This window comes from Bos indicus x Bos taurus, chromosome 8 (genome assembly GCF_003369695.1).
Source record: "Bos indicus x Bos taurus breed Angus x Brahman F1 hybrid chromosome 8, Bos_hybrid_MaternalHap_v2.0, whole genome shotgun sequence".
Lineage (NCBI taxonomy): Eukaryota > Metazoa > Chordata > Mammalia > Artiodactyla > Bovidae > Bos > Bos indicus x Bos taurus.
The window spans coordinates 56,449,519-56,593,697 of NC_040083.1; the positions used below are offsets into that span (position 1 = coordinate 56,449,519).

At 37.9% G+C, this 144,179-nt stretch overlaps 1 long non-coding RNA gene across 2 annotated transcripts; it reads right to left on the reverse strand.

Annotated features, from left to right (window-relative positions):
• Nucleotides 1-14,179: 14,179 nt before the first annotated feature.
• LOC113897145 lies at nt 14,180-73,711 on the reverse strand. Of its 2 annotated transcripts, XR_003512275.1 has the most exons (8): nt 73,605-73,711; nt 53,659-53,726; nt 52,189-52,388; nt 50,992-51,080; nt 50,577-50,679; nt 43,989-44,099; nt 16,645-16,722; nt 14,180-14,334 (listed from the first exon to the last, which is right to left on the reverse strand). It is a non-coding gene; the product is annotated as an uncharacterized LOC113897145 (long non-coding RNA). The 2 variants fall into 2 exon arrangements; XR_003512274.1 differs by lacking the exon at nt 52,189-52,388.
• Nucleotides 73,712-144,179: the final 70,468 nt, after the last annotated feature.

Sequence of the window (144,179 nt, forward strand, 5' to 3'; positions counted from 1 at the left end):
TTCCAAGGAGTAAGCGTCTTTTAATTTCATGGCTGCAGTCACCATCTGTAGTAATTTTGGAGCCCCCAAAAATAAAGTCTGACACTGTTTCCACTGTTTCCCCATCTATTTCCCATGAAGTGGTGGGACTGGATGCTATGATCTTCGTTTTCTGAATGTTGAGCTTTAAGCCAACTTTTTCACTCTCCACTTTCACCTTCATCAAGAGGCTTTTGAGTTCCTCTTCACTTTCTGCCATAAGGGTGGTGTCATATGCATATCTGAGGTTACTGATATTTCTCCCCGCAATCTTGATTCCAGCTTGTGTTTCTTCCAGTCCAGTGTTTCTCATGATGTACTCTGCATATAAGTTAAATAAACAGGGTGACAATATACAGCCTTGACGAACTCCTTTTCCTATTTGGAACCAGTCTGTTGTTCCATGTCCAGTTCTAACTGTTGCTTCCTGACCTGCATACAAATTTTTCAAGAGGCAGATCAAGTGGTCTGGTATTCCCATCTCTTTCAGAATTTTCCACAGTTTCTTGTGATCCACACAGTCAAAGGCTTTGGCATAGTGAATAAAGCAGAAATAGATGTTTTTCTGGAACTCTCTTGCTTTTTCTATGATCCAGCAGATGTTGGCAATTTGATCTCTACCAAAGGAACATTTCATGCAAAGATGAGCTCGATAAAGGACAGAAATGGTGTGACATATAATATACTGATTCACAATTTTGAAAGGTCATACTCCATTTATAATTATTACAAATATTGGCTATATTTTTATGTTATATAATGTATTCCTATAGCTTATTTTATATACAATAGTTTGTGCTTCTTAATCCATTCCTATGTTATCCCTCCTATCAGTGCTCCTGCACTGGTAACCACTGGTTTGATCTCTAGCTCTATTAGTTGGCATCTGATTTGTTATATTCACTATTTTATTGTACTTTGTGATTCCACATGTAAGTGATACCATGTAGTATTTGTTTTTCTGTGTCTGACTTCACTCACCATAATGCCTCCAAGTCCATCCATGTTGCTTCAAATGTTAAAATTTCATTCTTTTTTATGGCTTAGGAGTGTTCCCTTGTATAAAAATACCCAGTGTCTTTATCCATTCATCTGTTGATGGACAATTTGCTTTCATATCTTGGAAATTGTAAATAATGCCACCACTTCATGGGAAATAGATGGGGAAACAGTGGAAACAGTGTCAGACTTTATTTTTCTGGGCTCCAAAATCACTACAGATGGTGACTGCAGCCATGAAATTAAAAGACACTTACTCCTTGGAAGGGAAGTTATGACCAACCTAGATAGCATATTCAAAAGCAGAGACATTACTTTGCCAACAAAGGTTCGTCTAGTCAAGGCTATGGTTTTTCCTGTGGTCATGTATGGATGTGAGAGTTGGACTGTGAAGAAGGCTGAGCGCCAAAGAATTGATGCTTTGAACTGTGGTGTTGGAGAAGACTCTTGAGAGTCCCTTGGACTGCAAGGAGATCCAACCAGTCCATTCTGAAGGAGATCAGCCCTGGGATTTCTTTGGAAGGAATGATGCTAAAGCTGAAACTCCAGTACTTTGGCCACCTCATGCGAAGAGTTGACTCATTGGAAAAGACTCTGATGCTGGGAGGGATTGGGGGCAGGAGGAGAAGGGGACGACAGAGGATGAGATGGCTGGAAGGCATCACTGACTCGATGGACGTGAGTCTGAGTGAACTCTGGGAGTTGGTGATGGACAGGGAGGCCTGGCGTGCTGCGATTCATGGGGTCGCAAAGAGTCGGACACAACTGAGTGACTGATCTGATCTGATCTGATCTGATGAACATTACAGTACATGTATCTTTTCAAATTTCATGTTTGTGTGTGTAGTGTTGTTGTCTTGTTGTTTTAACATGTATATACACCCAGGAGTAGAATTCCTAGCTCATATGGTAGTTCTATTTTAGCTTTTTTGAGAAACCTCCATTCTCTTTTCTGCACTGGCTGTATCAATTTATATTCCCAGCAGCAGGGTACAGAGGCTCCGCTTTCTCTCCATCCTTGCCAACATTTGTTATTCGTGGTCTTTTTGATGATAGACATTCTGACAGATTTGAGGTGATCTCACTGTGGTTTTGATTTGCATTTCTGTGATGATTAGCAGTGTTGAACATCTTTCCAGGTGCCTATTGGCCATCTGTATTTCCTCTTTGGAGAAATGTCTGTTCAGTTCTTCTGCCCATTTTTTTATTGTTATTTTTTTTGATGATGATGCTGAGTTGTATGGGCTGTTTATATATATTTTATATTAACCACTTACAGTTAAATAGTTTGCAAGTTTTTTTTCTCCCATTTAGTAGGTTTAATTTTCATTTTGTCAGTCGTTTGCTTTGCTGTGCAAAACTTTTAAGTTTGATTAGATCCCATATGTTACTTTGTTTTTATTTCCTTTGCTTTAGCAGAGAGATCCAAAAAATACTGTTCTAATTTATGTCAGAGTATACTGCCTGTTTTCCTGTAAGAGTTTTAAAGTATCTGATCTTAAATTTAGGTCTTTAATCCATTTTGACTTTCTTTTTTTATATGATATTAGATAATGAGGAGACTATTCTCCATTGTATATTCTTGCCTCCTTTGTTGTGAGTTTATTTCTGGGCTCTCTATTCCATTTTGTTGATGTATGTGCCTGTTTTTGTGCCAGTACAATACTGTTTTGATTACTATAATTTTGGAGTATAGTCTGAAGTCAAGGTGCACCATTTCTCCAGTTTATGATTCATTCTCAAAATTGTTTTGGCTATTTGGAGTCTTTTGCATTTTGATACCAAGTTTAAAATTATTAGTTGAAGAATAAAAACCATATTATCATCTCAATAAACGGAGGATAAGCTTTCAACAAAACTGAACAACCATTTTTGATAAAAAACACTCCAGAAATTGGTCATAGAGGGAACACATCTTAACATAATAAAGGCCGTAGATGACAAACCCACAGCTAAACTCATGATGAAATAGCTGAAAGCATTTCCTTTAAGATCAGAACAAGACAAGCATGCCCATTGTTGCCACTTTTCTTCGACATACTATTGGAAGTCCTAGTCACAACAGTCAGAAAAAGTAATAAAAGGAATCCAAATTGGAAAAGTATAACTGTGACTGTGTGCAGATGACATGATACTACACATAGAAAATCCTAAAGATAACAGCAGGAAACTACTAGAGCTCATCAATGAATTTGGTAAATTTGCAGGATACAAAATTAATATACAGAAATCTGTTATATTTCTCTACACTAATAACAAACTAAACCTGCATCAAAAAAGAATAAAATAACTAGCAATAAGCATGCCTGAGGAGACAAAAACCTCTATTCAGAAAACTATAAGATACTGATGAAAGAAACGGAAGAAGACATAAATGGATGGAAAGATATACCATGTTCTTAGATTGGAAGGTGTAATATTGTTAAAATGACCATGCTACTCAAACAAGTATTTTGCCAACTTTGTTAACAAAGTTCTGCCTAGTCAAGGCTATGGTTTTCCCAGTAGTCATGTATGGATGTGAGGGTTGGAATATAAAGAAAGCTGAGCACCAAAGAATTGATGCTTTTGAACTGTGGTGTTGGAGAAGACTCTTGAGAGTCCCTTGGACTGCAAGAAGATCCAGCCAGTCCATCCTAAAGGAGATCAGTCCTGAGTGTTCATTGGAAGGACTGATGTTGAAGCTGAAACTCCAATACTTTGGCCACCTGATGCGAAGAGCTGACTCATTTGAAAAGACCCTGATTCTGGGAAAGATCGAGGGCAGGAGGAGAAGGGGACGACAGAGGATGAGATAATTGGATAACATCACCAACTCTATGGACATGAGTTTGAGTAGACTCCGGGAGCTGGTGACGGACAGGGAGGCCTGGCGTGCTGCAGGCCATGGGGTCACAAAGAGTCGGACACAACTGAGTGACTGAACTGAACTGAACTGAGCTACTCAAAGTAATCTACAGATTCAGTGCAACCCATATCAAAAATACCAGTGGCATTTTTCACAGAACTAGAATGGTTTGTTTTTATGGAGCATTCTTTCTACCTGAATTTCATGATTTTTTTTAGAAATATTTGTTTATTAATTTTTGGCTGTGCTGAGTCTTTGTTGCTGCACGTGGGCTTTCTCTAGTTGCAGTGAGTGGGGCTACTCTCTAGTTGTGGTGTGCGGACTTCTCACTGCAGTGGCTCCTCTCATTGTGGAACATGGGCTCTAGGAATGACAGACTTCAGTAGTTGTAGCATACAGGCTCAGTAGTTGTGGCTTGCAGGTTTAATTGCCCCGAGGCATGTGGGATCTTCCCAGAAGAGAGATGGAACTGGTGTCCCCATATTGCAAGGTGAATTTTTAATCACTGGACCACCAGAAAAGCCCTGATAATGGTTTTATCATTATTAGTTAGTCTAAACGTAAACAATAACTCTAGAATTAAGAATTATGTAACACAGGAACCATAGAGTTGAATAAAGCTAAACATAGGTGGTTAAACTGTCATTCATAAATTATATATAAATATCATATTCTGAAAGTTATAATTTTCAACTCTATCTGATTCTAAAAGTTACACTCGCCATTTTAACAGAACTAGTTCAGTTTATTTTTGTGCAGATATATTTTAAGGTGAATTGATTAAAAGTTAATTGTTTGTCTAATTTGACACTTGTCTACCACATGGTTTCATGGATACGTGACCTGAGCTATCCAGGGCTTCCCAGATGGCCCACTGGTAAAGAATCCACTTGCCAATGCAGGAGACACAAGAGACACAGATTTGATCCCTGGATAGGAAAAATCCCCAGAGTAGGAAATGGCAATCTGCTCCAGTATTCTTGACTGGAGAATCCCATAGACAGAGGAGTCTGGTGGGCCACAGTCCAAGGGGTTGCAAAGAATTAGACATGACTGAGCACACACACAATAAGGGTGTACAAGACCTGGGCTATCTCACAGAATCCGCATGTGGAGGGGCCCAGGGCTTGGTTTAATGTTCCACTGTCACCATCTTCGAATTCTTAATAATTTCGGAGCAAAAGGTCCTGCATTTTCATTTTTATGAAAGGTGGTCATAACTTTGGGGGGTTTTGTTAATGTCATGCAAAGGCAGTCAGAGTCCTTTTCACAAAAGTATGCAGTTAAGTTTTTAAAAATATAAGTAATTCATAACTCTCTGGGAAATACACTTATGGTGAAACAAAACCTCATATGAGAGTGAGAGAGAGAGGGAGGGAGGGATATGTTTTTGAAGAAGAAATACTTAAACTATTAAATAACACTTAGAAGGTAGTCTTATGGAGATTTTTGGCCAATGGATTCTCTGGTGGCTCAGATGGTAAAGCATCTGCCTGCAGTGAGGGAGACCCAGATTTGATCCCTGGGTCAGAAAGATCCCCTGGAGAAGGAAATGGCAACCCACTCCAGTACTCTTGCCTGGAAAATTCCATGGATGGAGGAGCCCAGTGGGCTACAGTCCATGGGGTCACAAAGAGTCGGACACTACTGAGCAACTTCACTTCCCTAACAAAAGGACCCCTGGAGTATATTGCTTGATTCCTTCTTTAACTCTGAAACCAACAGATTCTTCCCTTTGCAGGATGGAGAGGCAGAGTCAGGTTGAGGCTAAGCTTAGCACCATAGCTACTATGGAGATTCTATTTAGAGAGATTCAAGTGTGATCGGGCTGTTATTTGTTGTTGCTTTTTTAGCTATCAATAGCTCCATATAGGAGAAGGCAATGGCACCCGCTCCAGTACTCTTGCCTGGCAAATCCCACGGACGGAGGAACCTGGTAGGCTGCAGTCCATGAGGTTGCTAAGAGTCGGGCAGGACTGAGCAACTGCACTTTCACTTTTCACTTTCATGCATTGGAGAAGGAAATGGCAACCCACTCCAGTGTTCTTGCCTGAAGAATCCCAGGGACAGAGGAGCCTAGTAGGCTGCCATCTATGGGGGTCGCACAGAGTCAGACACGACTGAAGCGACTTAGCAGCAGCAGCAGCAGCTTCATATATGCATATATGGTCAGCTGCTCAGTCATGTGACCCCATATATTCTTCTTTATCTGTCTTCTATCATTCCGATATGAGTATGATATCTGTAATAGAAGCAGAGTGAACTGATTAAGACTATAAATTTTCAGTCAGCTTCTGGCCTGTAATGAGACCCTGAGCACTTATTTAATTTCCCTGTGCCCAAGTTTCCTCATTTGTTAAATAAGGATAGTGGTACCTAATTGACAGAATTTATAGAAACATGTTATTAATTTTCAAATTTCTTAAAAAATATCTTAGCACATAGTAATCTGTTTGCTGAATAAATTAATATAAAATTTTAAAATCCAATAATTTAAAAATATACTTTGAGAGCAGACCTGAATATCCATGCATAATAAAGATTATAGAATATATAAAAAATTCATATGATAAAAAAGCATTACAGCTTAATAGGGAAGAAATGAATTATAAGAAAGTCTATACATTTTATAGATAAATAGGTTTTCTATGGAGAAAATATGATGGTAAAGCCTCAGTTTATAACACACACTAAAATAAATTACAGTAAAGGGCTAAATGCAAATTAAGACATCTAGAAGAAGACATATGCAATATTTAATCAATTTATGGAGAGAAAAGAACTGCTTATGGGAAAAACAGAGGAAGTAAAAATTCAGTTCAGTTCAGTTCACTTCAGTCGCTCAGTTATGTCCGACTCTTTGCAAACCCGTGAATCGCAGCACGCCAGGCCTCCCTGTCCATCACTAACTCCCAGAGTTCACTCAGATTCACGTCCATTGAGTCAATGATGCCATCCAGCCATCTCATCCTCTGGCGTCCCCTTCATCCTCCTGCCCCCAATCCCTCCCAGCATCAGAGTCTTTTCCAAGAGTCAACTCTTCGCATGAGGTGGCCAAAGTACTGGAGTTTCAGCTTTAGCATCATTCCTTCCAAAGAAATACCAGGGCTGATCTCCTTCAGAATGGACTGGTTGGATCTCATTGCAGTCCAAGGGACTCTCAAGAGTCTTCTCCAACACCACGGTTCAAAAGCATCAGTTCTTCAGCACTCAGCTTTCTTCACAGTCCAACTCTACATCCATACATGACCACTTGAAAAACCATAGCCTTGACTAGATGGACCTTTATTGGCAAAGTAATGTGTCTGCTATGGAATATGCTGTCTAGGTTGGTCATAACTTCCCTTCCAAGGAGTAAGCGTCTTTTAATTTCATGGCTGCAGTCACCATCTGTAGTGATTTTGGAGCCTAGAAAAATAAAATCTGACACTGTTTCCACTGTTTCCCCATCTATTTCCCATGAAGTGATGGGACCAGATACCATGATCTTCGTTTTCTGAATGTTGAGGTTTAAGCCAACTTTTTCACTCTCCTCTTTCACTTTCATCAAGAGGGTTTTGAGTTCCTCTTCACTTTCTGCCATAAGGGTGGTGTCATCTGCATATCTGAGGTTATTGATATTTCTCCCGGCAATCTTGATTCCAGCTTGTGTTTCTTCTATTCCAGCATTTCTCATAATGTACTCTGCATATAAGTTAAATAAACAGGGTGACAATATACAGCCTTGACGAACTCCTTTTCCTATTTGGAACCAGTCTGTTGTTCCATGTCCAGTTCTAACTGTTGCTTCCTGACCTGCATATAGATTTCTTAAAAGGCAGATCAGGTGGTCTGGTATTCCCATCTCTTTCAGAATTTTCCACAGTTTAGTGAAAAGGAAATCTTTTTTGGGTGTTAGTTCTAAAAGGTCTTGTAGGTTCATAGAACCATTCAATTCAGCTTCTTCAGCATTACTGGTTGGGGCATAAACTTGGATTACTGTGATATTGAATGGTTTCCCTTGGAAACGAACAGAAATCATTCTGTCATTTTTGAGATTGCATCCAAGTATTGCATTTCACACTCTGTTGTTGACCATGATGGCTACTCCATTTCTTTGCAGGGATTCCTGCCTGCTGTGGTAGATATAATGGTCATCTGAGTTAAATTCTCCCATTCCTGTCCATTTTAGTTTGCTGATTCCTAGAATGTAGATGTTCACTCTTGTCATCTCCTGTTTGACCACTTCCAATTTGCCTTGATTCATGGACCTAACATTCCAGGTTCCTATGCAATATTGCTCTTTACAGCCTCGGACGTTGCTTCTATTACCAGTCATATCCACAACTGGGTATTGTTTTTGCTTTGGCTCCATCCCTTCATTCTTTCTGGAGTTATTTCTCCACTGATCTCCAGTAGCATATTGGGCACATATTGACCTTGGGGAGTTCCTCTTTCAGTATCCTATCATTTTTCCTTTGCATATTGTTCATGGGGTTCTCAAGGCAATAATACTGAAGTTATTTGCCATTCCCTTCTCCAGTGGACCACATTCTGTCAGCCCTCTCCACCATGATCCCCCTGTCTTGGGTGGCTCCATGGGCATGGCTTAGTTTTTAAGCCATGACTAAGTAAAAATTAGAGAAAAGAAACTGTATCATTGTATTATAGTAAGAAAAGAATTGTTACAATTAGCAGCAGAGTTAATAAATTAATATTTAAAAATTCTTACAAGCCAAGGTAAGAAGCCACATGTTATAAAAATATGAAATGCATTTATCAGGAATTTTTGGCTGCATATTATTAGAAATAAGAGCAAAACTAAAAAACAAAATGTTGACTCTTATTATTGTAAGAATGTTATTCTGATAGTAGGTTTTACCAGATTGCAATATTTTTCCAATGCTGGCCATGTGAATGTTTCTCCAAGTGTAGACAGGAAATATAAATTAATAAAAATAACAGTCTTGGACCCATGAGGCCCCTGATCATAGAGAGGCCAATGTTTTCAAATAGTCATGAAAAACATAACAAGTTTTACCTGAGAATATTTACATACTCGGTATAGGTCAGTTCGCATAACTGTGCTTTAAAGAGTTGCAGGCATTTTTATGCTAATGTTAGATCATCCCCCTTCAAAAATAAAAATCATAAGCAGCAACAAAAAAAGCATAAATGAGTAAGTAAAGAAAGTGCAGTATGTTTGTTATATTAGTAAGGGAACAGTTAGAGCATTTCCAGATCACTCATCAGGCATTGAACTACTTATTAAGGACTGAAAAAACTGCTCTGATAACAGGCTTGTTCACCTGTATGGGTGCACATTTCCTATATCAGTGCAGAACCAACATTTTCTAGCCAAATTATTTCATTTACAGAAAGAAGTACTGTAAAACAACACACCATTCTAGAACACCGAGTCGAAGTGTCCCCTAATCAATCATTTTGTCCACAGAACAATTACTTCAGGTTTTGAGGTGTAGAATTTTAGCATGGTTAACATATTGTTGACCTTGGCCTCAGCCTCACAGGATAACCTGCAGGTACATCCCAGGAGGCTTTTTGTATAGTCTCTTGTTTCTTTTTAGGAAGAAAATGTCCTCTTGGTGTTATTAGACTATTCCTTTTGCCTGTCGAAAGATGTCATGTGGAATAATCGCCTATGCAGCTGTTCAAATAATAAATAAGCTATAGATGCATAAGGGACTTCCCCATAGGACCCTAGAGGCAGGGCAATCACTCATCCAGATCTTTTTGCTTTACTTTAGTGAATTTCCTCAGTATCTGTTTTAAAGGCTGATTACATCGCTCTATGAGGCTATCTGTCTCTGACTGATAAAGGAGTGGTTAGCAAAGAGGAAATCCTCAATCGGTATGTTTCTTCATTAAAAACATCCTCTTTTCTTCTATAGTTAGTTGCAGGATAAAAGTTAGAAAATTTCATATGATCAAAAAGCAAAATGATTCATCTCTCAGTAGAGAATGCCCCTTCCCACCAAGATGCGACTGTTAATTCAGCAAGGAACACTGACCTGGGTCTCTGCCAAATTACTACATTTTATGCTTTCAAAAAATATCAGATCAGATCAGATCAGTTGCTCAGTCGTGTCCAACTCTTTGCGACCCCATGAATCGCAGCACGCCAGGCCTCCCTGTCCATCACCAACTCCCGGAGTTCACTCAGACTCATGTCCATCGAGTCAGTGATGCCATCCAGCCATCTCATCCTCTGTCGTCCCCTTCTCCTCTTGCCCCCAATCCCTCCCAGCATCAGAGTCTTTTTCCAGTTAGTCAACTCTTCACATGAGGTGGCCAAAGTACTGGAGTTTCAGCTTTAGCATCATTCCTTCCAAAGAAAGCCCAGGGCTGATCTTTAGAATGGACTGGTTGGATCTCCTTGCAGTCCAAGGGACTCTCAAGAGTCTTCTCCAACACCACGGTTCAAAAGCATCAATTCTTCAGCACTCAGCCTTCTTCACAGTCCAACTCTCACATCCATACATGACCACAGGAAAAACCATAGCCTTGACTAGACGAACCTTTGTTGGCAAAGTAATGTCTCTGCTTTTGAATATGCTATCTAGGTTGGTTATAACTTTCCTTATATATATACAAATATTTGTAAATGATAGCATTAAGGATTTTAACAAAAGATATGAGGCAGTTTGATGCAGGAGGAGTTAGGGGTTGTTGCCTCACTAAACTTTGAAGAGTGCCCTACCATGGAGACAACACAGTCCTTCTGGGTACTCTTCTGAATACCATAATAACATCACAGGTGGCATTCCCATGCTCTTGTTTCTTAGAAAGAATCTAGACTGTGGCAACCTACCAAATTTTCTGTACTCCGTCTTGATAGTGCCTACAAATCAAAAATAAGAAGCTTTTTTTTTCTTTTTTTGGTAGTCTTCCAAGATACTTAGAATCCTAGCAATGGCATTTTGCCCGACTGGTTTCCCGAAGGTGTGCTGTCAGCCAGGAACATTTATTGTTCCCAGTGTTGCTCAGTCTGGATGGCCTGGCTTTGCAGCACTTCATCCTCTGGAACTCTTCATGGCCAGAAGAGTTTTTCCTGCCAGATTATAAATGAAGCTGTATCTTCTCTCCCTGGACTCCTGGCCATTTCTCATCAGTTATGGTCTCCTGACCTCACGGCTTATGTCTTGAAGTTTAAATCTTGATTTAAAAAGCTAATTAGGTTTTCCATATCTCACCATGTTTGTTTGGGTCTCCTCTACCAGACAGAGTGTAGTCTCCAAGTTCTAATTCCTATGTATTCTGTGTGCCAATGATTGTGAATGAAAAGGACATATTAAACATGCTATAATACTTGAAAAGTACAAAAATGAATACTAGTTATCTACCCTTCTGAGGAATACGATCAGTTGAGAAAGGTGATTTTCTTATAATTTTGTTTATTTTTGACTGCACTGGGTCTTCATTGCTGTGCACTGGTTTTCTCTAGTTGCAGCAAGTGGGGGCCACTCTAGTTGCAGCGCACAGTCAAAGTATTGCAGTGGCTTCTCTGTTGCAGAGCAGGGATCTTGTCACTCCTTTTTTCAAACTTTCCAAATCTCATCACAACTAGACTAAAATCCATATACCTAATGCAGCAAACATCATTCCATGAACCAGCCAGAGTCACCTTTTAGAATTCCTACCACTTTCCCTTTTCTCTCTTGGGACATTTTGGTCTTCCTGCTGGTCCTTCAAAATGTCTTACTCATTCCTCTTTTTTTTTTGGCCACACCACCCAGCATGTGGGATCTCTTAGCTCACTGACCAGGGATCAACCCCCCACCGCCCGCATTGGAAGCACAGAGTCTTAACCACTGGACTGCCAGGGAAGTCCCTCATTCTGTTTTTGGACTTTTGTTTCACCTGTTCCCTGTCGGTGAATTGCACATCCTCCAGTGTAGCTTACTTCCATATTTCATTCCTTACTACCTTAGTGAAATCTTCCCTGGTCTTATAGAAAATAAGTGATTCTCCTACTTTCTATCTGCTTACTAGTTTTTTCCTCTTGCTTTTACTCATCACTACTTATATTGTTTCATATGCATCTCTTTGTTTTCTGTCTCTCAAGCAGGTTATGAGCAATAAGTGGACAATTATTTATTGCTTTATCTACCTATTTTTTTTATTATTTATTGCTTTATCTACCTACCTACTACATAGCTACCTGTCTATCTGTAATATTTAAAAGACTGCTTGTCACATAGCAAGTGCTTAATTGCTATTTGCAGCAAAAAGTAAATCAATGAATTAGTATATAACCACAATTACCATAATCTAGTGACACTACCTTAAATCTTCCGTATTTGTGGTCTGAATTTCTTACCGGTCTTCCACTATAGTCACCCTTCACATGCTCCTTGACCACACTTCCTAAAACACCAGCCAATCATGCCAGTTCCATATTTGAAATAGTCTTTACTAATTTTTCCTGACTCTTTTAGGAGTTCCTCCTCTGTATATCTCAGTAAAACTTGGGTGAACATCTGTTGTAGAAAGTGTCACATTGTTCTAAATGACACAATTCTTGGTGTCCTTACTAGACAGTAAACCTTTAAAGGCCTGAACTAAGGAATGTGATGGTTTACATCCCTGCAGCCCTTCAACATTTACAGACATGCTCCATGTGCATTTTCTAATTTTATGCAGATTATTAGAGTGCCTTTTTATAAGAGAAAATTGAGATTTTTGAGAAACTAAGTGACTTCTACAAAATTACACATGTTGAATGAAGTACATTTTAAATTAATTCTTCAAATTTCAGGATTGTTTTGCCCTTCTCAGTACAACTAAAATGCATCCTAAACAAGGAAGAGTTCTTAGGTTTGGCATTCAGGGACCTCAACAATTTGAATTTAAGCCTCTTTACCAAACCTACAAGTGTCATCTCCTCTAAATACTCCAAAATGTAATCATTAAAATTTGAAAAAATATTACTGATACGTCACTTTCTCCTTCTCAGATTTTTTTTCCTCCCATATATAATAGTCCCAGTAAATCTATAACACTTCTCACTTTTTCCTTGTCTTGATGCTACCTTTTGTTCAAAGTTCAGCTAAAAAGCCATCACCATTAAGACGAATTTTCTGATTTAGTAACTGGCTACCTACTTTGAGCTAACATAATATTTTAGCTATCTAGCTATCTATCTGTCTATATCTTTTGGAAATATTAAATTTCAAGACTCTATATATTTATTAGAAAAAGCAAAAGTTTAAAACCTATATATATAAAAGATAAAGTGCTTGTAACTGGAGCTTTAATATATTTAGGCAGTATTGAGTTAGATTTGTCTTTAGTTTCTCAACAGGCCATATGTTTGAATATTGATTAAGATTAAACTGAGCTGTACATGGGGGAAAACCAAAATAGATGCCGCTACTGCTGCTGCTAAGTTGCTTCAGTCGTGTCCGACTCTGTGCGACCCCATAGACGGCAGCCCACCAGGCTCCCCCGTCCCTGGGATTCTCCAGGCAAGAACACTGGAGTGGGTTGCCATTTCCTTCTCCAGTGCATAAAAGTGAAAAGTAAAAGTGAAGTCGCTCAGTCGTGTCCAACTCTTAGCGATCAGGCAAGAGTACTGGAGTGGGGTGCCATTGCCTTCTCCACAAAATAGATGACTTACATACAAAGGTACATTTTTAAAGGGTAGAAAGGTGACTACACAGTGGTCAGGAATCTGGAATCCTGCTGCTGCTGCACAGTCCGTGCCACAAGACTCCCATTCTCAAGATGCTTCCGAGTGGCATTAGTGTTCTAGAAATAAAGAGGACGGACAGGAGAAGTGCCGCAGCATCCATGGCAAGATGGACATACTTGACATAAAAGAACGTGATAAGATTGAAACTCAGTGTATGGAAAGCAGTATATCAGAAAATTCTATTGTAGTTATGTTTACATCAGACAAAACAGACCTAAGAGAAAAAAACTGCTGGAAATAAAGAGGGTTACCACATAAAAATATAATTTTAATTTTATATCCTTCAGGAATATATGACAATTTAAAATTGTTATGCCCCTAGCAATGTAGCTACTTAAATATATATGTGTGTGTATATATATATATATATATATATATATATATATATTTTAGTTAAAAAGTATCAGAATTAAATGAAAAATATATGAATTTATACAATCCACAATCATAATGGAAGATTTTATTATAACTTTTTTAGTAACTGATAGACAAAAGACAAATTATTTTCTGACTGTGTGGGTCTTTGATGCAGTACATGGGCTTGTCATTGCTGTGCATGGGGTTTCTCCAGTTTTAGCAAGCAGAGGCTACTCTCTAGCTGCAGTGTGTGGGCTTGTTGTGGTGGCTTCTTTTGTTGTGGAGCACAGGCGCTAGCCTACGTGAGCTTCAATAGTTGTGGCGCACAGGCTCAGTTGCCTGGAAGCATGTTCTGGACCAGTTCCTGGACAAGGGCTTGAACCTGTGTCCTCTGCATTGGAAGGCAGATTCTCAACCACTGGACAAGGGAAGTCCCAAAAGAGAAATTATTAATAAAATGACTGAACATATGAACATAAAGATCTATAAGCTTGAGCTAAAGGATATATGTATACAACATCTGCAGAGTGCATAGCCCTTATAAACACATACCCAAGAGACCTAAAAAAAATTAAATCCATATTGGACCAATATAGAAAAATCTCAAGAAATTTAAGAGATTATGTTCTGGGACCACAGTATAATTACATTAGAAAGCAACACAGGAGACAAGTTACCAAAACTTCACCTGTTTGGAAATTGCCAGAATACAGCTAAATAATACTTGGATCAAAGAAGAAATTATAACCTCAATGATAGAATATTTAGAACTGAATGAGAATGAAAAACCACATGTTTATAAGTGAGTTGATGTGAGTTGAACTTTATTTATAGGCAAATGCATAGCCTTACATGATTTTATGAGAAAGAAAGAAAGCCTAAAAAATTAGGTGGCAAATCTTTCATTTTAAAAGTTAGAATAACAAACAATAATTTCAAAGAAATCAAATGGATGGAGAGAACAAAAAATAAGAGCAAAAATGAGTGAACAGAAAATAAGATATAATAGGAACAACAAAGCCAAACCTTGGTTGTCCTAAAGCCTAATAAAATAGACAAACCCATGATGAGATTCATCAAGAGAAAGAGAAGAAAAAAGTGACAGAACTATAAATATAGAAAAGATTAAAAATAACAAGAATATTAATTATTATTAATAATATCAATAAGAATATTAATAATATATAAGAACATTAATATTGTTAATAAGAATAATAGGAGAATATTATAAATATACTGTAAACTTGAAAACATCAATGAAATGGATACGTTCTTATAAAAACATAACTTATCAAAACTGAATCAAGAAGGAGTAACTGTAGTACTCTGATATCTATTAAAAAATTCAGTGTTGTTAACCTTCTTACTAAAAACTTCAGGTCTAAGAGTTTTACTAGCAGGTTCAACTCAATGTGTAAAGAGTTGAATAATTCTATTCTTAAATAATCTCTTTCAGAGAATAAAAAGGGAAATGGAACAATCCATAATTTCATTTTAGGAGGCTAGCATAGCATAATATCGATACCATAACCTGACAATGAAGGTGTTATAAAGGAAAACTATTACTTTGGAATTTAGTTTCATAGATTATCTAAATCCTAAATGTAGGATTAGGACACTGAATTCAGTCGTATACAAATACATTAATCCATCATAACCAACTTGGATTTATCCCAGCCTTGAGTGGTTTGTTTAACATTAGCAAATCAATTAATGCAAATTATCATGTTAATGAGTTAAAAAGTTGTGGAGAAAATGTGATAAAATTTGGCATCCCTTCTTCCTAAAACCTCAAACAACCTAGAAATAGAAGCCATAGGAGATGTGTGTCACTCTGCTGCACGTAGTTTCTGATTGTATGATTTTGATGCTGCATGTGCTTCTTACCCCACCTCAAGCTTTTGGCTTAAGAGCTTTTTCTAGAAGGCATAAGGGCCCTCAGTCTTTGCATTGACAGCTGAGAAAAGCTAAGCAGTTGATGCACAAGGCAACATTCAGTCATTCAGTCAATGGGTTTAAGAAGTCTTAAAAAAAAAAAATGTAAGTGGTGCAAATCACTAAAGAATATGAAATTAATAGAATGACCATGAAGTAACTTTTTCAGAAGAAGGCTTAATTTTGGAAGAACATAATAGATTTCAAACATACTCTCTTTTTGGTCAATAGGCATCCATTAAGAATCACCTTTGTGAAGCACTGAGCTTAAAACTGGATAATAAGTTGAACAAGACACAGTGTGTACCCTCGATGAGGTCAAAGTAATAGAAAGAAGCATCACGGATAAACAAGTTAAAACATATTGTATGAAATACTAAAATAGTGTTGAGGTAAGGTCTATGGAAACAGAGACAAGAATGTCTAATGTTGCCAAAGGAGTCAAGGACTCTATTAATGGAGAATATTGAGTGGTGATTTAAAGGCTAAGTAGAATCTAAAGGAAACAGAAGGGTTGGAATGAGTGTTCTAGGAAGAGGAAACAAATATCCAGAAGTTAAAAGAGCATGCTTGAGGGAGAGGTGAGTCCATAGTCTGTAGTGGAGGGAATATAATGGGAGACCACAAAGACAGAAAAACTCCTGTCTTTGAGAGACCGTCAAGAACTTATATCCTACAGGCCTTGAGAGCTTTTGATATGTTTAAAATATTCCAGTGACATAATCAGCTGGGTATCAAAAATGTGGAAAAATCAGCTCTGAATCAGCAAAGAAAAATCTAGTACCATACTTACACCAATAGATTTGAGTCTGATGTTTTGAAGAGAGAATATTCTTGGAGAGAACATGAATCTGATGTTTGTTCTTGAACCCTGAGTGATTATAGCAGAAGGAGGAATTGTCAAACAGGATTAACCAGAGTTTTCTCCTCTTAATATCTAAGAAAAGGAAAATAATAATATAACACAGACTTGTTTGTGTGTTTAGCATTAGGTATCTTAAGTCAGTGCTGCTCAGTAGACCTGACTTTAGTCACACATTAAGATTCTGAATTCCTTATTATTTAATGCATAGCTTTTCAATGACTTAATTACTTAAAAAAAAAAAGATATTAGACAATGAAAACAAAGCAAGAGCAAAGAAAATCTTCTGAAAACATTAAAGAACTCATGAGTAATACAGGCCATTTTCCTTCCCTAGGACATGAAAGTATATTTGTATTTTCTCTAATGCCATGGCACTGAAAATGATTTTTTATAGTGACAAATCTCATCAGGCCATCAATAATGAGGTTACCTACCTCAAAGCACATTGTCCTTTCCTATTGCTAGGATGTAAAGGTCAGGGTGAACTAATGATGTTAGATATAGATTATTTTTCAAGCAGAAATGGGCATTTTAAGAGCACCAAACAAGCTATGAAAGCCAACTCAGTATGGGTTACATGATCATTTTACTGGTTTTTGAAATATGAGATGAACTATAACCTTTAGAGTCTACATTTTGATAGTGATGAATTGATTAATCTTACCACTTATTGCATCCTTTACCCAGTCACCTGATGGCATTTTGAGTCACTAGTTTCTACGAAAGATTAAAGCCCAAGGAAATTATTCCTCTTCGTTCAGTACTACCTTTACTATCAGAATGAAATTTTGAATGAAAGATTCAGAAGTGTTTTCTCCCAGCCAAGAATATTTTCAAATGTTAAACATAATTTTTTAAATATATTTTTAAATTATAAAATACTCCTAATTTTCTGTCTTCTCTCTTTTTCACATTTGGCTCTGCTAGGGCAGAGCAACAGGTGTTGTCAAGGAAAGAAAGAAATAAAAGGTTTACAGATTTTCAAGTTTTCTTATGTTAGATCAAAAGCTGGCAAACTTCTCCTGTAAATGGCCAGAGAGTAAAAATTTAGACTATGTGGAACAGTTATACAGTCTTCATCTCAACTACTCAACTTTGATATTGAAGCACAAAAGAAGCCATAAACCTAGGTAAACAAATGAGTATAGTTGTGGTCCCATGAAACTTTAGTTATGGGAGCTAAAATTTGAATTTCATATAATTTTCATGTGTTACAAAATACTGTTTAAAAAAAAAAACAACACTTTTTTTTCCAACAATTAAAAAATACTAAAATCAATCCTAGTTTATGAGCTAAAACGAAGGCAGGCAGCAGGCCAGAACTGGCTTGGGGGAAGCAATTTGTCAGCTCATGGACTGGACACTTTTTGTGGGTAGGAATCTTAGTACACAAAGTAAAGTGTGCAAAAACCCTAACATTTTCAATTTCCTCCATAATACAACTTATTTCATATTACAAGCTTCCCTGGGGTAGGTTTTGTCTTGTCATTTATTACTTGTCTTTGTCTTATCATTTGTCTTGGCACTGGGGTTAACATTTTAGGAAGTCGATATGTGGATAAGGCATCTTGATTTGGATATGGGTTAAGGGATACCTTTTCCATGGGGATGGTCTTGATCCCTGTCTCCTGTACAATGTCATGAATCTCATTCCATAGTTCATTAGGCAATCTATCTATCAGATCTAGGCCTTTAAATCTATTTCTCCCTTCTACTGTATAATCATAAGGGATTTGATTTAGATCATACCTGAATGGTCTAGTGGTTTTCCCTCACTTTCTTCAATTTAAGTCTGAATTTGGCAATAAGGAGTTCATGATATGAGCCACAGTCAGCTCCCAGTCTTGTTTTTGCTGACTGTATAGAGCTTCTTCATCTTTGGCTGCAAAGAATATAATCGATTTGATTTTGGTGTTAACCATCTGGAGATGTCCATGTGTAGACTCTTCTCTTGTGTTGTTGGAAGAGGGTGTTTGCTATGACCAGTGCATTTTCTTGGCAAAACTCTATTAGTTTTTGCCCTGCTTCATTCCGTATTCCAAGGCCAAATTTGCCTGTTACTCCAGGTGTTTCTTGACTTCCTACTTTTGCATTCCAGTCCCCTATAATGAAAACGACATCTTTTATGGGTGTTAGTTCTAAAAGGTCTTGTAGGTCTTCACAGAACTGTTTAACTTCAGCTTCTTCAGAGTTACTAGTTGGGGCATAGACTTGGATTACTGTGATATTGAATGGTTTGCCTTGGAAATGAACAGAGATCATTCTGTCATTTTTGAGATTGCATCCAAGTGCTGCATTTCGGGCTCTTTTGTTGACCAGGATGGCTACTCCATTTCTTCTGAGGGATTCCTGCCCACAGTAGTAGATATAATGGTCATCTGAGTTAAATTCACCCATTCCAGTCCATTTTAGTTTTCCGATTCCTAGAATATCGATGTTCGCTTTTGCCATCTCCTGTTTGACCACTTCCAATTTGCCTTGATTCATGGACCTAACATTCCAGGTTCCTATGCAGTATTGCTCTTTACAGCATCGGACATTGCATCTATCACCAGTCACATCCACAACTGGGTATTGTTTTTGCTTTGGCTCCATGTCTTCATTCTTTCTGGAATTATTTATACACTGATCTCCTGTAGCATATTGGGCACCTACTGACCTGGGGAGTTCCTCTTTCACTATCCTATTATTTTGCCTTTTCATACTGTTCATGGGGTTCTCAAGGAAAGAATACTGAAGTGGTTTGCCATTTGTCTGAGGAGGCCTTACAAATAGCTGTGAAAAGAAAGAAAGTGAAACACAAAGGAGAAAAGAAAGATATACCCATTTGAATGCAGTGTTCCAAAGAATAGCAAGGAGAGATAAGAAAGCCTTCCTTAGCGATCAACACAAAAAAATAGAGGAAAACAACACAATGGGAAAGACTAGAGATCACTTCAAGAAAATTAGAGATACCAAGGGAAATTTCATGCAAAGATGGGCTTGATAAAGGACAGAAATGGTATGGACCTAACAGAAGCAGAAATATTAAGAGGTCACAAGAATACACAGAAGAACTATACAAAAAAGATCTTCATGACCTAGATAATCACGATGATGTGATCACTCACCTAGAGCCAGACATCCTGGAATGTGAAGTCAAGTGGGCCTTAGAAAGCATTGCTATGAACAAAGCTAGTGGAGGTGATGGAATTCCAGTGGAGCTATTTCAAATCCTGAAAGATGATGCTGTGAAAGTGCTGCACTCAATATGCCAGCAATTTGGAAAACTCAGCAGTGGCCACAGGACTGGAAAAGGTCAGTTTTCATTCTAATCCCAAAGAAAGGCAATGCCAAAGAATGCTCAACCTACCTCACAATTGCACTCATCTCACACGCTAGTAAAGTAATGCTCAAAATTCTCCAAGCCAGGCTTCAGCAATATGTGACTGTGAACTTCCAGATGTTCAAGCTGGTTTTAGAGAAGGCAGAGGAACCAGAGATCAAATTGCCAACATCCGCTGGATCATGGAAAAAGCAAGAGAGTTCCAGGAAAGCATCTATTTCTGCTTTATTGACTATGCCAAAGCCTTTGACTGTGTGGATCACAATAAACTGTGGAAAATTCTGAAAGAGATGGGAATACTAGACCACCTGACCTGCCTCTTGAGAAATTTGTATGCAGGTCAGGAAGCAACAGTTAGAACTGGACATGGAACAACAGACTCGTTCCAAATAGGAAAAAGAGTCCGTCAAAGCTGTATATTGTCACCCTGCTTATTTAACTTATATGCAGAGTGCATCATGAGAAACACTGGGCTGGAAGAAGCATAAGTAGGAATCAAGATTGCTGGGAGAAATATCAATAACCTCAGATATGCAGATGATACCACCCTTATGGCAGAAAGTGAAGAGGAACTAAAAAGCCTCTTGATTAAAGTGAAAGAGGATCGTGAAAAGTTGGCTTAACTCAACATTCAGAAAATAAGATCATGGCATCTGGTCCCATCACTTCATGGGAAATAGATGGGGAAATAATGGAAACAGTGTCGGACATTATTTTTCTGGGCTCCAAAATCATTGCAGATAGTGACTGCAGCCATGAAATTAAAAGACACTTACTCCTTGGAAGGAAAGTTATAACCAACCTAGATAACATATTAAAAAGCAGAGATATTACTTTGCCAACAAAGGTCCGTCTAGTCAAGGCTATGGTTTTTCCAGTAGTCATGTATGGATGTGAGATTTGGACTGAAGAAAGCTGAGTGCCAAAGAATTGATGCTTTTGAACTGTGGTGTTGGAGAATAGTCTTGAGAGTCCCTTGGACTGCAAGGAGATCGAACCAGTCCATCCTAAAGACCAGTGCCAGGTGTTCATTGGAAGGAAGATGCTAAAGCTGAAACTCCAATACTTTGGCCACCTCATGTGAAGAGTTGACTCTTTGGAAAGACTCTGATGCTGGGAGGGATTGGGGGCAGGAGGAGAAGGGGACGACAGAGGATGAGATGTCTGGATGGCATCACTGACTCAATGCACATGAGTTTAGGTGAACTCCAGGAGTTGGTGATGGACAGGGAGGCCTGGCGTGCTGTGAATCATGGGGTTGCAAAGAGTAGGACACGACTGAGCAACTGAACTGAACTGAACTAATGCATACCTGTCTACATTGATTCCCTTTGGTCCATGGTTATTGATCAAAATGGGAAACTGCCGAGTTATTCTGTGTTTTCCATAAAGCTTCTTCCTATTTCCCTGTCTTAGACTTTTATCATTCTTGCTCCTTTGTCTCACTTCAGCATGGGAGAGTCTTGAGCTACAAAGCTTTCTACTTAGATGTTCCGTGTAACCATACTGTTCTGGGGGCTTCCTGGGGCTCCTACTCAGAAATAGTGTATGCATTTGCTCTTCTCGGGTTTTCATTAACCAGTCCCCCCTCACAGGAGCTTGGGAGGCAGAACACAGGACCATCCATCCCAAAGGCTCACCTAAATCTGCACATTCATTGCTGTGAGTGGAGAGCAGGGTGACTGTGGCTTGAATGGGGTTAGGTTAGGGGAAATGTTGGGCCAAAGTGAAAAAGAAACACTAAGAACATTGTGGTGAATAATTAAATAATGAAACAATGTCTATCTTTCTTTGAACACAATTTTATACACTGCATTCTTTATTACAAAACATGACTAAAATCCTCCTTGGTGCCAAAATTATTGGGAGTATTAGGTGAGCATAATGGAATTGGTTCCTTCCTTCATGAAGTTTATAGTGCAATGGAAGACAGGTAGCAATCATGCAACCTCAAAATTAATCATCACAAATAGTGACTCAGCAACAGGGGCCAGGTTGCACTTTGACTGTTGTTCACATTAATGCTGAATGAATCAGACAAAATGGCAGTAATGAATTTGAGCAGGTATGTTAATTTGGAGGGTAAACTGCTGGAAAACTCTCTCTCTCTTTCTGTTTCTCTCTCCCTATCCTGTTCCCTCTTCTACCCACACAGGTACAAAAACATTTGTTTGTGGACTCAGAGAAACAAAGAGAAGATAAGCTAGTTGTAAATAGATGTGAAATATCTTCAACCTTGGATTCTGAAAATTAGCACTTAGATATTAAAAACTGAAGGGAGAAACACAAGTTTTCTTAGAATATTGAAGTTTTCCTATGCAGGCATAATTATAATTTTATTTTCTTTTAGGTGCAAGTGTAGATATAAAACTCCTAGAAACTTTCCAAACAACTAGAGTGGAGGGTACTGCAGATTTTATGTATAAGGATTATTTGGTTTAGAATGCAGTGACAGTTTAGAGCTTTCAGAATCTATATGAAGTACTGAATTAAATCAGAAATTTTATAAATCAATTACCTTATCAAGACTGTTTTGAAGTCTCCCTGGTCTCCTGCTAGGTCAGGATTACTTTTCAGCACAGAAAAAATATTAATTATATTGGATTTATTTCTAGCAAGAAATAGAACTCAACTCACAATTTCAAAGTATAGGACAAAATATTAGCTAAGTTTAAATATTTGAGGATAGAATAGTGATGTTGAGACCTTCTGATAATAGAATAAGTTAGACAGTATGCAGTTTGCATTCAATCACTTCTAGAAATATCTCCAGTTTCTCTGAAACCATATTTTCTTCTGTTATTCTATATGTGCATTTTAATGGCAGTTATTGATTTACTGGCTAAATAGGCAGATTAAATAGTAAATGGAAAATAATGGAGGAAGTTTCTCTGAAAATATTCTAAGAAATGCATAGGATATCTGTGTCTGTGGTATTAGTATTCATAGTTATTCAGTAGAAAGAGTAAAATTGATTTGATCTCCTTCCTGAAATCCCATTATAATTATTTTACCCTATGCAGAACATGCATTTTTAATTGAACAGCATCAGATTTCACTTGAAACTTAAAATTTCTATCCTCTTTCTAAACAATAAATTTTCATTTAATCCCACATCTGGTAACTTCTTCCTGAGACTCCCTTCACTGTTCTCACATTTCACCAGCACCAGATTTTAGCTCAGTGCTAGAACCCCAGGCCATACCTCTGTCATTACTCTGAGAAGAATGGAGGGTCCCAGCCGTACTTTTTATTTCAGGTCAGCCATGAAATAAAAAGTATGGCTGGGAGGAAAGTTACGAATTCACTTTGGGGCTAATCATTCATTGTCAAGAAAACCTTTTCTCTCATACACCTAGTCAGCAATCATAGCACCTCACGTTCATTTCAATGTCTTCATTTAACAGTCTAGTTGATGATCCTAATCACTCAGTTCAGTTCAGTCACTCAGTCATGTCCGACTCTTTGCGACACCGTGCACCAGAGCATGCCAGGGCTCTCTGTCCATCACCAACTCCCAGGTCTATTCAAACTCATCTCCATTGAGTCAGTGATGTCATCCAACCATCTCATCCTCTGTCATCCCCTTCTCCTCCTGCCTTCAATCTTTCCCAGAAACAGGGTCTTTTCAAATGAGTCAGATCTTTGCATCAGGTGGCCAAAGTATTGGAGTTTCAACTTCACCATCAGTCCTACCAATGAACATTCAGGACTGATATCCTTTAGAATGCATTGGTTGAATCTCCTTGCAGTCCAAGGAACTCTCAAGAGCCTTCTCCAACACTACAGTTCAAAAGCATGAATTCTTCAGTGCTCAGCTGTCTTTATAGTACAACTCTCACATATGGTTTTTACCATAACCTTGACAAGACAGACCTTTGTTGCTAAAGTAATGTCTCTGCTTTTTAATATGCTGTCTAGGTTGGTCATACCTTTCCTTCCAAGGAGTAAGCATCTTTTAATTTCATGGCTGCAGTCACCATCTGCAGTGATTTTGGAGCCCCCCCAAAATAAAGTATCTCACTGTTTCCTCATCTATTTGCCATAAGGTGATGGGACCAGATGCCATGATCTTGGTTTTTTGAATGTTGAGCTTTAAGCCATCTTTTTCACTCTCCTCTTTCACTTTCATCAAGAGGCTCTTTAGTTCTTCTTCACTTTCTGCCATACAGTTGGTGTTATCTGCATATCTGAAGTTATTGATATTTCTCCTGGCAATCTGATTCCAGCTTGTGCTTCATCCAGCCCAGCGTTTCTCATGATGTACTCTGCATAGAAGTTAAGTAAGCAGGGTGATAATATACAGCCTTTTCCTATTTGGAACCAGTCTATTGTTCCATGTCCACTTCTAGCTGTTGATTCCTGTCCTGCATGCAGATTTCTCAAGAGGCAGGTCAGGTGGTCTAGTATTCCCATCTCTTTCAGAATTTTCCACAGTTTATTGTGATCCACACAGTCAAAGGTTTTGGCATAGTCAATAAAGCAGAAACAGATGTTTTTCTGGAATTCTCTTGCTTTTTCCATGATCCAGCGGATGTTGGCAATTTGGTCTCTGGTTCCTCTGCCTTTTCTAAAACCAGCTTGGATATCTGGAAGTTCACAGTTCACATATTGTTGAAGCCTGGCTTGGAGAATTTTGAGCATTACTTTACTAGCGTGTGAGATGAGTGCGATTGTGCGGTAGTTTGAGCACTCTTTGGCATTGCCTCTGTTTGGGATTGGAATGAAAACTGACGTTTTCCAGTCCTGTGACCACTGCTGAGTTTTCCTAATTTGCTGGTGTATTGAGTGCAGCACTTTCACAGCATCATATTTTGGATTTGAAATAGCTCAACTGGAATTCCATCACCTCTACTAGCTTTGTTCATAGTGATGCTTCCTAAGGCACACTTGACTTCACATTCCAGGATGTCTGGCTCCAGGTGAATGATCACACCATCGTGATTATCTGGGTCATGAAGATCTTTTTTGTACAGTTCTTCTGTGTATTCTTGCCACCTCTTCTTAATATCTTCTGCTTCTGTTAGGTCCATACCATTTCTGTCCTTTACCGAGCCCATCTTTGCATGATATATTCCCTCAGTATCTCTAATTTTCTTGAAGAAATCTCTAGTTTTTCCAAGTCTTTTGTTTTCCCCTATTTCTTTGCACTGATCACTGAGGAAGGCTTTCTTATCTCTCCTTGCTATTCTTTGGAACTCTGCATTCAAATGGGTATATCTTTCCTTTTCTCCTTTGCTTTTCACTTCTCTTCTTTTCACTGCTATTTGTAATAAACTACACTTTAGCCATGTCATTCCTTGTTACTGCGAGGTCTTGCCATGGGTTAATGAAGAGGGAGAAGTAGCAGTTTCTATGACAGTGAAAAGTGAAAGTGGCTCAATTGCAATCCCATGGACTATACAGTCTATGGAATTCTCTAGGCCAGAATACTGTAGTGGTAGCCTTTCCTTTCTCCAGGGGATCTGCCCAACCCAGTGATCGAACCCTGATCACCTGCATTCCAGGCAGATTCTTTACCAGCTGCGCCACAAAGGAAGCTCCAGTTTCTATGATGGGATATTTAAATATATATGTAATTGTGTTACACATATAATTAACTCTTTAGAGTAGTCTTACAGTTTTTTTTTCTTGTAGTTGATTTATAGTCTAATATTTAAAAATTAGTTTCCACAATAGCAAAGCTAGCCAAATGACCACGTACACAATCTCTCCTTCCTTGACTTACATTCTTGAGATTTCCCTTTGTGTTTCTTTTTCACTTAAAAATATGATACTGGACTTCTGGTCCAGTAGTTAAGACTCCACCCTTCCAATACAGAGGACATGGGTTTGATTCTTGGTCAGGGAAGTTCTGCACTAGGGTTGTGGCCAAAAATTAATTAACCTTTAAAAAGAGATTTAAAAAAATTTTAATGCAATATTATACTCTTGATATTTTAGGCCATGAGTGTCTGTTATCAGAGGAAGGGCAAAATAAAAACAAAAAGAACTGATTGTAGAGACTACTTATCCATAAAACTGCATGGTAAAAGTCTTTTGTCATTCAAGTTTTATTTTTAGAAAAGAAAAATAAGTATTATACCTTGTGAAAGTCTTTGTTTTTGATAGGAAAATCTAGAAAGAATTGCAAAAAAATAACATAAATTTCAACTTTGGTAGAGGAAGTATGATTCTATTCAGCTCTTTAAAGCAGTCTCCCTGTTACCAACCTGGGTTCCTGGACTGTCTTTAAGGCATGGCTTTACTGGTGCTCCTGCTGGAACCCAGGGAGTGAAACCAAGTAACAGATGCCCTTGCTCACTCACTCCCTTAAGGGGAGCAAGCTGGTTCCTTCTATAAGGTAAGGATAGGGCCAGGAATCTGGCCAGAGTGGTGGCCTGGGTGGTTTGCCCACCCCCTAGGTGGTGGTTTGTGCACCCTGCTTTTGCTCCTTACTCAGAAGTGGCAGGAGGTTTTGGTCTTTGTATATCTTGTTCATCATTGCCCCAACTGTGCATGCACATGGTTATTTTTAGTCCCTTGTAGCTTATGTTTTGTTGCTCGAGGAAAAGTTTGTCTGGGTACAAGCAGTAGAGCATTGGTCCTGGGTTTAGGCCCCAGCCTGTCACATCCCCACTCTGGCTAATTTTCCCCACCATGCTCCTACAAATACAAAACAGAAATCTGCATTTCAAGAAGATAAGCAAAGACAAATAAATTGGGTTAAGTTTAATTAGTGTTTATTAGTGTTGATTTTAAATAATCACAGTTTTGATAAAATATATTTGTATCTTCTATGTACCTTACTGAAGGCAAGAGGCTGTTGCAATCTCAGCCCAGAGACAGCATCTTCCACCATACTGTGAGGAGGCTCCCAACTGCTAACCAAGTCTTCCTGAGATCCTGGATGGTTGAAATCCACCAGGAGGGTCACAGCCTGAGATCAGCTATCCAGAGGACACATACAGCAAGCCTGAGATGGTGTTCATGCATCACCCCCAGGAAACCGAGCGGCTGGGACTGGGGAGGTGATTAAGATGCATGGCCCACCCGGGACAGTGCACTGGCTAAGCACCTGGTTGCCTGAGCTGCTCAGACCTAGGAAGGGCACAAAATGCATGCCCAACCCACAGAGACTGAGCCAGAACTGTGTCTGAGTATCTCCTGTGGAGGTCCAGGTCAGCAGTGGCCTGCCACAGGGGCAGGGGCTCTGGGTGCTGTAGACCTGGGTATGGCATAAGCCCTCTTGGAAGAGGTTGCCATTAACCCCACCAAGAAACCACCAGAACTTACACAAGACTGGGGAAACAAACACTTGGAGGGCACCAACAAAACCTTGTGTGCACCAGGACCAAGGAGAAAGGAGCAGTGTTCACACAAGAAACTGACCCAGACATGCCCATGAGTGTCCAGGAGACTCCAGCAGAGGTGTGGGTTGGTGGTGGCCTGCTGCAGGGCTGGGGGCACTGAGTGCAGCAGTGTGTGCATGGGACCTTTTGAAGGAGGTCAGAATTATCTTCATTACCTCCACCATAATTTGACCTCAGGTCAAGCAGGAGGGAAGGAACACAGCCCCGCCCGTCAATAGAAAATTGGATTAAACATTTACTGAACATGACCCCGCCCATCAGAACAAGACCCAGTTTCCCCCTCAGTCAGTCTCTCCCATCAGGAAGCTTCCATAAGCCTCTTATCCTTCTCCATCAGAGGGCAGACAGACTGAAAACCACAATCACAGAAAACTAACCAAACTGATCACATGGATCACAGCCTTGTCTAGCTCAATGAAACTATGAGGCATACCCTATAGGGCCACCCAAGACAGACAGGTTATAGCAGAGAGTTCTGACAAAACGTGGTCCACTGGAGAAGGGAATGGCAAACCACTTCAGTATTCTTGCCTTGAGAACCCATGAACAGTATGAAAAGGCAAAACGGTATGATACTGAAAGATGAACTCCCCAGGTTGGTAGGTGCCCGATATGCTACTGGAGATCAATGGAGAAATAACTCCAGAAAGAATGAAGAGATGGAGCCAAAGCAAAAACAACACCCAGTTGTGGATGTGACAGGTGATGGAGGTAAAGTCTGATGCTTTAAAGAGCAATATTGCATAGGAATCTGGAATGTTAGGTCCATGAGTTAAGGCAAATTGGAAGTGGTCAAACAGGAGATGGCAAGAGTGAACATCGACATTCTAGGAATCAGCGAACTAAAATGGACTGGAATGGGTGAATTTAACTCAGATGACCATTATATCTACTACTGTGGGCCAGAATCCCTTAGAAGAAATGGAGTAGCCATCATAGTCAACTAAAGAGTCTGAAATGCAGTACTTCAAAGCAATCTCAAAAACAACAGAATGATCTCTATTCGTTTCCAAGGCAAACCATTTAATATCACAGTAATCGAAATCTATGTCCCAACCAGTAATGCTGAAGAAGCTGAAGTTGAAAGGTTCTATGAAGACCAAAAAGACTTTCTAGAACTAACACCCAAAAAGAAATGTCCTCTTCATTATTGGGGACTAGAGTTCAAAAGTAGGCTGTCAAGAGCTACCTGGAGTAAAAGGCAGATTTGGCCTTAGAGTACAAAATGAAGTGGGTCAAAGGAAAATAAGAGTTTTACCAAGACAACGCACAGATCATAGCAAACACCATTTTCCAACAACACAAGAGAAGACTCTACACATGGACATCACCAGATGTCAATACTGAAATCAGATTGATTATATTCTTCACAGCCAAAAATGGAGAAGCTCTAAACAATCAGACTTGGAACTGATTGTGGCTCAGATCATGAACTCCTTATTGCCAAATTCAGACTTAAATTGAAGAAAGGGAAAACCATTATACCATTCAGGTATGACCTAAGTCAAATATCATATGATTATACAGTGGAAGTGACAAATAGATTTAAGGTATTAGATCTGATAGAGTGCCTGAAGAAATATGGACGAAGGCTCATGACATTGTACAGGAAGCAGTGATCAAGATCATCCCCAAGTAAAATAAATGCAAAAAAGCAAAATGGTTTTCTGAAAAGGCCTTACAAATAGCTGAGAAAAGAAGAGAAGTGAAAGGCAAAGGAGAAAAGGAAAGATAAACCCATTTGAATACAGAGTTCCAAAGAATAACAAGGAGTGATAAGAAAGTCTTCCTCAGTGATCAATGCAAAAGAAATAGAGGAAAACAACAGTGGGAAAGACTAGAGATCGCTTCAAGAAAATTAGAGATACCAAGGGAGTATTTCATGCAAAGTTGAGCACAATAAAGGACATAAATGGTATGGACCTAACAGAAGCACAAGATATTAAGAAGAGGTGTTAAGAATAAACAAAAGAACTATATGAAAAGATCTTCATTACCCAGATAACCACAATGGTGTGATCACTCACTTAGAGCCAGACATCCTGGAATGTGAAGTCAAGTGGGCCTTAGGAAGCATCACTATGAAGCTAGTGTAGGTGATGGAATTCTAGTTGAGCTATTTCAAACCCAAAATATGATGCTATGAAAATGCTGCACTCAATATGCCAGCAAATTTGGAAAACTCAGCATTGGCCACAAGATTACAAAAGGTCAATTTTCATCCAATCCCAAACAGAGGCAATGCCAAAGAATGTTCAAACTACTGTACAATTGCACTCGCCTTACACACTAGCAAAGAAATGCTCAAAATTCTCCAAGCCAGGCTTCAAGAGAACGTGATCCATGAGATTCCAGATGTTCAAGCTAGATATAGAAAAGGCAGCAGAATCAGAGATCAAATTGCCAACATCTGCTGGATCATCAAAAAAGCAAGAGAGTTCCAGAAAATCATCTACTTTTGCTTTAATGACTACACCATAGCCTTTGACTGTGTGGATCACGAGAAACTGTGGAAAATTCTTAAAGAGATGAGAATAGCAGACCACCTGACCTGTCCCCTGAGAAATCTATATGAAGGTCAAGAAACAACAGTTAGAACTGGATATGGAACAACAGACTGGTTCCAAATAGGGAAAGGAGTACATCAAGGCTGTATATTGTCACCCTGATTATTTAACTTATATGCAGAGTACATCATGTGAAATGTCAGGCTGGGTGAAGCATATGCTGGAATCAAGATTGCTGGGAGAAACACCAATAACCTCAGGTACGCAGATGACACCAACCTTATGGCAGAAAGCAAAGAAGAAGTAAAGAGCCTCTTGATGAAAATGAAAGAGGAGAGTGAAAAACCTGGCTTAAAATTCAACATTCAGAAAACTAACATTATGGCATCCGGTCCCATCACTTCATGGTAAATAGATGGGGCAACAATGGAAACAGTGACAGACTTTATTTTTGGGGCTCCGAAATCACTGCAGATGGTGACCACAGCCTGAAATTAAAAGACGACTGCTCCTTGGAAGAAAAGCTACGACCAACCTAGCCAGCATATTGAAAAGCAGAGACATTACTTTACCAACAAAGGTCCATCTAGTCAAAGCTATGGTTTTTCCAGTAGTCATGTATGGATGTGAGAGTTCGATTATAATGAAAGCTGAGCCGAAGAATCGATGCTTTTGAACTGTGGTGTTGGAAAAGACTCTTGATAGTCCCTTGGACTACAAGGAGATCCAGTCAGTCCTGAAGGAAATCAGTCCTGAATGTTCATTGGAAGGACTGTTGCTGAAGCCGAAACTCCAATACTTTGGCCACCTGATGCGAAGTACTGACTCACTGGAAAAGACCCTGATATGGGGAAAGATTGAGGGTGGGAGGAGAAGGGGATGACAGATTGAGATGGTTGGATGGCATCACCAATGCAATGGACATGAGTTTGAGTAGGCTCTGGGAGTTGGTGATGGACAGCGGAGCTTGTTGTACTGCAGTCCATGGGGTCGCAAAGAGTCAGACATGACTGAGAGACTGAAGTGAACTGAGTGATGTACCTTACGCAATACATTTTGCATACTAAGTGATGCCACATTGTTAAAGAAGTTAGCAGTATGGTCTGCAACCAGGAGATATGAGTTTTGGTGCAGTCTGTGATACCCACTAGCTGTGGGATCTTGGAAAAGAATGCATGGGCCTCAATTTCGTTATCTGAAAATAAGAAAATTTAAATGGATTATTTCCAACCATCCTGCCAGTTCTAAAAGTCTGTAATTTGAAATACATGTTTGATCATTTTTAACTGTTCATAAAAATTTACATATGTCTTTACTTTGGATCATGACTTCATTTGATGCTGGATTTCTATTCAGAAAAACAAATCTCATTTATAACAGTTTTCTCAGGGAGCCTCTGAGGTTATATACTTTACAATATAATTTTCTCTTGGGCTTTTGGGTGAAGTGGTTGGACAATCCATGAGAATAGTTTCTAAGGTTATTTCATGTAAGACTTAAGACCTGAGCAGACAAGCAGGTTAGGATTTGGTAGGAAGTAGGGGAGGCCAGAAACCAGGAGACTTAAGTGATTGATGAAGAACAGTAAACATTCAGGCAAGTTTATTTGTCTTGAATCAGTAGAGCAAGGATATGTTCTAATGCCAGAACCAGTCACCACATGTACTGTTAAGTGTTAGTCACTCAGTTGTATGAACCACTCAGCACACAAAGTGTTATGTGTTTGTTGCTCACTTGTATTTGACTCTTTGCAACCCCACGGACTGCAGCCCACCAGGCTCCTCTGTCCATGTAATTCTCCAGGCCAGAATACTGGAGTAGTTAGCCGTTCCCTTCTCCAGGGGATCTTCCCAACCCGGGGATTGAACCTGGGTCTCCTGCATTGCAGGCAGACACTTTACCATCTGAGCCACCATGGACGTCCTCGGCACACAAAAGTGCAGGATTGAACACATAGATCCCAAAAGGACCAAAATACATCACAGGCTAGATATGATACCATGGTACAAACAGGAGTTGGCAAACTTTTTCTGTTTAGAGCCAGATACTAAATATTTTAGGACATACAGTCTTTGTCCCAACTGTTCAACTCTGCAGTTGTAGCACAAAAGCTACCATAGACTATATGTAAATGAATAAGCATGGCTATGTTCAAGTAAACCTAATTTACGGACATTGAATTTTTAATTTCATATAACACTTACATGTTATAAAATATACTTCTTTTGATCTTTTCAACCACTTAAAAAGGTAAAAGTCTATTCTTAGCTAGTGGGCCATACAAAAGCAGATGGCCAGCCAGATTTGGCCTGCAGGCTGTTGTTTGCCAACCTCTGATAATAACATAACAGCCAAATTGGGAGCTTTTGAAATATGAATGAGTCTTTAATATGTTAATTTTTGTACATTACTATCAGCTAAAATTTTTGTATTTTAAATGTTGTTTTATTGCTTTCAGTCATAGGCTGTAATTCGAACTAGCTCAGCAAAATTTTACTGAACCTTAATTTAAGAAATAGGGAGGGCAAGCTTTAATAACCACATGTATAATTTGTGAGATTTATTTTATCCTTATTATTTGAACACATTCCTTTTTTTAGGTTGAAATGTTCCCTTGCAATGGTATTTGCATTCTTCATTAATCTGATAATCATATATAGTACTTGCAGTTTCCTATCAATGTTTCAGTAATAATTACCATTTTATAGATTTTGCAATTATTCTCTAAAAGAATACTTGCATTTTATATACAAATGAAGTGATCAATAATTTATTCAAGATTTCATAGCTAGACAATCAAATTGAAAGCATGTTTTTTAAAAATACTCTATTTCATTGATTCAGATATGTTTTCCTTTAGTAAAACACAGGAAAACTTGGTTCATGTTCATATGGGGTCAAATTCTGAATTGATTGTTGTTGCTGTTCAGTCTCTAAGTCATGTCCAACTCTTTGCAACCCCATGGACTGCAGCACGCCAGGCTTCTCTGTCCTTCACTATCTCCCTGAGTTTGCTCAAACTCATGTCCATTGAGTTAGTGATGCCATCCAACCATCTCATCCTGTGTCGCCCCCTTCTCCTTTTGTCCTTAGCATCAGGGTCTTTTCCAATGAGTCAGCTCTTCACATCAGGTGGCCAAAGTATTGATAGTGAATTGAGAGTGAGGGCTAATCTTGTATTCTTTCATCAACCTTTTTATTTTGAGGAAATGTTTTTGTAGAATTTATATGAAAATTTTAAAATAGTGAAAAACAGAGAACTAAACATTCAAAAAAGAGATAAATACAGAGTTATTTTAAGGCCATAATGAAGTACATAAATCACTGTATGACTATTTCCAAGGTCAACAGTTTTTAACAATCACATCCCTATTTAATTCAATCACAATATTTTGAAGAATCTTAGTACATTTAATAAAAACTGGAAGTGCATTCATTTATTCAATCAATCATTAAATATTTATTAAGCATCTGCATATGCCAAACAATATGTTCTGCTTAGAAATGCAGAGAAAGTGTTGGAGAAAGACAGATCCTCCTTTCTGTCCTCAGTCTCATCAAAGACAAAAATTTATTAAACAAGGAAACACGTATCTTTCTCTTTTTTTTTGGCTGTGAGGGTCTTAGTTGCAGTATGAGGGATCTTTGATCATTTTTATAGCATGTGGTATTTTTAGTTGCAGCATGCAAACTCTTAGTTGTGTTAAAAATGCATGCTGTGAAAAAAAGATAAAGGATTCCACAGATTTGTAAAATAGTGTCCATTTTAGGATGGAAAGTCAGGGAAGACTTTTGAAATGAAACAGAATCCCATGGACAGAGGAGCCTGGCAAGCTACAGTCCATAGGGTCGCACAGAGTCAGACATGATGGAAGCGATTTAGCATGCACACGCATAGCATGGCAAAGCTAGTGACATGAAGAGCAGGGGCCAGAACTCTCATAGCCCTGAGACTGGAGAGCATGTGGCACTGTCTCATGCCTGCATGCAGCAGATGGGTAGTAGCCCAAACTCACACTGTGGTGACAGGCAGGGGGAAGACCATGTAGATGGAGACAGCAAGCAGAGAGTTTTGGCCTTTATTCTAGGAGTCATGAAAGTTTTAAGCAATGGAATGAAATGATCTGATCTTATCATGTGGAGACTAGAATGCAATGGGAACAGAAGTGACCTGGGGAGTCCAGTAAAAAGGGCAGTGAATGCTGATAACATTTTAAACTAAGATGGTTGCTGAAGAGAGAAAGAGAAGTAGACAGACATTAATAATACCATGGATGGCCCTTCAAGGGATATACTAAGTGAATTAAGATGGAGTGGTGTCATCTGCGTATCTGAGGTTATTGATATTTCTCCTAGCAATCTTGATTCCAGCTTGTGCTTCTTCTAGCCCAGTGTTTCTCATGATGTACTCTGCATATAAGTTAAATAAACAGGGTGACAATATACAGCCTTGATGTACTCCTTTTCCTATTTGGAACCAGTCTGTTGTTCCCTGTCCAGTTTTAACTGTTGCTTTTTGACCTGCATACAGATTTCTCAGGAGGCAGGTCAGGTGGTCTGGTATTCCCATCTCTTTAAGAATTTTCCACAGTTTGTTGTGATCCACACAGTCAGAGGCTTTGGTGCAGTCAATAAAGCAGAAGTAGATACTTTTTTTGAACTTTCTTGCTTTTCCGATGATCCAACAGATGTTGGCAATTGGTCTCTGGTTCCTCTGCCTTTTCCAAATCCAGCTTGAACATCTGGAAGTTGACAGTTCATGTACTATTGAAGCCTGGCTTGGAGAATTTTAACCATTACTTTAATAGCATGTGAGATGAGTGCAATTATGCAATAGTTTAACATTCTTTGGCATTGCCTTTCTTCGGGACTTCCCTGGTGGCTCAGATGGTAGTGTCTGTCTACAATGCGGGAGACCCGGGTTCAATCCCTGGTTTGGAAAGATCTCCTGGAGAAGGAAATGGCAATCCACTGCAGTACTATTGCCTGGAAAATCCCATGAACAGAGGGGACTGATAGGCTACAGTCCATGGGGTCACAAAGAGTTGGACACTACTGAGCCACTTCACTTTTCTTTGAGACTGGAATGAAAACTGACTTTTTCCAGTCCTGTGCCCACTGCTGAGTTTTCCAAATTTGCTGACATATTGAGTGCAGCACTTTCACAGCATCATCTTTTAGGATTTGAAATAGCTCAACTGGAATTCCATCACCTCCACTAGCTTTGTTCATAGTGATCCTTTCTAAGGCCCATTTGACTTCACATTCCAGGATGTCTGGCTCTAGGTGAGTGATCACACCATTGTGGTTATCTGGATCATGAAGATCTTTTCTGTATAGTTCTCCTGTGTATTCTTGCCACCACTCTTAGTATCTTCTGTTTCTGTTAGGTCCCTACCATTTCTGTCCTTTATTGTGCCCATCTTTGCATGAAAAGTTCCATTGGTATCTCTAATTTTCTTGAAGAGATCTCTAGTCTTTCCATTCTGTTGTTTTCCTCTATTTCTTTGCATTGATCGCTGAGGAAGGCTTTCTTATCTCTCCTTGCTGTTCTTCAGAACTTCGCATTCAAATGGATATATCTTTCCTTTTCTCCTTTGCCTTTAACTTCTCTTCTTTGCTCAGCTGTTTGTTGTACACATACATGTATATATTGTCTTTTGAAGTTCTCTTCCCATTTACAGGTTATCACAGGATACAGAGCAGAGTTCCCTCTGCTACACAGTCTTTGGCGCTTACCTGTTCTAAACACAGTAGTGTGTACATCAACCAACCCTCCCCCATCGTAACCATAAATTTGTTCTCTACATCTGTGAATCTGTTTTGTGAGTTCACTTCTATCATCTTTCTAGATTCCCATATAAGTTACATGATAATTGGTTTTCTCTGTCTCACTTCACTTAGTGGTAATCTTCAGATCTATCCATGTTGCTGCAAATGGCATTATTTTTGGTTTTTTATTCCTGAGTAATATTTCACTGTAGATATGTTCCATATCTTCTTCATCCATTCCTCTGATGATGGATGGTTAGGTTTCTTCCATGTCTTGGCTCCTGTAATTAGGGCTACAGTGAACACTGGGGTGCATGTGTCTTTTCAAACTATGGTTTTCTCCAGTTACTGCCCAGGATTGGTATTGCTGAACCATATGGTAGTTCTTGTGTTTTTAAACAACCTCCATACTGTTCTTCATAGTTGGCATATCAATTTACATTCCCACCAACAGTGTAGGAGGATTCTCTTTTCTCCACACCCTCTCCAGCATTTATTATTTGTAGCCTTTTTTCTAATTAATTTTTATTGGAGTACAGTTACTTTACAATGTTAGTGTATGCTGCTGCTGCTGCTGCTAAGTCGCTTCAGTTGTGTCCGACTCTGTGTGACCCCATAGACGGTGGCCCACCAGGCTCCCCCGTCCCTGGGATTCTCCAGGCAAGAACACTGGAGTGGGTTGCCATTTCCTTCTCCAATGCATGAAAGAGAAAAGTGAAAGTGAAGTCGCTCAGTCATGTCCGACTCTTAGTGACCCCATGGACTGCAGCCTACCAGGCTCCTCTGTCCATGGGATTTTCCAGGCAAGAGTACTGGAGTGGGGTGCCATTGCCTTCTCCAATGTTAGTGTATACTATATAACAAAATGAATCAGCCATTCATATACAATATACGCCCTCTCTTTTGGACTTCCTTCCCATTTAGGTCACCATGGTGCTTTAAGTAGAGTTCCCTATGCTATACAGTAGGTTCTCATTAGTTATCTATTTTATACACAGTATCAATAGTGTTGGGCACTTTGGACAGAGGAGCCTGGCAGGCTATAGTTCATGGGGTTGCAAAGAGTCAGACATGACTGAGCGGTTAACACTTTCTTTCACTTTCATCTATAGTGTATATGTTTCAATCCCAATGTCCCAATTCCTCCCACTCCCTGCTTACCCCTTGGTATCCATATATTTGTTTTCTGTATCTGTGTCTCTATTTCTGCTTTACAAATAAGATCATCTATACCATTTTTTTCTAGATTCCACATATAAGCATTAATCTATGATGTTTTTCTCTTTCCGACTTACTTCACTCTGTTTGACAGTCTCTAGGTCCATGACCTGATTTTAACCTCTATAAATGACCTGATTTTATTCCTTTTTATGGTTAATATTCCATTGTATATATGTGCTACATCTTTATCCTCTGTTGATGGACATTTAGGTTGCTTCCCTGTCCTGGTGATTGTAAACAGTGCTGAAGTGAACACTGGGGTGCTTGTAAGCTTTTTGAATTATGGTTTCTCTGGGAAAAAGATTACAAGCACTCCAGTGTTCACTTCAGCACTGTTTACAATAGCCATATACCACACAATCCCACTCCTGGGAACCTCCATACTGTTTTCCATAGTGGCTGCACCAGCTTACATGGCTACCAGTAGTGCATGAGGGTTCCCCTTTCTCCACATCCTCTCCAGCATTTATTGTCTGTAGATGTTTTTGATGATGTCCATTCTGACTGGTGTGAGGTGATACTTCATTATAGTTTTGATTTGCATTTCTCTAATACACAGCAGTGTTGAATACCGTTCCATGTGCTTTGTGGCCACCTGTATGTCTTCTTTGGAGAAATGTCTGTTTAGGTCTTCTGCCCATTTTTTGATAGGGTGGTTTGTGTTTTTTGCCTAGAACTGCATGAGCTGTTTGTATATTTTGAAGTCTCTGCTTTTCCCCCTGGAGAAGGCCTTGTGTATGCCGAAGAGTAGAATCTCTGTTTCCCCCAGTTCTGTGGAGTTCTGCACTAAAGCCCAACTGCTCTGAGGGACTCCTCCTCTTAATACCAGGCTGCCAGGCTGGGCAGCCTGACCTGGGGCTCAGAGCTTTCATGCTCGTGTGAGAATCTCTGCACCATAATTATTTTCCAGTTTGTGGGTCACCCACCTGGTGGGTATGAGATTTGATTATATCGCATATAATCCCCTCTTACCATTTCCTTGTGACATTTTCTTTGTCTTTGGATGTAGAATATCTGTTTTGGTAGCTTCCAATCTTCTCTATCAGTGGTTGCTCAGCAATTACTTGTGATCTTGGTGTTTTTGTAAGAGGAAGTAAGCTTGTCTTACTCTGCGATCTTGTCCAGAATCAAGGGGCTGATTGGAGTTTGGGTGCTTACTGCCTCTTTCCTCAGTGTGTCATGCAGGTGCAGAGACCCTTGTGTGCTCCTGGGATGGCAGGGGCAGCATTTGGCGCTTGGATTTTTTAGTGGCACAGACTCGTTCCCTGCCACCCCCAGAGCTCCTGTTGTTTAGTCACTCAGTAGGTCCCACTGTTTTGTGACCCCATTGTAGCCTGTCATGCTCTTCTGTCCATGGGATTTCCTTGGCAAGAATCCTGGAGTGGGTTGCTATATCCTTCTCCAGGGGATCTTCCCAACCCAGGGATAGAACCCACATCTCCTGAATTGGTAGGCAGATTCCTTATTGCGGAGCCACCAGGGAAGCCCTGTAAATGGTATTGTTTTTACCCAAAAGTGCTCACAGGGAGAGAAGCTTTTATGGTGGTGCTGCCCCTCTCCTTGTGCAGCCCCCCAGTAATGGCACCCTGCGTTTCTTGTGGGCCCAGGATTTTTCTGAGTACATCCTCTGTTACCACAGTCCAACTTCTTCACCCTGGGGAGGGAAGGGCAACAGTGCTGACTTACCCTGTTTTAACTCCTGCAAACCCACTGCCATACTTCCTTCCTAGACGCTGAAGCCCCGCTCACTCCTCCACCCAGGTCAATCTCCCTGCCCGTGAAGGGGCTTCTCAGGGTGTGGAAAGCCCACACAGTTTCCTCCTCCACAGTTTCCTCTCTGGGGCACAAATCCTGTCCCAGTTCCTGTTTTCTTTTTGTCCTACCTGATTTTTTGGAGGTTTTCTTGCCCTTTTGGAAGTCTGAGGTCTTCTTCTAGCATTCAGTGGATGTTCTGCGTGAACAGTTCCACTTGTAGATGTATTATAATGATTTTGTAGGAGATGTGAGGTCCACATGCTATTCCTTTACCATCTTGATCTCATCCCCATGAATTCATTATTTAAAAAAATTCAAAATCTAAAGATTACATAAACTCAAATGAATGAGTGAATGGAAATCACATTTAATAACTGAGAAAAATATAGACATAGTTTGGGCAAACAAGACTATTTGGTGAGGATTTGAGCTTGGTATTAGAAGGGCTTGAGAGTGAAAGAAGTGAAGATTAAGAATTGTACCCATAATGAAACCATCTGATTTACAAAATTATTTACTTATCATCACTGGAAGTGTTTTTGCAGAAACTGGTGATTTTCAGAAACCTGTTTACAAAGTGTTCCTAAACTGGTTGGAGACTGAGACAACCTAAACAGCATCTAAGGATTTTCCCAGCTGAAGGCTCTGTGATTTATTTCCTAGGACTGAATCATTCCCATTACTACTACTACTAAGTCACTTCAGTCGTGTCCGACTCTGTGCGATCCCATAGACGGCAGCCCACCAGGCTCCCCCGTCCCTGCGATTCTCCAGGCAAGAACACTGGAGTGGGTTGCCATTTCCTTCTCCAATGCATGAAAGTAAAAAGTGAAAGTGAAGTTGCTCAGTCGTGCCTGACCCTCAGCCACCCCATGGACTGCAGCCTTCCAGGCTCTTCCATCCATGGGATTTTCCAGGCCAGAGTACTGGAGTGGGGTGCCATTGCCATCATTACCATTAGACATAAGTAAAAAATAAATATTATTTTTCAAATTTCATAGTCTTTTTATTAATTTTATTTTTTAAATTTTATGTTATTATTTTTATATAGCAATGATTTTATTTATTTATTTTTTTACTTTACAATATTGTATTGGTTTTTCCATACATCTTTGAAAGCAGGTAATGTGGGTAATCTATAATCTACTTGCCTTCATGGCAACATTTCTTAAAACCATTTCCAAATATCCCAATAGATGTGGGTAATATCTTTAAGTTCTAGAGGTTCTCAGGCTCCAAACCACCATGGGAACACATTGGTAAAAGCAAAATCAGATACAAAACAAAACGTTCAGATACTGGGCTATTTAGTTTGATATGCAATACATGTTGACCCGACTACGACTCTGAAGTTATCACAAACTTATAATCAAAGATGTATATCTATATTAGACAGTTTACCATGAAAACCACTTCTTCTCCATTCCAGTTCCCTGAAAACACTTTGCTCCGAGGCTCAGGTACAGGTGAATGCTGCTATTTGTCACTGATGGCCCCTGTCTGCAGTGGGTGACTGATCCCTTCACATTTTCCAGTGAGTGGTTAGGAAAAGATTTTCAAAATGCTCTTTGCTTTACCACCATTTTACAAACAATTACAGTGGAAGCATATGGGACAGAGTTTCCAGGACACCATTTCACAGATACCTCCAGTTGCTGGTACAAGAGGTACTGTTTTCTGTCTCCCCTCACTGTGGGACTCCAGCTTTTGTGCCCGTATGGATGGCTCTTGCTCTGAGAATCAGGATACCCAGAATGCTCCCACTTACTCTGGTTGCTGGCCTCCACCGGGTGGTAAACCACCTAAACTGTTAAGCACATTATGCTGAACATCTTCCTATTTCAACCTTTTTTGTTTGTTTTGTTTTTGTGTTTTATTCTAATATAAACTAGAGGGAAAGAAGTGTAGAAGGCAAAGAATTGTAGTATGTGTTTCAAAGCCCTTAGCTCTTCACTTAAGCATTTCTTAGCACTTAGCATGGAACAAAGTTACTTTCACAAGTCCTAGTCATGGCAGTCAGAGAAAAAAAAAATCAAAGGAATCCATATTGGGAAAAAAGTAAAAGTGTCACTCTGCATATGACATGATATTATACATAGAAAATCCTAAATATGCTACCAGAAACCTATTGAGCTCATCAAGGAATTTGGTAATGTTGCAGGATACAAAATTAATATACAGAAATCTCTTGCATTCCTATATACTAACAATGAAAAATCAGAAAGAGATGTTAAGGAAGCAATTCCATTCACCATTTCAACAAAATAATAAAATAGGAATAAACCTACTTGCTGGAGAAGGCAATGGCACCCCACTCCAGTACTCTTGCCTGGAAAATCCCATGGACAGAGGAGCCTGGTGGGCTGCAGTCCATGGGGTCACTAAGAGTTGGACACGACGGAGCGACTTCACTTTCACTTCTCACTTTCATGCATTGGAGAAGGAAATGGCAACCCACTCCAGTGTTCTTGCCTGGAGAATCCCAGGGACAGGGGAGCCTGGTGGGCTGCCATCTATGAGGTCACACAGAGTCGGACATGACTGAAGCGACTTAGCAGCAAACCTACCTGCAAGGAGATCAAACCAGTCAATTCTAAAGGAAATCAGTCCTGAATATTCATTGGAAGGACTGAGGCTGAAGCTGAAGCTCCAATACCTTGGCTACCCTGATGCAAAGAACGTAACTCCTTGGAAAAGACCCTGATGCTGGGAAAGATTGAAGGCAGGAGAAGGGGACAACAGAAAATAAGATGGTTGAATGGCATCACCAATTCAATGGACAGGCATTTGAGCAAGTTCTGGGAATTGATGATGGACAGGGAAGCCTGGTGTGCATGGGGTCACAAAGAGTTGAACATGACTGAGTGGCTGAACTGAAACCTACCTATGGAGGAAATGATGTATACTATGAAAATTATGTGATGCTGGGATGAAAAAAATTGCAGATGACACAAATCAATGGAAAGATACACTATATTCTTGGATTGGAAGAGTCAATTTGGCAAAACAAGTATACTACCCACGGCAATCTACAAACTGAATGCAATTCCTGTCAAATTACCAATGGCAAGTTTTTGCAGATCTAGAGCAATTAAATCTTGAATGTTTTATGGAGACACTAAAGATTCCAGATAGCTAACGCAGTCTCAAAAAAGGAAAAATAAATAACTGGAGGAATGAGGCTTTCTGGCTTTGTCATCAAAACCAGTATGGTACTAGCATAGAGACAGACTTATAGATCAATGGAACAGGACAGAAAGCCCAGAAATAAATCTGTGCACCTATGGTCAGTTAATCTATGCCAAAGGAGACACAGCTATACAATGGAGAAAAGACAGTCTCTTCAATAAGTGGTGCTGGGAAAACTGGTCAGCTACATGTAAAAGAATGAAATTAGAACATTCTCTAAACACTATATGCAAAAATAAACTTAAATGGATTAAAGATCTAAATATAAGACTGATACTGTAAACTCTTAGAGGAAAACATAAACAGGACATTCCTTGACCTAAATCTCAATAATTGACTTTTTGGATCCATCTCCCAATAATAGAAATAAAAATAATAAACAAATGGGACCTAATTAAACTCAAAAGCTTTCTGCACAACAAAGGAAACCATAAACAACATGAAAAGATAACATACAGAATGAGGGAAAACATTTGCAAATGATACAACCACACAGCATTAATCTCGAAAATATATAAACAGCTCTTGCAGCTCAATATAAAAAAACCAAGCCAATTGAAAAATGGGCAGAAGCTCTAATAGACATTTCTCCAAAGAAGACATATAGATGTCCACAAAGCACATGGAAAGATGCTCAACATAGCTATGTATTAGAGAAATGCAAATCAAAACTACAGTGAGGTATCACTTCCTACCAGTCAGAAAGGCCAACACAAAAATCTAAAAATAATAAAAGCATGGGAGGGTGAGGAGAAAAGGGAATCCACCTACACTGTTAGTGGGAATGTAAATTAGTGTAGACATCATGGGGTTTCCTTTAAAACTAAAAACATGGTACCATATGACCTCGCTGTCCCACTCCTGGGCATATATTCAGAGAAAATCATAACTTAAAAGATACATACACCCTAGTGCTCACTGCAGCACTGTTTAGAATAGCCAAGACATGGAAGCCAAAGAAGGCAATGGCACCCCACTCCAGTACTCTTGCCTGGAAAATCCCATGGATGGAGAAGCCTGGTAGGCTGCAGTCCCTGGGGTCGCAAAGAGTCGGACACGACTGAGTGACTTCACTTTCTCTTTTCTCTTTCATCCATTGGAGAAGGAAATGGCAACCCACTCCAGTATTCTTGCCTGGAGAATCCCAGGGACGGGGGAGCCTGGTGGGCTGCCATCTATGGGATCGCACAGAGTCGGACACGACTGAAGCGACTTAGCAGTAGGAGAAGCAGACATGGAAACAACCTAGTTGTCCATCGACAGCTGAATGGATAAAGAAAATGTGGTGTGCATATACACACACACACACACAAAATGTAGTATTACTCAGCCATTATTAAAAAATGAAATAATGCCATTTGCAGCAACATGGATGGACATAGAGATTATCTTACTAGGTGAAGTAAGACAGAGAAAGACAAATATCATATGATATCACTTATATGTGGAGTCAAAACAAATGATACAAATGAACTTATTTACAAAACAGAAGCATAACAGACACAGAAGACAAACTTATGTTTACAAAAGGGAAAACGTGGGAGGAAGTGATAAATTAGGAGATTGGGGTTAACATACACACACTACTATATATAAAATAACCAACAAGGACCTACTGTATAGCACAGGAAACACTACTCAACATTCTGTAATAACCTATGTTGGAAAAGAATCTGAAAAAGAATGAATGTATATATATATATATATATATATTTTGCTTTATACCTGGTACTAATACAACATTTGAAATCAACTATATTCCAGTATAAAATAAAAACCTTTAAAAACTGTGGGGAAAAATAGGTATATATGTGACTTATATGTCTGTTGAATAGTGGTCTATAATATTAACTGACTGACTCACTCTCCATCTCTCATTCTACCCCCTCTTCCCCTTATACCCCTGATGAAACATTTTAAGAGTTAATTATCCTAAATATATTACTACTATAATGATAGTAAAAATAAAAGTAGAAAAATCAAAAGCCAAAAGGGATATAAAAAATATCTAACAACTAAGATAATTTAATTATTGTGATGATACATTAAGTTTAAGAATTGAAGTTCTTTGGAGCCTTGGCATAGAAGTAGGATGAATTATAAAATCCATCGATTGATTTACTCATTCAGTATTATTTATTGTATCATTACCATGCATTAGGCTGAGCGGATTTCTGAATATATTCCAGTTGACAGTTTGCTTTCACCATTTATAGATTCTGCTTATGGTCCTTTTCTTCTTCAGCTGAGGCCTCAAGCTGCCTGTGGAAAGGTGAGGAAATAAAAGAGACACTTTCTCACACTAATTCATCAATTTGGTAATAATGTCCAGATGGTGAAGCTCTGGCCAAGGAATAGTTTGAGAAATATGGTTGGAAGCTTATTCAATACTAGGAAGTACCTTGCAGAAGCACTGATACTTTAAAACCTGTAATTTATGACTTGGGCCCCAAATCAGTAATCCCTGAGTATGACCCTGATATGGTCCCACCTGTAGCAATCACTGGAACATATTTTCAATATATTGAGCATTTGACTCACCCAAAGACAGCTGAAACACCTTGTCTTGGAATGATAGGCAATTCACTTAGCTCCAAGCCCCAGTCTTTCCATTCTTAAAATGGTAATAACAATATTAACCTTTCCAGGAAGTTGACAAATTTGAGATAATATAGATAAATGCATTCATACAGAGTGGCTGATACATAGCTAGTTTATAATAATAATTATCCCCATTTTAAAGGCAGGAAAAAAAAAAGTTATTTGCCTGAGAGAACATTCCTAAAAAGTGGCAGAGACAGAACTTTAGGTGCGTTGTCTGGCCCCAAACTGGTGCCATGTTGTCCCCAAGGGAAATCATTAAGTTTTTTGAATGAGGGAATGATAAATCAGTCTGACAGTGACACATAGAGTAGATTATAGTAGGGGAAAATGTGGTGATAGGAAAATCTGTTATTAGACTATTTCAATAGAACAGATTAGCATTCCTCTGACTCTGACCTAAGAGTCTGGAGTAAACACAGACAGAAGGGGAAGAAAGCTAAAGGTTACAAATGTGAAGTTTCAAAGATTTGGCAATGACATGTGTTATGGGAAGAGAAAAGTCAAAGAGAAAAGGAAATAGATGCCCTGGGTAATCAGGAGCATGAACAAGCCAAATACAACAAGAACAAAGTCAAGAAGAGAAGTTTATTTGAGACCCTGGAGAAAGGTGATGAACATTATTTGAGGATATGTTGTGTGGAGTGTCAGAGGGACAATTTGATGGGAATATAAAACTTGGGGTTTCCGTGGTGGCTCAGAGGTTAAAGCGTCTGCCTGCAATGTGGGAAACTTGGGTTCGATCCCTGGGTCAGGAAGATCCCCTGGAGAAGGAAATGGCAACCCACTCCAGTATTCTTGCCTGGAGAATCCCATGGATGGAGAAACCTGGTGGGCTACAGTCCATGGGGTCGCAAAGAGTCCGACACAACTGAGTGACTTGACTTCACTTCACATAAAACTTGGAGTTAGTGAGGTCTCTGAACTTAGGCACATTGTTGTTATTTGGCAGGTAGGGAGGTAAGTAGCTGGGTGTTTACATGGCAAACAAGCTTTTTATTTGAATTTGGTTATGGGGCATTATGTGGCTTTGGAAGGAATGATGCTAAAGCTGAAACTCCAATACTTTGGCCACCTCATGCAAAGAGTTGACTCATTGGAAAAGACTCTGATGCTGGGAGGGATTAGGGGCAGGAGGAGAAGGGGACGACAGAGGACGGGATGGCTGGATGGCATCACTGACTCAATGGACGTGAGTTTAAGTGAACTCCGGTAGTTGGTGTTGGTGATGGACAGGGAGGCCTGGCGTGCTGCGATTCATGGGGTCACAAAGAGTCAGACACTACTGAGCAACTGAACTGAACTAAACTGATGTGGCTGATAGAGATTATGGTACACTGTTCCACTCAATCAACCCTTTAATGCTATTAATCCCTATAAGTCACAAGCAAGGTGTGCAGTCATCTATAAACCGTAATAATTGAAAGGTGATAATCATCATTTATAAAGTGTAATAATCATGAAAATACTTTAGATTATAAAAGAAAAGTACCAAGATACAAGTTGTCTTAAATAAAACTTTGGGAAACTCAAAACTTCCACCTATGAATATTTCTTCCATAATTTTTTTTTTTCCTTTGCCTACCTGGTTGCCAATCAAAACATCTGTCTTTAGAATTCAGTTTAGCCACATTTCTTTCTTTTTTTCTTTATAAGTCTTAAAAGTTTTGGCCCTCTTTCCCCTGATTAGTTTCCAAAATAACAGTGAGAAATGAAATTATAGTGTACTTCTTTCTAGTCCCTGCTAAATCCATTAAGGAAAGATAGTGTAGAATAGGAATCTGGTACAACTGTTGAATTTCCTTGAACCTCATCAGCTGTTCATTGTTAAAGGACAAGAAAAGCTCATCTCTCCGCCACATGGGTGTGTTGCATTTATTTCTATTTTGTGTCCACAACACCTTTTCCTTTGTTCAACCTCCCCTGTCTACACTGCATACAACTCAGTAAGACGATCAGTTGTGGATGCCAAATTCTATAATGTGGTTTACAAAGAATGTCTTTTTCTCCTCCTCCTCTATACTGTCTCTTCACTAAACCTAACTTTGAGGTGTTTTTGCTGACTCTGAAGTGTCCAGATCACTATATCTGTATATGGTTAGCTAACTTTGGGAATGAACCTCTTTCTTCCAACTTTTGTATGACAATAAGGCATCTGAAAAATAGGGAAGGAAAGCAGACATATGGTATTCTTCTTACTGCTGACAGTTTTTAACAGGCCACCATCCTATATTGGTAGCCTCAAATCGTCAAATGTTTTTGTCTTTTGCCCCCTGTTTTCTTACAGTGAATAATTTTTAAACCTTCATACAATGTCAGGTACTATTCTAAGCATCTAAAAATTTTGAATGCATCTTCTAAAATTTTTACTCTATAAGCTGGTTTTGTGTATTATTTATACCTTTTAAAATTAATGTTCTGATGATAGAAAATAAGGACTCTTAATAGCTTAGGAGCCCTCATTCTTGTTTAGGCTATAACTTTAATCCTATCTCAGTGGGCACTCCTAAATATGACAGAATGCCATATAATTGTTATAAGTTTTCCTTATCGCTCACTTATTGTTGTTTATGGGCTTCTCTCATAGCTCAGTTGGTTAAGAATCCGCTTGCAATGCCGGAGACCCTGGTTAGATTCCTGCATTGGGAAGATCCACTGGAGAAGGGATAGGCTACCCACTCCAGTATTCTTGCACTTTCTTTGTGGCTCAGCTAGTAAAGAATTTGCCTGCAATGTGTGAGACCTGGGTTTAATCCCTGGGTTGGGGAGATCCCTGGAGAAGGGAAAGGCCACCCTCTCCAATATTCTGGCCTGGAGAATTCCATGGACTGTATAAGTCCATGGGGTTGCAAAGAGTTGAACACAATATTCCTCATGTTGTGGTAGCTCAGCTTGAGTTCCTGATTTTTAGAAGTAAGATCAACCAGTCACCATCCTTTACTGGTAGCCGCAATCTTAAATGTTTGTCTTTTTTTTTTTTTTTCTTCTGTTTCTCTACAAGGAATAAAAATCACAAATGAAAGTAACTTGAGAAATGACTCATCTAGTAATTACAAGAGATCCATGTTATCTTTATTATGAAACTATTGATGCTGGAATTGATAGAGTTTTGCCTATTCTCACTTCCCAAGCCACATCACTGAGATATCAGAGGATGCCTCTGTAATGCCACCTGTCAGTCCTTGGAGACATCACCAAATAGGGTTGATGCAGGCCTAAGAGTTTTGGGCTAGAATGAGGGAAAATTCATGGAAACCTATTTTTCTTCATTTTAGCTCCCATATTTTTAAGCTCAGGAAGCTTTAAAAGACATTTAAGAAAAAATGACACCATGCAAAATGAAATGAGAAATTCTGGCCAAAGTTGCTCACACTGAAATGGGTAAGTTGTCACACAGATGGGAACATTTTCTCATTGGACACTGTCTTCCATTTTGTTTCTCTCTTAACCATTTCTGGCTACTTTCAGTTGACAATCTTATTTACACCACTTCTGATAAGCTTAAAGGCCTGAAGACTGTATCAGGGAGACTGTTAGGAATTATGATGAGATTCTGGTGGCTTTGCTATACTCCTGAGAGAGTTACACACACAGACATCACTTGAAGGAGAATTAAGGCATCACCTGGGCAAGGAAAATGATTATTGTGTTGGGCTATTTGGTAAAAGTTGGTTTATAGCAGAGACTACTGGGGGGCTTTGTTTTTATCCTTATAGACCACATACTTTCCACTTCTAGAATCTTAATCATGAGAGAAGAGTCAGGTTTCAGAGCAAGGCCTGGTATAAACTATGACTCAATTATAGTAGAACTAAAATGAGACCTATAGTAGAACTAAAATGAGGCCTTGATGGCCCTTGATGACGTTGGCCCATGGGATCTATTTATCCAGGATGTGGGGAACAGAAGGAAAAGAGAATGGGACCTACACTCAGGGTCTCTGAGACACTTCCTTATGACCACCAGATAGATTTGCAGCCCACACACTATCTGACAGCTTCTCCTTTCCTGGCTAGGGAGCAAAACTAGGGAAAGAGGTGAGCATATAAATAGATAGAAAGGAGCACAAATGTTTATTCTTCAACGTCTACCACTTTATAAAGATTGGCAAGAATATTGTTGCTGCTATTAATCTCCAAAAATCTAGCTCACTATTAGCCTGCAAGATGACACACACTCTCTGACAAATATATTTTGACAGGAAAAATATCCCAGTATGAAATATTTTGAGTTTTAATTTTCTTTTGAAGAGAGATCAAAGGTATCATTATAACCAAAAAATATTAGTTAACAATGAGATAAACTAGTTGCAAAAATTATTCTGATAATACTGCCGTATAATCCAGCAATGCCATTGCTGGGCATATATCTGGGCCAAACTATAATTCAAAAAGTTACGTACACCCCAGTGTTCATAGCAAGCACTATTTACAATAGTCAAGACATAGAAACAACCTAAATTTCCATTGACAGATGAATGGATGAAGAAAATATGGTACATACAGATAATACAACAGAATACTACTCAGCCATAAGAAGGATAAAATAATGCCACTTGCAGCAACATGGGTGGATGTATAGATCATACTAAGTGAAATAAGTCAGAAAGAGAAAGACAAATATCATATGCTCTCATTTATATGTGGAATCGAAAGTATGCACAAATGAACTTATCTATGAAATGGAAACAGACTCACAGACATAGAGAACAGACCTGTGGTTGCCATGGGGAGGGACAGGCTGGGAATTTTAAATTAGCATATGCAAAGTAATACAGAATGATTAACAAGGTTCTATGTATAGCCCAGGGAACTATACTGAGTGTCCTATAATAAATCGTAATGAAAATGATTTTCAAATAAATGATTCTCCACTTCTTTCACAACCACACCTTTTGAAATATTACTTGAAAGAAGCAAGTTCCATCAAGAAGTGGAATCTACTCCCCTGCTCCTTAATTCTTGGCTGGCCACGTGACATCCTTGGACCAATAGTTTGCCTTGGAAGTCACAGCATATCAGTTCCAAGCCTAGGCCTCAAGAGGCCTTTCACATTTCCACTCAGTCTCCTGGAACTCTGCCACCCCCATGAAAACAAACCCCAGAGTAGACTTTTAGAGTGTGAGGGACCACTCTGAGAAGACCTGAGTCATTCCAAGTTAAGCCCAGACTAGCAAGCCCATAGCCAGCTCCACAGCTGATGAGCTGCAGGGCCAACTGAGATGGCTGAAACCTGAGTTCAGGCTTGTAGGCCATCCTGTGCTCTTGTTTCTTCTATCTTGTCTCACAAGAGTATTTATCCTCTGCTTCCTCGTCTGATTCAGCTAAGTAAATCTGCCCTCTTTGTCCAGCCAGCCCTCTGCTCTAATTGATTTCATCTGCTCTATCTCTTTAAGATCTGTTCATTGCTGAACCCCAAGCAGTGCCCGGCACACATAAATATTCATTAATTAATGAACAAATCAATTGCCTACAAAAAGATACTCTTGACTATATAAAAAATAATTCTTCCTCCATAAACATCATAATGCTTTTTGTTATTTGCTACATGTAAAAATAAAAAGAGTAATCCAAACTATATGGTGAATGTGCAATTTTATATTGTTTTTTCATAGTGTATTTTCAGGCATAAGATTTATTTTTAGATTTAAAACTCCATAGAACAGAGGTTAAATCTATTTAACCAACTTCAAACCATAGTCTGTAGTTTTAAAATTAGTAAATAGAAACTTATTGATTACTTATTTCACCTAGATGATGATGACGAAATGATGGTTTAGTAAATCATTCTGCTTAGGAATTACCACAAGATAGAAGAGAGAGACTATCAAATATGATATCAGGAATTATAGATTTGGAAACAGACCAACATTTTGAGGGAACTAATCCTTACTTCTATATAAGATGCCATTTTTTAAAATCTTTTGATCAATATGATTTTTTTTCTCCATTCTCTGTCTACTGATTCAGTGTCAGAGTCCATTTAAAATTCCCTCCATCACATGTGCATCATGAAGGAAACTGCATACCTCAGGAACCAATTAAAGTTTAACTTACCTCCTCCTGACCATCCCTCAGCAGCTATTCCCAGAGAAGGCTGGAGGGAGCTCAAAGAAAAGCCGCCTTGGAACAGACTCACCTGGAACTCATGGACTCCTTTGAGCCTGCAGTGCCGGGGGCCCTGGTGTTTCTCTCTGAGCCGTGATTTTATTTAGCTTGAGCGCGGCATTCTGAACAGGGTGCTAAGGGAAATTTACAGACTAGATTAGACATGGTTTTTACCCTCAGGAATTTCACAATTTAATGGAGGAAATAAGATTAACACACAGTCAATTAAGAGAAAGTAGATACACATGTACACATAAAAATATTGATTTAAGTTTGGGAAAGAGGAGATAGGGGCAAAGGATTTAGATGCTAATCAGCCAAGTCTTGCAGACTTTGCAGCCTTCACGTGCATTCATCTGAGTGGATGGAAAGCTCACCGTGAGCGGAAAGAAAGAAAGGGGACAGCTTTGCAAGGAGAGATTCCTCTTTTCTCCCACTCCACTCACCCACAAATGGCCCCGGAGCAGAAACAACTGCGTGTTCAGCGATTCTAAGTCATGTCTGTGTGACTGGCCAGCTGGGTTATTGGATGATGCTGTGGAGACATTTTCACTTGGCCTTCTAGTCATCTGAGGTTAGCCAATTTAAAATGCACTTATAGTTTCTGTCTCTAGCTCTTCACTCAACGAGTGAAGTAACATCAAATAGTTTCTCTCTTTCATTAAAGACATAATATTGATATGGTTGACAAAAACGTTTCTACTGCCAATGGTTGAGGAGGAATACTTAATTTCATATGGGGGAATCAAACTTGATATTGGTCTCCCAAAGCCTATATTTCTCCAGAATTTATGCCTAGCACCATGCTTGCTTTTTGGCTCAGAATGGTATGCATAGGAAACGGCAGCCTAGGCTTTGTAGAAATGCTGTGGAGCCCTGGGGAATCCCAGAGATGATCACCCGAGAGGCTCTGCAGTCCTCTGCGAATTTCCTATACCTCTCACCTCACGTTGAGATAACATTATCCTACAGAACAAAGTCAAGCAATTGCTATCTTTGGGCATCAGATGAATGGCATTTTTTTTATTTCCGATATTATTTATGGAGTTAAAATTCCCTCTCTCTCTCCTACCCCTGTTTCAGCTTTTTCAATCTAATCAAAGATTGTTTTCTCTTTGCCTGTTGTTGGGGGGAGCTGGGGGGAGAAGAGACAGATGGTATCGTTTGCAAAAGGAAAGCTGAGAGATCACACATATATCTTTCAGCTTTGTGGCAAACCTGATGCCAAGATTCTTGCTAGAAGTGCGTAGTGCTACGCAGGCACAGAGGCGTACCAGAGCGGGTGAGGCCAGCCATGGAGGGCAGTGCAGTAAATTGCCATGAGCTGATCCAACAGCAGAACATGGGAGCTATTACACTTTGGCAGCTATTTTATTTTTCCCTTATGGAGTTTCAGACCTGTCCTGTACACTGAGATAGCTTTCATCTGGTTAAAACTTGTGCCGTATTTAAACTTCCTTCAGACCCATGGAGTTGGAAAAAGAAAAAAAAAAAAAAAAACACACCTAACATAGCCCATAACACACTGAAATGATGTCGGGGGTGGGAGAGGGGCAGTAATTGTGCCCAGATAATGTTGTCATACTTTGTAAAGCCTTTAATGCTGGAATTTATTTATTAATGATGCATGGGTTATTACCCACCATCTGTCTTGTGTTAGCAGTGGGCTGTTTCAGATTATGGTAATGTGTTTCTGATTTGAGTTGTGTTGAAAGCCAGAACAAGGCAGCTCATGTGCAGGCCTCTTTGAGGCCTGCTGTTTTCAATTCCTCTTCACAGAAAGGGCTTTTATTTGATTTGTTATGGGGATTTTTTTTCTTCTGTTGCCAAAACAGCTGCAAGCCTGGAAGGGAATAAGACATAGGGCCACATCAAACTTGTTAGCTTGTAAAAAAAAAAAAAAAAAAAAAACTGGAATGTTCCAGGAATGAAAAAAAAAAAGGTTATGAAAAGGTAGATGGACAGAAGTGGGGCAGAGACGGGGGAGAAAAAGCTTTAGAGGTCATTCTGATTGGCTTTTATATAAAGAGCAGACCCCAACATATTTTGTGATTTTAAACATTATAGGTCAGATTGGTATGTACTTAATTTATTATGCCCATTCTTACCAAAGAGGATGGCTTTCTTTTGAATAGATTTAACAGTCTTTATGCTAGTACAAGGAGCAAAAAGAAGTCCCCAGTGAGCTAGCCATCTGCCTCCAGTCATCAAAGCAAACAATAAATAAGCTTTTTTTATGTACAAAAAAATTGATTTGTTATTGAATATGGAAAAAAATGTAATAGGTAACAGGCAAGCATATCTTGCCTGTTTTGAACATTCACCGTGATCTGAGTTCTCTGCATTTCCTCTCACAGGCTATATAAGTTGGCAAAGTATGTCTCAAGACCACTGCTATCCATCTAGCAATTGATGGAGAGGCTCTGTGTCTATTCTGTCCAATATGGTAGCCACAGCTACATGTGGTTATTGAGCATTTGACATGTGGCTAGAGTGACTGAAAAACTAAAACTTTTTTGTTTAATTTTAATTAATTTACATTTTAAAAGCCATATGTGGCTAATGGACACCATATTGAAAAATTCAGTTCTAGGATTAACTAAGCAAAGAGACTTTTCTTCCTTCTGATAAAAAGTAAAGGCATTTTATACTAGCTATTATTATGGCCAACTTTTCACATTGAGAATTTGTTTGAAAGACTCGTCCCTGTTGTATTATTAAAGGTTAATAGCACTAAGGCTTTTTTCCAAAGGCCACTGTCAGTTCTTTCTTAAAGCAAGTTCATAAATGTTTCCCATCTATAAAATATGGACTTACAAGAAAACTTGATACTCGTATGATAAACAAATAAACAACCATGAAGATCTGTAACCAAGCTTCTCAAGTCATAACAAATCTACTAATACTAAGGATATTCGAGAATTTGTTTTAAATTTACTGGCAACAATTCTCTCAATTCAATTTAACACAGACTTATTGTTTCTGGAACATATGGTGTGTTCAAGGAGAAGCCCAAAACCATGTGAAATTGCCTTTGTACACACAAATACTACACTGTCCAGATTCTAATTAATTCACATTTTAGAAATTATGAGATACTTCTTACAACTTACAAATAAATTTTGCAATGTCTGTGGTTGTCAGTCTGCTTTTCCAGTCTGTTTTATCGATGGAGAAGAGGCTATAGAGAGAGATGAGATAAAGGATGTAACAGGGACAAGACGTGAGTTCACCATTCCCTGATAAATTTGCCACCCAGACACGCATTTAGACTCCACTTCCCAGCCACCCTTGAAGTTTTATGGGACTTTGTGAATAATTCATAAATTGAGTTCCAGTGGAATATGGGTGGAAATTATATATGCCATGTCCAGACCTGATATTAATGTACTTTTTGCATAATTCACTTAACTTGTGTCATTGCAGAAAATAGGCAAAGCTCTGAGGCTTTGGAAGATGGCCACTGTATGACAGGAGCTAGCCTCAATCCCTCAGTGACACAGTGGAACAGAGCTCTCTCTCCCAAGTAAGACTACTTAGATTTAGACTATGATTGAAAGAATATTTGTTTGCTCGATGTGACTGAGATTTGGAGGATGCATTTTGCAAACTAATACTAATACAAGATGACATCTTGGAGAAGGAGAAGTCAGGCCAAGAAGAACTTTTCAGAGTGTGAACTTCATGTTACTTGCTCTGTCCCTTAACTTTGCTGTTAAAAACCTAACTTCTAATAGTTTTACCAAGAGTTGTTCATATTCAGGGAGAAAAACTTTCTTTTAAGTAAACAAGATGCAAGTGTATTGGAGTGCAAGGTCAATTTATATATACATATATATGTGTATATATATATATTTTTTAATATATATATTTAAAATAAAACATAGTACTACCATGCAGATTAAAGTGTAAGCTAAAACATTTTTTCCATGTAGTTAAATCCAAAGGGCAAGCCAACTACAGGTCTCAGTGGGATAGGCCCTCACATTATCATCTTCATTGACATAAAAAATGACCATGATTTTGTTCCTGAGATTCTGAGACTTTTTCACAGGCTCTTCCTACTGTCCTCCTTTTGGATACTTTTATCCTTAGTAGTTCAGTCCTTCCAGCTTCTCTCCTGCCTGGGTGCTGTTTCTCAGCCCATGCCATTCAAATTGATTATTCAGCTGGATGGCCTGCTTGGCTTGTTATCTTGCCGTCTCCACAATATCCTGTTAACTTCTTTCTATACACTGGCCTGTAGGCCTGTCCTTCATTGATCCGAACTCCTGGGACGTCAAAATCTCAGCTCAAAACCTCTCTCTGTAACTCCTGTTCATCTGGGGTGAGGGTGCAGTTTCAAGTAAATAATAATCACAATTTTGCTGATAAAGTTTTATGTTTGTGTCCCCCCAAAATTTATATGTTGAAGCCCTACCCTTCAGTGTGATGGTATTTGGAAATAGGACCTTTGGGGATTTGTTGAGGTTATAATGGTGAGGTCCTCAGGGAGAAGACCCCAGAAAGCTTGCTCTTTCTTTCCCAACACATGCACAGAGAATTCTTGTGAACACGCAGCAAGATGGAGACAATTTACAAACCAAAAGAATCCTCAAAATGAAACCTTACCTTATCAGCACCTTGATCTTGGACTCCTCAGCCACCGGAATTGTGAGAAATAATTTGTTATTTTAAGCCACCCAGTCTATGATATTTTGCTATGGCAGCCTGAGCAGAATAACACAGCAGGTGATCAAAGGAAGGAAAGATTTTTCTGTCATCTTACATAAGATAAATGTGGACCACATGCCAACCAGGATGGAGAAGTTTTACTGGCCAGTATAGCCCATTTAATAATCCAGTGGACACATTACATTTGTTTTTTTAATTCTCCCCTTTTCTTGACTTCCTCCTTCCTATTAATGCTGTTTAACTTTTTACAAGTTTTGATACACCTCATTAAATTTCAGCTTGTCTAATATAATCTTCTTATTTTACTATAACTGAGGTAAGAAACTGATTAGAACCGAAAACACTTCAGTTGTTTTTGTTTCTAAGTATTGTTGATAGACCTGTTCTCATGTCTATATATCGATTAGGAGAGCCTGTGATATATACTAATATATACAGTAAGTCTCCTACATATGAATGAGCTCCATTTCAAAAGCATGTTCATAAGTCCAATTTGCTTTTAAGTCCAACTAAGTTAACCTAGGTGCCCAACTAACACAATTGGCTATATAGTACTGTACTGTAACAGGCTTAGGATACTTTCTACACAAATAATGCATCAAAAACTAATCAAAAATAAACATTTACTCTTACAGTACATACCGTGAAAAGTACAGTACAGCAGCTGGCACACAGAGGAATGTTCACATCTTTGAAAGTTCACAACTTGAAGGTTTGTATGTAGGGGACTTACTGTATTTCAATTCGGAAGTATCCTTGTAAAGTCATAAAAGGGACCTTAGTTTGAGTTCTCAAAGCCACATTTTGTAGTCAACAAATAAGGTGATACACCTGGATATACAAGATAGGTAAACCAAACATACCCAAGGATAATGTTCCAGCCCCATTCTGAGAAACACTGCATTATATTAACCAGTGAAGTGATTTGGAAAAATGTAGAGGGGAACCATTTGTTATTCTGATATGCAGTGGTACCAAAATGTGTTATGATCATGAAAGAGCAGTTTGTTGGAATAAAAACTAAATTTAAAGATCAAACATTTAAAGTCTGGAAAGACTAACTAGTTAAAAAATTTAAACCTTATTTCTGTGTATCGAATGATAATGCCCAGTGAACAGATGGAGGCAGGAAACTTTAGGTCTGTGCCCACATCTATGGAAAAGCAGTATAATGCAGGAGGCCCGGAGTCAAGCTATCTTTTAAAGGATATTGGCATATTGGTAGCTTGAATCACACATTATACTTCCAATTTAGTGACATTTTTACATCTACTGAATAAATTATTGTAAAGTACCTTGTATTACTTTGATAATTAAATTATTATGGAATACGTATTTAGACAACATTTTATCATTTTAAAGCTTCCTTTTTTAATATTATCAAAATGCTAAAAAAGCCTGCAAAATCCCAGTCAACTAAATATAGAAAGGAGACAGAAATAAACTTCATGAATTTTAAGTTAAAGAAATGTCAAAATATAAACCCCAAAGTAAATGCTCCCATAAGGATAGTTTTGTCATCTCTGGAATCATTTGCTTTATTTATTCAAGTGATGAATATAAAGTTGAAGGAAAGCACTCAGGCCAGTTAATGTTTCCCAGCCCCAATGTGTACAGAAAAAGCATAAAATCTATGGGGTTTCCAAGTAGTGGTTAGCTATGCTGCTCTTGAGACGGTTTGCCCTTTCTCCATCCTTGCCTTTTTGTCTCACGGGAATGTTAATCCCTGCAGGTTGTTATCAAAGGCCCTATTAATGCTAGATTCCACCTGGATTCAGTCAGTGGGTGCCACCAGGGGGAGACCGGAGGGCAGAAGCATGAAAGGCCGTATTCTATCGGTCTCATACCCTTTGCACCAGGCAGCCTCTGGATATAGGCTGTGTGTCCTCCATAGTCTATTTCCCACATGACAGAGCCTATCTTGATTCCATTTTCTTCCTGGAGTTCTTGAACCCAAGGTAGCCTAGATAACTTGGCTCTTCTCTTTAGCTTTCCAATAAGAAGTGACACTGGCTTCTTGTTTGTTTAACTTCTGGGTTTTCTCACTACCAGCTTCCCTTGTGACTCAGCTGGTTAAGAATCCACCTGCAATGTGGGAGACCTGGGTTCGATCCCTGGTTTGGGAAGCTCCCCTGGAGAAGGGAAGGGCTATGCACTCCAGTATTCTGGCCTGGAGAATTCTATGGACTATATAGTCCATGGGGTCACAAAGAGTTGGACACGACTGAGTGAACTTTCACTTACACTTTCTCACTACCATCCCTTATATAGCTCCCAGCCCTTTGATCACTTAGCTAGATTAACTTCATGTTGTTTTAAATACTTGCAGAGACTGATCTGACCTTGACTGATGCATTAACTGTATTTCCTTGAAGATGCAGAAGTTTTCTATGCTTGTTAGCTTCCCTGTAGAGACATATGTAAAAACATACAGGGGATATAAGAGGAAGAAGAGTAAAACACCAAATATTTCTTTAGGGCTAAAGAACTCACTCGATTCAATAAACAGAATGCCTAGATTATATGTGGGTAATAAATATACTATAACTCACTAGAAAATGGATAGGTCCACCCTAAATTTAGTTCAAGACTTGATGAACTTAAATGGACTTTATTATAATATTTTGTACCCCAAACTATCTTGTGTTGACTAGATAGTTTGGGTAATTGCTGGTCTAAATTTTGAAGGGAAGGAATCTCTATAAAATGTTCCCTTTTTAAAATGGCAGAGGCTGAATGGGGTTCAGTGAGTCACTTCATTCCTAAATCTATCACTACCCAAACAAGTTCAGCCAATGGGAAAAAAATACAATAAAATAATGGACTGATAACCAGTATCTGATGCAATACAACAGATGAGGAGGTTTTGTAGTATCTTAGTATCTTTATTTTACCCTTATCATAATTTCTTTAGGTGTGACTATGGAATCATCAAATTGAAAATTGACTAAACAGATAGTCTCTATCTATAATACTCTAATGTAAACGATCTGATAAGACCCAAGCAAAACATTTCATCTGTGAACCTCCAGTATTGTTACTCTTAGCATCTTCTTTAGTAACTAATATCAAGAAAAGCCTCAAGCATGTTTCCCCTAGTTTTTACTGTTGTTAATTCCACCTGTTTGCTTATTACCTACAATACAGTTGATATAAATATGTATTTTTCTTTTTTTGAAAATAAAATTTTTTCACCGCCGCGCACACCAACACGTTGCCGGTCACCGACAGCGCGGCCAGAGCCAGCTCCAGCGCCACGTACACCGCGTCCTGCGCCTCCAGCGGCATCGCCGCCCGGCCCGCCTCGGGCTCGCCCCACCTGGCTTCCCGGAGCGCCCGGCCCGCGCTCGCCCCTCCGCGTCTGAGCCCGGGGCTCCGTATTTTTCTTTAAGTAGTGTGGATTATTTTGCTACACAGAAACCTATTTATTCCTATTATTAACATTGGTTCGCATCTGAAAGTCTTCAACAATGGCTGTTTATAAGCTGAAACATAAAACATCATCAACAATGGAGCAACAGGAACTCTCATTCATTGCTGGTGGGAGTGGAAAATGGGACAGCCACTTCTGAAGAATGTTTGGCAGTTTCTTACAAACCTAAACATACCTTTAGTATACAATCTAGTAACTGAGCTCCTTGATGATGTTCAAATAATTTGAAAACTTACTTCTATGTCAAATGAAAGACGCCAATCTGAAAATACATATGAGTGCAACTATGTAATATTCTGGAAAAATAAAATTTATGGAGTCAGAGAAAAGCTCATGGCTGCTAAGAGATCTTGGGACAGATGGAAGAATAGATGAAACACAGAGGATTTTTATGGCTGTGAAAATACTTTGCATGATACCACAATGATTGGAAGCATGTTTTATTATACCCTTAGGCAAATTCGTAGAATGTACAGCACAAAGAGTAAACTCTAATGTAGACTATGGACTTGGGGCAGTCTATGCCTGTTTAATGATTATAACAAATACACTACTCTTGAGATGAGATGTAAACTGGCTGCCTTATTTATTCACCAAAAACCCACCAGTCTCTTTACAATGCTCACAGATGTCAAAATTGAGTCATGTCGTCAGGAATTAAAACATCCTTACTTGCGAGTCTTCCAACTTTATTTAGTAGCCTCTCACAGCTATATATAATATTCACATTTTGATGATTTGTAGGGATAGCACAGAAAGTCTGTATCTGTAGAGGTTTATGGTAACTAGGATCTGGATTTGTGTTCAGACAAGCAGAGGTGCTGGTTGTGATCAAACACAGTTTATAATCCCAAATCTATGGCTCAAAGCAATTTTCACCTTTTGTTCTTCATCATGTAAACTCTCTATGTTATTCATCACTATTTAAAACTGAATGTAGTCATAACTAATATCAAAATGGTGTCTGATACACAGTAGATGTTAAGTAAATCTTTTCTAGATTGATGACTTGCATAAATCTGCCATATTTCTTCTTGCACAACTTTCCTCATTTTTTTTCTTGCATGAGTTTCCTTTCAATGTGTTATGCAGAATAATTATCTATGTTAGTCATTCTTAACAATCCAGTATCTTCCTTCAATAAACATAAATGCCAGAGGGCTAGCATATGCTGTAGAAATAAAGTCTCTTCAGTAAGTGGTGCTGAGAAAACTGGATAGCTCCATGTTAAAGAATGAAATTAGAACATCCTCTAACACCATACAAAAATAAACTCAATATGGATTAGAGACCTAAATGCATGAGCAGATTATATAAAACTCCTAGAGTAAAATATAAGCAGAATACTCTTTGACCCAAATCACAACAATATCTTTTTCAATCTGTCTCCTAGAGTAATGGAAATAAAAACAAACAAATGGGACCTAATTAAACTTAAAAGCTTTTGCATAGCAAAGGAAACTATAAACAAAGGAAAAGAAAATCTACAGAATGGGAGAAAGTATTTGCAAACAAAGTGACCAACAAGGGATTAATCTCCAAAGTATACAAACAACTCATGCAGTTCTATGTCATAAAACAACCAAGCAAAAAAATGAGAAGAGACCTAAATAGATGTTTTTCTTTCTCCAAAGAAAACATAGAAATGGCCAAAAGGCACAGGAACAGATGCTCAACACTGCTAAGTATTAGAGAAATGCTTCCCTGGTGGCTCAGATGGTAAAGAAGCTGCCTGCAATACAGGAGACCAGGGTTCAATCCTTAGGTCAGGAAGATCCCCTAGAGAAGGGAATAGCAACCCACTCCAGTATTTTTGCCTAGAGAATCCCATGGCCAGAGGAACCTGATGGGCTATACAGTCCGTGGGGTCACAAAGAGTTGGACACAACTGAGCGACTAACGCACAGAGAAATGCAAATCAAAACTACAATGAGGTATCACCTCACACCAGTCAGAATGGCCATTATCAAAAAGTCCACAAACAATAAATGCTGGAGAGGATGTAGAGAAAAGGGAGGTCTTCTACACTGTTGCTAAGAATGTAAGTTGGTACAGCCACTACGGAGATCAGTATAGAGGGTCCTCAAAAACTAAAAATAGAACTACCATATGACCCAGCAATCCTACTCCTGGGCATATATCCAAAGAAAACCATAATTCAAAAAGATGCATGCACCCCAGTGTTCACTGAACCACTATTTACAATAGCCAAGACATGGAAACAAGCTAAATGTCCACCAATTAATGAATGGATAAAGATGTGGTACGTATGTATGTATACATACACATATATGTATACACACATATACAAACAATGGAATACTCAGCCATAAAAAAGAATGGAATAATGCCATTTGTAACAACATGATGAAGCTAGAGATTACCATACTAAATGAAGTAAGCCAAATAAAGATAAATATCATATGATATCACTTATATGTGGAATCTAAAACACAGAAAAAGATTCAAATGAAATTATATCTGATAGAGAAAGAGACCCACAGACATGTAAAACAAACATATGGTTACCAAAGGGGAAAGGGAATGGGAGGATGGATAAATTAGGAGATTGAGATGAATATATGTATGTTGCTGCTGCTGCTACTGCTGCTAAGTCACTTCAGTCGTATCCGATTCTGTGCGACCCCATAGACCCACCAGGCTCCTCCGTCCCTGGGGTTCTCTAGGCAAGAACACTGGAGTAGGTTGCCATTTCCTTCTCCAATGCATGAAACTGAAAAGTGAAAGTGAAGTCGCACAGTCGTGTCCGACTCTTAGCGACCCCATGGACTGCAGCCTACCAGGTTCCTCTGTCCATGGGATTTTCCAGGCAAGAGTACTGGAGCGGGGTGCCATTGCCTTCTCTGATATGTATGTTACTGTATATAAAATAGATAACCAACAAAATCTACTGTATAGCACAAGGAACGCTACACAATATGTTGTAATAATCTATAAGGGAAGACAATCTGAAGAATATATATATATATATATATAAAACACACATACACACACACACACATATCTGAATTGATCTGCTTTATACCTGAAACTAACATAATATTATAAATCAACTCTACTTCAATAAATAAAAATTTAAAATAAAAAAATTTAAAATAAAAAAAATTTAAAATAAAGAAATAAGTACAAAAATGCTCTTCTTGAATTTTTTTGAATTCTTGAAAGTTCAAAATATCATAACCACAAAATAAATAAAATCAATGCAATTTTAAAGGATAATTTTAATTTGAATTTAAAGGTATAAATTATGTATTTTATTTATTGACTATAGTTTTGTTTACAATACCAATTAATTTATTATAATTTAAGATAGAAATTAATTTTCCTCCTTTGTTCACATTATATCCATGTAAGCATTGACTTTGCTTATTTGTCACAAGAATTCCTTCCCTAGGTTGTACATAACATAGAGGAAGTTGGCCATGTAAACCAAATATGCTTTATTTTAGAAACAGGAGTTAAGTAACATGAGCCCCTGCTCATGTTATATAGGATAACCACATATCCTATGTATTATAGATCACTGAATATATTAATACGTTGGATACTCCTTCAATTTTGCATGACAGCCCTCCTCCCCAGCACACACACACACACACACACACACACACACACACACACATACACACATACATTCCACTGTGCCCCATCAGGGTCATGTCCTCTCTCCAGCAAACTGTGAAGCAAGGTCTTGGATGTGTACTAACTAACACGTACCGGTATCTTAAGTCTTGATTTAATTATGAAAATTTCATATACTTCTGGAGAAGGAAATGGTGACCCACTCCAGTACTCTTGCCTGGAAAATCCCATGGACGGAGGAGCCTGGTAGGCTTCAGTCCATGGGATCGCTAAGAGTCGGACACAACTGAACAACTTCCCTTTCACTTTTCAGTTTCATGCATTGGAGAAGGAAATGGCAACCTACTCCAGTGTTCTTGCCTAGAGAATCCCAGGGACAGGGGAGCCTGGTGGGCTGCCGTCTATGGGGTCACACAGAGTCAGACATGACTGATGCAACTTAGCAGCAGCAGCAGCATATACTTCATTTCTGGTGATTGCTTCAACTTCCTATAATAACATGTAGATAAAGGTTCACAAACAAGAAACATAGGAAATGCCTTTTCTGATTTGATTAGAAAGAAACATATGTCACTTCTACCTTGTGTTTGTTTTATTTTGCTTTCCAGAATTTTTAATCAGTTATTTTAAAAACCTGAGGTTTTGAAAGAGACATTTCTGACTTCAGTTGACTTTAGAGTTAATATCAAAATCTTGGAAGATGGCACTTTCTAAATTATCTGCATGATTGCAAACAGAGCCTTTAAGTTGGATACAATCAGAGTCAATTCTAACATAGTTCATCTTTGACAAGTCTTGTTGACCAAATACAAGTTTTAAAATGATAAGTTCTGGATGAATGCTTCAGCTTGAAGATTCCAGAAATGGTCTAGCATGAACTTAAACTCTTAAGAGAGTAATACAAAAACACAGATAATTTGAGAATTTTTTAAACAAAACTAGTCTCAGCATGAAGAAGTTGGAAAAAAAAAAAGGATAGCATACTGCTGGCTTGATGATGGTACTGAGGAAGAAAACAAGAACAAGGAGAAAATATATGAAAAGAGTTGGCAGAAATGTTCACCTCACAGACTGATCTCTAATAGGGGTAGAAGATCCAATTCTCTTGAGGAGAAATTTAACTATCCTAATAAACATGGTCAGTTATCTGAGAATGAAGAAGCCACCCCTAATGACAAACATTTACGTCAGGAAACCAATGTCAGACAAGTGGCAAACTACAGCACAAAAATAGACTGCACCCAGCAGCTACAGGTATCTAGAAACCACTTCTGCTCTTTTCATTTCTTCTTCTAATTTAAAACAATTTGCCAGTTGTAGAGTATATTTTAAGAATATGTACTCATATTTTTACTGATTCAATATATTTCATCGAGCACCTGTTATGTGCCCTGTAACTGTTCTACTCAGGGGAAAAAAAAAAAATCCTGCAAAGATAGAATTTGAGAGATTTTAAGTACACATGTATTTCTTTATGGATGTATCAGTGAATATATGTATATAATATGTCTGTGTGTGTATATGTATGCCCACAAGGATAATGGTGGTTTTCTTGCTCAATCATGTCTGACTCTTGGCACCCCATGGACTGTAGTCCAGCAGGCTCCTCTGTCCATGAGATTTCCCAGGTAAGAATACTGGAGTGGGTTACAATTTCTTCTCCAGGGGAATCTTCCCAACCCAGGAATTGAATCCGGGTCTCTTGCATTGCAGGTGGATTCTTTACCGACTGAGCTACCAGGGAAGCTCCATATAAAGAAAAACAGGATTGTCTGAAGAGAAGATTTGCTATTTAAAAGAAGCAAATGTGCTTGGAGCTGCTGAGAAACCTTGACACTGGGATAACAAGGAAAAGGTGGCTGAAGGAAAGAGAAATAGAAGATTTAGGTAGAAAAGGCTGAGTCTATGTAAAGTCTTGGAGGTGTAAAGTCTTGGAGGCCACGTGTTTGCTCTGAAACCCTCAGAGAAACTCAGCAGAGGAGAGACATGCTCAGAGTGCTCTTGAGGCAATCACTCTGGCTGCTGTGTTGAGGATCCATGGAAGGCCATGGGAGCAGAAAACAGCAGGGAGAGCAATTAAGAGGCCAATAAGAAGACATTCTATAGAGCTTTCCTTGCTTTCCTGGTGGCTCAGACAGTAAAGAATCCACCTGTGATGCAGGAGACCCAGGTTTGATTCCTGGGTTGAGAAGACCCCCTGGAGGAGGGCATGGCAACCCACTCCAATATTCTTGCCTGGAGAATCCCCATGGGCAGAGGAGCCTGGACAGCTACAGTTCATGGGGTTGCAAAGAGTCAGACACAACTGAGCAACATTTCCTTTCTGAAATCAGTTTGTAGAATCATTTTTAAGAAACGAAAATGCACACTTGGATGCTGCTGAATAGACAGGAATGGAGATAGGCAAATCACAAAGTCACACAGATTCATCTGAAGTGGTATGGAGTTTTAGAGAAAAAAGTATTCAAGGAACAAGGGCAGACTGCGCAAGCTGAAAAGTTCAAAGGTCACTCAAGTTTATATTCACATCTTGAGCCTTTCAAGTAGATCAAAGGTGCTTGTCTCTGTGCGACTGATTCATGGGGCTGCCAGATGACCACATATGGTGGGGTGGCCTCTGTTTTATGAGCCTGCCCTACCTGCTGTTCTCCTTAGGGGTTCTGAGTTCCTATTTACTCTCCTGTCTTACTTACCCTGGCTACTCAAAGAAGCATGGGGAGAAATGAAAATTCTGACTTGGAATTTGCAGGGGATTGCTACAAATATTGAGATTAACAATGTCCTTTTGCTTCATTCACCAGAGATTATACAACAGTTTCCAAAAGAAAATGGTTCCAAGATCATTGTGGGATCTCAAGAAACCCTAGATTTGAAACACCTTGGTCTGCTGCCCAGCCAAGCATCACGGTTAGTCTTCAGCCCATGGAAATCTCAGTCTTAGGTTCTAGAAGGGCAGACTGGACATAATTTTGTAAAATCTTTGACTTATTACTGATAGTGTATTTATCTGTGTTTGAATTTTGAAAAGATTAGGAAAAATAAGGAAAGAAGTCCAGAGTGGAGAGGAAGAATTGAAGTCAGGCAACATTTATAGGACTCCTACCACAGCATTTATACATAGTGTTGAAGTGCAAAGCTGCTTTTACTTACCTTATCTAATGAAATTAGTTCACACACCATTTTAGTACCCTAAACAAAATTTATATTACTAGAAATAAATATTAAAATATCTTTGATATCCCTTTAGTACTTTATTTCTTTTCAAAATTATGTCAGTCTTTGCAAGTTTTTCATTAAGTGAACTGTGTTTTGGCAATGGCACCCCACTCCTGTACTCTTGCCTGGAAAATCCCATGGACGGAGGAGCCTGGTAGGCTGCAGTCCATGGGGTCGTGAAGAGTCGGACACGACTGAGCGACTTCACTTTCACTTTTCACTTTCGTGCATTGGAGAAGGAAATGGCAACCCACTCCAGTATTCCTGCCTGGAGAATCCCAGGGACGGTGGAGCCTGGTGGGCTGCCGTCTATGGGGTCGCATAGAGTTGGACACGACTGAAGCGACTTAGCAGCAGCAATCATGAACTTGAAAATCTAAAAATAAACAGGAATGATTTCTCCCCATATCATAAATTTGTAAAATCATTGACTTATTACTGATACTGTATTTATTCACACATTTTTAATAAAAAATTTATGTCAACACTTTCAACTACAATGTTTTTGTAGCATTTTGAGAATCAAGCCTTCCATCTTAGCATTTTATCTAAGTGAATCTGACATGCTAAGTACCTGCTGCCTGTATAGTATTGCAGCAAATAGTTAAGTAAGTCTCTGGGTACTTTTTGCTTATTATGAATCTTAATGTACTTTGATTTAATTTCCTAAGCATTGTTCAAACTTATTCTTTCTTTCACTTCCTAATGCTACTGCAGAGGGAGAAGTCTCCTCCCTAAGTCATTTAAGATCATAGAAATTATTAGACTCGTATCATGTGAATTCAGCCATTCCCAATTATGGCCAACCTACTGAAAACCTAATAAATGCCCAAGGACTCGTCACATGACCTCACAGCACTGATTTTGAGGAAAGAGCACACAGAGGCACTTGCAATATCAATTTAGTCCAAAGAAAATAGGGTGTAGTAAAGAACAGGATTGAAAACACATTCCATGTCTCAATAATACCCTGATAGTTTCTTGGCTTCTCACGATTAGAAGTGCTCATGATAAACAGATACTGAGAAATAAAATCAAGGACATAAAGAATAAGTGTCAGAATAACAAGATAAATTTTAAAACATAAAGATCAAGGTGATTAGAAGGAGTGATAGAAATAGAAGACAGAGTAGAGCCAAGTGAGTAAATGAGATGTAAAAGTATGCTAAGATATAACAGAAGGAAATGAACACTGTGTCCCAGAAAAATCTAGTACAGAATAGTCAACACTGAATACAGTTTTGATGAAGTTACCAGACTTCAAAGATGACAATAACTCCTTTGAACATCAAATAATTTTTTAAGGTCCTAAAACAGGGAAACAGAGGATGAGATGGTTGGATGGCATCACCAACTCAATGGACATGAGTTTGAGTAAGCTCCAGGAATTGGTGATGGACAGGGAAGCCTGGCATGCTGTAGTCCATGGGGTCTCAAAGAGTCAGACAAGACTGAGTGACTGAGCTGAACTTAAAACATGGAGAGTGGAATTAAAAAAGAAAAATCTGAGTGATCTCAGACTTTTCCAAGGCAATACTTAAGGGTAGAATATTGTTTAAAAAAAAAGCCTACAAACTGTTGTAATAAAAAAATAGTGTGACCCAGTAGTCTTAAAATGAACCAAATTCCTTTTCTTCATGTATAAAGGCAAGGGACATATCAAGATTCAGGAAATATGGAATTTATGAATGTTTCACAAGAAGAATTACTATTCACAAAATCTCAATAATTAAGAGATAAATCAAAATAAAGAGCTCAGAAACAATAAAGCCCTAGTACAAAAGAACCGAAGCCAAATACCAGCTGTAATTACAAAAGAAAATACAACTCTATAAATCTTAAAATATAGAGGAACACACAACAAGCCTAGCAATGATTGGAAAGTGCTAAGTATGATGAAAATGCTGGGAGAATAATAAATGCACTTACTTTTTTGTCTCCATTAAGAAACAAATGTTTGGGGATAAAAATATGCATAAAAATCTATCCTCTAAAAACAAGAATAAGACTGATTTTCTAGGGCTTATGCTACACAGTATCAAAACCAAAAATGACCATTTATTAGATCATAAATAAACCTCATCAAATTTTTAGAAGTTAATGCCAACTTTTAATGTCTACTCTATCTAGTTTTTTTGGACAATGGTTAAAAAAACTAACAATAACAAAAACTAGATATAAGCACACAAAAGAAATACAACAATCTTGATATTCCATAATTTTGTTATATCACTAGAGTCAAAGAAAAAATAAAACTTAAAAATGCAGAATATCTAGAAATTAGAAGCAATGAAAACATGTCAGAACTATGAGATACAGCAGTACTTACAGAAAAAATTTATAAGTACACAAGACAGAATCAAAATAAATTAAATCAAATTAAGAAGTTAGGAATTGAATTTAGGAAATACAACTTAGAAAAGGAAATAATAGAATTTAATAAAGATAAAAGCAAACTAATGCATTTGGATGAATTCCCTTTCCTCTTGGGGAGAGGGGTATCAGTCTTTTAAGTTTTTAATGCCTTTAACTGATTAGATAAGGACTACCTACATTATACAATCTAGTTTATCCAAAGTCTACTGATTTAAATGTTAATCTCATCTTAAAAATACTTTCCAAAAATGAATAGTTTTTAATCAAAATTATAGCTTATGACCTGGCCTTATTATATTTTTTAATTGAAATATGGAAATTGTATGTAGAAGAGAAAAAGATGCTGAAGTAAATCCTTTTTAAAACTGGGAATGGATGTGCCTCTTCTTCTGCCAGGCTGTTAATATGAAGGTGTCAGTCTAGGGAGTAGTTGAGCCAGGTGAGCTGATATACAAGGCGTAGATTTTTGTGTCCTACCATTATGCTCATATGCATCATAAGCGTCAAATTCCTCCAGTGGTTTCCCTACTTCTAGTACTTGCTCATGTGCCACAGAGGTGTTCCTGCTCCGTGTTCATATTTGGAAGTTTTGTACAACTTGGCAACAGACGAGTCTCTTTCCATGTTCTTATCTAGGGGTTGGCAAACTTTTCCTGTAAAGACAGTAAACAGTTTGGCTGTTTAGACTACTATATGATCTCTATCTCATATTCTTTGTGGTTTTATTTTATAAACCTTTAAAAATGTACAATCTATTCTTAGCTAGCAGGCCTTGCAAAATGGGCTGCTTGGTAGAACTGGCCAAAAGGCCATAGTTAGCCAGTCTCTTCTCTCATTCCTCTCACTCCTTGCGCATGAAGAGAATTGTTAATGGCTAGAATCACAGGGAGGGGTGGGCTGCCGTCTCTGGGGTCGCACAGAGTCGGACACGACTGAAGCGACTTAGCAGCAGCAGCAGTCAGGGCTAGACTCACCATAGCAGCTGGGTAGACCTCTCTGTTTTCTGTTCTAGTTTTAATTTGAGGCAAGTCCTTGGAGGTGGAGCTTCCTCAGTGACCTTGCCTCTTGATTGTCAAGGCAATCAAAGTCACCCTTGTATCTCTGAAAAAGTCTAACTCCTTCCCTTAGCACTGGAAGCAATCTGCTTTGTATTGTTGCAGTAATTATTGATGCAAGAGGTGTTCTTGCCTCTCCTTCAGAAGCAGGCCTTTACTGGAAACAATAGATCTTAGTTTGATTCTGGTGCAAGCAGTAGGGTTTACTAGCCCTCCCTCAGATGCAGAGAATCCCTCCTCCATAATGGCCCTCAGACAACAGGGTTTCCTACTTCTTTCCCAGAAGTCTTTTACTTCTTATGAGATGAAGGTCCTGGGAAGATGCGTCTACCCCAATGAAAGACAGTCACTTTCTGTGTGTGGGAGCCACTGAGCAGGTTCTCACCCATCCCCAGCTCCGCCTCTAGTATTTCTCAACAGTACTCAGTGGGGGCCTTTGAAGTAAAGCTGAGCAAAATGTGTGTTTGGAGCTCTCAGGTACTCTAAACAGATACACTCACCCACACTTGGCCCTTAAAATTTCATTATCTTCGCTGATTTCTTCTCACCCACCTCTGTGGAGCCATCTCTACTCACTCTGTTCTTCTAAAGGTGAAACTGCATATTCCCTATGTGTCTCAGAAGAACTTGTCCTTCTTTAGAATTCAGTTCCCTTTACTGTGTTATGACCTTAGGTTTCTGCTAAGAAAAAGCTTTTCAAAAGAAGTTACTATTGTAAAGCAATTATCTTCCAGTTAAAAAAAAGTAAAACACACAAACGCAGTTACTGTTTCTTAGATTGTCTGGCTCTCTCTCACTGTTAGGCAAGGAGTGGCTAACTGTATGGCTTTCTACATTCAAAGCAGAAGCATTTATAAAGCTTCCCTCCCATGGGAGGAATGACTCAATAAATATTTAGTGATGGATTCATAATTTAAGAACTCACAGAATGTAAGCTGCGTTCCTTTACAAGACTATTTTATAATATCTTAAAATTGTTTTGCTGTCTTATGGAGCTTATGCACATGTGGAGTATGGATTTCTGCATATCTGTCATACCACATATCCTCAAAGAATAACAAATAACTAAATGTTAGCAGTAAAAAATATCAATTCTATTTATGACTGATCAGTTTCTGGGGGAAAGAAGAGGACCTGTTAAATTTGTTTAATGGCAGTGAAAATGTTTTTTGTTCTTTTTCCACATTGATCGGAATGAGGACTTTGTTGAATAATCCAGGATTTTACTTAATACTTATTATTTTGTATTATTATTATACATTCCCTTTACCAGCATTCATTTATGTTCTATCATATGCATTGCTAAATACTCTGAAGTAAGAGTTGAAAAACTATAATTTGAGGGCCAAATCTAATACTCAACTTGTTTTTGTACAACTCACAAGCTAAACATGTTTTGTACATTTTTAAATGGTTGTTTAAATGGTTGTTTTAAATGAGACAGAGACCATGTGAGGCCCCCAAGCCCTAAAATGTTTACCATCAGGCCCTTTACAAAAAAATGTCTTCTGTCATTTGTGTCTATAGGACACTAAACTGGGTGATGTGTTGTCCCCTGTCCTCAAGGCCCTTGCTCTCTGGTAAGCAATTCAGCCATACATATGAACAAGTGAAATGTGAATTAGAAAGTCATGTGCTATGTGAAAGATACCAAATCTTATTCTATAAAGAATACAGAGGAGAGAGTGACTAATTCCAGGCAGGAGCATCCAGGAAGCCTCTTTGGTGGAAATAGCATTTTAATAGGACAGTAAAATATGGATAGAATTAATATATGCAGGGACCTAAATGAATCAAATTCAGTGGATACCCCGGGTTCAGAAACAAGAAGGCTGACTTCACAACTTATGAACTGGAAAATCATGTGATCCATTTATTTTTTTATCCTCAGTCATTAGCCCTGTGCCAATAAGATTCATTTTCAAATGAGATTTATTTTAATGTTAAAAGATTTTGACTTGTTACAGAAACAACCCACTTTCCATTAATCTATATTTTTTCCTCAGAAAACCTATAAATATAGTTTCTTTACTTATTAGTTACTCTCTAAAATAGTACTAATGACATGGAACTGAGTAATCATTTGTAAATTGGAGCCTGCGTATTTCCTGGCATTACACTCTCAGGCAACTCAGTGAATCAGCATAGTGTATGTACTTAGAACATTAATTGCACTGCAGAGTTAGGATGCAGACTTTTTTTTTGTTTTGGTTTTACTGCTGTGTTGTTAAAATCTTTGAGAGATTTATAGCACACGCACACACACAAGAATCAGCAGAATGTGTATTCCATGTCAGCCAATCTTTTTTTTTTTTTTTCTTTTCACTAAAGCCCAAAGAACAGCATGCTTTAACTATGCTGGGACTAAATAGGAAATCTAGTACTTTTGTGATAATTAGAAACCCAGCATGACACTTACATAACCAATTGGGAATGCTTCTGTGACAAGAGCAGGCTTTCCTAATGTCACTGGCCCTCAAGACTGATTTTTGTCTGTCCAAATAAGTTGCAACATGGAAATTTAAAAATAATTCTCACTGGCAGTCTATTTAGGCTTTCTCTTTATTTTATAGATTAGTGTAATAACCTAAAATCCATTCCTCTGCTTTCTGGCCTTTGGTTACACACACTCACCCCATCATTGGCTCTTCCTGCCATGATTGCATTCAATAAAATGAAGATGTGTAGTGTAGTGCTTTATGTAATGAAGACGGCTTTCATGAATTTAAAGACTCCCGCCATATATATCCATGTCTGTTTCCTTGGTTGTTAAAGACCTCTGTCTCTATTTTGAGGGGGCTTAAGCATTACCCAAACTCTAAAAAAGAGAGGTGTATCAATAGGGGCAGATTAAGCAGCTCAGCAAAATTTCAGAGTAGGTAAACTGCTTTCTGCTTGATGATCCATCAATATGCCAGCTTCTGTGAATGAGAACTGCACAGCCCACAGGGTAGAAACCACTGACTTCCTCCAAGGGCCATGGATGAGCTATAGAAATTGGCAGACCATATTGATGGCTTCTTGAAATTGAATTTTGACAAGTTTCCTAATGCTGGTCCTGAAACTCTCCACGTGATTCTCCATGGGCTGAGCTTATCCCAAATTTAGCTTCTTCCCATTCTCCTATAGCCCTTTCACCACCAGGCTCCATGATCTTCTGAGATCTTTCTCTTTTCCTAATTCTACTGACACGGACCTAACACTTAACTTCCCTCAAAGTCCTGATTGGAAGGTCAAGTAAATGAACACAGAGGCATTTTAAAAGCCACTATGAGAAACAAAACAAAATGAACAAATAAAAAAAACTTGTATTTCTGGAGGCAATGTGGACTATCTGCCACTAACAAACGAGCAACTGGGAAAGTTACAAACAAGCAATTGGGAAATATAATAACAAGCAGAAAGTATTTTAATCTCTGATCTGGATAGATTCATATTAACACAGTTACATTTAGCTATGATTTCCACTATGCTGCTGCTGCTAAGTCGCTTCAGTCATGTCTGACTCTGTGCAACCCCATAGACGGCAGCCCAACAGGCTCTCCGGTCCCTGGGATTCTCCAGGCAAGAACACTGGAGTGGGCTGCCATTTCCTTCTCCAATGCATGAAAGTGAAAAGTGAAAGTGAAGTCGCTCAGTCGTGCCCAACTCTTTGCAACCCCATGGACTACAGCCTACCAGGCTTCTCCATCCATGGGATTTTCCAGGCAAGAGTACTGGAGTGGGGTGCCATCGCCTTCTCCGATGATTTCCACTATAGTTAGTACCATAATATCATAAAATAACCCCCAAAGTTAGTTTTTATTATTATAGTATCATTTTGGATTATCTTTTAAAGGTAGTAATTTTAAATTGTATTTTGAATTGAATGAATGTAGTACTAGCTTAAATAGAAAGCTCTAATCAGAAGCTTTAAAGCTGTGAATTTATACATGATTATTTTAAAAAACTGAAAAATCTGAAGGCATTGACAATTGTCATGGGCATGTTTTTTCACAGATTCACAATAAGTATGCCATTCTAAAAAAATCATAATAGTACCCTGGTAAATGGTAAGCACCAGCAAAATGAAATATATTTTAATATTTATTTAAAATATGAGATTTTTACTATAGAGGAATAACAAACCTAAAACCTAGAAAACTTTGACATGAGAAGGTCTGATCGATATCCCTTTCATAGTATAATTTAAATCCCAGCCAACACAATTTTGAGAATAATCACTAGAAATTTTTCTAGATAAAAAATAGAAGACTTTGTGAGGAGCAATTCAATAAAAATACATATAGACAAAATACCTTTCAAAGTTAACCTCAAGGTCATTTTCAAAAATACTTTAAAAGATGAAGCTCATGTAACTAGAGAATATTTGATACACCTCATGTTGTAGGCATGGCTACATCTATTTTGGATCAAAAAGAGGCAGTCGAGCTGAAAAAAGGTGCCCGTATCGAACCTGGGGGGTGGAAACCTGTATCAAGGACATCACTCGACGTGAATGACCCAGCAGCCACTGCATCATTTACCAGGAACACTCTCCTTAAACAGTATGCCTCCTGATTTCCTTTGTGTGTTCAATGGGGTGGTCAACACGGAAAGTTTTAGTTAAAAAAAAAAAAAAAACAACAACAACAACAAAAAAAACAGGCCACTGATTTGAGTATCATTTAAAAAAAAATAGGAAAGGACTTTGAAAACTTACCATATAGATGAACTACAGCTTAATCTGGAAAATTGCAGCCCAGATGTGCAACGAGAGGACTGGTGCTTTCTGATCCTGGCTTCAGTGATGATTTTCCTCACGGGAAAGGGAAATGAAGACATCCAGTGAAGGGTCAACCTTCAGATCAGATGAATTAGTCCTTTTTTGTTCTCAATGATAAAAGATGTTTAACAAAATTGGCTTATCTAGAAGATACTTTTTTCAAGGCTAAATAGTTCAATCAATAACTATAAGAAGACACTCTCAAGGTCGTTGCTGCACATGACAAGATCATTACAATTAAAATGAATGTTGAGAGGTGAAATGGGAGAATTGCTGTAGGGATGATGAGGTATCTGAGCACTTTAGCTCAATTAAAAGTAATGATGTTCACGATGTCTTTGTTACAGTTAAGAACAACATTGTCATTTATTTTTCTTCGATGAAAAGAGTCCTTTGATGAGTATATGCCAGAGATGGTAAAAGATAATGCCCAGTGGAGCAGAGAAATTTCAGCCCTGTCACATGATTCAAATGTACAAACAACATTTGAATTTCCAGCAATGGTATGTATGTATACCATTTTAAACTCTCTTTGGAAACATTATGGGCATTTTTTTTTTTTTTGGATTTCTTTTTTTTTAAATTTTATTTTATTTTTAAACTTTACATAATTGTATTAGTTCTGCCAAACATCAAAATGAATCCACCACAGGCATACATGTGTTCCCCATCCTGAACCCTCCTCCCTCCTCCCTCCCCACACCATCCCCTGGGTCGTCCCAGTGCACCAGCCCCAAGCATCCAGTATCGCGCATCGAACCTGGACTGGCAACTCGTTTCTTACATGATATTCTACATGTTTCAATGTCACTCTCCCAAATCTTCCCACCCTCTCCCTCTCCCTCTCCCACAGAGTCCATAAGACTGTTCTATACATCAGTGTCTCTTTTGCTGTCTCGTACACCAGGTTATTGTTACCATCTTTCTAAATTCCATATATATGCGTTAGTATACTGTATTTATGTTTTTCCTTCTGGCTTACTTCACTCTGTATAATAGGCTCCAGTTTCATCCATCTCATTAGAACTGATTCAAATGTATTCTTTTTAATGGCTGAGTAATACTCCATTGTGTATATGTACCTCAGCTTTCTCATCCATTCATCTGCTGATGGACATCTAGGTTGCTTCCATGTCCTGGCTATTATAAACAGTGCTGCGATGAACATTGGGGTACACGCGTCTCTCTCCCCACTGGTTTCCCCAGTGTGCATGCCCAGCAGTGGGATTGCTGGATCATAAGGCAGTTCTATTTCCAGTTTTTCAAGGAATCTCCACACTGTTCTCCATAGTGGCTGTACTAGTTTGCATTCCCACCAACAGTGCAAGAGGGTTCCCTTTTCTCCACACCCTCTCCAGCATCCACTATTTGTAGACTTTTGGATCGCAGCCATTCTGACTGGTGTGAAATGGTACCTCATAGTGGTTTTGATTTGCATTTCTCTGATAATGAGTGATGTTGAGCATCTTTTCATGTGTTTGTTAGCCATCTGTATGTCTTCTTTGGAGAAATGTCTATTTAGATCTTTGGCCCATTTTTTGATTGGGTCATTTATTTTTCTGGAGTTGAGCTGTAGGAGTTGCTTGTATATTTTTGAGATTAGTTGTTTGTCAGTTGCTTCATTTGCTATTTTTTTCTCCCATTCTGAAGGCTGTCTTTTCACCTTGCTAATAGTTTCCTTTGATGTGCAGAAGCTTTTAAGGTTAATTAGGTCCCATTTGTTTATTTTTGCTTTTGTTTCCAATATTCTGGGAGGTGGGTCATAGAGGATCCTGCTGTGATGTATGTCAGAGAGTTTTTATTCACTGATCATTACAACATAATTTATAAGTCAGTAAAAGAATACGTATGTAATCTGAGTCCATATATCTATCCATATATACATTTTTATTGGAATACCAGAAGGTATTTCTGGGCCACAGAACCTCCCTCATTTTAATCCACTTCATTTTTAAATGTCATAAAGTCATTGCAACAGTATATTATCCAACAACCAGGAAACATGGAAAACAATTTCTCTTAAGTGTAAACAATGCCATATAAATATATAAGTAACTTACACTTGAACTAGCACAAACATATATTTGAGTAGAATGCAATATCTGAAAGAATCATTATGATAAATGTGAGAGCTATTATTTTTGTTGAGTCATCCAGAACAGCAAGGACTTCTTTCCCTCTTATTTTAGGGCTATGTTGCAGAAAGTCTTGAGAAGTTTGGCATTATTTAAGCATCTGCAAAATGTGTGTTTCCCATTTTTCCATGAAGCCTACCACAGGAGTGATCAGTACTCTTTTTTTTTTTTTTTTAATTTTATTTTATTTTTAAACTTTACAATATTGTATTAGTTTTGCCAAAAATCAAAATGAATCCACCACAGGTATACCTGTGTTCCCCATCCTGAACCCTCCTCCCTCCTCCCTCCCCAAACCCTCCCTCTGGGTCGTCCCAATGCACCAGCCCCAAGCATCCAGTATCGTGCATCGAACCTGGACTGGCAACTCGTTTCATACATGATATTATACATGTTTCACTGCTATTCTCCCAAATCTCCCCACCCTCTCCCTCTCCCACAGAGTCCATAAGACTGATCTATATACATCAGTGTCTCTTTTGCTGTCTCGTACACAGGGTTATTGTTACCCTCTTTCTAAATTCCATATATATGCATTAGTATACTGTACTGGTGTTTTTCTTTCTGGCTTACTTCACTCTGTATAATAGGTTCCAGTTTCATCCATCTCATTAGAACTGATTCAAATGTATTCTTTTTAATGGCTGAGTAATACTCCATTGTGTATATGTACCGTACTCTTTTAGTCAGTCTCTTCTGTGAAGAGTGGTTTTGAAATGAGATGTTGATGTTTAGAAAAATCAATACCAGTTTTAAATGAATATTGGAATTCAGAAGTCAACGCATTAAAGAACACCATTGTGGATGTAGCCCAGTTTTGCTTAAAGCATAAAAAGCATAGTTCAGTGATTACTAAATGGGTATTTGGCCAAGTTACTTAATCTGTCTGTAATTTATTTCTTCATCTCTCAGATGAGAATAATGTAATCACCTCATGGGTTTGCTTTTTTGACACTGATTGCAGACAGAGGGAGTAAATTCATCCCAAAGTTGCAAATACTCTAAACTGAGGTATAGCTTGAGAAATTTGAGGTTAACAGGGAAGGTTGAGATTAATTAAACAGAAATATACTTCCAGGATACCATCAAACCATGAATATTCTGAGATAGAAGAAGGAATTAAAATGTAAAGCCTGTAATAAACATTAAATTAATAACCATCAGGAAAATGTACCTACAGAAATGACAATCTGTGGAAAATTCAGAATCAGCAGAATCCAGTGGCTGGCCTTTCAACATGTTTTCTGTTGTGTGACATGTGGGCAGTCCATTTGGTGCCTTGTCTTGGAGAAACTTGAGAACCATTCCCCCCCACACACACACAGAGAGAAAAACAAGTGATCAGGGTTTAATATCATAGCATATACTATCAAATTAATATAAAATATTTTAATCTATGGAGGACCAGTTTTCTTAAGTCTAAACAAAAAGCTTAAGTCTAAATAAGTCTTAAGTCTAAATGAAAAGCTGCTATCTTTCAGCATTTCAATGGCTGTTTTAGGAATCTGCTAGCCAGTTGATCTTAATGTTCATGAAGGGCTCAAAAGATGGAATTATTTAAATAAATTTAGAGAGATTTTTTTCAATTAAAAAAAAAAAGAGGGAGAACATTATAATCAAGCTTTGGGTTTCATCATCTTGACATGGCGTGTTAGTTTGCTAGGAGGGCCAAAACAAAATACCAAAGACTGGGTGGCTTAGCAACAGAAATTTTTTTCCTCATAGTTCTGTTGGAGAAGGCAATGGCACCCCGCTCCAATACTCTTGCCTGGAAAATCCCATGGATGGAGGAGCCTGGTAGGCTGCAGTCCATGGGGTCGCTAAGGGTCAGACACGACTGAGCGACTTCACTTTCACTTTTCAGTTTCATGCATTGGAGAAGGAAATGGAACCCACTCCAGTGTTCTTGCCTGGAGAATCCCAGGGATGGGGGAGCCTGGTGGGCTGCTGTCTATGGGGTCACACAGAGTCGGACACTACTGAAGTGACTTAGCAGCATAGTTTTGTAAGGTAGAACCAAGAACCACGTGAAGGCAGACTTGTTTTATCTGAGGCCTCTCTCCTTAGCTTGCAGATGGCTGCTTTCTTGATGTGTCCCCACCTTTCTCTGTGCACAGCTTCCTGGAAGCTTTCTCTGTGTCCAGATTTCCTCTTCTTGTAAAGACACCAGTCAATTGGTTAGGGCTCATCCTTGCATTCACAGCTGCAGAGCTCCGCCCCCCCCCACCTCTTTTTTTTTTTCATAAATTTCACATAAATTATCCAGAGTTAGTTTCTGTTACCTGCGAGAGAGAGAGAGAGAGAGAGAGAGAGAGAGAGAGAAGCTCCTAATAATAAAAACCACATTAATAAGATTTCTGGACAATTTACATCTCTGTACAGCTCTCCTCCTGCCTCTTTCAATAAATCTCATTCCCATGATGTCAACTGAGAATAGAAATATCTTTGCAGAACTAAAGAGCTTTCCAGATTGAGGCACTAGAATGGATGGGGGAGATCTAACTGTGTTAGATCTTCTAACAGTTAGATTTCTTCCGGCAACTAAGAATAAACTAAACACTGAGAACTACAGTCAGTCCTCAGATGTGATTACAACCTAACTAATTTGTAAGGAAAACCTAATTTATGCATATTTGCATGTGTATATGCACTTAATCTATTTGGAGCCTGCTGGTCCTTCATAAGCACGTTCTGGGTCAGTCCTCAAAATGTGGTCCCAGGAACAGCAACACACGGGAAACTGTTAAAAAAAAAAAAAAAGCAAATTCTCTGCCTCCACTCCCAGACCTACTGTATGCTCTAGAGGTTGGACTGACAACCTATGTTTTATAAGCCCTCCAGGAGATTCTAATGCTCACTGAAGTTTAAGGACCTTTGTGCTAAGTAAAGGCTCAAGCTGGAATAGGATTCCACATCTCAGTCACAGACTTGACTTTGCTCTTGGTGCCAGAATATAATACTGAAGGCATCCCTCTAGGGGTCCTACCCTCGTTGGGCCAGAGCCTTACTTCTCCCCCTACCCCTAGCTATTCTTGTCTGCTGTCTCAAGAGAAAGGGGAATGGTCATTAAAGAAAGGCAAGAGATCTGAAAATAGAGCAGTGGAGTCTGTCATTTACACGAAGCTGACAACCCCATTTCTGACTGTTTGATTGTTTTATTTGCCCCAGAGGCGCTAATTCTCACACATTCAGCTCCTCTCTTTAAAAGGAACCCCAACTAATCATTTTCTTGAGCTTCCATGCACTAGTCTCTCAAGTATTCTTTTTAAATTGAGTGAAAATTAAACCTAATGCACACGGTTCCATAATAACATTTCTTTTAATGAGACCCATCTTCTAATGGAAAGAACTGCCCTACTAAATTAAAAGCAGGAAGATATATAAAAACACATAATCCAGTGCATGAAACCCAAAACCTAATTTACTCATTCCTTTCACTAGACAATGTGATGAAGCATAACAGGAATATGAAAAAATGAAGTTGTCTTCCTGCCTCCTCCTGCCATTTCCCCCTTTCCTACTTGGAAAAGGTCAGCTTGCGAAAAACTTGACCTTAACATTGACTTCCCAGTAAAGCAAACCAGTGAAAGCAAATATTTTTCATGTCCCACTAATCTTAAAATCTAATTGTAAATTTAAAAAATCTTCATTAAACTCAATCTTTTTTATTGCAAATGTCTTTAACTTAAAAAAATTGTTTTCAGCCAGACTGGGATGAATTCCAAGCAATTTCAAAATCACTATGAGAATAGTACTTTACTTATAGGTTAAAAAAAACAAGTATTTCAGTACATAATCTGCAATATTTTATGGGGTTATTAATTTGAATTATGGAATTCTAATTGCCTAGGAGATTGTCCATAAACCACTGCTTTCCTCCAGCAGGATGGAAAAGAACACAAAGTATTCCCACCAGGAAGCTTGGAAGCTTGTCAGAACCTACAAATGTTTCACAAACTTCATGGTTTCCTCAGGGCTTTGGCTATTTTGCAAACGCCCTGATCAAAAGGTAACCATGACCTCAGAGGTGTGTGGGGTGTGTGTGTGTCTGTTTAGCTTTTTCTTTCTTTGGCATGGCTTATGCACATTGAAATGCTGACACTGTAAGAGGCCAGAACTATGTCAACTCCTGTAATAACTAGGTGTGTTTGTTTTGTAATGATAATTAACTAACTGGAGGTTATTTGATGTGTTTGTGTGTGTGTTTATACTTACAGGCATGTGAAATCATATATGGATACAAACACTTTGTATGTGTATGATTAAATAATCTTGTGGTCATTTTTCTTCTAGCCCTACAAAAATACAAATTCCCTCAAGTTTATTTATTGGTATATAATATGTTGAGGTCACAAATCCTGTTTTGAGATAGATTTTCTATGAAAGCCATCCAGCTCAATAATTTATTTTCTTCAATTTTTTTTTCACTGTTTTGAAATAGTGTCTGTTTTCTTAAGATTTTGTGATTCAGATAAAAAGGTCTTCATTCTATTCATCTCATCTCATCTCATCTCATCATTCAGCTGATCTATGTGCAATTTGGACTATGTACAGGGAATAAGAAAATTAATTTTGAACTTGTTGCCATAAAACTATACAAGGTCCAAAAACAAACCACACAGAATAAACATAAATTAGTAAGGTAACATTATAATAGATTCTACTATTATAATCTATATAATAGTTTAAAATATATATAATATATATATAAATAGTTTAAAAACTATATAGTAGTTTTTAAATGCCTCTGCCAGCAGAGCAAACTTGTCCATAGCTTAAAAAAAAAAAAGAGAGAGAGAAACTTGAAACAGTTTGATATAAAACTTCATTGGGAACACCCTTACTTTTGGCAGTTTGTATCCAGAATTTATTTCCTGTTAGAATCTTGCAGTAAGTAGCAAATACTAATTAACAAACCTGCACTGCACTCCCTGGGTGGTTAAAAAAGAAAACTGAGTAGCAATATTGTAGTTCATGGAGTTTTTAAGTATGAGCTCTTGGACCATAAGGTCCTTTGGATCAACAATATGCTGGAAAGAAAGGTATCTTTATCCAGGCATCTGTGCAAGTCAGTGGCTCTGCTGGACTAACCACAATCTTCCAGACATAAGACCAACCATTCAGCCACAATGTTTCTCAATTGGCTTTGTTTGGTTTTGGTGTTGAAGTAGTTTTCCTCCTATGAGTAGGTGACTCAGTGAGAATCCCAAAAGAAAACAGCTTCTAAAAGAGCTTTTGGTACTTAGAGGTTTTGGAAAGATGATGAGAAGAAGCATTTTCCTGGTGTAAATATTATTCTTCGGAGCAAATCAAGGTATTGACTTTAACAGCAACAAAAAAGTGAAGAAAAATTCTGTGTAGCAGCAACTGGGATAACTTCTGAGAAAGTGCTTTCTAGTGACATTAAAATAGTAAATATTCAACCTGATTTATAGCTGTTTTTTCTTTTGCCTGAAAATGTTCAATGTACGTGGCTTGAATACACATTCTTGTCTCAAATGTCCTACCACACACATTTCCACCTACTGTGAAGACAAACACATTTTGACTAATGTTATTGCTTATGAAAATTTTCCCTATGACTTGAAATCCTACCTCTGTGTTTTCTTTTCAACATTCACATTTATAAATGGGCAATTGTTAAACCACTTGCTGTTTCTCTTAGAGGTATCATAATAAGGGTGATCAAGTAGTAATCTAACCTTTCAGATAGTATGAATTTTCCATTTTCTATTCGAGAACAGCACTTAGGAAAAAAGAATCCTTAAGAGTGGGGAAATTTTAAGAACGATTCTTAGATGCCAAGACTACTCATTAACATTTCGCCAATGAGGGTGTTTCAAGTTATCTGAAGTTGTATTTCATACAAAAAAGCAACTTAGGTAAAACTTGTCTGCTCTTACATTTTAAGACCATTGGCAAATTCAAGTTCTTTAGCTGCACTTAGGGACTCACACAAACAGAATAAAAATACACCAGCCTATTCTTCTAGCATTACATACGTATTATAGCCAAAGCACTTGCTTAGAAGTAAGACATTACTCTCAAAAATTATTTGTATATGTGGTATTTAGGACCATTGTATACAGAATGTTAAGTGTTTTATGAGTAAGTCCCACTCCAGATGTGGGAGATGAATCCCAGAGGAGGCGAGCAAATCTCTGTGTTTCTGACTCAGTCTCAAAGCCAGGGCTGAACTATTCTCCAGCACCTCAAAAGGCTCTGCAGCCTAAATATCAAGGCCAACTGCTGTAAGAGAAGGAAGCATTGAACGGACAGGCTGTGATGGGACAAACTGGAGATCAGATTTTAATTGTGCTCTGCATTGATTGTATGACTCTAGAAATGTAGCTAAATTGTTCTATCACACAGATTTTGAGGAAAATGCTTGTGCTGGTTAGTATGCTATGTCTTCAGCTCCTAATTCATTTCTCTGTATTCTGCTTGTATGGCTGGAGCTGGGGCTCTGCCAACTACATGTTTTCACTGCCAGCTGGCTTTCTATTAGATGATCCAGAAGAAAGGGCAGAGCAGAGGAAAAACCTTCCTTCTTACTTTTTGCTTGCAACTCTCAGACTCTTCTCTCAGCCCAAACTGTTGGCTCCAGTTCGTTTTTTTTTTTTTTTTTTTTTTTCACTTCATATATTTTATTTTATTTTTTAACTTTACAATATTGTATTGGTTTTGCCATATGTCAACATGAATCCGCCACAGGTATACACGTGTTCCCCATCCTGAAGCCTCCTCCCTCCTCCCTCCCCATACCATCCCTCTGGGTTGTCCCAGTGCACCAGCCCCAAGCATCCAGTATGGTGCATTGAACCTGGACTGGCAACTTGTTTCATATATGATATTATATATGTTTCAATGCCATTCTCCCAAATCATCCCAATCTCTTCCTCTCCCACAGAGTCCAAAAGACTGTTCTATACATCAGTGTCTCTTTTGCTGTCTCGTATACAGGGTTATTATAGTTTTTATCTCCTATTGTACTTACAGAATGAGGCTCAGAGTCACACCAGTATCATCGAGGCAGCAAATCCTCAAAAGTCTAAGTTCCAACTCCTCAGCACCCATTATTTGAGCTTCCATGTTTTGATAGTCTCATTAACTTCTTCCCTTTATTTCCCCAGCCTTAGGGATGGAGATGCTTCCTGGGTTCCTCCCATCTTCCCTTTTTTCTCATTCAGCTAACCAACACCTATGTATCAACTGCCTGGGTTAAATTCTATCTGTTGAAGTATCTAAAGTGCTTTCTATTTCCCTGACATGTCCCTCACTGAGGCACTGTGAGAGACTGCTATCTATTTTTTTTAACATGGATTAAGTGAGATATTGCATGGTAAATGCCTTCTACAAAGCTTGAAACATAGTATAAACTTTAGATACATGACTCTTTTCTCCATTACTAAAAGCTGTCTTCTTGGAAAAACTCTCTCTCCACCATCCCCCTCTCATACAATGTTTGTGCAAATTGTGATTTTCAATATAAATATTTGAATTCAAAAAGAACAGTGGATTTCTAACTCTCAAGAGATTTCTAACTCTCCACAAGATATGCAATCATAGAGGGAATTTATGACCACAAGCTCCCTGATGCTTTGAGTGTTTGTAAAATTGCACATTTAGTGTCATCTTTGCTTACTGAGTGACTGAACTAAACTGACTAAACTGAATTTTCTTGCTGGAATAAAGAACACTGTTTCTTAATCACATGGCACAGTGATAGTGCCATGATGTGTTATCAAGAGATTGGGCAATTCTTCTCCTTGATAATTGATTTGCAATAATTATTGATAAGCCCTTCTCATCTACTGAAACTTGACTGTCTCTAATATCAAAGTGAAGACTCTTTATTCTCTCATTCTTCTCTAAAAGTATCTCATATTATTCAGAAGTTATCATCATGCTAATTATTCATGCCATGCCCATTTTTATTTCATACTTTCACTCCTATTCTTTTCTCTTTTCTGAAATGCTTTCCCCTTTACCATTTTATTTAAATCTATCAAGACAGCTGAGAAAACATTCCCTTGGCCCACCAAGATATCTACCATGAATTCCTGTTATACCTATTGCAGTTTTTTGCACTATAGCAATTAATTAGTCTCTGAGTAGAAATCTTATCAGCTCAGTTAATTTTTTTTAAAAAGCAACTTTACGATATGGGCCATTTTTTTCTTTTTTTAAATCATCGCTCATGACTGCCTCAGATCAGATCAGATCAGATCAGTCGCTCAGTCGTGTCTGGCTCTTTGCGACCCTATGAATCGCAGCACGCCAGGCCTCCCTGTCCATCACCAACTTCCGGAGTTCACTCAGACTCACGTCCATCGAGTCAGTGATGCCATCCAGCCATCTCATCCTCTGTCATCCCCTTCTCCTCCTGCCCCCAATCCCTCCCAGCATCAGAGTCTTTTCCAATGAGTCAACTCTTCGCATGAGGTGGCCAAAGTACTGGAGTTTCAGCTTTAGCATCATTCCTTCCAAAGAACACCCAGGGCTGATCTCCTTCAGAATGGACTGGTTGGATCTCCTTGCAGTCCAAGGGACTCTCAGGAGTCTTCTCCAACACCACAGTTCAAAAGCATCCATTCTTCAGTGCTCAGCCTTCTTCACAGTCCAACTCTCACATCCATACATGACCACAGGAAAAACCATAGCCTTGGCTAGACGAACCTTTGTTGGCAAAGTAATGTCTCTGCTTTTCAATATGCTATCTAGGTTGGTCATAACTTTCCTTCCAAGGAGTAAGCGTCTTTTAATTTCATGGCTGCAGTCACCATCTGTAGTGATTTTGTAGCCCAGAAAAATAAAGTCTGACACTGTTTCCACTGTTTCCCCATCTATTTCCCATGACGTGGTGGGACCGGATGCCATGATCTTTGTTTTCTGAATGTTGAGCTTTAAGCCAACATTTTCACTCTCCACTTTCACTTTCATCAAGAGGCTTTTGAGTTCCTCTTCACTTTCTGCCATAAGGGTGGTGTCATCTGCATATCTGAGGTTATTGATATTTCTCCCGGCAATCTTGACTGCCTAGAGGGTTTGAAATAAATATCTGTTGGCTGACCGGCCAACCTTTAATATTTTTTATGATGGACGTGTCACTTGAGACTTCAATTTTCTCTGAGAGTAAGGTTGAAATACCAAAATAAGTAGATAGTAGGTAGGTAGATAGATACAGATATATGGTATGTTTCTGGGAATTAATATGATTATGATTAAAAGTTTTAGAATTTTTGTTCATTACAAACTCAGCAGGAGATGAGACAATATGAGACAATACTAGAGTCAATATACCATTCTTTTCTTTCTGTGCTCTAGAAAAACAATGTCTCCTACCAGATTTATTAAAACATTTGCAATATAACCATGATCTTAATGAAAAGAACTGAATTTTTGACTGGAAGAACTGAAATGCTTGATCTTTTACTGCTTTTCATGAAATGGATAGGGTAGTACAAGTAGGCACAATTCCCCTTACTCTCTTTGCACAGACACTAAATTTATGAAATGAAGAGTCAATCTCTTTGCTTTTCAATTCTCAGTCATTATAATGATAGACTGAGTGGATGACATAAGTTATTGCCTCAGAACAGCTAGTGAATTCAAATATAGTTGCTCACTCTAAAATATGTGCAGGTAAGAGTGGCTGCACAGCAGGAACCACCTGAAACTGAAATGGACCAAATCTGAATGAAAAAGACTCTCATCAGGTCATGATTAAGCCCTCAAGTTAATCAATTATTTAGCATTGTGATCTATCTTATGCCAGTGACCCTTGAAGTAGATGAACGACTTGAAAGCACAAGAAGGATAAAGAATTAAATGAAAACATAAAGTCTGCATTCAACATGACTTTGAAGATACTTAGAACACCTTGAATATGATAAAGATTTATGACAACTTCCTGGTTTTCTACCTTTGTAGTATACATGTATTGTCCCTTAGTTCTAACCTATATGTGGGAAATAAAATTACAGAGTTATGATAGTGGGGGCTTTTGAAAGCTAAGTATTTCTTATCAGTAGGAGAGGGTAAAATGAGATTCAGACCATGAATGCTGTCTATGTATTTGGAAGGCCATTTTTTAATTTTTATTTACAGTGTACTTGGAACTACCGTGCTGGTAAGTCACTTCAGTCGTGTCCAACTCTGTGCGACCCCATAGATGGCAGCCCGCCAGGCTCCCCCGTCCCTGGGATTCTCCAGGCAGGAGTACTGGAGTGGGGCGCCATTGCCTTCTCTGACTTGGAACTACTGTACTGTACTAAAAATCAAGTTTCCTATTAATTCTTTACATATATTTATATGTAAAGCATATAACTGACACATATATGCTGACAAATGAATCAGACAACAGGCCTTGCTGTAATTTTTATTCTCACAAAGTATCTTCAAAAATGTTTCTGAAGTCAACACATTTTAAAAGGGCACATGCAGAATGAATATATCCCAGGCTGAATATACACACACACATACACACACAAAATGTGGTTTATTGTCCAAGAAATTTCATTGACCAGCTTTGATTTATTTAAAAGGTGGAAAATATCAGTTTGTAAAATTGTGTGTGCGGATTAAGTGTAAGTCACCCAGTTGTGCCCGATGCTTTGTGACCCCATGGACTACAGCCCACCAGGCTCTTCTGTCCATGAATTTCCCAGGCAAGAATACTGGAATGGGTTGCCATTTCCTTCTCCAGAGGATCTTCCCGACCCAGGGATCGAACCCAGGATTCCTGCACTGCAGGCAGATTCTTTACCGACTGAGCTACAAGGGAAGCCTGTGTGCAGATTATGTTCATGACTATTAATATTAAAAGTATAAAGTCCCATTTGTAAGAAACAATTCATGTGTAAGAAACTTGAAATTTCAAAATATTTGCATGCTCTTAAAAATTCATGCTTTTTAGATATCCTGTGCTCTTGGATTAGAACAATTATATTGTTAAAAATGGCCATATTACTCAAAGTAATCTATAGACTTAATGAGATCTCTATCAAATTACCCCTGATATTTTTCACAGAACCAGAATAAATAACCCTAAAATTTATACGGAACTGTGTAAAGTTGCTCAGTTGTGTCTGACTCTTGGCGACCCCATGGACTACAACCTACCAGGCTTCTCTGTCCATGGGATTTTATAGGCAAGAATACTGGAATGGGTTGCCATTTCCTTCTCCAGGGGATCTTGCAACCCAGGGATCGAGCCCAGCTCTCCCATATTGCAGTCAAATGCTTTACCATCTGAGCCACCAGGGAAGCCACCAGTGGAACCATGAAAGGCCCAGAATTGCCAAAGCAATCATGAGGGAAAAGAACAAAACAGGAAGCATAACTCTCTGAGACTTCAGACAACACTACAAAGCAATAGTAATCAAAACACCATGGTATTGGCACAAAAAGAGCCATAAGGATCAATGGAACAAAATAGAGACCAGAAATAAGTTCAGACATCTATGGACTTATATACCCTATACAGAATAGAGAGACCAGAAATAAGTGCAGACACCTATGGGCTTAATCTTCAACAAAGGAGGCAAGAATATACAAAGGAGGAAAGACAGTCTCTTCAGCAAGTAGTATTGGGAAAGTTGGACAGCTGCATGTAAATCAATGAAGTTAGAATGCACACTCACACCACACACAAAAATACACTCAAAATGCCTTAAAGACTCAAATACAATACAAGACATAATAAAAAAAAAATCATAGAAGAGAACAAAGGTAAAACAGTCTCTGCATTAAAACATACCAATGTTTTCTTAGGTCAGTCACCCAAAGCAATAAAAATAAAAGCAAAAATAAACAAATGGGACCTAATCAAATTTACAAGCTTTTGCACAGCAAAAACAAAAAGACAACCTGCAGACTGGGAGAAAGTATTTGCAAATGATGCAACCAACAACGACTTAAAAAAAAAACAAAAAGCAAGGGCTTAATTTATAAAAAATACAAACAGTATTTACAATTCAATAACAACAACAAAAAAATTAAATTGAATAAACAACCCAATAGAAAAATGGGCAGAAGACCTAAATAGAAATTTCTCCAAAGAATAAACACATTTGGCCAACAGGCTCATCATCACTAATTATTAGAAAAATGCAAATCAAAACTACAATGAGGTACCACTTCACACCAGTAGAATGGCCATCATTAAAAATTCTGAAAGAGTTGTTCAGTTCAGTTGCTCAGTCGTGCCTGACTCTGTGACCCCATGCACTGCAGCATGCCAGGCCTCCCTGTCCATTGCCAACTCCCGGAGTTTACCCAAACTCAAGTCCACTGAGTCAGTGATGCCATCCTGCCAACTCATCCTCTGTCGTGCCCTTCTCCTCCCGCCTTCAATCTTTCCCAGCATCAGGGTCTTTTCAAATGAGTTAGCTCTTCGCATTAAGTGGCCAAAATATTGGAGTTTCAGCTTCAACATCAGTCTCTCCAATGAACACTCAGGACTGATTTCCCTTAGGATGGACTGGTTGGATCTCCTTGCAGTCCAATGGACTCTCAGGAGTTTTCTCCAACACCACAGTTCAAAAGTAGCAATTCTTTGGCTCTCAGCTTTCTTTATAGTCCAACTCTCACATCCATACATGACTACTGGAAAAACCATAGCCTTGACAAGAAGGACCTTTGTTGACAAAGTAATGTCTCTGCTTTTTAAATGCTGTCTAGTTTGGTCATAACTTTCCTTCCAAGGAGTAAGTGTCTTTTCATTTCATGGTTGCAGTCACCATCTGCAGTGATTTTGAAGCCCTCAAAAATAAAGTCTGACACTGTTTCCACTGTTTCCCCATCTATTTGCCATGACGTGATGGGACCAGATGCCATTATCTTCGTTTTCTGAATGTTGAGCTTCAAGCCAACTTTTTCACTCTCCTCTTACACTTTCATCAAGAGGCTTTTGAGTTCCTCTTCACTTTCTGCCATAAGGGTGGTGTCATCTGCATATCTGAGGTTATTGATATTTCTCCTGGCAATCTTGATTCCAGCTTGTGCTTCTTCCAGCCCAGCATTTCTTATGATGTACTCTGCATAGAAGTTAAATAAGCAGGGTGACAATATACAGCCTTGACGTACTCCTTTTCCTATTTGGAACGAGTCTGTTGTTCCATGTCTGGTTCTATCTGTTGCTTCCTAACCTGTATACAGATTTCTCAAGAGGCAGGTCAAGTGGTCTGGTATTCCCATCTCCTTCAGAATTTTCCAGTTTATTGTGATCTACACAGTCAAAGGCTTTGGCATAGTCAATAAAGCAGAAATAGTTTTTCTGGAACTCTCTTGGCAGCAGATGTTGGCAATTTGATCTCTGGTTCCTCTACCTTTTCTAAAACGAGCTTGAACATCTGAAAGTTCACGGTTCACATATTGCTGAAGCCTGGCTTGGAGAATTTTGAACATTACTTTATAGCGTGTGAGGTGAGTGCAATTGTGCGGTATTCTTTGGCATTGCCTTTCTTAGGGATTAGAATGAACACTGACCTTTTCCAGTCCTGTGGCCACTGCTGAGTTTTCCAAATTTGCTGGCATATTGAGTGCAGCACTTTCACAGCATCATCTTTTAAGATTTGAAATAGCTCAACCGGAATTCCATCACCTACACTAGCTTTTTTCTTAGAGATGCTTCCTAAGGCCCACTTGACTTTGCATTCCAGGATGTCTGGCTCTAGGTGAGTGATCACACCATCATGATTATCTGGGTTGTGAGGATCTTCTTTGTGTAGTTTTTCTGTGCATTCTTGTCACCTCTTCTTTATATCTTCTGCTTCTCTTAGGTCCATACCATTTCTGTCCTTTATTGTGCCCATCTTTGCATGAAAATTTCCCTTGGTATCTCTAATTTTCTTGAAGAGATCTCTAGTCTTTTCCATTCTGTTGTTTTCCTCTATTTCTTTGCACTGATCACTGAGGAAGGCATTCTTATCTCTCCTTGCTTTTCTTTGGAACTCTGCATTCAAATGGGGATATCTTTCCTTTTCTTTTCACTTTTTTTCTTTTCACAGCTATTTGTAAGGCTTCCTCAGACACCCATTTTGCTTTTATGCATTTCTTTCCCTTGGGGATGGTCTTGGTCCCTGTCTCCTGTATAATGTCAGAACCTCTGTCCATAGTTCATCAGGCACTCTATCAGATCTAGCCCTTTAAATTATTTCTCACTTCCACTGTATAATCATAAGGAATTTGATTTAAGTCATACCTGAATGGTCTAATGGTTTTCCCCACTTTCTTCAACTTAAGTCTGAATTTGGCAATAAGGATTTCTTCAGTCCTGTCCAACTTTTTGTGACCCCATGGACTATAACTCCCCAGGCTCCTCTGTCCATGGAATTCTCCAGGAAAGAATACTGGATTGGGTTGCCATTTACTTCTCCAGGACATCTTCCTGACCCAGGGATTGAACCCTGGTCTCCTGCATTGCATGCAGATTCTTTACCATCTGAGCCACCAGGGAAGTCCCCTGGAGAAGGAGTGGAGAAAAGGGAGCACTCCTACACTGTTGATGGGAATGTACATTGGTGCAGACACCATAGGATGTAGTAAAATAGTTAAAATAAAAATAGTTGTAAAAATAAAATTACCATATGATCCAGCAATCCCACTCCTGGGCATTTACCCAGACAAAACTTTAATTTGAAAAGATACATGTACCCCTATGCCCATAGCAGCACTATTTAAAATAGCCAAATCATGGAAACAACCTAAATGTCTATCAACAAATGAATGCATAAAGAAAATGTGGTAAATATATACAATGGAATATTTACTTAGCCATCAAAAATGAAATAATGCCATTTGCAGCAACTTGGAAAAAAACAGAGATCATCATACTAAGCAAAATAAGCCAGAGAGAGAAAGACAAATACCATATGACAACACTTATATGTGGAATCTGAAGTATGACACAGATGAACTTACTTACAAGACCAAAAAGACACACAGATACAGAGAACAAACTGATGGCCAAAGGAGGGGCAAACTCCCAAAGCTTAAAGTTAATTGGAATTAGTAGGTGCAAATTAGTATATATAGGATGGATAAATGATGTCCTACTATATACCACATGGAACTATATTCAATACCCTGTATATAAGCCATAATGGAAAAAATATGAAAAAGAATATATTGGATAATTGAGTCACTTTGCTGTACAGAAGAGAAATTAACACAACAGAGTAAATCAACTATTAAATTTTTTTTTTAAAAATCATAACTTTCTAAATTTAAGTTGGCTTCAAAACTTGGCTTGCATGGATATCTTAATTCTTTTAATTTTTTTTTAAGTTAAAGCTAATAATTTTTAGAGTTCTTCCTTTTTTTCTCTTGGAACAAACTGATGGTTCTGTAATTCACTTTTAACTAAGGATGATTTTACCTGCTCCTAGCATGTAAACCAATAGTAATAATTCTAATATACTCTGATTCATGTGCATTAGTTTTCTATTGCTGCCATAACAAATCCCTACAAACTTAGTGGCATAAAGCAAAGTTATTATTTTATAATTCTGAAAGTCAGAAGTAAAAAGTCCCTTATGAGATTAAAAAGAAGTTGTCCACAAGGCTGCATTTTTTTCTGGACTCTATAGAGACTAATCCATTCCCTTGTCTTTTCCAGATTTTAGAGACTGCCCACATTCCTTGGCACATGGCCCCTTTCTGTACCTTTAAATGAGCAAAAGAAAATTGAGCCCTTCTTACACCACATCAATTCAAGCTTTCCTCCACAGTCATCCTTCCCTCTGACTCTCTTCTGATTCCTTCCATTTTTAAGGACCCTTGTGAGTGTACTGACTCTGCCTGGGTAATCTAGGATAATCTCCCCATCTCAATGTCCTTAACATAATTTAATCTGCAAAATCCCTTTTCCATGCATGTAAACATAATCAAAAGTTCCAGGGATTATAATCTGGGCTCCACTCATTGGAGACATTCTTGGGAGACGTTCATCAAATTCAGCATCTGATGGGTGCACATCGTATAGACAGGACACTTGAACACTTCATTATATTCTTAACATCTTTAAAGCTACCTTTAAAACAAACAATAAAGTTAACAAGATAAAAGTTTCAGAAATTTCCAATTTTTTACATGAAGTAGTCTTTCAGTTCAGTCACTCAGTCACGTCCTACTCTTTGCGACCCCATGAACAGGAGGCACACCAGGCCTCCCTGTCCACCATCAACTCCCAGAATCTACCCAAACTCATGTCCATTGAGTCAGTGATGCCATCCAACCATCTCATCCTCTTGTCATCCCCTTCTCCTCCTGCCCTCATTCTTTCCCAGTATCAGGGTCTTTTCAAATGAGACAGCTCTTCACATCCGGTGGCCAAAGTATTGGAGTTTCAGCATCAATATCAGTCTCTCCAATGAACACTCAGGACTGATCTCCTTTAGGATGGACTGGTTGGATCTCCTTGCAGTCCAAGGGACTCTCAAGAATCTTCTCCAACACCACAGTTCAAAAGCATCAATTCTTCTGTGCTCAGCTTTCTTTATAGTCCAACCCTCACATCCATACATGACTACTGGAAAAATGATAGCCTTGACTAGACAGACCTTTGTTAACAAAGTAATGTCTCTGCTTTTTAATATGTTGTCTAGGTTGGTTATAACTTTCCTTCCAAGGAGTAAGTATATAACCATTAAATTCACTGCTACCACACTACTTTATATTTCTGCTATTGATATGAAGCAGAATACAAAATTTAAAAATTATCTAGGGTATTTATCATTTTTAAACTGTATTTTTATTCTCTTCATTCATAAGATGCCTCTCTAGACCCTATAAAAATATAAATAAGCAGTATTTATTAAATGGTTGAATCACACATTAATCACATATTAATAAGCATAAAGACTCCTGGAGTAAGCAGACTTTCAATAACTTGTGAAGACTTAAAATAAATGTATCTGTATAAATTATTTAATATAATAAAATTTTATAATAATATAATCAAATTTTAGGATTCCTTCCAGAAAACAAAAATTATCTCCTTTATTCAAAATGCCATCATCCTGCTACTTAATGAGATGACACCATAAGATAATAATTAACAGGAAATATGAGTCAGTCATCAAGAACATGTGCTCAATATAGCTAACACCCACTACCACTAAATCTCATCCCATCCAATGATGTGAGGATCTCAGCACAGCACACAACACACACTTCCTTCTCCAAACTCCAAGTCAGTGCTGAGGGAAGCAAAGGAGAAACAAGGCCCCTGTTAACAGTGGACTCAAGGGACTCGGTTTCTGTTCAAAATCAGAAGAGGACACTGCCCTGGCAGAAATGCTTCAGCAAAGGAAAAACACACAGACTGGTTTTTTTTTTTTTTTTAGAATTATGTTTTATTTGAAGGGATTTCTGAGGACTTAAACCTGGAAGACAGCCTCTCAGCTCTGAGGGACTGCTTGTAAGAAGTATGGGAGGATCCAGGGTAAATAGGAATTTTGCAACAAAATTTGCAACAAAAACCAGGACCTTAGACTTACTTGCCTTAAATATTCCCCCTGGCAGTTAGGTAAAATGGTTACTGACAAATACATTTTCTGATGCCTGGGAGATATTTAGTAGATAGGATGTAGCATAGGCTTTTTTTTTTTTTTCTTTTTCAAAATCTACTCTCAGAGCCAAAATATGTGTCCTCAGAAAACTTGATTCTCTGCTCAGCCACCAGTATAACCCAGAATCAATTAAGTTCTATGGTAGAGCAACAAGGAGTTTTTGACCAAGTACTTTGTGGTATCCATGCTCAGCAATAACCAATGGATAGATATTGCACCAGGAGTACAAAGAGAGCAAGCTGGTTTGCAGACACTGGACATCTTCTTTTACAGAAATATAAATCAAATATTTTAAATATGCAAGGCCGCCTTGCTTCCAAGCATTTCTAATAACAGATTCAACACGAAAAGTTATTGTATCATCTCAAAGAGATTTTCTACAATTAGTTAAATTTATGTTGAATATCAGATTGTTTCCTATGCCTAATTTAAATCAGCAACACATAATTAATTTTTAAAATATTATCAGCTAACTAATATAATCATCAAAATTAATAACATGGTGAAATTAAAAAAAAAAAATGAGAGCCTAGGTATGGTAGGCATAATCATAGCCCCCTAAAGAAGTATACGGGCTTAGTCCTGGCCCTGAGACTGTGATAGTTTCATGGCAGAAGAAACTTTGCAGATGTCATTGAGATGGGAAAATTATCCAGGTGGACTCTGGTGTAATTCCAAAGATCCTTATAAGTGAAACAGGCATAAGGGGAAGAGAGCAAGAGGAGAAGAAAATATGACAACCAAAGCCAAGGTCAGAATGATGAGATTGATGACTTTGAAGTTAGAAAGAGACCTTGAGCCAAGGAAGCCTCTGGAAACTGGAAAAAGCAAGGAACTAAACACTTCCCTAGAGTCTTCAGAAAGCCCTGTAGAGACTTTGGTTTTAACCACACAAGACTATTTCAGATGTCTGAACTTTAGAACTGTAAGATAATACAGTGGTTGTTTTAAGATGCTAAGATTGTAATAATTTGTTCCAGCAACAATAGAACTAATACAATGGGCAAACTATCCTTTTAGTAAATTATATTTTAACACAGCTCTAAGATTTCCCCACTGACAATAGGCCACAAGGTCTGCCTTTCTATTTCTCAATGTTAAGTACTGCCTCATCTTCTCTAGTAGGACATCAGTTTGGCTGCTCACTGGAACCATGGGTGTGATCCAGTTGGAAATCCTTAGGATCAGGTATTGCACTGGATCTCAATACTCCTCATTCAGCTTAGCAATCTGTCTGCTAAATTTCATTGGAAATGTAACAAACTCATTGAGTTCCATTGCGAAAACAAGCAGTATGCATGCATGGTAAGTCGCCTCAGTCATGTCTAACTCTTTATGACCCCCACATACTGTAGCCCGCCAGGCTTCTCTGTCCATGGATTCTCTAGGCAAGAATACTGGAGTGGGTTGCCATTCCCTTCTCCAGGGGATTTACCTGACCCAAGGATGGAACCCGTGTCTTTTAAACGTCTCCTGCATTGGACGGCAGTTTCTTTACCACTAGCAAGTGGGTAGCTATTCCCTTCTTTGGGATCTTTCTGATCTAGAGATCCAATCTTGATCTCCCACACTGCAGGTAGATTCTTTACTTTCTGAGCCACCAGGGAATCCCAAAAGATAGCAGTAGATGATGTAAGTTCAGTTCAGTTCAGTTCAGTTCAGTTGCTCAGTCGTGTCCGACTCTTTGCAACCCCATGAATCGCAGCATGCCAGGCCTCCCTGTCCATCACCATCTCCCAGAGTTCACTCAAACTCATGTCCATCAAGTCAATGATGCCATCCAGCCATCTCATCCTCTGTCGTCCCCTTCTCCTCCTGTCCCCAATCCTTCCCAGAATCAGAGTCTTTTCCAATAAGTCAACACTTCACATAAGGTGGCCAAAGTACTGGAGTTTCAGCTTTAGCATCATTCCTTCCAAAGAACACCCAGGGCTGATCTCCTTTAGAATGGACTGGTTGGATCTCCCTGCAGTCCAAGGGACTCTCAAGAGTCTTCTCCAACACCACAGTTCAAAAGCATAAACTCTCACGCAATTACAGCTGCATTATTCTCACGAGATACAGCCTGATGGATATGATAGTGTTACATGAAACACAGTAATTACTGAAATTGTACTTGTCAGAGCAAAATAAATATCTACCTTTGATGACAGAGAATATATGATTTGAAGTAAAAACTTTAATGCATCTTATGTTAATTATTTACAAGGATTCACAAACACTGTGCTCTAAATGAGCATATAAATACATACATGTAGTTGCATGGAGACATATATGCAGTGAGAGAGGGCTATAGATTATAATGATTTGGGAGGATGCTTCTGTACAACTAATACCCCTTAAAATTTCATCTTCCATATGTGGTTCATTTTGGAGAGCTATCACTTCCATTGAAATTACTTTTCTTTTGTCTATCCCTCCTGCAATACTATAAAATGCTCAAAGACAAAGATCAAATTTTATTTGTCTTATTTGTCATGGCACTATATATCATAATGGCTATTAGATGATTAATAAACTGTTGGATGAAGTTAGAGAACTTCCATAATATAAATGCCTAGGCAGTAAATTAAGAAGATGCTAAGGACAGAGAATTATTTAGTCTGCTAGTGGGTTTAAAAAAGGTTTCAATCCCATAGCTCACTTGTCAACCACCAAGAGCATCAAGAGAGACAGGTTCTCCACAGTTTCAGATCTAATTTTTGCCTTTTGTTCCCAGTTAAGGCAGTTTTTCTGTTGCTTATTTAAATTGATTTCCTGTAAATAAAAATGACTCAAGGAGTAACTATTATGTGTGATTCTATAGGCACATACATAATATTAATATACATAATCTTTGTGTGTATACAGAGATATATATAGTGTGTGTGTGTGTGTGTGTGTGTGTAATTATATACATTCTAGGAATCCCTAATGTCTTCATTGCATCACACTCTGTAGTTTAGTTTCCAGCATCCAACCGTTTGACTGGTTTCTTAAAACGTTCCTCTCAAAGTTTATATTTATTAGCTTCTCATACTTCTTGACCTATATATCTATTTCTTTTTGTAGTCAAGATGTTTCTAATCTGTTTTAAGAATTCTTTCAAGTCATCATAGCCTCTAACAAAAATATAAGATCACAGTGCCCATTTTATTCTGCAAGTAAAATTCCATAATGCATTCTCAGGATGTAGCATCAATAATTCTTCTCTCTTTCTAGAATCCTTCCAGAGCCAAAATTCATTACTTGTGTAGGTTTAGGTTATACATCTCACAGCCGCAGAGCACTATTCACATCACAGTCATCAGAGACTGGCATACTATTTATTGCCACAATTGGTGAATGGTGACTAAGCATCTTAAAGAATGGATAACTGATCCCAGGATGCACAAAGGTGGCATACTGGCTAGTGGGTGCTGCTTATAATCTGATTATCAATGACTCAGGAAGGGCAAACTTCAGCCTTCAAGCTTGATGTAAAAATTGAAACCAAAGTTGCTTTTGTGAGGTAAAAACTTAGCTGAATAAGATATATGCCTCAATTGTTTTCAGTCATTGTACAATAGACAGAAGAAACAGGGAACCTTGAGAGAAAGGAAACAAGATTAGCCTATGAGGACCCATTTTCTGCTTGGTTGTGTTTTTTGAATCATGGGCACAGGAAGAGGGAGTCCAAGCAAATCCTCAAAGTCTTGCTAAGTTGAGGATATAGAAACTGTGGAGGAGCATACTGAGATTGCACAGCAAAGTTCCAGACAAAGAAGTACAAAGAGAAAAAGCTTCAGAAACATGCTTGGGGTACCCTTGCATTTTTGCTGAGAACTAATCAGTTATATGTATAGAGTTCAAGTTCATGAGGCTGAACAAAGACTAGTCAGTAACTTGTAAGCTGAATAATCGCAGAGTTCAGAGAAAGTAGAAAGACATTTGATCAGGCCACTGAGGGTCCCTGGTGATAGCCCACGGGGTCATGCATTAGTAGTAGAGCTAAACTATCTGGAATGAAGCCTACTCTAGGCCAACCATAACAAAGCTTAACAAGAGGCCTTAAAGAGATCAAGCAGATCTTCAAGTAGCTTAAACTGCCTGCCGGATCAAAGGACAACACTCTTTCAAGGAAAACAGCAGTGCCGACATGACTCCAACATAAAAGTACTAAGCACGCCAAGAAGCAAGACAACACGAGCCACAATCAGGAGTAAATCAGACGACTGGAACAAAATCAGAGACGAGAAGGATTTTCTCTAGAGAAAAAGGATGTTATTGGAGCTCTTATACCAATATTTAACTATTTTGATATTGAACATAATAAACTAGTAAGTGATAAAAAGCAAAGTGCAAAAGACTCTCCTTAGTATACAATAAGAAAAAATAGGACTTAAGAAATACGTATGCATGCTTTTCTGTGCAAAAGATATTAATATACAGGAAAAGTAATTTTGAAACATTTGAGACAATTCACCCTCAGAGCACAACTGGAAATGAAATATGACAGAAGAGGAAGAAGTGACTCTTTGTTGAGTATATTTTGAGCTACGACTCAGAATGGTGACAGTGTTTCCCATATTCTCAAAATAAATGATTAAAACCTGTCAGAATATGGTACATGCAAAATAAAATTCAAAGTGTTAACAAACTTAACTCTATTATAAAATGATAAATATAATCACATTGATTAGATTGGGGCAGAAAAGAACTAACCAAAGAAGTCTTAAACACACAAACACACACACACACACATACACATTGACTATATCTGTAAGGCTAAAGACAAAAAAGAACTGTGTGAACAATATTAGACTCCACTTTGGAAGTGTGTTTTTCACAAGGTTATGAGTTTTTAGATGTGAAATTACTTTGTGTGTGTGGTAGGAGTGAGCAAAAAGTAAATATATGGTGGATAATAAAAGCCTGGGTGTCTACTGTCAGAAAATAGTTATTGATACAAATGAGGGAAAGGGGAAGGCTAGAATGAATGCTGTAGTATTAGACTAGGGGGAAAAGCATGTGGTATGTTTTTAGTACTCAGACAGGTAGATAAATGTAGAAACATAGATGTGCATGAATGTATGAGTTGATATACATATATATTTCCTACCTCCTCCAGCAAAAGGGCCTAGAAGCAATACCACTGAAGTAGCAATGAGAATTTGTTCTCTAATGAAAGGAATCAAGGTCCTTGGAGAAACATTCCGCATCAGGATCTGGCAAGGAAAATGTAAGATGAGTCGGGGTTATTTTGATGCCAGAAAGTAAGAAAGTGCTCTCAAAACAATAATGGAGATATTTGAAGAAGACACAGAACTCAACATGAAGGAGCTCTCATAGCCAGATCTGGGAAAATTTGAGCTGTAAAATAATGATAGTGTTAGATTTATAACCTAGAGAAGAAGATATCTATGAGTTCATACTAATATAAATAATTGAATACATCAACAAAAAAGGGAAAAAAATCACAAATGCCAGCTCTTTCTTACAGTAAAACTTTAATCACTGAATATAGGACTAAAGAAAATAGAAAATCATCAATTTTCAGTAATAATCATTACAAGGCAGAACCTTTGAGAAATGTTAAAATTAGTGACGTAGGTATATTGAGAAACTATTTGCATAGTGTTGAGGTATCTCCCCACAATATATGTCATTATAAAATGGTAACATTACGGTGGAGATGCCACCTTAACCAAGTGACTAAATTTAATGTTACTAGTCACAAAATACATAAAAAACATATAGTTTCTTATATGATGCACTGAGTAGGACATAACATCCATTCTGTGGTGTTTTTTACCAAAAAATATTTAATTTTAATATAATTATGAGAAAACACCAGAAGAATTAAAGTTTAGAGGTATTCTATAAAAATAAATGAACAAAAGTAAATGACCTGCCCAGTTTCAATGTTGTTGTTGTTGTTTTAATTTTTTAAATGTCTGAAGAACATTTAAAAAATTAATGTTTTAATTTAATTTAATTTTTTAAATGTCTAAGGAACTGTCAGAAGACATGGTGACATGACAACTAAATGAAATGAGAGAACCTGGATTTTATCATGGACCAGAAAAAGGACATTAGTGGGATATATAGAAGAATACTCTATAATTTGGCAGTCTGCAAAATGTTGCAGAATAACCCGTGAGTCAAAGGAAAAAGAAAATCACAAGGGAAATTGGAAAATAATTTAAAAACATGAAAACATAAAAAAATTGTGGGGCGCAGCTAAAATATTTCTTACAGGAAAATGTATAGATTTAATATTCTTATATTGAAAATATAGAATCTATTATCTTAAGGTTCTACCTTAAGAAGCTAAAAAATGAAGCATAAAGTAAACCCAAATTAAGTAGAAGGAAGAACATTTTAAAAGATAAGCGCATCCCTGGTGGCTCAGATCATAGAGAAAATTAACATAGCCATAAATTGGTAATTGAAGGAAAAAATGAATCTGAAAAATGTCTGGCTAGATTTATCAAGAAGAAAATGGAAAAGTCACAGATTTTAGCTATCAGGAATGAAACAGAAAGAATATAACTACAGAACCTATAGACATTAATCTGATAATGAGAGATGTTATCAAATCTTTGGGCAAGTACATTTGGCAAACCAGATGACACGCCAAATTCTTTGTAAAACCCTAGCTTTTAACTACTAAGAATATTTGAGTTTTACTTTAAAAGTCCCCTACAAATAAAATTCTAGACTACATAATTTCTCTGATGAATTCCGTCCAACTTTAAGGAAGAAGAGCAATAATCCCAAACAAAATGTTTTGGAAAATAGAAGTGAAAGAAATACTTCCTAACTGATTTTATAAGGCCAGTATTACTCTGTTAAACCAAGACAAAAACATTTATAAGCAAGCAAACTGCAGATTAATATCCTTTATAAACATAGATCAAAACTCCCTTAAAACATAATAACAAATTGAACTTGACAATATGTAAAATGAGCAACTGGAGTTTCTAATGGAATTGCAAGGTTGAATAATAACTCATAAAAACCCATTTTGTTCACCTTATTCATTATTTGAACAGAAAAATTATATGATCAGTTCAACAGATGTAAGAAAAAATTAAAACACTTAAACACCCAAATGTGTTAAAATTATCTAACTAAAAATAGAAAGTAAGTTCCTCAGCCTGATAAAGGGCATGTATAAAAACCCTATGCCAAGCATTTAGTGTTGAAAGAGTTAATGATTTCCCCCTGAAATTGGGGATAAGGCAAGGATGTTCTTATCACTTATTTGACTAAAGGCCTTGAGCAGTAAGACTAGACAAAAAAATAGAAAATGTATCAACTATACAGGAAAGAGCAGTAAAACAAAGGAATAAATTAGTGATATATCTAACAGTATGAATGAATCCCAAAAACATTCTAATTACAAAAAGCTAAACACAAAACAGTCCAGTCTATTTATATGAAAGTTCCTAAGAGACAAATCTAATTCAGAGTAACAGAATGGTGTTGGAGATAAGAAAGATAACTGGGAAGGGGTATAAGGGAAAGTTTGGGAGTGAAGGAAAGAACATCTTGTTTGTGCCAGTAGCTACCTGGATGATTACATCTGTCAAAATTCACCAAGCTATACACTTAAAACAGTAATATTTATGTAAATTACATTTAAACAGAGTTGATTTTTTTAAAGTGTTTCCCAGGGTGACCAACGTAGGGAGAAAAAGAAGAAAAGTGTTCTGATTTAGCTACTAGGAGCTTGCTTTTTCCAGCAACTCTGCTCTCCAGCAGGCTGTGGTCTTTAAAGGATACTGTCTGCCCTGAGTGTGCTACCAGCACTTCGGCACCAATAGCTTCTGCCTCCTTAGTGGCAGAAGTGGGCAGAGTATACTGGAGAGGGTAGAGGTATACAGGGCTCCAAATGTGCATTCTCTTTCCAAAGGATGTTTATTAAGCCAACAAAAACAAATAAGGAAGCTAAGTAAGTCCAAAGCATCTTCTCATACAATTTTGTAATTAATTAAGCAGAAATTTCAACCAGCGAAATTTGGCTTATGTAGTTCTTCCCCTAATAGGATTAACTTTTGAATTGTGGGCTAAACCTCATATCACTTGTTTTCTCTTTTCTCTCCTTCCTCCTGTCTTTCCTTCTTTCCTTCCCTTTCTTTGTTTCTCATTTTCTGCCTTTTTCCTTCCTTTCTCTCCTCTTTCTTCCTTATTCTTTTTCTTCATGATTTTGTTTCCCACACATTAGGAAAAATATAACTGGGCTGTAAAGTTTTAAGAAGGGTTTCCTGGCAGGCTCTTTCTTGTCCCCATGTGATACCTGTAGTTGGCACCATTTTCTCATTGGCACTTTCTTACTTGAGTAATTAATGTTTGAAGGAAAAGCCTGATCTGTCTTAGTCATGGACTGTGTTCCAAGATATTTTACTGGAAACATAGCTGGACTGCTATAGTGTATATAACATTAAGAATCTAAAAATATTCATTTCCCAATTTTTCCCCAGTAGCAACTATGCATCCTGATTAAATTATGACTCTTATTTGAAGTATTAATCTGCATAACTAAGAAATAGGATTCCTAGTGATTGTCATTTTGTTCTCAAAGAGCTACTGAATATGAGAGAGGTGATCAAGGGAAGCTTTGTTAAATGCTCAAAAGTGTACAGTGAAACCAGGTTCATCATTGTGCCATTTAGAATCTTAATATTTCAACTGTTTTTAATATTGTTTAATATAAAAATTAACCTATTTAGACTCTATGGAATATGATTACTTTGTTTAAGAAGAAATTATAAGTTATCTGTGAAGTGTTAAGTTACACTGTATGTGTATCTGTCAAATTCATACATTAAAGCCCTAAATCCCATGGTGATGCTATCTGAATGTATGGACATAGGCAGGAAATTAGGTTAGGATGAGATGATGGGGGATGGGATAAGACCCTTCATGATGGAATTAGTGTCCTTATAAGAAGAGTTCTTTCTTTCCTCCATGTGAAGACACAGTGAGAAAGTAGCCATCTACAAAAGACTTCTCACCAGACACCTACCTTTCCAGTACCCTCATCTCAGACTTCCAGCCTCCGGAACTATGAGAAATATATTTCTGTTGTTTAATCCACCCAGTCTATGGCATTTTAACAGTTTGAGTGGACGAATATAAGCGGTGATAGAGACCATAATTTCCTTTTGGCCTTAAATATGAATATATAAAAATATACTTTATATATTTTTATATAATTACATGAATATGTATGTAATTACATAATATATATCTTTTGACAAAATCATGCTTATATTATAAACAATTTTCCCTCCAATTTTAACAACAAACACAATATAGATGTTTTCTCATGTTAATAAATATTCCCTGATATTCTCTTTCACTGTTTGTATGACATGCCATCATAAAGATTGTCAGGTTCGTTTAAGCCATACTTTTGGCTATCTAGATTATATCTGACTTTCTATTACTATATACTATTATGTTATGAATCAACTTAGTAGTTAAGTTTTTGTCTAAACATGTGATTGTTTCCTCACACTAAAATGTAAGAGTTGATTCACTTTTAAAATTAACACAGCACATACCAAATACATATCAAAAATATTATACATATTTATACTTCAAACAATTGTTTAATAAACATGACTATCTCACTAGAGTTTTACAATGTCTGGTTCCCTGCAGCTGAATGTCAAAAGAGAGAGTGCATAAATATCCCATTGGCCCTGAGCACCATTCACACTTACTTTTCCGGTCTCATTCCACCGTCAACAGTACCAAATACTATTACTCAATTTTCATTGCTAAGAGGACGAGTGAAAATTGTGTGCTGTTCTTTTTGTACTATTATTATAAATGAAGGCGTAGATAAGAGTGAAAAGTCATTCCTATGTTTATGTTTATATTTCTTCCTCTATATTTTTTTTTATAAATTTTAATCAATTTTCACTTCTTAAGAGCTTTCAAATTGCCACTTGAAAGGTTAAAAGTCTTTTGCAGAGAAATGATTAATGTTACTAATAAAACTAGGAAAACATTCACAAATTTCTAGCAGATGAATAATAAATATTATTAATCTACAGGGTTTTGTGAATAATTTTTCCCAATTTGTCACTTTAACTTTTAGCTTTTTCTTGTACACAAGTTACAGCCAGTTGTTTTTGTAAGGTGGCGCTCAGCTTACCTGTGGCTACGGCTTCGTTTCTGCCCAGAAGAGAGGGCAGAAACAATACCTAAATTCTAGGAAACCCCTGTCATTTTTGTTTCTCCTACATCTTTCCACCATCACACTGTGAACAAGTGAAGTAAACATTGAGGCTCCAAACTCACTTAAAACTATACAGAGCATTTTAAAGAATTAAACAAGGAGATTCGTTAAGGAGGGTAAATGATCAGAAAGTAAGTGTTTCCCAGAGGAGACAAATGGGAATGAAGCACAAAAAAGAACAACTAAAATGCTGTCATCATTTTGGGGGCACAATTAAATCTGAAAATTAGCAAGACAGCTAGAACTTAACTTATATTTTGGAAGTTTATAATGATAAGTAAAAAGCTGATCAACTACAGTCTGCAGTATGACATAGTCTTTTCTCTGGTGTCTTCAATGCCTGTTGTTTCATATTTGAGTGATAAAAGGTTGGAAATTATAGTGTTACTACTGGTATTTGTTAATGAACCTTTAAATTGGCCATTACTGTTATAGCCTGTTTATGTTGGCTTGGCTACGGTGGCTCTTTTATTGAAATAGATAACACAATTAATTTACTTCAGTCTTCTAAAATGTTTGGATTTAATCCAAATAAAATGACTGTCAGAAATAATGCCAGATTTGGGACCAGCAACAGGAAAACTCTACACATATCACCAACCAAAAGTGCCAGTTGTAAAAGGAGGGGGAAATGGTTGTAAAGGAAAAAGTGAAAGTCGCTCAGCCCTGTTCCACTCTTTGTGACCCCCATGGACTGCCCCCATGGAGTGGGTAGCTTTTCCCTTCCCCAGGGGATCTTATCGTCCCAACCCAGGGATCGAACCCAGGTCTCCTGCATTGCAGGCAGATTCTTTACCAACTGAGCTATCAGGTAAGGGAGGGGGCATATGCATATCACTCACATGGCTAAGAGAAAAAGAAATCAAATTAATACAAAATTGGTGTTAGACCTAATTAACAACACAGATTGCTTCCCCCACTATGCCAATATTTGGTATTGTGAGGGGTTGATGATCCTGGAATGTGAAGTCAAGTGGGCCTTAGAAAGCATCACTACGAACAAAGCTAGTGGAGGTGATGGAATTCCAGTTGAGCTATTCCAAATCCTGAAAGATGATGCTGTGAAAGTGCTGCACTCAATATGCCAACAAATTTGGAAAACTCAGCAGTGGCCACAGGACTGGAAAAAGTCAGTTTTCATTCCAATCTCAAAGAAATGCAATGCCAAAGAATACTCAAACTACTGCAAAATTGCACTCATCTCACACGCTAGTAAAGTAATGATCAAAATTCTCCAAGCCAGGCTTCAGCAATATGTGAATCGTGAACTTCCTGATGTTCAAGCTGGTTTTAGAAAAGGCAGAGGAACCAGAGATCAAATTGCCAACATCCGTTGGATCATGGAAAAAGCAAGAGAGTTCCAGAAAAGCATCTATTTCTGCTTTATTGACTATGCCAAAGCCTTTGACTGTGTGGATCACAATAAACTGTGGAAAATTCTGAAAGAGATGGAATACCAGACCACCTGACCTGCCTCTTGAGAAATTTGTATGCAGGTCAGGAAGCAACAGTTAGAACTGGACATGGAACAACAGACTGGTTCCAAATAGGAAAAGGAGTTCATCAAGGCTGTATATTGTCACCCTGTCTATTTAACTTACATGCAGAGTACATCATGAGAAACACTGGACTGGAAGAAACACAAGCTGGAATCAAGATTGCCGGGAGAAATATCAATAACCTCAGATATGCAGATGACACCACCCTTATGGCAGAAAGTGAAGAGGAACTCAAAAGCCTCTTGATGAAAGTGAAAGTGGAGAGTGAAAAAGTTGGCTTAAAGCTCAACATTCAGAAAACCAAGATGATGGCATCCAGTCCCATCACTTCATGGGAAATAGATGGGGAAACAGTGTCAGACTTTATTTTTCTGGGCTCCAAAATCACTACAGATGGTGACTGCAGCCATGAAATTAAAAGATGCTTACTCCTTGGAAGGAAAGTTATGACCAACCTAAATAGCATATTCAAACGCAGAGACATTACTTTGCCAACAAAGGTTCGTCTAGTTAAGGCTATGGTTTTTCCTGTGGTCATGTATGGATGTGAGAGTTGGACTGTGAAGAAGGCTGAGTGCTGAAGAATTGATGCTTTTGAACTGTGGTGTTGGAGAAGACTCTTGAGAGTCCCTTGGACTGCAAGGAGATCCAACCAGTCCATTCTGAAGGAGATCAGAAGGGATTTCTTTGGAAGGAATGATGCTAAAGCTGAAAGTCCAGTACTTTGGCCATGTCATGCAAAGAGTTGACTCATTGGAAAAGACTCTGGTGCTGGGAGGGATTGGGGGCAAGAGGAGAAGGGGACGACAGAGGATGAGATGGCTGGATGGCATCACTGACTTGATGGACATGAGTTTGAGTGAACTCCGGGAGTTGGTGATGGACAGGGAGGCGGTGATGGACAGGGAGGCTTGGCGTGCTGCGATTCATGGGGTCACAAAGAGTCGGACACGACTGAGCGACTGATCTGATCTGATGATATTTTTAAGAATTTTCTTTTTTTTCACTTTGTGCCTACTCAAATGTCATACCATACTGACCACTGTATAAGAAGCATGTTTTCCATATAAAAAGGTTATGGTGCATTGCAACGACTAGATACATCCCAGACTTAACAGTGAAAAGCAAACATTCCAGCTAGACTGTGAGACATAAAGCAAAATTATATTTCCCATGCCTGAAAGATTTTGAATTTGAGATGCTTTCTGATCATTTTCATTTTCAAAAACTACTCTCAGTTTTAGCCATTAACTTTTTTGCCATTAACTTCTAAGTAAGAAGGTGAAGTAAAGGTGGTGTTGACTTAGTTTAGAACAGGGCTTAATAAAATGTCATATATTTGCTATTCTTTGCCCTGATGTCTGAATGTTTTCAAGGTTAATCAAAATAGAAAATAACTATTTACAAAGACATCAGAATAAAAGAAAGTAAATCTAGTTCTTGTTGTTTTATATAAAAGACATTGTTTTATCTTCTGGTATGAAACACAAAATGTAGAGAGCCAAAACTTTTTAAGGATTAAATTTTTATTTTCACTTTTATATACATATCTACATGTGTATATATTGAATTATTTTATACTTTAGCTTCTTTGAAGGTGAATTGGTTTTGGTTGTTTAAAGTCTAGTTTCTCTATCAATTTCTTAAAGAGGAGAAACTCTCTATCAAAATCTTGATTTTTCCAATTATCTGTTTCTTTAATCCTGTTCATTTTTGCTTCATATTTTTAAACTTTATTCTTAAGCTCATAGTTATGATAATTTTGTCTTCCTAATGAAATGAGTTATCGTTATGAAATCTCTATTTTTAGGAATATACTTTGTGTTAAGGTCAGTTTTATCTATTATTAATACTGCCACTACAGCCTTCTTTTGCTTACTCTTGGCATGCTAAATATATTTCTCCTCGTTAGCCATTTACTAAGTAAATCTCTTATTAACAGGGCTGTGCTTATGTTAGAATTGCAGCACTTTTCTATGTATTAGTACTTAAACTGTGTCTGTTAGATGATATATTGTTGGGTCTTTTATCCATTTAGACAGTTTTTAATTTGGATGTTTAGTTTCTTAATATTTAATATAATTATTGATATGATTCAATTTAGATCTGCCGTGCAGTTTTTTTCATTTATCCCCTCCCTTTTTGGTTACTCTATTCCCCCTTTTCTCATTTGATTTTGATTTTTGAATACTTTAAAAATTTTATTTTATCTACTATCTTATTAACTATAGCTTTTTCCCTTTCTTTTTTCTTAACTCAATGGATTACAGTGCAAATATTTAGTTTTTTCCTAACCAACATAGAGTTAAAATTGTACCAATTCATGTAAATTGTAGACACAGTACAACTATGTGTATAAATAAGCCTACACAGATTATAAATCCAATAAAGTCCATTTTTTACTGTAAAAGTATATGAAGAGAAATACTGTTTTCCATTTACCATTATATTTACCATTTCTTTCTGAGGATCCAGTTTGAATTTGGTGTCATTTCTTCAGCCTGAATGAATCATTTTAGCTTGATTTAGCATTTCTTAAGATGTCAGTCTACTGTTAATTTTTATTCACATATTTCAAACTTCTCTTACTGAATTTAGAATTATTATAGCTTCTTGATAAATTGACCTCTTTATTAATATATAACGTCTCTCTTGGTCCTGGCATTTTTCCTTGTTCTGAGGTCAACTTGGTTTGATATAATATGAGCACTTTAGCTTTCATCTAAGGGGTGTTTTCATGTTATAACTTTTTCCATTCTTTAACATTTCTATTTTAATACTTAAAGTGGGTTTCCTGTAGACAACATATATATATATATAGGTTTTGGTTTTCATCCAATCTGACAATATTTACTTTTAATTGGAGTATTTGGGCCAGTGCTATCCAATGAAAATAAAATGTGAGCCACAAATAGTAGTCACATATATGTAATTTTAAAAAAATTTAGTAGACACACCAAAAACGGTTAAAACATTTAACCAAAAATGGTTAAAATACTTTGCTTTATTTATCCAAATATATCCAAAAATATTCTCATTTAAACAATCAATGTAAAAATATAATACTGAATATTTTACATTAGATTAACTCATACTAAGTTTTTGATAGCCAATGCATGTTTTATACTCATATCACATTTCAATTTGGCCTGAACATATATGTCCCTAATACCTAAATTTAGTATTGGCCTTTAGTATTGGATGACACAATATATTCAACGTGGCTATCAATAAGACAAGTTAAAGCCATTTTCTATTTGTTCCATCTGATCTTTCTCTTATCAAATATTTCTGCATTTTTATATTAATGATGTTATAAGATTAATATTATGATTCTATTGTATTTTTACTGTTAGTTAACTCACATTGTTCTTTTTTCTTATTAGTAATTGCCTTAGAGTTTACCATATTCATCTTTAACTTATCAGATTCTAAATTAAGATGACATTATTATCACTTCAAATACAGTGTAAAAATTTTATAAGAATGTAACTCCATATTCGCTTTTCCTCTTTGGTTGTATTGTTGTCATATGTTTTATTTCTGCTAATTCTATAAATTTCACCATGCATTATTACTTCTTAATAGTAAATGTTAAGTAAATTTGTTAATAATGACCAGGAAATGATCTGCTACAGAAATTTTTTAAAGTGAGAACATATATCTTCTTTAAATATTTGAAGGTTTATTTAAATATTTTGGAGAAGGAAATGGCAACCCTCTCCAATATTCTTGCCTGGAGAATCCCCATGGACAGAGAAGCCTGCCAGGCTGCAGACCATGGGGTTGCAAAGAGTCAGACATGACTTAGCAACTGAACAACATTCAAATATTTACCATTTCCAGCATTCTCATTCTTTTTGCAGATTCAAATATATATTTGGTACCAATTAACTTCTGTCTGAATATTTTCCTTAAGTATTACTTTTAGTATGAATCTTCTTAATTCTCACAATTTTTTTTTTTTTTTTTTGGTCTGAAACATATCTTTGCCTGTGAGTTTGGAAGATATTGTGATACATGCAATAATTCTAGGTCAAGAAATATTTTTCATTTAGCATCTTAAAGATCTTATGCCATTGTCTTCTGGTTTTATAGTTTCTGAAGTCTGCTTTCTTTTTGATGCATATTTTTCTCTTTGGCATATGTCTTTTTTCTCTACCTTCTTTTAAGATTTTCTTAGTATCTCTGGTTTTAAGTGATTTTATTATAAACCTCAGTGTTGGTTTCATTACCACTATTGTGCTTTCGTTATTATTTATTTTCTTTTTTTTTTTTCCTACTAAACTGCTATTCTGAAACAATAAAAATTAGACTTTGCCTAGACCCACTCCAGTACTCTTGCCTGGAAAATCCCATGGATGGAGGAGGCTGGTAGGCTGCAGTCCATGGGGTCGCTAAGAGTTGGACACGACTGAGCGACTTCACTTTCTCTTTTCACTTTCATGCATTGGAGAGGGAAATGGCAAACCACTCCAGTGTTCTTGCCTGGAGAATCCCAGGGACAGGGGAGCCTGGTGGGCTGCCGTCTATGGGGTTGCACAGAGTCGGACACGACTGAAGTGACTTAGCATAGCATAGCATAGAGTACATATGTGAAGTGAAAGTCATTTAGCCATGTCTGACTTTTTGCAAACCCATGGACTATACAGTCCATGGAACTCTCCAGGCCAGAATACTGGAGTGGGTAGCCTTTCCCTTCTCCAGGTGATCTTCCCAACCAGAGATCAAACCCAGGTCTCCCACATTGCAGGAAGATTCTTTACCAGGTGAGCCACCACGGAAGCCCTGAGTGCATAACTTGTGACCCTTGGCAAGAACTCATTGTTCTTTTTTTTTTCTTTTTTATCTCAGTTTTATTTGTTTATTTTTTTACTTTACAATATTGTATTGATTTTGCCATATATTGACATGAATCTGCCATGGGTGTACATGTGTTCCCATCCTGGACCACCCTCCCACCTCACTCCCCATCCCATCCCTCTGGGTCAACCCAGTGCACCAGCCCCAAACACCCTGTATCATGCATCGAACCTGGACTGGCAATTCATTTCACATGTGATAATTTACATGTTTCAATTCCATTCTCCCATATCATCCCTCCCTCGCCCTCTCCCACAGAGTCCAAAGGACTGTTCTATACATCTGTGTCTCTTTTGCTGTCTCGCATACAGGGTTATTGTGACTATCTTTCTAAATTCCATATATATGTGTTAGTATACTGTATTGGTGTTTTTCTTTCTGGCTTACTTTACTCTGTATAATAGGCTCCAGTTTCATCCACCTCATTAGAACTGATTCAAATGCATTCTTTTTAATAGCTGAGTAATATTCCATTGTCAGCTTTCTTATCCATTCATCTGCTGAAGGACATCTAGATTGCTTCCATGTCCTGGCTATTATAAACAGTGCTGTGATGAACACTGGGTACACATGTCTCTTTCAATTCTGGTTTCCTTGGTGTGTATGCCCAGCAATGGGATTGCTGGGTCGTATGGCAGTTCTATTTCCAGTTTTTTAAGGAATCTCCACACTGTTCTCCATAATGGCTGTACAAGTTTGCATTCCCACCAACAGTGTAAGGGGGTTCCTTTTTCTCCACTCCCTGTCCAGCATTTATTGTGTGTAGACTTTTGGATAGCAGCCATTCTGACTGGTGTGAAATGGTACCTCATTTTGGTTTTGATTTGCATTTTTCTGATAATGAGTGATGTTGAGCATCTTTTAATTTTTATTATTATTTAAATTATTGAATTTATGTGTCTGTCAGCCATCAAATATATAAACTTTTAAAGACTGTTTCATCACATTTCTTTCCTGCCTCATTATTTTTTCTTCTAGGACTCCAGTTACAAATGTGTTATAATGCTTGATAATGTCCCTCTAATAGTGAAAATTATTTTCATCTTTTTCTATGACTTATTTAACATAGTTTTCATTAATATGCCTTTAAGTGTAATGAGGTTTCCTGTAACCTATATACTTATAATAACATTTAGTATATTTTTTAAAGTATATGTTGTACTTTTTATCTTTAGAAAATCTATCGAATTTTGTTTACAACTTCATTATGATTATTGTGTTTAAGATCTCATCATGTTCAGGTTTTCTTTTATATCATTTATAGAGGAATTCTAATGTTTATCTCAGCTATCTTTTAAATTAGCACACCATATAGAGCCACTTTGAGTTTCTAGAAAAAAGTGAGCAGAAAGTACAAAAATTCCAATATATACTCAATTTCCCCTAAACTAGACAGTTATCCCCATTTTTGTATCTCAGAGTAGTGTGGCAAATTTTTTACAATTGATAAGCCTATACATATACATTATCATTAACTAAAGCATACAGTTTACAGTAGCCTTCATTCAGTAGCCTTCACTCTGTGTGTGTACATTTCTATGAGCTTTGACAAGTGCATAATGTGATGTATCCACCATTACAATGTAGCATACAGATAGCTTCCCAGGCCTAAATAATCCCCTTTGTGCCACCTACTCATTCCTCACTCCCAGCACCCTAATCCATGTCAACCACTGGTCAATATTACTCTTAGTTAATTTGACTAGAGGTTAATCAACTTCATTGATATTTTCCAAGAGCTAGCTTTGGGTTTTGTTGCCTTTATTGATTTCTGTTTTAAATTTCATTGATTTCTACCCTAATTTTTATTATTAGTTTTGTTCTAACTTTGGATTTAATTTGCTATTTTTCTAGCTTCCTCACCTTGGGTGAGACAGAAATGAGAGGTGTTTCTGAAGCTGGTTATTTCCTTTCCCTACATCAAAGGTAAAATGGGGCTGGAGTTTGATAGTTCCCTTCTCCTAAGTCAGATAGGGTTTATTAAAATACAAGTCAGTTAGATTTTAGTAAAATAGTAACTTTAGAAGTCATTCTTTGTTAATGATAATAGGATGCTTTTGGAATATTTCAGAATGCTGCATTTTTCTCACACTATGGGAATCATGAGGACATTTCTCTCTAATGATCATCCTGAAAACCTAGTGAGACTATTGAGGGTAAAACTCTCATAAACATGAGATACCTTGTATGACTGCCTTGCCTGGAGTCTCTAACATTCAAGCTTATCCAAACAGAACTTCCAACAATTCAGCAGTTGCTGTTTAGGTATTTCTAGCAGAGTTCTGCTCTTAGACTTTTGCTCCTAGTGAAGAAAAAGCTTTGACTTGCAGTATATGAATCTGTCTCCAGTTGGGGCAGTAGTTTGCCCTGTGACCTTCAATTCTCTGCTGTATATCATATATCAAAAAATGATTATTGATTTTTACTTTGTTCATCTTTGTTTTTATTTTTGAAAAAGTGAAAATTTCTAAGATTTCTATACTTTAGACCATAAACTGGAAGTTTTCACAGCTTTTCAAACTCTTCATTTGTTAATTCCTTTATATGCTATTTCTGCATTTATTTCTATCAAATTATTTTTCTCCTGATTAAAATCTGTATTTTTCTGCTCCTTTGATTGCCTAGTAATTTTTGACTAGATGCTGGACACTGTGTATTTCATATTGTACAGTAAAGGATTTTTTTTTTTTTACATTCCTTTAAAGAGCACTGTATTTTCACCAGGCAGACAGTTAGGTTACATGTGGGTCATATTAATTTTTCAAACCTTTCTCTTTAACTTTTTAAACATGTTAAAAAGGTTAAAAAGGAAAGTGGCTTCCCTGGTGGCTCAGGCAGTAAAGAATCTGCCTGCAATGTGGGAGATCTAAGATTGATCCCTGGGTTGGGAAGATCATCCCCTGAAGGAGGGCATGGCAATCCACTCCAGTATCTTGCCTGGAGAATCCCATGGACTGCTGGGCTACAATCCATAGAGTTGCAAAGAGTCGGACATGACTGAAGTGATTAAGCATGCACACACAGAGAATTTTAAGGCTAACTTACTTTCACTGCTAAGGCCTGATGAATCATGAGGTCTTTCCACTTTGACTTCAAGAACAGAAATTACTTCCATCTTATGTGAACTCAAAAAATTTGTCACCCGTGGCCTTTCTCATGTTCTTTCTCTAATTCCACACTTTTTCTTAATGTTTGTGTAGATCAGTACTTAACCAAAGACTCAAAGTGACCCTTCTGCATTTTTCCAAAACTTTCTCATTATGCAGCCCCCTCCACTCTCATATTCTGCCTCACATTCACTGTTCATTCCACTTCAGCCTTCTAGAGCTTTTATCTCTACTTCCTTAACTCTGATTACCTGACTCCATTTGTGATCCCCATCCCTGTGCTGTCCTTCCAATCATTAAGCTGTAATAATGGTACAACCACTTCATGTGCTTCTGCTCTTAAGGATATCATCCTGTGCTGCCAGAAGTCAAATGACTGGACACACTTAGGGCATATATATATATATATTTTTTTTTCTGTCTTCTAGTTATGGCCTATTCCCACAGCAATTAGTTCTTCATGGACCTACAAAGATGCCTCTGGGTTCATTCACAACAAACATCTAGATGTATTGCAATACTATCAATTTAAGAAACTAATACTTGGGAACTGAAACTATAATAATAGTTAATAGCTAATAAAGATAATTATTGCTTTCAAACTATTTATATTATTGTCCTAATATCAGTAATATTTGTGGTTATTGATGAAAGTATAAAAATAATTATCCAGTATTAATCTATTTTATAAGCTTGATACACAATAAAAGAACTACAGAGTTAACTACCAACCAGCCATTAAAACAATTCACTTTGTTTTACTTACAAAGTGGAGAATCCTGGAAATATATATGTGTATACACATACACAACACACACACATCTTTCTTTCCTTTATAAAACAGAAATTTAACTGTTATCTATTTTGGAATATCTCATTTTTGCTTGAGTTTATGGAATAAGCTAATCACCCCTTTTCCCTGAAAGTAAAGCAAAGAACTATTCATTATGCTTTCTGATGCAATGCTATGTGAAGAAATAGGGGAAAAAAATCTAAATTATCCATATTCCAACAGTTATTATACACAGAAAATTATAAAATTAGAAGTAAATTACATAACTACTTCTTACTCCGTGATGAAAAATATATATGTGTAAGTTTCAAAGTATTTCAGGATTTTTAAAATCTATTATTTCAGTTCAGTTCAGTCACTCAGTTGTGTCTGACTCTTTGCGACCCCATGAACTACAGAACGCCAAGCCTCCCTGTCCATCACCAACTCCCAGAGTTCACCCAAACTCATGTCCATTGAGTCAGTGATGCCATCCAACCATCTCATCCTCTGTCATCCCCTTCTCCTCCTGCCCCCAATCTTTCCCAGCATCAGGGTCTTTTCAAATGAGTCAGCTCTTCACATCAGGTGGCCAAAGTATTGGAGTTTCAGCTTCAAATAAGTCCTAACAATGAATAGCCAGGACTGATCTCCTTTAGAATGGACTGGTTGGATCTCTTTGCAGTCCAAAGGACTCTAAAAGAGTCTTCTCCAACACTACAGTTCAAAAGCATCAAATATTCACTGCTCAGCTTTCTTTATAGTCCAACTCTCACATCCATACATGATCACTGGAAAAACCATAGCCTTGACTAGACGCACTTTGTGGACAAAGTAATACCTCTGCTTTTTAATATGATATCTAGGTTGGTATAACTTTTCTTCCAAGGAGTAAGCATCTTTTAATTTCATGGCTGCAATCACCATCTTCAGTGATTTTGGAGCCCAGAAAAATAAAGTCAGCCACTGGATCCACTGTTTCCCCATCTATCTGCCATGAAGTGATGGGACCGGAAGCCATGATCTTCGTTTTCTGAATGTTGAGCTTTAAGCCAACTCTTTCACTCTCCTCTTTCACTTTCATCAAGACGGTCTTTAGTTCTTCTTTACTTTCTGCCATAAGGGTAGTGTCATCTGCATATCTGAAGTTATTGATATTTCTCCCGGCAATCTTGATTCCAGCCTGTGCTTCCTCCAGCCCGCCGTTTCTCATGATGTACTCTTCATATAAGTTAAATAAGCAGGGTGACAATATACAGCCTTGATGTACTCCTTTTCATATTTGGAACCAGTCTGTTGTTCGATGTCCAGGTATAACTGCTGTTTCCTGACCTGCATAAAGGTTTCTCAAGAGGCAGGTCAGGTGGTCTGGTATTCCCATCTCTTTCAGAATTTTCCACAGTTTATTGTGATCCACACAATCAGAGGCTTTGGCATAGTCAATAACAGAAATAGATGTTTTTCTGAAACTCCCTTCTTTTTTTGATGATGCAGTGGATGTTGGCAATTTGATCTCTTGTTCCTCTGCTTTTTATAAAACTAGCTTGAACATCTGGAATTCCATGGTTCATGTATTGCTGAAGCCTGGCTTGGAGAATTTTGAGCATTACTTTACTAGCGTGTGAGATGAGGGCAATTGTGTGTTAATTTGAGCATTCTTTGGTATTGCCTTTCTTTGGGATTGAAATGAAAACTGGCCTTTTTCAGTCCTGAGGCCACTGCTGAGTTTTCCAAATTTGCTGGCATATTGAGTGCAGCACTTTAAAAGCATCATCTTCCAGGAGGTGAAAGAGCTCGAGTGGAATTCCATCACCTCCATTAGCTTTGTTCGTAGTGATGCTTCCTAAGGCCCAGTTGACTTCACATTCCAGGATGTTTGGCTCTATATGAGTGATCACACCATCGTGATTATATGGGTTGTCAAGATTGTTTTTGTATAGTTCTTCTGTGTATTCTTGCCACCTCTTCTTAATATCTTCTGCTTCCGTTAGGTCCGTACCATTTCTGTCCTTTATTGAGCCCATCTTTGCATTAAATGTTCCCTTGGTATCTCTAATTTTCTTGAAGAGATCTCTAGTCTTTCCCACTCTATTGTTTTCCTCTATTTCTTTGCACTGATCACTGAGGAAGGCTTTCTTATCTCTCCTTGCTATTCTTTGGAACTCTGCATTCAAATGGGTATATCTTTCCTTTCCTCCTTTGCTTTTTGCTTCCCTTCTTTTCACAGCTATTTGTAAGGCCTCCTCAGACAGCCATTTTGCTTTTTTGCATTTCTTTTTCTTGGGGATGGTCTTGAATCCTGTCTCCTGTACAATGTCACAAACCTCTGTCCATAGTTCATCAGGCACTCTGTCTGTAAGATCTAGTCCCTTAAATCTATTTCTGACTTCCACTTTATAGTCGTAAGGAGTTTGATTTAGGTCATACCTGAATGATCTAGTGGTTTTCTCCACTTTCTTCAATTTCAGTCTGAATTTGGCAATAAGGAGTTCACGATCATAGCCACAGTCAGCTCCCAGTCTTCTTTTTGCTGACTGTATAGAGCTTCTCCATCTTTGGCTGCAAAGAATATAATCAATCTTATTTCGATGTTAGTCATCTGGTGATGTCCATGTGTAGAGTCTTCTCTTGTGTTGTTGGAAGAGGGTGTTTGCTATGACCAGTGCATTATCTTGGCAGAACTTTATTAGCTTTTGCCCTGCTTCATTCTGTACTCCAAGGCCAAATTTGCCTTGGACTCCAGGTGTTTCTTGACTTCCTACATTTGCATTCCAGTCCCCTATAATGAAAAGGACATCTTTTTTGGATGTTAGTTCTAGAAGGTCTCATAGGTCTTCATAGAACTGTTCAACTTGAGCTTCTTAAGTGTTACTAGTTGGGCATAGACTTGGATTATCATGATATTGAATGGTTTGCCTTGGAAACAAACAGAGATCATTCTGTCATTTTTGAGATTGCATCCAAGTACTGCATTTCAGACTCTTTAGTTGAGTATGATGGCTACTCCATTTCTTCTTAGGGATCTTGCCCACAGTAGTAGATATAATGGTCATCTGAGTTAAATTCACCCATTCTAGTCCATCTTAGTTCACTGATTCCCAAAGTCTCGATGTTCACTCTTGCCAACTCCGTTTGACCACTTCCAATTTGCCTTGATTCATGGACCTAACATTCCAGGTTCCTATACTGCTCTTTACAGCATCGAACCTTGCTTCTATCACCAGTCCCATCCACAACTGGGTGTTGTTTTTTCTTTGGCTGCATCCCTTCATTCTTTCTGGAATTATATCTCCACTGATCACCAGTAGCATATTGGGTACCTATCGACCTGGGGAGTTCATCTTTCAGTGTGCTATCTTTTTGCCTTTTCATTTACTATATACAAAACAGGGCTTCCCTGGTGGCTCAGTGGTAAAGAATCCACCTGCCAATGCAGGAGATGGATATTTTGTCCCTGGGTCAGGAACATTCCCTGGAGAAGGAAATGGCAACCCACTCCAGTATTCTTGTCTGGGAAATCCCATGTATAGAGGAGTCTGGTGGGCTACAGTCCATGGGGTCGCAAAGAGTCGGACACAACTGAGTGATTAAACAATAATATACAAAACAACTGAGGAGAAGTATCATTAAATCAACACTTCCCCCTGTCTATTGTGTAACTATGTCAAACACACAAAATTCCCCAAAACTTTAATGCATAGTAAACTATTTAAAAATGGATACGCATTGTCTTTAATAATTTTAGTTCAGTGATGAGAACTATTTTTTTAATGATTGATACATTGGTCTATATTGTTAGAATGGAGATAGGCAAATTTGCATCATGAACCCACAGACCTTCTTGGATTGAAAAGTGAAAGGGTTAGTCACTCAGTCATGTCCCACTCTTTGCGTTCCCATGGACTGTAGCCTGCCAGGCTCCTGTGTCCATAGAATTCTCCACGCAAAAAAACTGGAGTGGGTTGTGACATAACCAAATCCAGTTTGCCCTGGATTCTTTGTAGCGTACTCAAAGAGCCATGCTCAAATTTCAGCATCATAGAAAAATAACAAAGCCAGTGAAAGAAAATTTACTAAAGGTAGAAGGAAACCATATCTTTCCAAAACAGTTGGAAAGATATCCAATGTATCAACTGGATATTGATATCCAAAAAGATATCCAATGTATCAGTTGATATCCAATGTATCAATGATGCAGTGCATCACAGGATACAACAAAGATGTGACAGTGATCTTATACTTTATGTTGAGGTCCTTTAATGGGCCGGAACCTGGTGGTCCGGAGTCGATGATAAGAAAGTAAAGGAGAGAAAGCGGCTGATATTCCTTGGTTTAAACAGAAAGCCAATAAAGCCCCTGACACGGGGCTTGCTCTGTTCATAGAGGCCTCAGGTGCCCTCTCAATGGGGTAAAGGCACAGAGCACCTTCTTGAGAGGGTCTTAGAAGCCCGGGCAGGAAAGTGAACTCAGAGGACCTCTGTGCTCCAAAGAAATAGCCTGAGAGAGAGAGAGAAAGAAAGACATGGGGACCAGATCTCTGATGGAGCTGCTGCTGCTAAGTCGCTTCAGTCGTGTCCAACTCTGTGCGACCCAAAGGACAGCAGCCCACCAGGCTTCCCCGTCCCTGGGATTCTCCAGGCAAGAACACTGGAGTGGGTTGCTATTTCCTTCTCCAATGCATGAAAGTGAAAAGTGAAAGTGAAGCCGCTCAGTCGTGTCCGACTCTTCGCAACCCCATGGACTGTAGCCCACCAGGCTCCTCTGTCCATGGATTTTCCAGGAAAGAGTACTGGAGTGGGGTGCCATTGCCTTCTCCGTCTGATGGAGCAAAGGTGTTTTAATCAACATGGTGTGGGCATATATACTGTAGTTATTTTCAGCAAAGATAAAGATTGAAATTCCAGACTTACAAAACATAGGCAATCCATATTAAAGAGACAGAGAGTTGTAAATAATCACTTTTACCATATGGTTCACAAGAAGGAAGAGGGTACTTATCACCATAGAGAAAAACTAACGAAGAAAATGCCTGGATCCCTCAGCCCCAGGAGAGGCTTGCCTCTCCTCTTAATTCAGGAATTAATAACGAACAGAGGATTCCTGACAGATCCAAAACAGCACACAGGAAGCCTCCTGTTAAATGCTTCCTGACACTTTAGATATAGGAAACTGAAACTTACTCCAGTTATAATTCCTCAGAGTAGAATCCAAACCTGGAGGAAAGCTTTGTGAGAAATCTCAAAGAGGTGTATCACTGTAGACAGAATTAAGGACAAGTTTAATAACTTACTCTTAGTTGCGTTGTCAATGGGTTTTGATACAGGGAAGACTGGGAGGACAAATAACTCTCCTGTCCAAGGGTTCACTGCGCATCTGCATAAGGCAGCATTCTGTAATTTAAAAAGAAATTGATAAGAAATTTCAGACTCTGATTCAGCTAAGACTTGAAATGGACATTCTTCCATATCTGATTCAGAGTAGCCTTCTTTCTTAAGCTCTTTTTTTTTTTTTTTTTCCATTTATACATCTATAGAAAATAAAATAAATGAAATAAAAACATTTACTACTTAACTAACATTGTCCATTTGGTTGAGTGGGGTTATCATCTCACATATTTCTATTTCCCTAGACATTGTGTCCTTACCTTGAGTTATATCTTTCTCACTCATTTCTAGCATATCAAGCATGAGATCTGCAAATCGACATTTCTAGAGAAATATAAGCAATTTACCAGAATTCACAGTCAGTTACCAAACTCTGTATGCTTGGTTTGTGTAGTATTGATGAATTTACACTCTCTTTGGCTTATATAAAACTGAGAATGAGGATGAAAGATATTGTATATATTAATAACCAAACATTAAAACAAAATAGACTTATTGAAGATCAAGACTGCCTCCTCCCCTCAGCCTATGATAGCAGATGCAGTTTCTATATAGAGAATATAGTTTTAAAATCTTATCTCCAATGTCCAACTCTATCTCTTGAGAAAGATAGGTTTGGCATTGAGAGTAATAGCATTTTTTAACATCCAATATCTTGTCTCATCAATTATTTTAATAAAGTTTGCTCTGCAACTGTATTCTCTTCACTCCCAAAATATCACTGGCAGACTGTAATACAGTTCTTGAACCTTGATTCAAAGCTGGGCAGAAATCTCATGAAAACTATTTTTTTCCCCTATAATGTGTAACATGTGGGTTTCTTGGCTTACAAAGAGACTTTAAGAAGGCATGATTCTTTAATAATATACCATAGAGAAAATGTTCCTTAAAGTATTCTTTAAGATAAAAATAATCTAATTATGTAATTATGGATCGGGAAAGAGCTCTATGTGGTTAGCCTGGATCCAACTATGGTAATATGATTTTCATGAAATTGGCACAGTTTACAATTGAGACCGCAAATATTAGATTGCTCATCATTGGTGGGCTTTCTGCAAGATTTTAATCATGAACAGGCAATGACTGCATCAAATACCACTTAAGTTTGAAATCAAACAGACTGTTTCCTATATTAAGTACAATTTAAGGAGACATCACCTTTGATTTATATGTAAATATCTGGCAAAAATCCTTAAGCTACTTGTTGGCCCATTTTTCATCTTTGGTAGATGGGAACATAGTTTGCCAATATAAGAAGCTACTGAATCTCATTGACTTAGGGATCTGATCCAAATCCAGAAGATACTTTAGTTTTTGATATTGTTTACAGTTAGCAAAGCACAATTCCCAGTTTCTACTCCCACAAAAAAACAAAATGGACTTAGAGCCCTCTCTATAACAAAGAAACATAAACTACTCAAAATATTTAGGGAGCCAAAAAAGAGTGAAAAAAAGCCTTCGAATTTCTTTTTGGTGCATGAAGTATACATAACTTTAAAACTTAAGGATTTAGCTTTCCTAAATATATGCCTGGATTTAAAGATCACAGGGGGAAATGTGGTCTAAAAATGAGGTTTTATTTCAACTATATTATTTACAAAATAATTCATGGAGACTGATGATTTCAAAACAGAGCTGTGTCATCATTTTCTAATTCATGTAAAACAAATGGCAACATTTTGAACATGTGTCTGTCTTTCATAACATTATGCATGTTTCCCATCCCCATAAAACCTCACTACATGTATAACAGTATCTTTAACTAATGAACTTGCAGTCATCCAAACAAATTGAGACAACTACAAACTATAAACTAAAAACTAAGTGAATGGGTAATTTTTTCATTGGACATTATTTCAAAATTAAGTTTAGAAAAATATAAATTGGGGCTATTTTCCCTAGGGTTACACTATTCTAACCTGTATTTGTAAGGAATGAGAAATGAACGAAGAAATTCTTTCTTGCTCAAAGATTTACAATGAGGCAGTAACTAAGGAAGAATCAGTCATCTGTGGCCACTTTGAAGTGTCTCAACCTTTTAGTGAAAATGTTTATCTCATTGGAATGTTTACCCTGTTGGAATAAAAATGTGTGTATCTGGACACAAGAAAATTAACTGTGGATATAAAACAACTGTAGATTTACTTTTTGAAACAAAACATTTTTTAGTGAAGAAATACATATGCAAATAAATAGATGGTGGTCAAAAAATATGTGGCCTACAGTTTAAAAAAATTGGGAAAAATTACTGTTCTTATTTCATATTTGAGAATGGCAACCACAGATAAAGACAATTTGCAGCCTTTAGTCCCCCAGTTCTATAAAATATTTGGTTTGTTAATTTTACGACACTTCAAACAGAAGCCTCCAATGTATAACATTTTATAAAATAAAATTTCCAAAACTGATCTCAATTTTATTTGTCTAGCAAACTCTGACTCTTTTATAAGTTGTAATTACTAACACTTTTGAGGATGGTTAAGTTTAAAAGAAAGAATTCCCACACATATGACCTGAATTTGAAAATTTTTCCTAAATTAATTTCCATGGAAAATATATCACACATTTGAATATAAATTGATAGATTTTTATAGTTAATGTCTATTCTTTTCAAAAATACTTCCTAGACTAGAACTAGTCAATGATTTTCATTTTTACCTTTTAGTGCCAGATAATAACCCTTCTTTTTTTTTAATTTTGGGAACATCTTACTATTTATTTATATATGGCTGTGCTGGGTCTTCATTGCTGCATGGGCTTTTCTCTCATTGTGGTGTGCAGGGTTCTTATTGTTGTAGCTTCTCTTGTTGCAGAACATGGGCTCTGGATACTCAGGCTTCAGTAATGCAGCATCTGGGCTCTAGAGCACAGGCTCAATAGTTGTGGCTCATGTACTTAATTGATCTGTGGCATGTGGGACCTTCCCAGACTAGACATTGAACGTGTTTCCTGTATTGGCATGTGGATTCTTTACCACTGAGCCACCAGGGAAGTACAACCCTCCAGTCTTATCTTTTGATTTTGTCCAAGTCCATCCAAATAATTACACTTCAATGAAATTTCAGTTTCCTTTAAATATCGTTCTATACAATTTATCTCCAGAGAGATACATAGCTATTTTTCCATGGATTAGGAAGAATGACTGTAACATTTTTCCCAGTTTTTTTTTTCCCACTTGATTTGTAAGATTTGTTTTGTGACTCAATATACTAAAGTGGTTGTGACATTGGCCTATTAAAATCCAAATACTTTAAGCTCAAGCAATATTTAAAATGAGTAATTTCTTTAATTCCTTAGCTTGTAGAGGAAAACAAGGTAAAGAATTAGCATTTCAATTTTATATCAAACTGCCAAGGAAAGCCACCAGGCCTTCTCAAAACCAACTGCTCTCCTCCATGATTAAAGTAAGATAGCTGACCTGTTAGTTCAGTTCCATTTTCAGTTTTAGCAATGTCTTAATTGGGAAATTGCAAAACAATGTTGTCATGCAAGACTTCCAGGAGTACATCTGTTTCTAATGTACGGTACATAATTTAATGACGAGACACTTCAGTGGTCTACCCACTGCAAATCTCAGTTGTTAAATATGTCTGGAGCAAGGCATCTTTAAATAGTAGGCACTTTTTTGGTACATTAATTTTCTCACACTCAGAAGCAGAAAATGTAATTCTAACTGTCACTTTGTATAAAGCTCTGTTTACTTTAAAATGCTATTTACAGCCTAAATGTCTTGTTCAAACTGATTAACTATAGTGGAATTTAAAACTTTTATAAAACCTATTTATTATGGTTAATGTTTTTAGAAATTTTTTTCTTCCCTTTAGACTATAGTTTAAGAAACCTATCTAATTGGCAATAAAACACAGACTCTCAAGGCAAATCTTGAAAAAGATAAACCAACCGATTTCCAGAAGACACTGAAATCTAAAATGCAAGCCACAACTTAGTGTAGAGCTAGAAGTGTAAACAGAGAAGGTAAACACTTCTCCAGGAGATTAGGAATGGAGAGCCAAAGCCAAAATAACCATCCCCAGACCACAATGGCCCAGTGGCTACCAACAGTATCTTCAGTGATTCAGCTTGGCTAACCACATGCTTGCTAAGTGGCTTGGTATCCAACAAATCTCTTACAGTGTATAAGATCTAATTATATGTGGTTAAATGTGGGTATCCTGTTTAGAACTGGTCTGACCAGTATCCCAAAGAGATAACAAATGTATGGTAAGGGAAAATATCCCACTAAAGAATTACAAGTAGAAGAACTTTTATTAAAATTGTTTCAGTATTATTATCAGCCTCCATTTTCAGTTATAGATAGTACCTTGAAGCAATCAACTCCACTATTCATTTAGACTATCAAATAACTCTTGTATTCAGATTTAATCATAACCTATTTAAGATTGGAAAATATTTCCTAGTGAGATTTTTTTTTTTTTTTTTTTTTGCAGTAGTTGACTATGGGGTAAATAAAACTCTCTAGCAAAAGGTCGGAGAAGGCAATGGCATCCCACTCCACTACTCTTGCCTGGAAAATCCCATGGAGGGAGAAGCCTGGTAGGGTGCAGTCCATGGGGTCACTAAGAGTCAGACACGACTGAGCAACTTCACTTTCACTTTTCACTTTCATGCATTGGAGAAGGAAATGACAACCCACTCCAGTGTTCTTGCCTGGAAAATCCCATGGAGGGAGAAGCCTGGTAGGGTGCAGTCCATGGGGTCGCTAAGAGTCGGACATGACTGAGCGACTTCCCTTTCACTTTTCACTTTTTACTTTCATGCTTTGGAGAAGGGAATGGCAACCCACTCCAGTGTTCTTGCCTGGAGAATCCCAGGGACGGGGGAGCCTGGTGGGCTGCCGTCTACGAGGTCGCACAGAGTCGGACACGACTGAAGCAACTTAGCAGTAGCAGCAGCAAAATGTAATGTAAAGACTTTGAAGAGAGCTTTAAAATTAAATTAATGATTATGTCACTTATAATTGTGACATAATCTTACAAGAAAAGTATTTGAACTTCTAACCCCTGAGTCATTGAAAACTATTGCAATCAGAGGTTTCTCAAGAGTAATTGAGAGATGACAGATAAATGACTTTAGAGATTCATTTTGTCCTTGTTTCTCTAATTCAGTCTCTAACACTCCTATTTTTAAGGGCACCATAAGGCTCTCTTACATAGACTGTTGCTTGTCAAATACTTAAGACATACAATTTTTCTGTTATCATGTCTTCCCCAATAATTTAACATATTTCTGATCTCCTTTCTCTGACTTCCAGCCACTAGGTACACAGAAAATATACACAAATATTTAATGAATGACTAAATTCTTACCTTAGAAACTTAATTTTTCTGGGAAAATACATAATAATTTTTTCAATGAAATGTAGATTTATTTTTAAAATCATTTTCTTATTTGGGTGACTATTAAAGACATAAATTTGGATACTGTCAGCATGTAGGTGATATTTAAGCCAGTATTTGGATGAGATCTTCAAGGAAGTGAATGTAAGTAAAGAATCAGAACATCAAATATTGAACTCAGGACAACGGCAATGAGAATCAAAGAGATAAGGAGAAGCCAGCAAAGGAGACTGGAAAAAGAATGATGAGTGAGGTGCAGGAAAAAGCAAACTGTGTGGTGACTTATAAGCTAAATGAGGCCATCTAATCATGGAAGATGGTGTGATCAACACTGTCAAGTGATACAATGAGATCAAATAGCATGAGAACCCCAAACCAGCTACTCATCTAGCTGTATGAAGGTTATGTGTAAGCTCAATAATATCATATTTTTGGTAGAGTAGTGGAGACTGGTAAAATATTAATAGAAATTGGAGAAGCCCATATAGTCATCTCTTTTTAAGAGTCCTAGTATGCTGCTGCTGCTGCTGCTAAGTCACTTCAGTCATGTCCGACTCTGTGTGACCCCATAGATGGCAGCCCACCAGGCTCCCCCGTCCCTGGGATTCTCCAGGCAAGAACACTAGAGTGGGTTGCCATTTCCTTCTCCAATGCATGAAAGTGAAAAGTGAAAGTGAAGCCGCTCAGTCATGTCCGACTCTTGGCAACCACATGGACTGCAGCCTACCAGGCTCCTCCGCCCATGGGATTTTCCAGGCAAGAGTACTGGAGTGGGGTGCCACTGCCTTCTCCAGTCTTAGTATAAAGGGGAGCAAATAAATGTGATGGCAGCTGACAGGGGAAGTATGGTTAAGAGAAGTTCTTGTTTATGCACAGTAGTCTGTTATCTGTTACTCTCAAACACCTAGTTGACTCCCCCATCCTTTTCCCCTTTGATAAACATAAAACAAGCCATAAATTTGTTTTCTATGTCTGTGAATCTGTTTCTGTTTCATACATGGATTCATTTGTATTATCTTTTTAGATTCCACATAAAAGTGCTATCATATAATATTTGTCTTTGTCTGGCTTACTTTGCTTAGTGGGGGAAACTATATTCAGTATCTTGTAATAACCTATAATGCAAAATATTATGAAGTATATATAGAATTGAATCACTTTGCCCTACCTAAAACTAGCACAATATTGTAAATTAACTATTCGATTTTAAAAAGATAAAAAAGAGAAGTTCTTGTTTAAGATGAGAAAAATAATAGCATAAGAATAATCAAGAAGAGAGGGAAGATAATAAGAAAGGAAGGAGAGAACTGATGGGAAAATGTCTCTGAGTAGACATAAGGTGTTTGATTATCTAGGCTACATGTTGAGGAACTGTATTTAGAAACATGGAAGGAAGAGTAGGTGGGGAATATGGGGACAGATGCCAATGAAAATCTGTTCTGATTGCTCTAAATGTTATAATCTGAGAGTGAGCATGGGAAAGGAGGAAAGGGGATAAGGTATAAAAATTTTTGGAAGAAAGTAGAATTAACAAACTAGACATATATTTTATGGCTGCCTAACAAATTGGTTTGAACATTATTTAAAAAGTTGCCTCTAGTTTAAGACAATCCTTTCTCAAGATGAGATAATTTTAAGAAGCCTAACTGTACTATGGGCTTCCCTGGTGGCTCAAATGGTAAAATGTCTGACTGCAATGCGGGAGACCCGGCTTCAATCCCTGGGTCGGGAATAACACCTGGAGGAAGAAATGGCAACCCACTCCAATACTCTTGCCTGGAGAATTCTATGGACAGAGGAGCCTGGTGGGCTACTGGCCATGAGGTCGCAAAGAGTAGGACACAACTGAGCGACTTCACTTCACTTCAACTGTACTATAGCATTACAATCTGCATTCCTTTTATTTCTGTTTGATTATAGAATATTTAAACACATACTTAGAAAAGTGTTTCAATAATTATCAACCTAAAGGTCAATCATTATTCTCTAGTTGCAGATGAACTATAAAGTATATATTTAAAGTTCTACATGCTGTTAATATATACTATCTGGCCTTTTACAGAAAAGTTTGTTGCTCCATCATCTAGGCAGTTAACATCATAGGTCGTGCTCTTATTTTAGCATTTGACAACTATTGTGATGTAAATGCCCACATCATGCAAATTACAAGACACCAATATGATAATCACTGAAGTCAGAGTTGGAAAGACCTGCAAATCCACACATTGCTGTTTCTATTTTTACTATATAGTTATGAATCCTATAAGTAACTTCAGCAGCACAGATAATAGCAAATTGTAGTTAAATAATTAGGAATTTATGAATATTAAGAATGCATTTCTTTTGCTTTTAAGATAATTTAACTATAAGTTTATACAATTTTAGTTATGGCTTTGTGTAACAACTTGCTCAAGAGAGTACTAAGAATTTAACAATCCGCTTTCAAAGACTGATATGAGGTTGCTCCAGTTCCTCATTTCTCTCATCCCCCTAGTTGAAGTCTTTGAACTTGATTTTTAACCCCTAGTAAAGATACATCACTGCCCTTTTGATAGTACATTTTATTGTCTGGCAATCTAGCTATGAATTAATAGCCTCAAACATTAAGCCTTACACAGAAAAATTTAAAAACCCAAATACTTCAGTCTGATTACAGTTTAAGACTATATGTAGTCATAAAGGTGCCTCTTGCAGAAAAAGAATAATTTGGCTACCTCTGAAGGGTTTTGAGATTTGAGAAGACTTGGTTGAGGGGAGGTATTGATGAATTTAAGAAAAAAGTATGTATTGAGACTTTGAAATTCTCTTTTTGCCAGCTGGTTACCATATGTACTTCACCACAGGTCTATCAGAAGCAATTTCCTAGGGTCCGAGTGAAGGCTATGGGCCATAAGAGTGATAGTTCCACCTTCTACTAAATAACAAACACCACTGGTTTATCAATGAACTTGCACCTTCAGAGGCTAGTCATAGCCTGTCCATCTCAACGTGGATCTTCAATCACATCACTAGTACTTAATTATAGTTGAATATGAGATTAAGCCTTGGGACCATCTCTGGGTATAATATCTCATAGACATTTACATATATACTTTTTTTCTGTTCTCAATATGCTGTAGACTTTTTAACAATTTTGTATAGTTCCAGAATAACTTTTGAATTAAGTGTTTCTTGATAGAAATATAAAAATGCTCAGAGTTCCTGAATTTCAACATTGGGCAGGTACAGATGAGAACAAGCAGCCAGTGCAGCTAATATTATGGAAATGCAGAGCACAATTGGAACCCTCAAGTGGAAATACCACTCAAATTTATCATAGGCTTGATTTATGGTAGGCATCCTTTAATTTACCCAAATATCCTTCCACTTGTAAGTAGCAGACCAAATATTTGGGCTGAGAGAAAGAGTTAGTAAGTTCATACCCTGGCTATATTTTTAGTAATTCATCAACAAAAATGTGAGAAACCTTTCTACATTATAGCTTAGGATCCAGGAAAATCAAGGGACAGTACCTTCATTCTGAAGACCTGACAAAGTGGTTTTCTTTGATCAAAAAATGAATGAGACACTAAAATATGGTCATGGAAGAACTTAAGACAGGGAGATGCTCAAACCCTCCCCGAGTCTGCTATTCAGTCCAGCACCTGAAAAGAAATTATTCAAATACAAAGGAATTACCATGTGAATGGCGTTTCCGCACAATTTCTGCATATGCTGCCTTGCATTTTTATCAAGACGACAAACATACACCAGCGTGAGAAAGCAGATGCCTTTTTCCCCCATATCTTTTGAACATCAGTATTTCCCAGCAGTTAACTGCATGTGATAATGGCCAGCACACAGAAACGTTTTGATTTAGATCCAAACTCTTCACCCAGAAGCAGCTTTTTGTTGTATATTTTAAGCTTGGAGCTTTTGATGCAGATTTCATTATATGGCAGATCATTTAAATAAGAAGGCAAGGAGACTGATTGAGGGGGAACTTCATAAGATGTTGGAGTCTCAAAGAATATTTCAGCTCAGAGGGATTTCTCTTTCGGAGCCAAATTCAGATCCCACCTACTGAGTTAAAGCAATTAATTATTAACCAGAGACATATTAAAATTACAAGATATCAGGTTGACAGCACATTGCAAGGAGCCTTCGGATTATGATTTCCCAGCCTAATGATGATGATAAGATAGGACTGAATAGCAAATTGCTATTGCTTTCAGTTGAAAATTTGAAAGTGCTATGCCCTGATCACTTGTTACAGAGAACTGCTATTCATTCAGCCACACTCCTAAAAGAAATCAACCCAGGGTCTGGTGTGGTGGCAGCTGAGATGTTAATTCACAAGACAGCAAGCAGAGAGAAGCTGCTAAGTGGCACAGTGGGTTAATGACACACTACAGTGCTTCACCATGGGAGACATATGGGTTGAATTCTGGCATTGTTCACAAGTGAAAATTGGTTTGCCAATCTTAGCTTGGTCCCTGGTGGATGGTTGTCCTTGTCCTAGACCTCCTCAGATGCTGTCCTAATTTTCTGCACAGGAGAGGCTCAAGTCTGGAAGAGCAGGAGGGTTACTTATAAGAGTTCAATTGGTTTGGCAGAGTCAGAGGAGGAAATGGGCCCAATATCCTCCTTCTTTTAATCCGGTCCCTGCCAGCATCTCATTTTCACAAGCATGAAAATCCACTTGGGGCAGCAAAAGAAAGAAAGGCAATAAACAAGGTCAATTTCCTTTCTGAAAAAACTACATCGCTGAAGAGCTAAGAGGGCTTAGCATCAATTTATTAAGAAGGGGATATTTGTTTGCAACAAGCCTTGCCCCCAGTTGAGGATCATGGAACCAAAACCTTAAGATATGGGTGGAACAGTCTAGTCAAAAATATATACATCTGCTAGAATAATAGTATAATATATGACTGTGTGTAATTTTTCTCACTATAATACTCATGCTCTAGTATCAAGAGAATGTATACAGTATTAATAATTTTCTAATGTATTTGTGTATTTTAGATTATAAAAGAGTCTTCCCTTTAAGAGAAAGACATTCACCTAATTTACTGTCTCAGAAAAAAAAATCACTGGAAATAGACATTTAAAAATTGCAAACGAAAATGATGAGAGAAAAAGAAATTTAATTAAAAACTTCATACACAAGGAACTCAAAAGGGAAACAGGAGGAAATTACAGAAGTGGCTAATACTAAATATTTCCAATTTAGAAAATTTAGAAAAACTATGGAATAGAAACTAAAGCATTGAGGGGAAAATGGAATGAAATATATAAAAAGATTAAGAAGAAATATCTAGAACAAAAAAAGGTTTAATGTTTAACAAAAATTAGAGGTAAATACCTATAGAAGACTTTTTAAACCTGCATACAATAAAAAATAAAATGTTGAAATAATCTTTGTGGATTTCAAGCTGTCCAGATATTCCAACATCTATAATCACTACTTTCTGGCATTATTTAATATACTCTTTCATTAATTCTGCCTTTAGCCAATTATTCCTTTTTAAATCCTTTAACTGGTTTTGGGAGTGGCTCACTGAACCAATAAAAAAAGAATATATGAAATAGGGAGATACTACAGAAAGAATTAAATTGAAGCTGAGATTCATTAGTATCATATTAAAGTAAAATATAGAAGAAAAGCTCAAGTTCAAAACTGTTGGAATAAAAATTTACTTTTAATTATTTCCAGCAGCCATGATCCCTAAAAGATAGATGCATCAAGCCCACATTTTTCTTTCTTTGCAACTTTGGCTTATCCTTTCTAAAAACAGTTAACATCATGAAGCAAACTCTATCCATTATTCACATCCAACAAGACTCTTTTATTCATTCATGGTCAATTTGTCCCCCAATTCCCACTCTCATTCGTGTACTCACAGCAAGTTTCCAATGAGCTTTTAAAATTCTGTTCTCACATCAGTCTCAGCTCTCTTTGGATTGTCTCAACCCTTTCAGCCTATACAAATCTAATTCATTTTTATTCCCTCCCTATAAAGGCAACACTGGCACCTGTGGTCCATAGTGGTCTCCTACTCCTGTAACATTTAACTCATTAGGAATTGTAAGTTAGTTCAGTTCAGTCTCTTGGTCATGTCTGACTCTGCGAACCAACAGACTGCAGCCCACTAGGCCTCCCTGTTCATCACTAACTACCGGAGTCTACTCAAACTCATGTCCATTGAGTCAGTTATGCCATCCAACCATCTCATCCTCTGTCGCCTATTCTCCCCCCACCTTCCATCTTTCCCAGCATCAGAGTCTTTTTCAATGAATCAGTTCTTCGCATCAGGTGCCCAAAGTATTGGAGTTTCAGCTTCAGCATCAGATTTCCAATGAATATTCAGGACTGATTTCCTTTAGGATGGACTGGTTGGATCTCCTTGCAGTCTAAGGGACTCTCAAGAGTCTTGTCCATCACCATAGTTCAAAAGCAGCAATTCTTTGGTGCTCAGCTTTCTTTATAGTCCAGCTCTCACATCCATACATGACTATGGGAAAAACCATAGCTTTGACTAGATGGAACTTTGTTGGCAAAGAAATGTCTCTGCTTTTTAAAATGCGATCTAGGTTGGTCATAGCTTTTCTTCCAAGGAGTAAACAAAAGTCTTTTAATTTCATGGCTGCAGTCACCATCTGCAATGATTTTGGAGCCCCCAAAAATAAAGTCTCTCACTGTTTCCATTGTTTCCCCATCTATTTGCCATGAAGTGATGGAACCAGATGCCATGATATTAGTTTTCTGAATGTTGAGTTTTACATCAACTTTTTCACCCTCCTCTTACACTTTCATCAAGAGGCTCTTTAGTTCTTCTTTGCTTTCTGCCATAAGGGTGGTGTCATCTGCATATCTGAGGTTATTGATATTTCTCTCTGCAATCTTGATTCCAGCTTGTGCTTCATCCAGCTTAGTGTATCTCATGATGTACTCTGCATATAAATTCAATAAGTAGAGTGACTATATATAGCCTTGACATACTCTTTCCCAATTTGGAACCAGTCTTTTGTTTGATGTCCAGGTCTAACTGTTGCTTCCTGAGCTGCATAGAGACGTCTCAGGAGGCAGGTCAGGTGATCTGGTATTCCCATCTCTTTAAGAATTTTCCACAGTTTGTTGTGATCCACACAGTCAAAGGCTTTGGTGCAGTCAGTAAAGCAGAAGTAGATGTTTTTCTGGAATTCTCTTGCTTTTTCGATGATCCAACAGATGTTGGAATTTGATCTCTGGCTCCTCTTCCTTTTATAAATCCAGCTGGAACATCTGGAAGTTCAAGGTTCAGGTACTATTGGAGCCTGGCTTGGAGAAATTGAGCATTACTTTGCTAGCGTATGAGCTGAGTGCAATTGTGTGGTTGTCAGCATTTTTGGGGATTGCCTTTCTTTGGGCTTGAAATGAAAACTAAACTTTTCCAGTCCTTAGCCACTGTAGAGTTTCCAAATTTGCTGGCATATTGAGTGCAGCACTTTCACAGCATCATTTTTAGGATTTGAAATAGCTCAACTGGAATTCCATCACCTCCACTTGCTTTGTTCATAGTGATGCTTCCTAAGGCCCACTTTAAGTCACACACAGGATTTCTGGCTCTGGGTGAGTGATCACACCATTGTGATTATCTGGGTCATAAAAATGTTTTTGTATAGCTCTTCTGTGTATTGTTGCCACCTCTTATTAATATCTTCTGTTTCTGTAGGTCTATAGAATTTCTGTCCTTTATTGTGTCCATCTTTTCATGAAACGTTCCCTTGGTAGCTCTAATTTTCTTCAAGAGATCTTTAGTCTTTCTTATTCTATTGTTTTCCTCTATTTCTTTGCACTGATCACTGAGGAAGGCTTTCTTATCTCTCTTTGCTATTCTTTGGAACTCTGCATTCAAATGGAGATATCTTTCTTTTTCTCCTTTGCCTTTCACTTCTCTTCTTTTCACAACTATTTGTAAGGCCTCCTCAGACAACCATTTTGCCTTTTTGCATTTTTTTCCCCTTGGGGATAGTCTTGATCCCTGCCTCCTGTACAATGTCAAGAACTTCCATCCATAGTTCTTCAAGTACTCTGTCTATCAGATTTAACTCCTTGAATCTATTTCTTACTTCCACTGTATAATTGTAAGGGATTTGATTTAGGTCATACCTGAATGGTCTAGAGGTTTTTTCTACTTTCTTCAATTTAAGTCTGAATTTGGCAATAAGGAGTTCATGATCTGAGCCACAGTCAGCTCCCGGTCTTGTTTTTGCTGACTGTATAGAGATTCTCCATCTCTGGCTGCAAAAAATATAATCAATCTGATTTCATTTTTGACCATCTGGTGATGTCCATGTGTAGACTCTTCTCTTGTGCTGTTGGAAGAGAGTGTTTGTTATGACCAGTGTGTTTTCTTGACAAAACTCCATTAGCCTCCTTCATTTTGTACTCCAAGCCAAACTTGCCAGTTACTCCAGGTATCTCTTGACTTCCTACTTTTGCATTCCAGTCCCCTATAATGAAAATGACATCTTTTTTGGGTATTAGTTCCTGAAAGTCTTGTAGGTAGTCATAGAACCATTTAACTTCAGCTTCTTCAGCATTAGTGGCCGGGTCATAGACTTGGATTACTGTGATACTGAATGGTTTGCCTTGGAAACAAACAGAGATCGTTCTGTTGTTTTTGAGATTACATCCAAGTCCTGCATTTCAGACTCTTTTGTTAACTATGATGGCTACTCCATTTCTTCTAAGGGACTCTTGCCCACAGTAGTAGATATAATGGTCATCTGAGTTAAATTCACCCGTTCCAGTTCATTTTAGTTTGCTGATTCCTAAAATGTCAATGTCCACTCTTGCCATCTCCTGTTTGACCACTTCCAATTTGCCTTGATTCATGGTCCTAACATTCCATGTTCCTATGCAATATTGCTCTTTACATCATCATACTTTACTTCCATCACCAATCACATTTGCAACTGGATGTTGTTTTTCTTTGGCTCCATCTCTTCACCCTTTCTGGAGTTAGTTCTGCACTGATCTCCAGTAGCATACTGGGCATCTACCAACTTGGGGAGTTCATCTTTCAGTGTCCTATCTTTTTACCTTTTCATACTGTTCATGGGGTTCTCAAGGCAAGAATACTGAAGTGGTTTGCCATTCCCTTCTCCAGTGAACCACGTTTTGTCAGAACTCTCCACCATGACCTGATTTTAAAGCAACAAAAATCCTGCCATGGAGTCCCCTATGTGACTTTAAGTGGATATGAATTCTTTGTGTATATTTAGTTTCCTCAAATAAACTTAAGATTAAGTAAAACACACACAAAGTAGTTTTTCAATAAACATTTTGAGATTATATTTCTCTTTTGCATACATGTGTGCTCAGTCTAGTCTGACTCTTTGTGACCCCATGGACTGTAGCTCACCAGTCTCCTCTGTCTATGGAATTTTCCAGACAAGAATACTCAAGGCAATAGCCATTCCCTTCTCCAAGGGATATTCCTGACCCAAGCATCGAACCTGCATTTCCTGAGTCTCCTGCATTGGCAGTCAGATCTTTTATCACTGAGTCATCTGAGAAGCCCATATTTCTCTTTTGACTTAGATATTCATTTTGATACCCCAAAGAGCTAGCATACTGCCTTTCCCAGAGTAGTAACTTAATAAATATACCTGAATGAATGCTCACTATAGAATAATTACAACTTCTTTTTCTTTGTTAACAGATTATCTTCCCCAATTCTAGTATTTAAGACCTTCAAAAAAATTAAATGAAAAACTAAGAAGAATCATTAAATTCTCTATTGTTAATCTGATGATGACAGATTTTAAATTAATAAGACTGCATTTTGATTTTAAAATACTTCACCTAATACTTTGAAAAGTAAGATATAATTCAAGTGCAATTTTGGATTCTTTCAAAACAAATTGTGACAAATTTAAAATTCTTTAAGACCCTCCAAAACATTTCCTACAGAGCATAAGAGCAGTTTCCTTTTAATTTTAGGCATAGTAGAATGTCAACTAGAAATATTTATGCATCAAGGTAGTTGGAGAGACACCATGCCAAAATATATCTCAAATTTAGGTTATTTGAAACACTGTGATGTTAAGAACCTGGAGTTACACATTGGTGGGACAGTGGTCCATATGCATTCTTCTAGTACAACTAGTTTTGAAGAGAATAAATAAGGCAACTACTCATAGAATAATTTTACTGGGATAAAAGAATGTTTGAAGAACTACATACCCAACCCTTCTCTGTGTTTTTTTGTCTACTAATGTTGAAAAACTAATAAAAGCAGGAAAATTACCATGTTCCTCTCCACTTTCTCTTACCTAGTTCAGAACCATTCAGTCTATTTCTCCTAAAATACAGGAAAGTCATCCTTTCACGTGATGCTCAGTTTCTTGAGGGGGAACAATGCTATCCACATATGTGTTAAAGTTTAATGCTTCTCCTCCAATCTTAGATGCTCTGACTATTTCTGCCCAAGAAAGAGAGACAGATAGATATGGACACACACACAAGAAATAAAGTAGAAATGACTAAAGGAAGAAAGGAAGAAACTCAAGAGGGAAGGGGTGAGCACTAGTGGTACAACACGTTTTGAGGGATGTGTCGACAAGTGCAGCGCTGTGGTTGCGATAGGAGACAGCAGACTGAGAACACACATAACTCTGTCTATGGGAAAGCATTTGGTCTAGATGAATCACTTCAAGAACCTGGTGTCGTGAAGAAAAATGACAATAAAAACAAAGAAGTGAGCTATAAAATTTCCATAAAACAAAGGAAAATAAATATTATTAGAGATGAGTTTCTATAGCCAAGATTACCAACCAGTGTACTGGAGCTCATCTAGATGTGGCAAACAGACTACAAGTGGCAGAAATTTATTCTTTTCAGCTCTCAAAGTAACCAGGGAGAACCTGACATATAGCTGGAACCCATGCAGCAGTCAAGTGTGCCCTGGTTCAAATGTCCCTTTTCTATGTTTTTGAAGTATGATACCAGAAAAGAAAAGAAAAAAAAAAAAAAACAGAAGAAATGATAATAAAATTATTTACTATCCTAGTAGTAAACAAAATGGCATGATTTTCATGAAAAAGTTAAAAATGATTAAGTTTTTAATGTCTATATTTGTTTATATTACCATCAATTCAAACATGAGGTTTCTGGATCAAGACAGATTGTTATTACTGATTGCAATACTTCTATCAGTTCACTGCACAACAATTTCTACCTTCTTCTGGGGTGATGCTATATGGACAAGCTGGCATATATGGGTGTCACATAACAGGAGAGGAGCCCTGAAATTAAGAATCAGGGATTCAATATCATGCTGTCCACTCAACATCCTTCCTTCCTGAGAAGAGAAATGATTCTCCCTAATGCAAACAAATTCTCCTAGGATAGAGAAAGGGAAGTTCCCTTGTGGGAAGTAAGTAGTGGTCTCTACATGAGCTGTAACACAAGTGTCTCCAGGTTTATACATCCTGGTATACACCCAAGGTTCCATGTTTCCTTCCCTTTGGGGATGTAAATATATAGTTTGGGGAGGTAAAGCTCTCTTTATAGAAACCACAAGCACAGAAAACTAACCAAACTGATTACATGGATCACAGCCTTGTCTAACTCAAGGAAACTATGAGCCATGCTGTGTAGGGCACCTAAGACGGACCGGTCATGGTGGAGAATTCTGACAAAACATGGTCCATTGAAGGAATAGAAAACCACTTCAGGATTCTTTCATTGAGAACCCCATGAACAATTGAAAAGACAAAAATATGACATTGAAAGATGAACTCCCCATGTTGTTAGGTGCCCAATATGCTACTGGAGAAGAGCAGAGTAATAGCCCCAGAAGGAATAAGGAGGATGAGCCAAAGTGGAAATGGACAGATGTGGCTGTGTCTGGTGGTGAAAGTAAATTCTGCTGCTGTAAAGAACATATTGTCTAGAAACCTGGAATGTTAGGTTCACAAATCAAGGTAAATAGGAAGTGGTCAAACAGGAGATGGCAAGAGTGAACTCTGAAATTTTAAGAGTCAATAAACTAAAATAGACTGGAATGTGTGAAATTAACTCAGAGGACCATTGTATCTACTACCATGGGCAAGACTCCCTTAGAAGAAATGGAGTAGCCCTCATAGTCAACAAGAGTCCAAAATGCAGAACTTGGAGGCAATCTCAAAAATAACAGAATGATCTCTGTTTGTTTCCAAGGGAAACCATTCAATATCACATAATCCAAATCTGTGACCCAACCACTAATGCCAAAGAAGCTGAAGTTGAATGGTTCTATGAAGACCTACAAGACCTTCTAGAACTAACATCAAAAAAAGATATCTTTTTCATCACAGGGAACTGAAATACAAAAGTAGGAAGCCAAGAGATACCTGGAGTAACACACAAGTTTGGCTTGGAGTACAAAATGAAGCAAGCTAACAGAGTTTTGTCAAGAGAATGTACTGGTCATAGCAAACACCCTCTTCCAACAACACAAGAGATGAATCTATATGTGGAGGTCACCAGATGGTCAATACCAAAATCCAATTGATTATATTCTTTGCAGCTAAAGATGGAGAAGCTTTATACAGTCAGCAAGAACAAGATCAGGAGCTGACTGCGGCCCAGATCATGAACTCCTTATTTCCAAATTCGGACTTAAATTGAAGAGTGTAGGAAAAACCTCTAGACCATTCAGGTATGACCTAAATCAAATCCCTTATTATTATACAGTAGAAGTGACAAATAAATTCAAGGGATTAGATCTGAGAGACAGAGTGCCTGAAGAACTATGGACAGATGTTTGTAAGACTATATAGGAGGTGGAACCATACCCAAGAAAAGAAATGCAAAAGGACAAAATGGTTGTCTAAGGTGGCCTTACAAATAGCTGAGAAACAAAGAGAAGCGAAAGGCAAAGGAGAAAAAGAAAGATATCCCCATTTGAATACAGAGTTCCAAAGAATAGCAAGGAGAGATAAGAAAGCCTTCCTCAGTGATCAGTGCAAAGAAATAAAGGAAAACAATTGAATGGGAAAGACTAGAGATCTCTTCATGAAAATTAGAGATACCAAGGGAATATTTCATGCAAAGAGGAGCACAATAAAGGACAGAAATGGCATGGATCTAACAGAAACAGAAGATATTAAGAGGAGATGGCAAGAATATACAGAAGAACTATACAAAAGACATCTTAATGACCCAGATAATCACAATGGTGTGATCACTCACCTAGAGCCAGACATCCTAGAGTATGAAGTCAAGTGGGCCTTAGGAAGAATCACTACAAACAAGACTACTGGAGGTGATGAAATTCCAGCTGATCTATTTCAAATGCTGTGAAAGTGCAGCACTCAATATGCCAGCAAATTGGGAACACTCAGCAGTGGCCACAGGACTGGAAAAAGCCAGTTTTCATTCCTATCCCAAAGAAAGGCAATCCCCCAAATATTCAAACTACCACACAATTGCACTCATTTTACATGCCAGCAAAATAATGTTCAAAATTCTCCAAGCTAGCTTCAACAGTACACGAATCCAAAACTTCCAGATGTTTTAGCCATATTTAGAAAAGGCAGAGGAACCAGACATCAAAATGCCAACATCCACTAAATCATAGAAAAAGCAAGAGAATTCCAGATAACCATCTACTTCTACTTCATTGACTATGCAAATCCTTTCAGTTGTGAATCACAACAAACTGGAAATCTTTTAAGAGATAGGAATACCAAACCACCTTACCTGCCTCTTGAGAAATCTGTATGAAGGTCAAGAAGCAATAGATACAACCGGACATGGAACAATGGATGGGTTCCATATTTGGAAAGGAGTACATCAAGACTGTATATTGTTACCCCACTTATTTAACTTACATGCACAGTACATCATGTGAAATGTCAGGCGGATGGATGAAGCACAAGCTGGAATCAAGATTGCCAGGAGAAATATGAATAACCTAAGATATGCTGAGGACAACACCATTATGGCAGAAAGCGAAGAGGAGCTAAAGAGCCTCTTGATGAAGGTGAAAGAGGAAAGTGAAAAAACTGGCTTAAAACTCAACATTCAAAAAAATGAAGATCATGGCATCTCGTCCCTTCACTTTATGGCAAATAGATGGGGAAACAATGGAAACAGTGACACACTTTATTTTCTTGGGCTCCAAAATCACTGCAGATGGTACTGTAGCCATGAAATTAAAAGATGCTTGCTCCTTGGAAGAAAAGCTATGACTAACATAGATGGCATATTAAAAAGCAGAAACATTAATTTGCCAATGAAAGTCTGTCTCATCAAAGCTATGGTTTTTCCAGTAGTCATGTATGGATGTGAACGCTGGACGATAAAGAAGGCTGAGTGTCAAAGATTTGATGCTTTTGAACTTTGGTGTTTGAGAAGACTCTTGACAGTCCCTTGGACAGCAAGGAAATCCAGCCAATCAGTCCTAACGGAAATCAGTCCTGAATATTCATTGAAAGGTCTGATACTGAAGCTGAAGCTACAATACTTTGTCCACCTGATGCGAAGAACTGACTCATTTGAAAAGACCCTGATGCTGGGAAAGTTGAAGGCAGGAGAAGCAGGTGACAACAGAGGATGAGATGGTTGGATGACATCACTGACTCAATGGACATGAGTTTGAGCAAGCTCTGGGAGATGGTAAAGGACAGGGAAGGCTGGCTTGTTATCATCTGTGGGGTTTTCAAAGCATCGGACATGACTATCAACGAACACCAAAAGCCTTCTAGATTTCTCACTAGAATGCCTGAAAGAACTATGGATGGAAGTCCGTAAGACTATATAGGAGGTGGTGATCAAAACTATATCTTTTCACACCACTTTAACTTCCATGGCTTTTTTATTAACCCTTGTTCCATTAATTCCTTGCTTAGAGGGTCCTAACCTTGCAGAACCATGAAAACATTTACTTGTTGGCAAAGAAAGAGAAAGAAAAGACTGAGGTAATAAGATGGCAGAATACAATAAAAAAAAAAGGGGGGGTTACAACAAGTAATGAAATTCTAGCAGAAAAATGTTAATCTGAGCGAGACAATCTACAGAACTCATTCAAAACTGTGTGAATCAAACTAGACATGTAGGATTAAATATGAGAAGGCAGCTAAAATAATACAAAAGATGAAAGTAATGAGCTGAGGCACTGTGAAGAGAGCCCTGAGGAACATAAATTGTATGAGAAGAAGACCATTGAAAGGATACCAAGAGCAAATATCCATAGGACTAGAATAAAATCAAAGGAATCTGTAGCATTACAAAAAGTAGAAAACTTTAAGATGAGCAGGAATGTCAAATATTCTTTTAAGCAATTTAACAGAGGCAAAATATTGCTAAGAAGTATAATAAATAATAAGATATTGGCTAAAGATGTTCATAGGAAGAAAGGAGTTTGAGGCACAAAATGTGTTCAAGCTCTTTGAGGAACGACTGGATGGCACTGAAGGGGTGATACAAATTTAATTTTGGGAAGTATATAAGCTATTAAGAGACAGGCAAGAGAAAATAAATAACTGGAAAAAGAAACTGTGTTATGCTGACATGTTTGAAACTTCATAAATGTTGTTGACTGTATAATTCATACAGTAAGGGTCCTGAGAAGGGCTGGAGATGGCACAGGCAGAAGCTATCAACGGACAGGAAGAAGAGTCCTTCTATAATAAAATAAAAAGAGGAAATGTTAGGCAGATATGTTCTTAGGTTCCAGGACAGAAATTTGAGAGACTTATTTGCTGATGCTTTTATTTTCTCCATGAATTAGAAGGTGGGCCATGAGGGACAAAATGGAATCATAATAAGAGTGGGTAACGATTTCAACAGATGCTACAGAGAATTGAAGAGTGAAGACTAAAGAAACAAGGACACTTTGCTAGGCAGCAATAAATTTGGAAACCATTGTGTGATTTTTTTTTTTAATCAGTACTCAGAAACCCAGCAATGGGAATAAAGAAGATGAAATGTTCAGTGTTCAGGATTGGTGTGTCTCAGGGTGTTTGTGACAGATGGACAATGGGTAAACAGACATAAGGATATTGGCAAGATAAAAGGTTGACGTTACAAATTTTCATGAGGCAATTTTGTTCCCCAAAGGACATCTGATAATGTCTGGAGACATTATTGATTGGCATAATATAAGAATAGGCTATGGATGAAATAGGGGTTATTTTAAATTACAGCCCTGATATAAACTTCAGTACAAAAAACTGGTGGTCACTCTTGACAGAATTGCCAGAAGCCCAACTTTAGGCTTGCCCTGACATTCAAAAGGAGTTCCTTAGCTAAAATAGATCTGGGACCTTCCAAAATTGGTCTAAAAGTTTAGAAAGAAACATGAACACACCTATCAATATGATTTTCCCACTCTCGGAGGCTCTCCTTTCTGGCTTCACTCTTTGTAGAAAGACTTGTACTTTTATATAACAGTGGAGTTTTTGATGAATTTTTTACCACCAAGGATCATGATTTTTTTTTTGTTCTTTTTTCATATTAAAAGCTCACAGATCATTTCTGTTGGATGAACCTCTCTGGTATACCATCTGAAGGGTATTAGGGAAAAAATGTCATATTCCTCCAAAGACTGAAAAAGAAACATAATATTACTGATTCAACATGATAGCTGTTTCGAAGGCAGAATTAAAATAACATAATTTCAGCAATTTACTTTTTTCTTCTAATACCATAGTTCATTATTATTTTATACATTGAGGCACTTTAGAACCTCTCATATGCTTTTAATCTATCACTTACTAGTTGGCAATTACTACTTCATCTTCGGTCTTTATGCTCTTAAGAATTTGAGCTCATAAAACAACATTGTTCTTATAATTGTGTAAAAACCACAGGAAAAGAAAAATTCCCTGTCTTTATCAAGCCCCACTTGTGAACATTTTATATTTATTATACTTATTATATTTTAACATGTTTTAAATTTAAGGTGGAATTGCACTCTCTTTTTGAAAAGGGGGGAGAAATCAAGAAATCATTCTCACTGAACTACACTGGGAACATACATTAAGGGGTGTAAAAAAATTAAAGCAACTCCCCATGTTGCAAAATGAAGTTTAAAAGGTGTCTGAACTAAAACTAATATCACATGTGGCAGATGCCCAGACAGAATGGAGGGATGCTATACCAAGCTTGCCTGCAGTGTCACAGGGGCCAATTCATGGGAGAAGAATCAACGGACTTAACAAAAGGTGGATGATGTCACTTGAAAAAACTTTTGGACTGAGGTTAGGTCAGGGTTAAGTTCAATTCTATGAGGAGTCCCTCCATGCTATGTCAGTGGACAGTTCAAACAAAGTTTATAGAAAGGAGGTAAAAGCCAACAAGTTAAAAGTCACACAGTAAAATAAGTATCAATGTGTAAATAAATGAGAGTTTAAAGCATTTTGGATGCTGAAAATGTTTAAGCAGGAGCATCAGAAACAGGCTTTGCAAAAGGCGTTAGTCCCCAGTAAGGGTGGAGATTTTGTAAGATATATCCAATGAATCCTGACTCTTTGAAAAGGGCTCCTTTTCAAGTGAGCCACTTACATACTTTTCCCTGCACATCAAAAGCACAGTCTTAAATGGACCAAGGCACACTAGAGAAACCTCATAGATAGTACACATTTTAATAGCATTTTAAGATTATGTAGACAGGGTACACTGTTGAGAAAGGTGAGTTTGATCTATATAAGTAACTGATCTTTGTAAAATAATTTTGAGGAAGAAAAATTTATTCTTGGTACTATGAATTTTGTCTAAAATGTTTGACAAACAATATATATCAATGTGATAGTCAAGAGATATGTGTTGATTTCCCCATCGATAGACATTAATATAATGTCTGAAAATGTTCTATAAAATGTAAAGATGAAATGGACATGATCATATCTTTAACAAGTAAGAGAAACAGGTATTAAACAAATAGTAACAAGTAAATTTACCATTTACTGTGACCGGCGCACTAAGAGCAACAGTGGCTCCGAACGGCGCACTAAGCGTGGCCGAGAGGGGCTACCCCCATCCAAGGTCAGGGGCAGAAGCCGGAAGGACCCCATTCCCGCAGGGCTGTGGCCCAGAGGAGTTACCCCACGTCCGAGGTCAGGGGCAGCAGCCGAGAGTGCCAGGCTGCAATGGCGCAGGAACGGCAGAGAAGAGCTACCCAAGACCAAGGTCAGGGGCGGCAGCTGGGAGGAACTACCCCACGCCCCACACCGGAGGCCAGGGATGGCGGCCGGGAGGACCAACCCCACGTCCAAGGAGTGGTGGCTGCGCAGACGCAGGAGGGCCTAGAGGCGCTATCCCACGTTGAAGGTCAGAAAGGGTGGCAGTGAGGAGATAACCCTCGTCCAAGGTAAGGAGCAGTGGCTGCGCTTTGCTGGAGCAGCCGTGAAGAAATACCCCATGTCCAAGGTAAGAGAAACCCAAATAAGAGGTAGGTGTTGCAAGAGGGCATCAGAGGGAAGACACACTGAAACCATACTCACAGAAAACTAGTCAATCTAATCACACTAGGACCACAGCCTTGTCTAACTCAATGAAACTAAGCCATGCCCATGGGGCAACCCAAGACAGGCGGGTCATGGTGGAGAGATCTGACAGAATGTGGTCCACTGGAGAAGGGAATGGCAAACCTCTTCAGTATTCTTGCCTTGAGAACACCATGAACAGTATGAAAAGGCAAAAAATAGGACACTGAAAGATGAACTCCCCAGGTCAGTACGTGCCCAATATGCTACTGGAGATCAGTGGAAAAATAACTCCAGAAAGAATAAAGAGACAGAGCCAAAGCAAAAACCACACCCAGGTGTGGATGTGACTGGTGATGAAAGCAAGGTCTGATGCTATAAGAGCAATATTGCATAGGAACCTGGACTGTTAGGTCCATGAATCAAGGCAAATTGGAAGTGGTCAACTAGGAGATGGCAAGAGTGAAAATCAACACTTTAGGAATCAGTGAATTAAATTGACTGGAATAGGTGAATTTAACTCAGATAATCATTATAAGTACTACTGCAGGCAAGAATCCCTTAGAAAATGGAGTAGCCATCATAGTAAACAAAACAGTCCGAAATGCAGTACTTGGATGCAATCTCAAAAACAACAGAATGACCTCTGTTCGTTACCAAGGCAAACCATTCAATATCACAGTAATCCAAGTCTATGACCCGACCAGTAATGCTGAACAAACTGAAGTTGAACGGTTCTATGAAGACCTACAAGACCTTCTAGACTAATACCCAAAAGGATGTCCTTTTCATTATAGGGGACTGGAATGCAAAAGTAGGAAGTCCAGAAATACCTGGAGTAACAGGCAAATTTGGGCTTGGAGTAAAGAATGAAGCAGGGCAAAGGCTAATAGAGTTTTGCCAAGAGAATGCACTGGTCATAGCAACCACCTTCTTCCAACAACACAAGAGAAGACTTTACAAATGGACATCACCAGGTGGTCAACACCAAAATCAGATTGATTATATTCTTTGCAGCCAAAGATGGAAAAGCTCTCCACAGTCAGCCAAAACAACACTAGGAGCTGACTGTGGCTCAGATCATGAGTTCCTTATTGCCAAATTCAGACTGAAATTGAAGAAAGTACGAAAAATGATTAGACCATTCAACTATGACCTAAAT